General features: G+C 34.0%; 1 protein-coding gene across 3 annotated transcripts; it reads right to left on the bottom strand.

The window, feature by feature from the left end:
- Window positions 1–24,430: 24,430 nt before the first annotated feature.
- Window positions 24,431–99,374, bottom strand: LOC118205259 (regulator of G protein signaling 10-like). Of its 3 annotated transcripts, XM_085808908.1 has the most exons (6): window positions 99,222–99,374; window positions 65,258–65,426; window positions 52,767–52,853; window positions 32,311–32,457; window positions 29,829–30,120; window positions 24,431–24,777 (listed from the first exon to the last, which is right to left on the bottom strand). In XM_085808908.1, the coding sequence occupies exons 2-6, from the start codon at window positions 65,375–65,377 to the stop codon at window positions 24,665–24,667; spliced, it is 759 nt and encodes a 252-aa protein (XP_085665034.1). In that variant the 5' UTR covers window positions 65,378–65,426; window positions 99,222–99,374; the 3' UTR covers window positions 24,431–24,664. The 3 variants fall into 3 exon arrangements, with proteins under 3 accessions (XP_085665034.1, XP_085665036.1, XP_085665035.1); XM_085808910.1 differs by lacking the exon at window positions 32,311–32,457; XM_085808909.1 differs by lacking the exon at window positions 52,767–52,853.
- Window positions 99,375–144,179: the final 44,805 nt, after the last annotated feature.

Below are 144,179 nucleotides of genomic sequence, written 5' to 3'. Positions count from 1 at the left end.
ATGAATCAACAGTCTTTCCTGAAACGAAACCGGAAACTCATGAACAAAAACAACTTGAGGTTGGCGCCGTTGAACTGTCAAATGTAATTTTTTTTATAGCTCAGTTGCGAACCAGAATGATGAAAGACTAAACAGTTATTCGGAATCGAATAAATTTAAGGTCGATCAGAGAAACTGCCAAACATTAATAAATTCTTTTAAGGACGCAGAATTAGGAAGGAATAATTTCTTTTTACAGGACGAATTATTATTTCATAAAGAAAAAATTTGTGGGGAAAACATACAACAGTTAGTTTTGCCCGAGAATTATCGAAATAAAGTCCTTCAATTAGCTCATGATTCCATATTTGGAAATCATTTAGGTATGAGGAAAACTAAAGAAAGAATTAAGCTTTCATTTTATTGGCCGAACATATCCAAAGATGTAGAAAATTATTGTAGAACATGCGAAAGATGTCAATTAAAAAGTCCGGAAAGACAATCGGATAAAATTCCGATTACTCCTATCGTTCGCGCGATATATCCCTTTCATACAGTAAACATAGATATTATTGGTGAAATTTCACCGCCTTCAGGAATGAAACATAAATATGGTTTTCGTTTGATAGATAATCATTCAAAATGGCCAGAAGTCATACCTTTAAAAAGTCTTTCCTCTAAAGCTACTTGTGATGCTCTTTTAGATATTTTTATGAGAACCGGTATTCCAGAAATAATTTGTAGTGATCAAGGCACTAATTTTACCTCACAATTAACTCAAGAATTCGAAAAAGGTTAGGAACTCCTTGTTTTTCGACGCCTGGTTACCCAGCATCAAACGGCTCAGTGGAAAAATGGAATCGGGTATTTAAACAAATGTTACATCATGTAATTCGCACAGATTCTGTTAATTGGGACAAGCGCATACCTTATTTACTTTTTGCGTATCGTGAAGTTCCAAATTGCACTACAGGTGTATCTCCATTTATGCTTATGTACGGTCGTGAAGCTAGAGGTCCCTTAGCTGTATTAAAATCATCATGGTCCGGTGAAATACCATTACCACTTAATCTGAGTAATTCAGCAGTTGATTATCTACAAGAATTAAAGATAAATTTAGAGAAAGCATCTGAGCTCGCTTCTTTATCTGCCGCGGAAAAACAAGAAGCTTACGCATAATATTTTAACCGTCGCAAAAGTATGAAAGAATTTTAAAATGGTGATCTAGTATATTTACTTATACCAGACTCTAGCAACAAGCTATATGCTAGGTGGACAGGTCCAGGTGAAGTTGTTGAAAGAGTAAATTCTCATTCTTATAAAGTTAAATTACCAGAAGGGAGTGTGCGGCATGTTCATGTAAACAAAATAAGAAAATTTTATGTTCGAGCACAAACTGTGGGAGTGATATGTGAAGATGAAGTTGTTGAAAGAGTAAATTCTCATTCTTATAAAGTTAAATTACCAGAAGGGAGTGTGCGGCATGTTCATGTAAACAAAATAAGAAAATTTTATGTTCGAGCACAAACTGTGGGAGTGATATGTGAAGATGATTCTGAGTTTGGGGAAATTCATGCAACTCCAAATAAAGGAGATTGCGCAGCAACTAGAAGGAATATCGAGGTGGATATTAGTCATTTAGAGGGTAGCAAACAAAAGGAATTACACGAGCTCTTACTCAAGCACGTCGCGTTATTTTCTGGTGAGATCCAAATAGCCAGCGTTGGTGAACATAGAATTCGGTTGTTACTTGGAGCTTAAAGAAAGAAGCCATATATCTATAAGATCCCAGAATCTTTGAAACCTGAAGTAGATAAACAGATCGAGGAATTAGAGAGCTTGGGTCTTATTGAGCTAGGTGAAGCTGAAATAGCATACCCAGTCGTATGTGTTGCCAAGAAAGAAATATGCGTTTATGTATTGATTTCAGGTTGTTGAATCAAGTAATCAAGCCTGTTGATTTTCCAATGGAGAATGTTACTGATCTAATCAATAAAATTGGACACGCGAATATTATCACCTGTTTAGATGTCTTGAAAGGTTACTGGGAAATACCTTTAGAAGAAGAAAGTCGTGATTTAACATCATTCAAGACACATCGTTCGCAATATCATTGGAAAGTGATGCCTTTTGGTTTAAAAAATGCAGCTTCTACTTTTCAACGAGTGATGAATGATGCCTTAAGAAAACATAGTGATTTTTGCAAAGCATATATTGATGATATTGCTATCTTTTCACCAGATTGGAATTCTCATCTCACACATTTAGATGTTGTGCTAACTACATTAAGTGATCTCAGGTTTACGGTGAACGTAAAGAAATGTGTTTTTGCACGTTCGGAGAAAAAGTATTTAGGACATATAATAGGAGCTGGAAGACATCAACCTGATCCTGAAAAATTACAAGCCATTGAAATTATAAAAAGTCCTAAAACAAAGACTGCTCTAAAGAGTGCATTAGGACTTATTCAACTATTATCGTGATTACATAAAGTTTGTATAAAGAATTATGCAGAAATAGCTCGCCCATTGACGGAGCTTACGAAAAAGAAAATTTCTGAGATAATTCCATGGACTGATGTTGAGGAATCAGCATTTCAAGAACTGAAACGTCGACTGTGGGAAGCACCAAAACTGTACACACCAGAACCAGGAAAACCTTACACCATACAGTGTGATGCTAGTTCATATGGTGTTGGTGCTTGCTTGTCACAACGAGACAGCAAAGGCAGTTTGCATTATTAGGTTTTCCAGTCAAAAACTTTCGAAAGCTCAGCTCAACTGATCAACTATTGAACGCGAGGCTTATGCCGTTGTGTGGTCATTAAAAAAGTAGAAGCTGCATCGAGCTGATCACAGACCATAATCCATTATTATATTTGCATAAGTCGGCACAGCATTCTGCCAAATTACAGAGATGGGCGATGGCACTTCAGCATTATAATATTCATGTTTCTCATTGCCCTGGTGCACAATTAAAAAATGCAGATGGTCTTTCAAGACTAGTTGGTGAATGAAATAGGTATGAACTAAGTATGAACTAATATGTTTTAAAACTTTGCATTAGTTATTTTTCTTTTGTTCCGGAATTGTACGAGAGCTACTCTCCATCTGTTTTGGAAAAAAATTATTGGTTTTCATTTAATGTTGCATTATAATATTGTGTTTTGAAATAGCATTGCATATATGTTTTATTATAGAACTCCGGTATTGTATCAAAGCGTCTGTTCATCTGTTGTGAGATGAATGTTTATTGCACTTATTTTAAAGTATGTTATTACGTCATGTATACATGTTCATATATTTTGAATTAAGTGTAGTGCGTTCATATATTTTGAATTAAGTGTAATACTGTAGTGCGATCTATGTGGAATATACAGTTTAAGTTTGTATTTGTATTTGCTGGTTCAGTTTTCAGATTCTGCTTCAGATTCTGCTTCGCTTTGGCGTAGCACAATCTTACCGGGGGGTGTCATGTATCTGGCTGCGGTGAGCCAATCAGCTGCCTGGCAGAGCCCAGCAAGTGAGAGAGACGACAGTTGCATGTTAGCCTCAGAGGAGGCAGTTGAGAGATTAACTATGTTGTAGGAGCGAGGTAGTGCTCCGAGTTTACCATTATTCTTTGAACGTTAATTTTTAATAAATGTTTGTTTCGTTTTCCTTATGGTGCCTTATTCATCCGTAAAGCCATCACAGAAAGCATCAGGAAAGTACAGAAAAAATAATAAAATTATTGGTTCATTATCATAAAATCCTGCAATGATACTTGAGAACAAGTAACTTAATTGGCTACTTCCTTCATAAATTTGAGTCAAAGTAATAGTTTTTGAATTATGTCGAATTGTCAGAGGTTTGACTTTTGGAAGACAGCGTATTAGATATCTAAATCAGATATAAACATATATATTCGAGTGATTATGAATATCATTCTCACTCCTGGAATATATCACCGGTAGATGCTAAATAATATTGTTATGCGTAGCAATTTTCTGGTTACATTATGGCTGTGACAAGTAGCAAGTACCGATTAACTCATTGGTTCTTTGATTACGGAAAACAACAGCGAATTGTCAGCCTTGAGAACAGTGACGTAAGTACAATTCGTGGGCTCCTGTAAAAAAAATTCTAGGCCTCTACGCCCCATGATTTACAGAATTCCAAAAATATCACAAAAGTATGTGTTAAAAGTTAACAGCGTAAAAAATGCATACATATATATATAGCAAATATTCTGTCCTTCGTATAAAGTTAATTTAAATTAGCCTGCTCAACAATTATTCACTTTATGAAAATTGATCTGGTCTTAAAAATTCTTTAAATTTTTAGGATTAATTTTTTGGATTATTAAATATTTTTTCATGGGTTTAGATGCCTGCACTTAATTTACATATGCTTTCTGAATTTAAATGACATTGCAAACCAGTTCGCAGCAATAATTACTAATCTTTTATTTGTATACAACTAAATTGTAATAATTTTAAATTTAAATTTAAATTAGCTTTATACAAATGAAAAAATATTTGTTAACTTCAAATTTCCTTCCTTGCAGCAATGGCGCAAGAGAATTATTTAAATTTAATTAAACTTTATATATAGTAATTCACAAAAACGAAATTTTGAAATTCATAATTGATAAATTTCAAATAATCTAATAAATGCAACAAAAAATTTAATAAATGAAAAAAACCGAAACTTTTAAATAATCAATACCCCAATTCAAAAAAATTTCTGAAGGAAGTTACAAGAAAAAAAAAACGTAACGAAAGAGAAATTCAATCAATTTCAATGTCATGTCATCAGGGGAAAGGAGCATTGAAATCAATTGAAATTTCTCTTCTGCATATATATATATGTTGAATGATCTTAAATTCACTTAGTGCGAAATCGAGTTATTCTACTACGAAATGAGTTACGAATGAGTTATTCTACGAAATTAGTTATTCACTATTTTTAGATAATTCTACTAAAATTAATCTTAGATAATATAATCAATATTTCTTTAGTAAATTATATTAGTAATCTGTAGTGCGATCTATTTGCGAGAATAACGCAACATTTTGTAGGAAGATTAAACAAGACGGGGGACGAAGGATTCCGCGAAAAAACAAATTAGTTCCAAAATTCACCGCTAGGGGAATATTTGGCGCTGTGTAATAAAAAATAGAGTGTTAACAAATGCAAATTAATACGGAAATTACCTTTTATTTTGCATTCAAATGAGGTTCAGTGTAGCTGCCGTTGTTGTGGACTACATATTGCATTCTGTGCACAGTATGCACAATAGCAGAAAGTAACATGTCTGCAGGAATCTCCCGTACAGTCCGTGATATGTTATCCTTCAACATAGCCAGGTCCTGGACCACTCTTTGATAGACCTTGGACTTAAGGTAACCCCATAGCCAGAAGTCGCATCAGGCGACCGAGGTGGCCATGCAGTTAAAAAGTAGCGGCTAATGACTCTTTCTGTTGTGAATTTCTGTCATAGCATCTGTTGCACCCGTACAGCACACCGTACCCGTGTGGAGGAGCTCCATCTTGCATGAAAATGACTTTCCCCAGGCATTGTCTTTGCTGAAGTGCCGGAATGACAAAGCTGTTCAACATGTGGCGATATTTCTCTCCTGTAACAGTACAGGTTTCCGGTCCTGTCGGGGTAATGTTCTCATAGAAGAATAAATTCCGCTGTGAACCCACACCAAACAGTTACCTTTGGTGAATGTAAGGGAATTGCTGTGACTGCATGTGGTGGTTTGTCATCCCAAATTCGGCAGTTCTGCGTATTCACAGTTCCATTCAGGTAAAAGAGAGCCTCGTCTCCCCATAAGATTTTCCATGGCCAAGCATCATCCACCTCCATTCTGGCAAGAAATGTGAGAACAAAAGTTAATCGCTTATCATGGTCGGGGTACAGTAACTCCTGTACACGGCTGATCTTGTACGGATAGAAGTTGATAATCTTTCGTAAGATTTTCCATACCGCACTGTAATGCATATCCATATTCCGAGCTACTCCACGAGCGCTAGAGGTGGCAGCAATAATTGTCTGGTCCTGTGTCGACAATCGCCGTGGAAACTGCTTCGATTGTATCCTGTGGTACAGGTTTTCGTCCTCTGCCTGACTGAACCTTCAGAGAACCTGTTTTCTCAAACGTCGCAACCATTGCTTTTAGCCCATTAACTGACACAGAACCGTTAACTTTATGCACTTTTTGTGCGTTCTAAAAGCACGAAGAGCGGCTGATGCGTTACACTGGTTGAGGTAAAAGAATTTGACCAGTAACGCACGCTCGACTAAAGAAGGAGACATTGCACATAAACTTTCAATCCGATTAAATTGGAAAGGTAACACATTGCCTTTCAAAACCCAAGCAGCTGGCACTGTGCGAATGGATGTAACGTGAAATTTGAATAAAGAACTTCTTCTTCTGCTCAGGATACGTGATATTGCAGATTTCGAGACTTTATCGTGTTTATGTAGATTTTACACTTTTTTAAAAGTGTTGCCATATTGCACTTGAACTAAATCAGAAAATGTGCATAATAAAAGGTAATTTTATTCCGTCTTAATTTGCATTTGTTAACGCTCTATTTTCTGTTACACAGCGCCAAATATTCCCCTAGCGGTGACTTTTGGAACTAATTTGTTTTTTCGCGGAATCGTTCGTCCCCCATCTTGTTTAATCTTCCTACAAAATGTGGCGTCATTCTCGCAAATAGATCGCGCTACAGAACACTGTGAGCACTGTCAGTTTAATTATGGCCACCCGATATATATATATACATAGCAGGACTTTCTTTCTCGTTTTGAGATTTGAGATTTTGAATTATATATATATATATATATATATATATAACCCGAACTAAAAGGGTTGTGGATGATGACTCTCCACACCCAAAATTTGGCGATTGGGTTCCCTAAAACCCCAGTTGCCCTTTGAAAGGGGGAGTATGTAAGGTATTTCTCCCGCCTTTCTAGCGTGCCTCCGTAGTGTAGTGGTTCTGCACGCTGGGCCAGTATTCCAGAGGTCCGTTGTTCGATTCCCGGCGAAGACGTTGCTAATTTTTCATCTTGCCTGCTTCAAAAAAATATATCTAATGTATCTACAGTGGCGCCCGAACTAAAAGGGTGATGGATCATGACTCTCTACACCCAGGATTTGGCGATTGGGTCCCCTAGAAACCCCAGTCGCTCTTTGAAAAAGGGGAGTATATAAGGTATTTCTCCCGCTTTCCTAGCGTGCCTTCGTGGTGTAGTGGTTCTGGACACCAGGCCGGTATTTCAGAGGTCCGCGGTTCGATTCTCGGCGAAGGCAGTTGCTAATTTTTCATCTCTCCGGCTTCCAATTAACCTAATGTCTCTACAGAACAAAGTGTAAGTTTTGAAAATAGCAAAGCTACCTGATTTTTAACTTATCATGAAATTCTTAGAATGCACATGGAAGTTCTCGAACAGATTATTTGGAACAGGGAAGTTACATTTGAATGTGTGGAAATACTTTTAATTTAAGGGTCTGGCTAGTTATTGAATTTTACACAAAATTATCCAGGGAGACTTAAAAAATTTTATGAAATTTTATGAGTTTTACGAAAAAAAGTTTCCATTTTAATTTATAGAATTTATATTTTCTGAGATACAATTTGCTATAAGTATAGAGAGCACGGAAAGCCATGGAAAGCTTCTAAAACATGCATAGAAAGTTTCTAAAACTACTAAGTATTGCGTGAACGTGAATTATTCCATTAAAAATAACTCGGTTCAGTCTTTTCAATTTTTAGAAAAGCTTAAGATGTTCTTTAAATAATTGAATTTTAAATTTTAAAATTTTCTCTGATTTTGAAAGAAGCTATCTATGTATCTTGGTTGTAAGACAGGCCCATTAGTACATCAGCCGATACTCGTCACGATTCCGTCACAAATGAACGATACAAAAATCCACTCCAACTGCGTATGAAAACAATTTTTGCTGCAATGACCGCATGTTATAGCATTCTTTTTCTGTTCAATTATAAAAATATATCTTCCTTGATTTAATTATCTTATCATATGAAATAAGATTTCGACAGCATTTATAAAATGATGTTTGATATAAGGTAAAAAACTTCGGTAATTTTCTTAAAATTAAACACATTTAAATAAGTTTTAAAATTACTGTGCATAATAAAATATCTTTAGTTAGCTATTCTCGCAACTGGAAAAAAAATTAAAAATAGGTTTTGACGTATCTAAAAACAAAATAATAAATAAAGTAGAACCTGTGGAAAGGACAAAATTAGAATTTTAAACAGAAGGAAATGTGATTTAAAATACTTTATTTTTTATTGACATTCAATATTCAGTACACGACAGCAGCTTAAATAATTTAATTTTCTAACTTAAATTTAAAAGCATTTTTGGATAGGTAGCCAACAGTGTTATTAGGAGTATAATTAATCTCTATCCTGAACCAATTAACTGCTTTTCGTGTATGGGTAAATATATGACGAGCGGCAATAATGCAAAAACATTTCTTTGATCTTCTTATTGGGACATCTAATGAATTACAAAGTGTCCTGATATCCCGCACCTTCGATTTTGTAACTTTTGACGCAGGTTGCCTACCGAAACTTGGAAATTGCTTTCATGATTACACTGAATTTCAAATTGTCAATAGTGCAGAATCTCTAAAGACCTTTGACATTAACGATTTGAAATCGTTCGGGTCGCAAGGAAACAGAACAAAGGAGCAGTGAAATGAAAGAAACTAAGTGTCGCCATATTGCCTTATCGCTAATATTTATGCAGCTTCGTTTTTACCCGGTTCTTGATGTTGCCTATCTGGAATTAAGCAATAACGAATATGGAACGGAGGTTAAAGTTAAGGAGGTGAAGCTAAAGAAGCTTTACGGATCCCTTATTTTCATACCCTGTAGCCACACAAAACTTTACTTTTGCTTTTGTAAAAACATTATACATATATTTTTTATGGGAGAAAAAATACCACTCTATTTCTATTTTCAATCTAAATTTAAAATTTACACATATAAATCTAATTCAGCAGAACATCTAAGGGCCCTCAAAAGCCTTGGGCTCCAATGCGGCTGCTTTCTTTGCATACCCTATTTACACCATTGTGTGCAGGATCTGTACAGGAATCTCTAGGGAAGCAATGACTTGCGTTTACGTTAAAGTTACGTAAACGTAACCGTACGTCGAGAAAACCACGAAACTCCATACAACCATTTCGTTTGTTCGGAGCCGAAACCAAGACTAATCGCTACTTTCAGTCTTATTTTTCATTCGACCATTGGTAGCCCACAAAATGTCTGTATTTTGTTACTATGTAATAGAGTCTAAAGGCTAATATATTTGGGATTTCAAAAAATTTCAATACAGAGTTTTTCTGGGCTTCCACGCAGCTCAGTGGCGAGCAGCACAGGGAAAGAAGGCGAACCTCCCTCCTCGAGAGAGAAAACCACGAAACTCCATACAACCAGTTCGTTTGTTCGGAGCCGAACCTAAGACTAATCGCTACTTTCAGTCTTATTTTTCATTCGACCATTGGTAGCACACAAAATGGCTGTATTTTTTAACTAGGTAACAGAGGCTAAAGGCTAATATATTATTGTTGTTAAGTCTTTAATAAAGCGGTATTCGTCTCAATGATTTGTGTCTAGAAAAATTTGAAAGGTGGATATGAATTCAAAAGTGGATATGAATGCCAGTTTCAAAAGAAATGAGCATTCAGTTTACAAATGTACTTTTAATGATTTGGAATCTGGCCGGAGCTTGACCGGAGCCGGCAGAATATTTTCTGTTTAATCGTGAGGTTTGCGTGACATAACTTTCGTTGCCTGCTTTTACTGTAGTGTGATTTGGTTCACTATTCACATTCCTCTTCTGTTTGGAGAGAAGGGTCTCTACTATGTAAAATTGTTCCTATTTATTTGGGCACTACTGCTACAACTTGGCACCGGATGAGATTAACAGAGGACTTCTTCACGAACCAACTAATGTACCTGGATCTGGTAAAAAGTTTGTGTTAGTTTCTAATTAACTAAGAAGATGGATGAATTTAAGGTGATCTGACCTGAAAGCAATTGTGTCCTTCATATAATAACTAAGAAACCTGCAGAAATATCAAAATTCTACATGTATATTTCTTGTTCGTACATAATATATAGATTATTAAATAGGCTGGAAGCCTTTATTGGTATAGATCGAAGTTCCTTTATTCCTTCTATGAAGACTCCACAAATCACGTAGCAGCATGTGGTAGTTTTAGGTCAAGTATTTTACATCTGCACTCCTGAACTGCAACCGAGAAAGGAGTTTTAAATCGCATCTTAAATAAACCTCTAACAGGTGGGTTTATTAGATTAATTCACGAACCTCTAACAGGTATGTTTATTACGTAGATTAATTCACGATTCTACTTCTTTTAGTCAGCTTTGCTTTGTTATTTTTAGTGCTTATTTAATTGCATATATTTTCTCAGCAAACCTTCAAGAAAAAGTATGATCAATTCTAAATTCTTTAAATCTAAATTTGTTGAATTAAATACAAAGTTCAGCTTTAAAATAGTATACAATGAGTCTAGGAGCGGAACTATTGTATACTTCGTAATATTTGTCGTCATATTGGTGTTATTTATATTTAAAATATAAATGCGAATTATTTATCAATTTAATATTTCTTAAAAGAAAATTGGAGTGGCATTTTAAATTTGGTTTTGGCAACAGCAAAATGTTAGATATTTTGGAGTTGTTTTAATGGCGATAGGAGTAGGTAACCGCTCAAAAACAAAAGTAAAGAAAATATTTCTGTCATTATGAGAGCCATAACATTAAACAGATTAATGTCAAATAGTATAACTTTTTATTAAGAAACTGAATATCGTCAGCTGCATTTAAGTGGCCCATTTAATTACGATCGAAAGCGAGTCGCAGAACACGAAAAGTACTGAATCCTGCAAAGTAAATGTGAAAATTCCTTTTTTGGGATTGGAAAATTTGAAGATTGGTTTTACCAAGCGGAAGTGAAGTTTTCTATAAGTGGAATCTGTTCTCAGCCTGCGAAATTGAATTGTCTTGTGTCACAGCTGGAACCCAAATATATTGAAAATGTATGGGATATTACCAGAGATTCAAGTCAAACCCAGTATTCATTAGCTAAACAGAGACTACTAAGTATTTTAAACTAAGTGAAAATAAATTCATCAAAAGACTTTTTATTGGAATCGAAATAAGTGAAGTTAACTCTTTCAAAAGATAAGATAACTTGCTACTAATAATATATAGGAAAAAGTGATCAAAACATTGCAATTAAGAAAAGACTACTTGATTCAGTTAACCCTTAGCCTGTCGAGTGATTTTCTTAAAAATGTCACTAATTTTGGACCGAGCTTCCCTTAAAATGTCGGGAAAATAATCCTGAACCTCTGAAAAATGCCAGCTATTGTTATTGTTATTTCTTTCCCCTCCCAGAATACTTGATCAAGGGTTCCCACTGTAAGTGAGATGGATTACTACCATAAATATTAGTACCCGTAGATGTGAGCTGTCAAGAAAGTTGCAAAAGACTAGTTTCTTCGTGATGACCGTCTGAATGCTGCAGGGTTACACGTGTGAATACTATCTTAAAAGTTTTCTTTCCTAAAAGACTCTTATTTTGAAATAACTTGGTTTTAAAATTTACCCGCTGTTTTTTTTTTTTTTTTTTTTTATTATTCATGTTTAATATAAATTACCTAAATCTCTGGGTCATTGATTATCATATGAATTTCAATGCAGATTGGTTAAACTGCTATTAATAAAATCCATATTAAAAATATCTGGTGCAATATTCATTCTTTCTGTGAGATTTCTGAAACATGTGAAAAGCAATATTTATAGTTCGATTGCATTTGATATTATTTCTGATTTTTCTATGTCTTTGTCATAAATTAAAAATCTTTAAATCTTTCAACATTTTTCTGTGTTCTTCTTTTACATGCAGATAATAATTTTTTTAAATAATTTCTTTTATTTATAGATATTTATTAGATTTTATAGATATTTATAGATAGATATTTTATAGATATTTAGCATAATATTTGTATAATTATTCTGAAAAACATCTGTTTTATTATTTCTGCCAAATTTAATCAATTTAACTTGCTGTCACTTTTAAACTTGCTCTTTAAATAAACTCTAGTTAAATATTAAGATTTCAAAATTTTAACTTTTCAGGCATATTTAATGCTGAAATTTACTTAGTTTTTAAAACGGGTGTTATTTTCTGGAAATATTTCGTTTTTTGAATGAACAATGTACACTTAAAAATGTATCTTACGATTTTATTTTTGGCAGGTGTACATTAAAGATGCTGCTCCTACGCAAGCAATATTTCCTGATTATTTAAGAGATACTAAAAAGATCATAAATAAAAAATTCTTTGGACAGAGGAAGGCAAGATCCAGTTTGACAAGTGTTTTAGTGACAAGTGACAAGTTTGATTTAGGAAATGCTACGTTATTCATATTCCCTAACCCACAGCCTCCTTTATCCTTATACATCAGACTGTGTTATTGGATCTGTTTTACCTAAGTCGAAAGTAGCCTATGGAAACCTATTGCCTTTTATTCGAAAACGCTAAATAATAAGCAGGTACAGTACCTATAACAAAAAACTGTTAGGCATGTATTTTTCTGCGAAACACCTAAAACATTTTGAAGTCAGTATTTTACAGTTTATACGTATCATAAAACCTTAAAATTTGCTTTCAAGCCCCTCTCCGGAAATACGAAAAGCTCTTCCATGACAGTTGCGTCAACTTCAGTATATTTCAAAATTTTCTATAAATATTCGTTATGTTAGTGGGAATGATAACAGAGTGGCCAATGATTTTGTGTAGAATTGAAGAACTTTCTGCAATTGATTATGACAAAATATAGTAATGTCAAGAAGATGAAGAAGAACTCACAAGCTTGCATGACGAACGTAAATCTTTAAAGTAGTACTAGTGGCAGCAGCCTACATGTTACACTATGTTTGCAAACGTAAATAATGAGGCTGTTTGAAAGAGAAAATACCAAATGAATTGTCTGAGTTAAGACAAGACGTTCAAGTTATTTTTCCCTTTAAAAAGCCCCGTTTCGGTCCAACTTAAAATTTCACTACAATCAATGACTTCAAGCACGTACATACCTATCCCATATTTTTTTTCAGAAATCAGTTTAAAATTGCGGAACAGTTCTATAAATGGTTCGAAAGTGTTTGATAAAACTGATTCTAGGATCAAAATGTTTAAGAATCGCCTGCTAAAAATTAAGACCGAAATATTTGAGACACTTTACAAATTCTTAGCCGAAAATGAGCTTCAAAACGAAATGAAAGAAGCACAGCAAACAGAATTAAAAGAATTCTAATACTTTCCCAACAAAGTGAGGACATATGGATTTCAGTTCATTTCAATAAAGATTTCTACAAAGCAGCCTCAAATTATATATTCTCTGACAAAGAGCAACTAGTAATTTCTTCTCGTCTCATATAACACAACATATTATGTCATTCTGGATTTCAGTAAGCAAAGAACATGCATAAATAAGTTAAAATGAATTAAAATGTTTGTTGATATTTACAAACACTGAACTCATAGTCTCCTTTTGCAAGTATACTAAAACTAATTACCGAAAAAAAGCGGATTCTTCGTTATTTATATTCTCATGAAGTTTTATTGATTACTTTGTTTAATATTTTTCATGAATGAAATTCCAATGTTTAAGTCACAATGAAATTCAAAGTTTAAGTCAGACTATATGCTGTGCTAATTAAAATGTGAATTATTAGGAATATGAAAAAATTAACCGCCACCTTTCAGCGCTTAGCTTAAAATACCATGTTTGAGAATTGGTTAGAAAAATGAAAAAAAAAAAAAAAAAAAAAAACCACTTTATTGAAGCACAGTACTTCTTTAAAGCATAAGAAAAATTTTACATTTGAAAACGAATGGTTGTCCTATGGTGTGTTCACTTTCTTTATTCTATACTATAATTTTTTAATGAAAAATTTTTAGAATATTGATATAAAAAGTCTAAACGAAACAAAGTTTTACAAGCTATGACGTAAATATCTATTCGTAATTGAAATTATTACCTCATGCATATAAAGAAACTCCGCGACATCATTCTTTATACATTTTACCTTATTAAAATTGCGCACAAAAATTCAATATAATGTTCTAAGGATCAGTTTTACTTGTTTTAGTATAAACATCAGCGATTTCTCTCCTTTCCCTGCGAATAATTTCAGTTTCGGTGATATACACGGTATTGAAAAAAAAGGGGGGGGGTAAAATGAAAGAGTAAAAAACGTCTAAAAAAGCAATGACATACATGATTTCAATAATGAATAACAAAACGATTGTAAAATTTGTACTCTAGATGACTCTCTTTTGTGTAAACAGCGATTTAAAATTTTTAATTTGAACTCTTGCACCATAAGTTATATTATTTATAGATGGACCAACATCCCGGATTGTATTAATGATAGAGAGGTCAGCTCAGTGAAATAGTAGTAATAAAGGGAAAATATTGCAAAACGAGTATAAAACGAATTTATGAATGTTAATGCTAAATATTTGCGATTTATTGGCTCTGTAAGTTTGTAAGGATCCTAAGTTTTACTAACGTTTATTTTATTTTAAATCTTTACTAACACGTCTTATTTTCTACTTCCGGCCAGAAATAAAAGCTTTAACTTATTTATGCAAATTTGTCTTGCGAACGCCAAGTACTTAAGTTGTGGTTTTTTGCCAAGCAAGAGAGAGGAAGGAGCTATTAGAAGCAGCCCGCTTGCCATAGTAGTTTTACTCGGTTGCTGGTTGCCTTCAAGGCCAGAGGTTTAATCCTCTTGATAATTTTAAACGTATCGTAGTGTTAGCAGTTCTCTGTAGTACATACGGCTTTTTGTTAATATACGGCCAATCTTGGAGTTAGGCACTTGTTTATTAATCCAAAGTTAGTTTAGTTAGATTTTTAGTTAATATTTTTTATATTCTTACGTTCATACCACAAGTGGTTGGTCTCTGTATTCCGAAGTTCCGGAAATCATTGTAAAGAGAGAAAAATAAAGGGTTTCGTATACCCTTCCTGTGTGTATTGTCTACTTCCCAAATTTATTGAACATAGCTTTGGTAAGCTCCCTGTTCCGAGTCAGGACAGTTAATGTTCCCTAAGCAAGTAAGAAGGAACACAGAACCTGATAAGTTTTGTTTTTAAATTAGCTCCCCCTTCCCCAGCTCACCGTATATTTGAAATTTATTCTCCTGATTTTAATATTGCATAAATGAAAAGAATTAACAATGGAAGTAAAGCAAGAAACGATGTATAAAGAAATTAACCAGCAACTCAAAAGAATTAGTACAACAATATTAACAATACAAACGTGAGAAAACACCTAACGACGAACAGTGATAAATTAACGGAGAAATAAAAACCTAAATTAACTGAGAATTATTTAAAAGAAGAAATGGAATCAACGAAACTCTCGGAGACTGTGTGATGATGTAAGAGTTCATGTGAGCTTGCAACGCTTCGTCATCCCCAAATCACATGATCTCTGATATCATGTCTACATTTTTGGAATTTTTGGATTTTTTTTCTTACTCCTTATGCTCAAAAGTTTCTGGCAACATTGCTATATGGCAATAATCTCCCTGCTAAAAATGCCCCATCGAAAACCAGTAAAACTTTTTATGGGTACCCATAGAATTTTATTGGCTTTCTACTGACTTTTCCTGGTTTCTATTCGTCTTTGCTGGGTTTTTTTACTGTTATCAAAATACCCCATAGAAACCAGTAAAACTTTACTAGTTCCCATAGAATTCTGTTGGTTTTCTAATGAACTTTCTAACGAGGTTTCTATTGATCTCTGTGGGTTTTTCTTACTGGTATCAACTGACACTCGTACAACCAACATCAATATCAGAAAACGTTATACTGGTTTGTGTTGGTTTATATTGACTTTTACTGTTTTTCCTACTGGTATCAAGAGATACCGATATCAATACAATCGAAATGGATGCCAAATAATCTTCTGTTGGTTTGTAGGGTGTATTTTAATTGTATAACAGTGATTTTAATTTTGAAACCCTTTCCTTTTAAGTATTGTTCCCCACTTACAACTCCCTACCAGAATGAGTTTTTAGAGTCGCGTTGAATGCAAATGCGTTAGGAATAGTATTTGTTGGAAGTTCAACTAACTTTAATAGAGAATGCTAGAAGTCTTTAGTGGCGCGTGTTTGCCTTCTGGCTAATTCATTATTGAAACTATTGAGCTGTTGCGAAACTGCTGCGTATTACATTTGTGTATTGATTTTCGCCGGCTAGTTTAAGTGCCAGCTACGTTAGATAATTGTGTCTAGCTTCGGCTAAGTCTAGTTTAGTTAATATTAGATTAATTTCTTATTTTCTTAATCTGAGTTAAAGCCAGAATAAAGGCTTTCCTGTAAACCCGACAGGGGACCGACTGTATTATTTATATGAGTGAATAAAAGGGCAATTTAACCCTTCTCCAGTCTACTTCTTAGTTGCCTGAACTCAGCGATAAATCGCTATGTAGTTCATCAAGTTCGTCGACGTTTTATCAAAGGGTGAGGAATATCACAGGGTTATATGTGTTTAAAAGATATTTTCTAACTGATGTTAATAGGCTTCTTGTAAACAACGAAATGAATACTGGTATCAGTTAACTAAAATTCATTGGTGTTTTTGTTACCTACTGATTATTTTAAAGTAATTATTTGCTACAGTTGAGATTAAGGTTATTTCAATTTTGTAACCAACAGGAACGTTTAAAATTACAAAAAGATACAGTGAACCCTTTCGTCTCCACTCCTTCCCTAAGACAAACAGTATTTCTAAGAATATAAATAAACATGAGCATTAAATATGACCTCTTTAATACCTGGAAAACGCAGGTAACGTAGGAACCTGGACGTAGGTAGTCGCCTTAGAGAAGGTTCACTATATATGCTCATTTATTTATTTTTTCTAAACTTTCTTAGGAAACAATAGCAGTAATCGGTACTTGCATATATAATTATATATACACCCACACACAATGAAGTCTCTGTCAGGCGACCAGCCACACATAAAAAATTTTTCTTTACGGATGGTCGCCTTAGAAAGGTAACGTTCAATACCAACATATACTTATGGTATCAGAAATACTGGTCTGTTTTAAAGACTGTCATTTCAGGAGGGTGACTTTGCCACGTGTTGATTCCCTGAGCACACACATACTTATATACGCATATAACAACATTTCTGAGAATACAAATAAACACTGGTATTATACATCATCTCTTTAACGCGACCACTTTTATTTACAATTTTCTGAGAGTAAAACTATTTTTCTCCCTGTTAAAGTGAGACGAAAAAATTCCATTTCCACCCTCTTTCATAAACACAAGTTGCAAACAAGGAACATGCTGCTGCACTTGTACTTGTTGACGTTCTTATGGGATATTTGTGCTCTGGTCTTGTTGGATAGTGCGCTGCAGTAATGCAATAAATACTATTTTTAATATGTTTTTATTGCTTTAGATGTTTAAAATGAAAAATAAAATACCAGAACTCCTCGTGAATATGAAATAATACCTAAGGCAATGCCAGTAAAGCCATGTACATGGGTAATTGAGGTTAATGATTGAGTGAACTTACATTTGAATAATTCTGAAATGGAGTTTCTCCAGTGAGGAAAAACTAATGCGTGAACTTTATTTTCCACCTTTGCTTTTGACCTAAGAAGCAATGTGTTTAAAGACTGAAAAGTGATAATTTAAGACTTGATAATTTGGATAAATTTGTTTACAACAGATGCACAAACATATTTTTTGGATTCTATTGAAATTGTATTTTTGAAAACTTGTTCATTTTATTACGATTTAGAAATACTTTTGAAAGCTTTCTTGATGTAGATGTTTTCTCATTTGAATATTATGCACTAAATGTATGTGAATATTATGTACTATTTTGTTAAAACACATATTCAAACATCTTTATATGGATTTTAATTTTCATCATTATTAGTTTGATGAAGAAAATTTCAAATGGTTTTTGTATAAGGTATTTTCTCTCTCCTTCCAGCAGGCCTTCGTGGTGTCACGGTAGCACACTTGGCGCGTATTCAATATGTCAAGTTTCGATTCCCGGCGAGGGCATTGGTCATTTTTCATGTTTCCTACTTCAAATAACCTAATGCCTCTACAATAGAATCTTTATAGATCTATTAAATGAGATTTTAAGTAGTAAAAGAACTAAACAGGTAAGAAATCAAGGTACTAAATGTTTTTGAACATAATTTTTATTAATCTTGTGACAATTAAGTTTATGTAACTAACAAGTTAATTTTAATTTGCACATTTATTGTCCTTTCTTAATTCAGTCTCAGCTCATTCTTTGCAAAAGTTATTCCCCCCCTCTCACTCTCTCTCTCTCTTTTCCCCGCGTGTTCGTGTGTGTGGTAAGCGTATGTGTATAAAGAAAGTTGAACCAAACCCGTAGAAGCATATAAGTGTCTGAGCGAGCGAGCGAATGAAAGACATGGAACCGCACTTGGAGTGAATTAGCTGTTGGCGAATATCTCATGGTAATCTTGACGCAGTAAAAGAATGGATTGTCCACATGGTAAGCTGCAACTGAAAGTTTAAAAGTGTTACTCTCCGCTAGATATTTGTGGTTCCTCTTAGATTAAATTGCATTGTGAATTTCTCGAGATTTGAATCTTATTATGCAATTAGTGACCAAGAAAGTAAACTGTAAGCTTGTAATGATTGTTCTAAGATCCCAAGCAGAGTGAATATAAAGGGTTATGCGGTCGGTCGAAGAGGTACAGCTCGCTTCGCCCGCGTGCCTCTTTAGATGTCGTTGCATCCCCTTCCCCAACTTTGAAAATCAATGGGCTAGAGAGTTAATTGATTCGAAAAGTGAGAAAAGATTTTTCTCTATTTTTCTGCATGTATTTTCGAGAGTACAGTATTTTTAATAAACCAGAAATGGAGGTGGTCTTCGGCCGAGGAACTAAATGTAAAGTCTTGAGCAGTTCAACATTAAACGTGAAAGTTAAAAATGAATCTCAGAAACTGTTTTTTAGTGTTGAAAGGATTGCAAGTAAATGTAATTTTGCGACTTGACTTTCTGCAAAAAGTTAAATATAAACTGGATTTCAGTGAAAATTCCATGACATTAGAGATGACGGAAAAAGATCTCCTTCTTTCACTATTAAAAGACGCAGGATGAAAAATAAATGTCGAAAAATGTAAATCTGCCTGCAAAGAATTAAGCTATTTGATGTTTCAAACAGATAAAAACCGACGAGTCAAAAACTCTTGAGATTAAAAGGTTTCCTATGCCAAACACTACCAAAATATTACCTTCATTTATTGGATTCTGTTCATTTTACAAAACGTTCGTAAAGAATTTTTCTGACATCGTCAAACAAACTTTGATTTCAGTCCCGGTGTTAAAAGTTCTAAGATAAATACGACATCAGAAATTTGTACAGATGCCTCGGATTATTCAATAGGTGCCGTATTAATGGAAGAATGTCACACAATAGCATATTACAGTAGGGCAATGAGTCAAACAGAATGTAAATATTCAGTGGCAGAGAGAGAAGCATTAGCGTGTGTATGTGCAGTTAAAATTTTCAGTCTGGTTTGGAAAAAACATGTAAAAGTATTTGCAGACTACCAGGCTTTAACAAAGCTAGAAAATGAAAGAAGTTTAACACATAGATGATGCGATTGACATCAAAATTGCAAGAGTACAATCTCAAATTTAAGCATAGGCTAAGAAAATAAAATAAATTCGCCGACACAATATATAAAATTATAATTGATTAAAGCAGGAACAGAATAAATTGTAACATCTGTGGTCTTATATTTGAGGGAAACATTAGTTACAGAAATGCAAAGTGACCTAGAACTCAGACAAATCTACGCATACATGAGAAATCCTAAAAACGTTCATTCAGTAAATCAAAATGGAATTAAGAGTAGAGCTAAATATTACGAGATTAGTGACAATATTTTGTTTTACAAGAAAACTGAAAACGAGAACTTGGAGTTAAGACCAATTATTTCGGCTGTTTCGACTTTGCTATTGTGAGAATTTTATAATAACTCAGTTTCAGCTCATATAATATTGCGAAAGACTAGTCAAAGAATTAAAAAACTATGTTTTTTCTGGAATTAAAACAGCATATTAAGAGAGAATGCGTCTAAAGTTGAGTTACATATCAGAAATGTAAATGGGATAAATTTTATGTCAGCTTGCCATTTAAACAGTGTAAATCAACTTTTATAAATCAAATTCTCGGAATAGACTTATTAGTTCCGTACCCCAGTAGCGAAACCAAAAATGCTCGTTATCTATTAGTCATTGTTGATAACTTTAGTGAACTGTGTGGATTGATCCTTTTAAAGTGTACATCAGCTAGTATAATAGTTAGTTCCCTTTTAAACAAGTGTATTTTAAAATATGGAATCATATATGATAATGGACCGAAGTTTGTAAGTAATGTTTTTGAGAAAATTGGAACGGAACTAGAAATTAAGCATTTAAAAATAACTCCTTAGAGACCTTAGCCAAATATTGCTCATCTGATAAATAAAAATGTCGTACAGATAATCGTTGTAACATGAAGAAGCATCATAAAAACTGGGATCTCCTCTTCAAAGAACTAGCGTACGCATTAAGAAAGGACAAATATGAGACAACAAACAAAACCCATGCTGAGTTATTTTTATTGGGAAAAATCATCACACCCTTAGGCAAGCTATTTTTCATAGAAGAAAGGAAGCCAGAATTCCAACAAAAGAATATTAAAAAATTAATCGATGAAGCAGATAAAATGTCAGATAAAGCCAGGTTAAAACAAAAGCTACACTACGATAGAAAAAGGAGGCAGGTGGACATTAAAACTGGTGATAAAGTCTTAAAGATGAATCACACGTTGTCATTTGCACAGATAGCAAAACTAGGTAAATTTAGTCCAAAATCTGAAGAAACCTTTATTATTGTAAATATAAAACAGAATGTAGTAATTATGCAAAATTACAGGTGGCACACAAGCTCCACAAACGTAGATCAGCTAGAAATTTCTATGATAGAGAAAAATTACCATTTGTAAAGTACTTGGGTCAGCTGGAAGTACAGCCTACGTCGCCAAGGATACCATATAACAGAAGGGCTCAAGAAAAAAGACGTGGAATAGATGAGTCAAAAAAGACATTAAATCGAACAGGAAGTGTACAAAGAAAAATAAAGGAAACTGGTCAAGAAGATGAGATGGAAACAGAAATGCGAAAAAAGGGTCGACTAGACAAGTCAGGTAGAAAGTTTAGGAAAAGGAAGCCAACAACTTGGTGCAGAAAGTGAAGTGGTTAAGAAGGGCGTACGAAACATTGCGACGTAGATGGAAATAGTAGGGCACCGACACCGATGTCCCCCCCCCCAAAAAAAAAAAACCAGCAGAAACAGCACAATAGTTAAAAGAAACAGACCGAAAAGTATGCCTGAAAATAAAACATTCAGACCAATTTGTTGTGCAGAAAAATGATCCAACGTGACTGGGAAAGATAAAACTTTACCACGGCAAAAGGCCAGTCCAAAGTCTGAAAAGATAGGCAAAGTATCAAGACCGAGGAGTAGAAAGGACACCGAGACAGAGAATAAATACGAGCACGAATAGTATTTTGAAATAAATTGAAGTTAAGGCGAATAATGTGATGGATTAATGTTTTAATTTCGCTAAAGCTTTTGTGTCAAAATTCTATGAAAACACTTTACCATGTTTAAAAACTGCATTCTGTGTTTAAAGCATATAGTGTATATATATATATATATATATATATGAGAACTGAACTGAGGAATCTTAATTGAAAATGAGATAAATTGTAGAATAATAGAAGAAATTATAGATAATAAGAAAGACTTGAAAAGTAAATAAATTGGCCCAATATATAAATATATAAATGTTTTAAGATTTTTTTCAGATTGAACTGGAAGGAGTTCAGTCAAAAAAAAACTTTTAAAGAAAATTTAAAAATTTTAAAAATAAAGTATTTGTTGTAAAGAATGTGCAGAACCTTTAAACTTTTCATAAAGTTCGTTTAAGAATTACATATTCGAAGTTTGTTTCCTGGAAATGGCAAGTGTGGCAATTTAATTTATTCAACTAACAGGCTAATTTTAATTTGTATCTTTAACTGCCTTTTCATACTTTAGTCGCAGCTCTTTCTTTTCGGAACTTATGTAGATCTTTATGTGGCAAGCGTAGATGTGCAAAGTGAGTTTAACCGAAACCGTAGAAGCGTCTGAGTGTCTGAACGAGAGAGCGAACTAGAAATATGGAGCCGCGCTTGGACTGAATTAGTTGTTGAAGAATGTCTGATGGTAATCCTGGCACACTGTAGATGAGTCCATTGGAATGACTGGTTCAAATGTTAAACTGAAATTGAAGGCTAAAAGTCTTACTATCCGCTAGAGATTTGCGATTTCTCCTAGATTATATTGCTTTGTGAAGTTCAAGAGATTTAAATCTTATTTTGTAACCAATGACTAGAAAGGTAGCCTGCTCATTAGTGACTTTTGTTTTAAGTTAAGATCTCAAGTAGTGTAATATTAAAGCTAAATTAATTTTAGTGTATTCTTATCTGTATGAACGTTGACACTTCACTCAGTTTACGAAAACTCGTAGTACGGGATTTATTGGCAAGAGGTAGAGCTCACACATAACTGTAAGATGAAATGGTTTACATCCAAATTCTTCAAATATAATATACAAGTGTTATGCGCTTTTCAAGAACTTTTTAAAAGCACTTGAATTTAAAGCACTTCTTGCTTTAAATAGAATAAGTACTAGGGGAAGGTAGCCTAATTTGGACCGTAGCCTTATTTGGACCACTATGATATACAAAGACTGATGATATCTGCGAGATTTGAGATAGGCATTTGGTTATACGTAGATGTAGAAGAGGTTAATGCAATTGTGTTTGTAAAGAAACGCCTCGTGGTTACATTGAGAGAAGTGTTATTCGTTTGGCTAAGAAGAAAATCTGTTATTTCGACATAAGTGTGAAAGCAGTTAATTCGTCTAAACGTAAGTAATTACGTGTCTTATTCTACCATCACAAAACTTGCTTATTTATCTACAATTTACAATTATAATTTTGCGAGGTTATGTTAGTTTGACGTTTCTGTACAATATCAAGCGTTAAATATTCAAGTTTCCCAAGTTGGACCGAAAACAGTTGCCGAAATTGAACCGATCCAATTTCGGCAACGACATTCTTTTCATGGATAAATTATAATTAACCCTAGAATGCTACTCTTTGAAAAAATTACGGGAATGGCAACCATTTGTCTCCGAGACGAAGTATGGTAAGCGTGCTTAAAACCAATTTGCAGATGACCAATTAACAGACGACCAGTTTGCACCAGCTGATGTTTTGCAACCCTCTGAAACCCCTGTTTCACCTTCTAGTAGTGATGATGATGAAGATAGAAGTGATAACGAAAATAAACGATTTAGGGCAGTTCTTGAAAAATATCACCGCGAGCAAAGAAAAATCCAAATCCCACTGGCCCTTCGTCTTCTCGCAGTGCACTAATAGCCCAGAAAGCAGTGGAAATAACAAGCAGCGCTTACAAATCGCGGTTATACCAAAACTTTAAAAAAAAATCAGTTCACCAAAGTTTAACAAAATGCAGAAACATAAAGAAGAAACTGCAAGGAAGAGTAATAATAGAATGCATGAAATGTTACGCTTGGATATATACTCGGTGTACTGGAGTTAGTGCTGCAATTAAAAGGTTCTTTTGTTGTAATTGCCGTTAAGAAAGCTCATGGTCCAATTTAGGAAACTAGCGGTTCAAATAAGGAAACCGGTTTCCTAAATTGATCTGATGACACGATTTTTTTAATTCATTTTTCACCGCTATAAATAATTTTTAAAAATTAATAAATGGTTCCATTTTTAAGGTACACTTAGTGAGTTTATTTTCTACTACTTAATTTTTATTGGCACTTCTTCCGTCTTTCTATATAGTGAAAAATACAAAATTGATTCAAATTAGGCTACTCTCTCCTATTAATATGCCCAATCTATGTCTCTGTTTATTGTTATGTTAATTGCAGCGAAACATCCATATCCCAAATAAAGAAACATTTCGGGCATTTGATATTAAGAATCGCCAAATTCCTAATAAAGTTAAGACATGTCGATTAAAAGTACAATTAAACTTATCATCTGAGGCATCGGTTAGAAAAGCTTTATTAGTTAAAAAATTCATCAATTAAAAAAGTTTTATTTAGATTTTATTTTTATCACAGCTTTATTTGCAGACAAATCATGTTAAAAAATATGGCTTCATAAAAATAAAACAATATTGTTCAATATAAAATAAATGAAATTTTTATCTCAAAAATCAGTTTTTTTACGAAAAAAATTTTATTTTTTGAATTATATTTTATAGTTCGACACATCGTCTGCGACTGCAATGAAAGATGGACAGAATTTATACTGTAAAGACAGCAAACAATTTAAAAATACATAAATATTTACATTTAGCAAACAGTGGTTTTGCTAATTACACTCCATTATCAGTATGCTGAGGAGAGTTTCTTCAATGATCTTTCAGCGAGTGAAAATGTGAAATTCTTTATAGTACAGTATTAGTCTCTTTACAAAGCACAAGTTCTGGTATATTACAACGTAGTTCAGTTCGTTGATCATCGAGGCGGTCTTGTAACCGGTTCCACACAGCACTAATATCTGTGAATAAATGCAAGAATTAATATGCAGCGTAAAACATATACGAGAGAAAAAAGTTCATAAGTTCAATATTTCGCCCATGAGATACATTTCAATGACCTCGGAGATCATGCGACTTATATATAGCTAATATAAACAAACAGTGTAAGTGATTTTAAAAATCACGTGACTTATGTATAGCTAATGTAAACAAACAAGTTTATTCTTCCTGTTTGGTTATTCTTTCTCTTGCGGAATGTATCTCACTATTAAAAAAATTGTAAGAAAGAATACCGAAAAAATGTGCTTAGGCCACGGGTTCCCAAACTTTTTCAGTTGGCGGCGCACTTACAGGTTTAGTATTTTGTCACTTCGCCCTAGTCGTGTTTAATGAAGTGTTGTACAAGGTTTGTGCTTTACAACCTACTTACTACATAGTGTCATAGCAAATCACTTCATTAAATGCAACTGTATATTGATACTAGCGACCAGGCACAGAAATATAAACAACCACAATCTGAGGCTGATATAGGTATATATTAAACTAATACACAAGAATATATTATTATTACTAAAGAAAATAAGAAAAAATCAATGGGACGGTTGAGCTTGCTGATATACACAGTTTTTCAAAGCGAGGGATAAGACTTGGCACTGCTAACTTTCATTTCTTGCTCCACGTTGATCTTTGAACGATATTTCCTCTTAGCCTTATTTGGACCACTATGATATACAAAGACTGATGATATCTGCGAGATTTGAGATAGGTATTTGGTTATACGTAGATGTAAAAGAGGTTAATGCAACTGTGTTTGTAAAGAAACGCCTCGTAGTTACATTGAGAGAAGTGTTATTCGTTTGGCTAAGAAGAAAATCTGTTATTACAGCTGCAGCTGAAAATCCGGTTTCGCATAAATATGATGTTGCAAAAGGAATGAGAATCTTTAAAGCTTTCGAACTTAGAGTTGGATATTCATTTTTTGATGATTATCCAAAACTCCAACAAATTGGAACAAGCGAGTTTTGTTTTAAGGCTGTTGTTGCAAGAAAGTTTAGTGAGACTTCTTCTTGTGAAGTAAATTCTGGTGGAGCTTGAGCATGGAAAGGATTTTGGATCCACGAATATTTCTCGATATTTTCTTCCGCAAAGTATTTTGCAAACCATTTAGTGAGTTTCGAAAGGTATTCCGTGTAAACATATAAGAATTTTTGAAAGACAACTAGCTCATTAGAGGAAGCGTATTTATGCAATTCGGGGAAACAATCTTGACCGCCATCCTCATTATTTTTTCTTATCCACAAGTGCAATTTTCTTCTAAACGCCGCAATCTTCTCCAATAATTTCAAGATGTGCTTTATTGCCTCGTAGAGATAGATTCAAAGCATTCAGTTTGTCAAATATATCGCACAAATATGCCAATTTTAGTAAAAAGTCTGGTTCCGAAAAGTATCTGGTGTTTGCATGTCCTTCCTCTTGCAGAAAGTGTGAATTTCTTGATGTAGCTCGAATGCACGGGATAAGATATTTCCACGTGACAGCCGCCGTGAACTGCAGTAATATAACAGGGCTGTGTGTTCAGCTCCTATGCCCATGCAAAGGTTTTAAATAGTTTGGCTTTCAGCGGCCTATTTTCTATGTAGTTTACTACGTCTATGATACTTTCCAATAACTAAATTCAATTCACAACTCATCGACTTTGATGCAAGTGCTTCCCCATGGATGATGCAATAGGTCCACATAGCATGAAGTGCTTTACTGCCAATAAAGGCTTGCAATCATCTATACCTGCCAGACATTGATCAAGCGTCGTCAATACACACACCGATACAGTTTTCCCAATCTAAATTATTTTCTGTTACAAACTTGTCAAGAATTTCAAATACGTTTTGAGCCTTTGCACCTTCGCCGGTATTTTGACAGAAAAGAATTTCTTCAACAATTATATTATCATCTACAAAACGTTAGTAGCAAATAAGGGTATGCATCTTTATTACTGTCAGTAACTTATCAAGTTCTAGAGCAAATCCCATTCTCTTAAACGACAGGGGGCTTTTTGATGTGTTGAGGTGAGAACTTTTTACTACTTAATCAATAATGTTAGGTGAAAGCCTCTGTCAACGGTATCTGCTTTTAAGTAATTTAGTTCTTGATGAAGAGCCCAATTTGTAGGAGCAAACTTGAACCGAATCGAAGGAAAATGAAGGAATAAAATGAAGCAAACTTCTGTTTAGTCGAATGACGTGATTTGAATTGTAGTGGATGGCAAACTGATGAAGGTAGAGTAGTACTAAAATTGCGGTCGCTGACACTTAGCCGATGAGACACTTAACCGACACCAATTAGCCGACAGGACATTTAGCCGACACGAACACTTAGTCGACATGGACACTTAGCCGACAGGACATTTAGCCGACAAGGATACTTAGCCGACAGGACATTTAACCGACAAGTACACTTAGCCGACAGGAAATCAAGCCGACAATGAGTCTTACTCTTCCAAATGCTTTCAGATTTTTAATACTTTCACATTTCATTACTATTTTGCTCAACACATCATGCCACATTCATTTCCCGTATAAAGTCGTTTCGCTCCTCCCACTAATGAAATTTCCTTTCCCTGTCTGGAAGTGGATTGATTCGCCCTACCCCTCGTCATACTGGAACTACCTTTTTTTCTGAAATGCTTACTTACATGTTAGTTATTGTACATTTATTAATCTGGGATAGAGCTCCCGCCCAGGAATTCGTGCCTCGTGGTCTGCGGCCACCTGACAGAAGTAGGTTTGGTTTCGTTTGGTTTATGTAATTAAGTCAAAGCCAGAGGGCTATCTGTTTAAGGGGAGGGATACCTTCGTGGAGGACTTTCTAAGGAAAACTGGCTCGCATACACGTTACACTTGGGGAAAACTACGAAAGCACTCATGCAACCTGTCCGTTCACGGGATTCGAAATTCGGACCGAACAAAGAGTGCTCAGCTACTTTACCGCTCGGCCACTGCTGGGCCTAACAGAAATAGTGACCGTTTTGCTTAATACGTAACCAATCTCGAAAGCATTAGGAAGAGTGAGATTGTAAAATTAATATCATTAACTAACCAAGAAAAATTATTAATGATGTGAAAGTGATCAAAGGAACCAAGTTGATTACATGATGAAACTTTACGAACATTTTTTGCAGATCCCATATTAAATTATAACTAAGTGACATTCGTACTTAGCCAAATTCTTTTTCCCCTTTCGAAAATTAATTTATATTTCCTGACGAGAAATTTCAACGCTTTTTCAATTTGGCCAATAATACACCAAACAGCACGATAATATATCAAACTGTGCTAAATTTCACAAGAATTAAAAGCGCATATGGGATTTTTAAGAATCGAAAAATGAGTTTTACTGATAGGTGAAAAAAGGACTTGAATATTGAACTTATGGAGAAGTCGAGAAATGTTGTAATTTATAGTAAGTTTAAATAATTATTGGGTACGTGTCAGCTAAACGTCACTGTGGACTTAATGTCCTGTTCACTAAATGTCTTGACAGTTAAATGTCCCGTAGCTAAATGTCCCATATGCTCTGTGTCGGCTAAATGTCCTGTCGGCTAACTGTCTGTGTCGGCTAAGTATCCTTGTCGTCTAAATGTTTTGTCGGCTAACTGTCCGTGTCGGCTAAGTATCCGTGTCGGCTAAGTATCCGTGTCGGCTAAATGTCCAGTCGGCTAAGTGTCCATGTCAGCTAAGTGTCCATGTCGGCTAAGTGTCCGTGTCGTATAAATGTTCTGTCGGCTAACTAGTGTCTCGTCGGCTAAGTGTCACGGACCCCTGAAATTGGATATATTGTGCATGAGCAAGGTGTCGACGAACGGGAACAGAATTGAATGTCTCGGGTTCAAAAGTTAGTTGAAGGATAGGATCAATAGATGCAATGGGACGAATTTTTTCTGCAGCTAAAATCATCAACAAAAAGGTGCCAATAGCTTGATTTCTTTCCTCTCATACTTATCGCTTTAACTTATTTTATCTTATCTTATTACCGGTTTCTCTTTCGTCGTTCTCACTTCTGTAGCTGAAGAAGCAGGTTCTATATTTAAATCGTCGAAACTAGTACTACAAATTTATAACTATTATGCTGATTCTTGTTGCTTTAACTCCTCCAATGATAATATATATATATAGTTGATGTGTAAAACATCTGCCAGTAACATAACATTAGTGGCGCTTCCTTCTTATGAAAAGAAGGAAAAAGAGTTTAGGCAATATTGCCCATTACTCTTCCGCCATTTGATCATTTAAGTCAAAGGTTTTAAATGGTAACTCCCGTGAAAGGTAAATAATAAATAAATAGATAAGATACCATACTGACACCAGATATATAGTATCAGCAAAAGATCCCATCTCTAAATTCAGGGTGTCGGTTAAATCGTTAAAACTTCCCAGTTGGATGAAGAGCCGATTCAATCCCTCCCAAACCACCAAACGCAAACTCTTGACCAAACAGGGGTGCGATGGTGAGTCTAAAATAAAATTTAAAAAATTAAATAACAAATTAATTAATTAATTAATTAAGGAGGGCAGAGGTACTTTCTTAAGCCAAATGGCCAGGTGGTGTATAAAGATTTGAAAAAAAAAAAAAAAAAGAATAGAATGATTGACAATAAATTCCAGATTTTAATGAATCATACCTACATTTAGAAAAAGCTCTTCCCCCCCACTCTTTTTTATTTTAGAAATTATAATATTAAGGAAATTTAAAATTTGCTGACTAATATTTTCGGATATTCAGATCAGAAATACAATGAGAATTCCTAGATAAACAGAATTAGAGAAAATATAAGCAAAAACATTAAAACTTTAAATTATATTCATTCTTATTATAATGAGGTAGCTTCGAAAATGATGGTTATTTAAGTACGGATTTATTTGCCCGAGCTGCTGTTGAAAAAAGCACAGTAGTTCCATTAAATGAAAATAAGAAACATTTATGAAAACTGCAATCATTGGAATAAGAAAACTGTACAGCATAGAGACGCTGCAAATAATCACAGCAGCTCCTTGGAAAAGCAAAGAAAGCTCACCCTTTTTGCAAGTCAAAAATGATCTCCTAGTGGGAGTGCAAGAGTCATCTTCTATAGAGTTCAGATCAATTCTTTTCTCAGAATTGTAATTAGTTGAATTTGTTTTTTTGGAAGTGTGAAGTCTATTCCTATCACGACTTTTACTGCGAAATCTAGTACTGCTTGGACTTTTGGAACCAGACATGTAACTGCAAGGCAAAGGTTTTCCTAGCTTTTCAGCAGTCAAGCATTCTACAAATAAATCAGACTTCAAAAATCTCTGATAGCAGTCGAATTTCATTAGCGTAAATACCTAGAAAAGAAATAACTTCCATCAGTATTATAAAAATTAACATTGTAAGATAAGACATACATAGAAATGCATGAAAGTTACGTAATAAAACGGGTGGTTATTTTACTGTTTACAGCATTAGAAAGTATAAATTATTTCGCTCCTCAGACTTGACAATTTATTACCATAACTAAGATGAAAATGTCGTGAAATTAATTTCAATAAATATGTATGATAAAATATATCTCAAGCAATTATTTTTCAATAGAAAAAGATCAGAATATTTTTTTATAATTAGACTATAAGGTATTTTCTTCCTTCTTTCCGCATACCTTCGTAGTATTACTGGAAGCACGCTCGACGCGTATTCGGTAGATCCGGAGTTCAAATCGCGGAGACGGCACTGCGGATTTTTTCTGTTTCCTGACATTGAAAATTTCTGAAAGGCACTAAAGTGGAATCTGAAATAGAAAGGTGGGGAGAGATAGTTCTTCGCCACCATTATTTGATGATTGGGTCCACTCATTCCTAGTCGCCCTTTAAAGGGCCGTTCCCACTGGGGTGTTTTTCTGAGCTAACAGAGTCAGTTCCATGTGTCGACTAGCTCCGCTATACTTGCAGTTCAGATTTTTCCATGAGATGGGTCGGTTACGTTAGTTGTCCCCGTTAGCTCAGATAAACCCCAGTCAGAACGGCCCTTTAAAGGAGAAGAATATAAGGTGCTTTCTTCCTCCTTTTCGCATGCTTCGTGGCATAAACGGAAGCACGCTCAACACGTATTCGGGAGGTATGGAGCACCTAGAGAGGGCACTGCATATCTCTCAAGTTCCTGCATCGATATAACCTAATGACTCTACAGGGCAAGTAGGCTAAAGTGCATTCTAGAAACTATTTTCAAGTATTTAATAATGCAAAATATTTCTATTTTCAAAATCTTAGCCTTTACATGTATAGAGAGGTCTAGATAGTATATACATTTAAATTTATTTATTATTCTCTTGTTTATGAATAACTCAGGAATGGAAGTGCAAAAAATATTGTAAACTGAATATATAAGAATTTAATTCAGAAGATTGAGATTAAACTATTGAAATGTAAAAGTCTTAGTGCTAGTTTATAATTGCAAAAATCAAAGAACTTTAAATGCAAAAGTACAATGTAGAAATCCAAATAAAATAGATTAAAATAAAAAGAAAATAATAAATTATAGTTAATGTTGCAGGAAAAAACTGACTTATCAAAGGCAATTAGCCTTTTTTTCGCAAAATCCTCAATAATTAGGGAATGATCAAGTTTCGTCTCATTCGTAAGCTTGCATGAATTCTTTGAAGTTTGCAAAATTCTAAGATGTAAAATGCATATATGCATATATATAACAAATGGGAGTAGAATTATTGCCTACACAGAACAATAACAAAGCATAGACTTGCAGACGGGCCAAACTCAGTAATGTTTTTTTTTTTTGTTATAATTAAACATTTTACGGCCACAAATATCTTGCCAAGCTAATCGTGCTCCTTTCAGAACATAATATTTACATTTTTTGAGATTGTTGCAATAAGAAGAAAGCAATGCAGCAGCAGTCTAGCTAGGACGAGACGCAGAAGCAAAGTGCGATGTGTTCAGAACGAGATCTTAATTCCGAGTGGTTTAGTTTCAGCTTCAATACATTTTGGCTGGAAAATTCATAATGCCCTAAAATTATAATGTTTGAGTGTTAGTTTTATTTAAGTACCAACATTATGCAAAAGTCATATGATATGGATTAATCTAAAAATAACGCAATGCAGAAAAAGTTCCAATAAGCAATTATTATTTTTAGAATGGAGAGGGGAACTACTCAAACTAAAATGAAGAATTAAAGAGCTATTCCTAGTTTAAATTACTATTTTAATTTACATACTTTTTATTTTACACACACATTCACATATGTATATATATATATTTATAAAGATCGCGTATAGAAAACGCGCATTTAAATTTACATAGAATTTTTTATTAAGAAAAAATGCTGCGCATGTGTGAAATAATATCCAAAACACATCCCAAAGACGAGAGCAATTAAAATGTGCAAATTACAGTTAAGCTTCCTTTAGGAAAAAATGCGTTATCTGGAAATTGAACACTTGTTTTATATAAAATTTAAATATTAACAAAATGTTATGAAATAATTCTCAGAAATGTTGCGAAAAATACGTTAATGCGTCTTACTTCTTTTTCAGCTTGTGCGAAAAGATCAGATGGAGGATTTTGAAGATTACATAGTACATATTGGCGTGTATGGCTGTTTATATTAACCGCTTCTAAAGCGCCGGGTCGTAGATGATGATCGTAAATTTCTTTTGCTAACTTCGCCATCTGCAAAGAGAGGATAAATTCAAAGTATATACGTTGCTTGTAACATAGATACAGACCTCATTTCTAGAAAATAAATCTAGCACAAATTTAGAAGGAATTTCAGTAATAAAATTCACTGTTTGTGCATGATTTAAAAATTTTTAAATATTTATAGCAAACTAGCTTTATAACACGTATTGGATAATTACTACTAACATATATCAAGATATATTGCAGTTAATCTAGCATTCTTTCAATCAGTTTATCATCAGAAGCAATTTATATAGCTTCAACAAATTTCGGAGCAATTTCATGGGCAGAAAAATTTCAAAATGTATGTGATTTTACTCAATTTTTTTGTTTTCGCTATTGAGAAGTAGTAAAACAAAGCATCATAATATGAAATTTTTTTCTTCAATTACATTTTTCTTCAGTTAATATTGTGAAAATACCATCATCTCTATTACAATTATATTGTTTTTTTCTGAGAAATCTGAAGATTAAAGATTCAGGACTTATCTTTGCGCTCTGTAAAACGTTTGAAAAATATACGTCCTCAGCAAAGTTTCTGATGATAATTACACCATATAGAATATCTAATAATAAGAATTTAGAATGGAAACTGAAGGCCAGATCCTTAAAAGTATTACATGTATCAAAAATATCTTCTTAGAAGCAAGTTTTAATATACCGTTTCCTCTGGACTGCTTAACAATTTCACATCCTCGGCAGTGAAATTGCGACTTTGTAAAACAGAAGATATAATCAAAGAAAAAAGTGATGAATTTAAGGGATTCGAGCGATTGAAAACTGGAAAGCAAACACTCAAGTCATCCTGAATTATTCTCTAATTACTGAGAATGCTATGTGTTGAAATGTACGTGTTGTACACATTCATACAGTATTAAAGAAGATCTGGAGACTTAGTCCTTTACGAGGAATTCGAATATTCAAATACTAGAAAATTGACCTCACCCTATTCAGGCCCTTATCAGATTGTGAATAAATTATTTGAATAAGTTAACTCTGATATCGACAAGGAAAATTTTCCGAGTCAAAAGGAAACAATAATGCCGCAAATGAATTATTTACTTTGAAAGGAAAATTTACCATTTTAGGCTTGCCAATAAAACGCTAAGTGAAAAGGAACAAACACATCCAATCTACGCCTAAGATCAAAGATAATAAAAAAGTTTTTATTTGTAAAAAAAACTTTAAAAGAGGAGAATTCAGTATTGGACCTGATGAAAGATGGCATCTTTCATTTGAAAACTGATCCAGATGCTGAATCATATTTCAGCGCAGATTATTTTTATCATATTTTTCTTACATTTATGTGGTATTTTATCTTAAGTCAACACCATTAAATTTAAAGATAAAATGTTATGTCAACTGTTTTCGTTCAGTTTTATTTTGTTAAACGATCATAAATGCAAGCATGAAATAATTTTCAATTGAAAGCTTATTTAAAATCATTTAAACATCAAATGAGCTCTATATCTGTAAGAAGTTATGATGCAAGATCACAAAACTTACATTAAGTGGGAAGTCTGGTGCTTATGCAGTTAAGAAATTTTGATTGAACATAATCACATTATGCCGGTTCTTTGGTCAATGCATTTTGCATGATAATTAAGAAAGAAGAGAAATCTGAAGCTACAAACAGGAAATGCAACTAAGCTCATAATGATATGTTTTGGTTTAGCATTAATTTGTGTAAAATATAGTGGATAGTGAAAGTTTATGAATGTGATATTGTAGGAGCTAGTCTTCTTTGCTAACATACAATATAACTAGATCTACTTAAAAATATAAGTCGCGCTCGCTAAAACTCGAAGAGGAATACAACAGGGAAGGGTTGTCAAAAATCTTTTGTTGAGCATAATAGTTTAAAGATGGCACGGATTTACGTGTTTACATAGTCACCAATTACTTATGGTGAGGAACTTAAAAGATAACAGAACAACTAAACTCAAAATAAATAGTAGTGCAAGATTACACAGTTCGATTCAATCTATCAGGTTGACTCAGAAATCTACACCTGTGAGATAATAATTTCGGCGGCAAGAATGCGAAACCGAGATTCAAAGTTCCAACAGCTGGTAGAATTAACAGGGTGTGATCTCAACAGCGAAATAACGCTCTAACTAAACGTTTCGCTCCTGCAGTTAAAATACACTCTTGTTCACCCTAACTGATTTACATGCAGGAGAGGAAACGCAAGGGAAATAAAAAAAGACAAAGCTAACAAATTAAAATAACTATTAGCAAAATAACTGAACCCTACAATATGACTATGATATTATAAGGCATTTCTCCCGCCTTCTTAGCATGCCTTCGTGGTGTAATGGTCATCACGCTCGGCGCGTATTCGAGAGGTCCGTGGTTCGAGTACCTGCGAGGGCATTGCATATTTTTCATATCTTCTGTTTCGGAATAATCTTATGTCTCTACACTATAACTGAACTCGAAAACAAAAATATATTTATCTTACGTTATATTAAGTCCATGGTGATCTACAATCATGAATTTTAAAGCTAGAAAATATTATTGCAGCAATCAAAAACCTTTGGCTACATATCTAATTTTTTAGTCTAGTTTGGAAATAATGAAAAGAAAAAGTAAGCCAACTAAAGATTGTAGCACTTTATTTGGATGTAACTAATTAAATGTTTAGTTTACATGTTTCCTTCTTGCCTCGTTTCGTCACGTACTCGCTTCTTCCATGGGTTTACATAGATTTGATCGGCAAGCAGAGTAGTTTAATGTGACAGGAAGAATCGTAACCCGTAACCATAAGAATTGTAGTAGAGAGACACTTGGCTGTGTATTGACCGTCGTGCTTGTCTGGCATCGAGAAAACCGCCGATCGAGTGAAATACACTCCTTCAAAAGTTAAGGAACAGCTTGTTTATTGTGTCTAATTTGAGAATAAAGCAACGTAGAAACAAGAAATTTAGAGGACATGTTCACTAAACAGTTCTTTAATGAAGACACGGAATGTATTTAAAGTTCGACACACAAACATGAATTACAGCAAAAATTGCACTGTTGGGAGAGAAATCCAGTCTTGGAGAAACAGTGCATCACAATTTTTTGAGGGAAAAATATGGTGGTAATATTGCAAAAAGGAGTTCCAATAAGGGATGCGTCTACCCCTAGTTACAATACATTGGCGGCAGCAACGTTCCATGCTGTCAATTAAGTTGTGAGTCGGTGAATTGGGAAGCAACGACCAGACACGGAGCTCAAGCTTGTTCAAGCTCATCTAACGACTTTGAAGGACTTAAAGCAGCAACCTGTCTCCCAATGTAATCCCAAAGATGCTCTATCGGATTCAAGTCTGGGGATTGAGCTGACCATTCATTCCGCTCTATACTGTGACCCTCAAGATATTTTTCAGCAACTCAGCTCGGTGCGGTCGCGCATTGTTGTCCATCACAAGACATCTAGGACCAGTAGCAGCGGCATATGAGAGGAAATATATTAATCAAAGATCTCGTCCCGATATCTCACACCGGTCAAAATTCCTCCATGGAACCCATGCAGGTCAGTGTGACCACCGAGAGATATCCTAGCCCAAATCATTATTCCACCACCTCTGTAACTGTGTCTTTCACAATGTGGGATTGGTTATATCTGGTGCGCTGTTCCCTCCAGATCAGTTGAATACCTCAGTCACTATCCATTGTTAACCTGGATACGTCTATAAAGAGAACAGAAGCCCATTGTTGACTGGTACAAGAGACGTGTTCGCTTGCCGAACATAAAAGGGCACTTCTGTGTTCTCTGGTCGTGGGGACAAAAGCAACTGGGCGTCGTGCTTACAGACCAATATTGTGCAGACGTCTGCGCCCTGTAGTAGCTGAGATTCTTATTATTGTTGCCACTGAAGGATATGCCATGAGCTGAGGCACAATAATGTTTCTACTACTTCGGACCGAAAGAGCTACGGCCACCTGCAGGTGTTGTAACTCTTGCTGCCTGGAGTATGTCTTCTAGGCACAAAATCCTCGGATTCGAACTGATTCGATAGTCAGTGGACCACACTACGAGAGACATCATCAGCTTGTGACATTCCCCATTTCCATCCAACCGATCGCCCGCCACAGGGCACGCGACTTCTCACGGACATTAATAGACTCTCCAGGATTTTGTCAACGAAACTGCTTATAGCAATCGAAGACCAACACTCCTGAACAAAACTTACAGTTTTTACATTTTCTCTACAACTCTTATATAAATATTTATTTCTATAAAATAAATGTAGCAGCTACTGGTTTTGCATATATATTCTTAAACTTCGTTACTATCATGCTTTTAAACTATGAATTTAAATATTACTGACATTTTTGTAACGGTGAGATTTGAGAAACATGCTGTTCCTTAACTTTTGGAGGGCAGTGTATTTTGTCGGCCGTTTTAGTACAGGGTGGTAATTGAGCTTTTAATGATTTAGAGTAGGTTCTCCGACCTAAAGGTGTAGCTTTGAGTAGAAGTATGGTATTCAGTTGAATTGTAAGTTTCAATTAAACTTGCCGCACAGTCAAGGACACTTATTTTGTTTTGTAAGAATTTAATTTGGAACTCACTAGGTGCGAGGTACAATAAAACTTCAGTTTTACTTGCTTGTGTATTTTCGCTTTCACAGTTAAACTGCAGGTGATAACTCGCATCATAGCTTTGAGGTAACATTGGTGGGTGAGGTTATAAGGTCCCACCTTCTTGGCGAGCCTTCGTGGTGTAGTGGTCTGCAGGCTAAGCCGGTATTTCAGAGGTCCGTGGTTCGCTTCCCGGCGAAGGTTGCATAATTTCCATCTTGTCTGCTTCCAAAAAAATCCTAATGTCTCTACAAGGTTTTTGTTTAAATAGTTAGGTAGAAAGACTCCCCAAGTACTATAAGCTTATGACAAAAACACTGCGTTCGAGTGCTCCCTTTTAGGAAGTACCTAAGTGCCCCTTAATGAATCATGACGAACTTAGCTGTTAACAGGTTTACTGATTGAAGTTTGGGGAGGTGGGGAATCCTGATATTATGAAGCAAAAAAATAATGTTTAGCTGCAATAGTTTTTTGGTGTAAAACATTCTGATGAGAATTAGAAATCGTAGCTTCATGATTTATTGTTTTAACGAGATTTTCAACTACAATGTTATTCATTAACACATATATTGAAGCATTTTATTTCTGTAACAGGCGGCTATAAATAAAAAAGCTTTTATTTGTTTTTTATATGATTAGAGTTTGGGCTTGAACGAAATGAAAATTCCAGTGAAGAGGATGAGGAAAATTGAGCATACGAAAAAATAAATAAATACCTTAACCGCAGCAGTAAATTTACTTGACTTGCATAAGTGTTAGGAAATGAAGACTTCTCAGTAATTGTTATCTAGATACATGTCTGGAAACTAAACATTTCTTAGTAGAAAGTAATTAGCGCGTTTCAAACGTTTGCATAGCTTCTTTATCGGTCTTCTTTTTGTAGCAACATATTAATCAGAAGGGTCCTCCTTCACAATGGCGCCTCGTCATAAAGGTGCCAACACTTTTTTGTAAATTAACCCCTGATCTTCAATCTTCGCAAGAGTATAACGGCATAAAGATGTCCGTATCTTTAATCAGTTTTGAGCTTGAAAAGAGTATGCCCTACAACTGCGCGGATATTATACCTTATCCCGAGACATCACTATGCAATTAGAATTTTCAGTCACTCTCTTAATCCCAATGGAAAACTAAAACCTTACCTGTATAGAGATGCCCTGGTATAAAGTGCCATGCACTGGTAAAGATTGCCTTCTTCGGATTAAAAACTAATCTTCATAAGAGATCGGGTTTTGCCGAGGCATTCTTCTGAAGTTTTTGTCTTAGTCAACAGTCGCCGATTAGCATAAAAATGCCTGGTCCTTTATAAATTTCCTACATTCTGAAGTGGTTTCATTCGCAGTTCCTTTGAAAAGTGATTTCCCATTAGCAAGTTAAACTACTCTTTAAACATTTTCCACACTTCGTGAATAAAGCTTTCAACTGATGTTTCCACAAATCTTGAGTTTTCGAGTCTCTTTCTTGACGCCTTATCGGGGACCTTCGAGTTGATCGAAATCGGGTGAATTTGAGACCCTACCAAGGACTCGCATTCGATTAAATTCGATTAAAAACCTGTTGAAAGAGAGAGTATCTTTCTGTAGACAAAAATGAACCACTGCAACATGAAAAATATTGATATAAATTTCCCTAGTTTAGCTGTTTATTGACAGTTTCCCCATATGGAAAAAAAATTCTATAGTAGGAAAATAAGCAGCAACATGTTCGCACTAGTACAGTGCTTGGAAATCTAATTTCTGAATTTACACAATTTTGTATGAATCTTTCATGCGTCGGTGGATAGCTTTGTGTTTGATTATTTCCGCGTAGGACTTGGAAAGAAATTTATTAGACCTTTACGGTTAAGTTTCTGTTTAAGAAAAGGGATCCTGGACCCATGCTAAACGATTGCTCCATTAAAACGGTGTCAGCATACATCATCACTTATTCTTTTGCAAGATATAGATCATAAGATAACCATATGCTTTCACTTCAAATTTCTGCACCTTCCGTGAAAATATTACGTTGCTAACTCGTGAAAAGTTGACCCAAAATGGGGTTTCCCTTGGAAACAGTTAGCTAGCAATTGATGTTGCATACAGGCCTAAGAAAATCAGCTCTCTCGTAACCAGAAGCCTTCTGATATCTATAGAATGCATTAATTGTTTCATTTTTCATATCGCATCTCATACATTTTCAGTCATACTTATTAACTATACACGCAGTGTTCTATAGTTGTTATATCTTTCTTATTAGGTGAGCATTTCAATTTAAATCAATTCTTCATTTTATAATTCTGAATTCCCGTTGTTGCTCCGTAATAAAAGTTCAACGAATGTATTTCACTGAATTTGAGTATACATTTACTACGCATGTTTTCATTTTATGCATGCGAAGCAATTTTACATTTTTTTATTTCATTGCTTTTCGTTGGCAATAAGCGTGAAGTTCTAAGCGTATAGTTTCGTTTATGAATCGTAGTGTTTATAATTTGTAGTCGTGATTATTATCTACCCACATAAAGTTCTATAGATGTTATATTTTTATCACTTGTAAAGAATTTTTTCATTTGTATTCCGACATATTTCTTCATTTTATTAATCTAAGTTCCTGTTATTTCCGTATAACCGAACGTCATCAACGAATGCTCATTTATTAATCAACGAATGCACATTATATCAATATTTTTATGGACATAAAGTGAAATGCATAAAAGCGGTATAATAATCTGATGCTTTGATAGCTACGTCGAATAAATACGATCAGTTGAGCTGAACCAAAATTAGTGTTAAGACTTAATCAAACGAAGATATTTACACGAAAAAAAAAAAAAAAAACTACTGTAAGCAAGCAAAATTCTTTTTTCCTTCTGTGAAAAGAGATTAAGTTTATTCGCTCTATACTCATTCTCTTAATAGGTCTTCGACGAGTGTTTTAGTCTTAGAAAACTATATAGTATATCTTTCTCTAAATTTTATTGTAGAGTGAAATAATTCCATGCATTTGAAAAACGTTACAACGTCTACATATTTCATTGGGAGACAAAGGAGTTAATGCACTTTGATTTTAATTAATTACGCTATAGTGGAAAGAAAATAGTATTTTCTTATCACTTTTACAGAAAAAAAAAGAGAAACTCTGGATAATATGATGTATTCTTAGTATGAAAAGAAGGTTTAAAGCATAACTTTAGCCCGAGAGTTTATACTGGGGAACGTGATAATTCCTTAATAAGAAAACATAGAAGTGCCCCGAATTAGTAGGGAAGGGAAAGAAAGTTTTAAACAGTGTTGGTTTTTAACACTTTTTTAACCGATTCGCTGTCTAAATAATGATAGAATCAGCTACTAAGTGAAAAATAAATATCAACATTTAAATTACGACTACTTCCGCAAAATAAAAATCTTTTGGAAATCGAATTTGACTTGTGTCGAATGGAAGGAGAGTGACAGCGTGCGAGAGCGCGCTTTTACTCTGCATCAGATAAAAGAATGTTTGGAACAACAAAAGCATGAGAAGAAGAATCGAGATGGTAGAATGGGATATTTCACTTAGCCGCCATCAGTCGACGAAGAAAGATGTAATGAATGAAAATAGACATGCAATGTGAAAAAAAGGTTGGATCAGTAAGGTAGTAAGTACTTCAAATAATTAACAAAATGTTAGGTACGAATAACCGAAGGATATTTGTGTTTTTCTCTAGGAAAAGGTGAGAATCGCAAAGAACTGATACAGCTGTTTGGATGTAATAGTACACAAAGGAAATATTTCTTGCAAGGTTTTTGATATGATTTTATATAGTATCAATTTGAAGATCTCTGTGAATATATGAACTTGGGATGAACCAGGGTGCATTAATAATCTCACGAAGGGTTTTATTTTGAATAACGTGGCTCTTTTTTATGTGGGTTTTAGCGGCATGTTCCCATACCGGACTGTTACCGAAAAGTGAGTTTTTTGTCAAGTGTGACTCCGAGATACTTCACTTGATCCGTCCACTGAATATCGTAGTCAAAGAAGATGGGATTAGGGGAAAGGAAGTTTGTTGTTCTTTTCTGAAAATAATGGCTTCGGTTTTTGTCAGTGTTAACGGCAATTCTCCACAGCATCATCCAGTTTTCAAGAAGCTCCGAATAGTTTTGTAGAAAAATTTGTACAGTATTGATTGTTGAAGCTTGAGTTAGGATAGCTAGCGGTATCGTCGGCCGCGACGTTGCGAATCGGCTGAATACCACCAATGATTTTAAAGCTTTTTCGACCATCTCCGCTAATTGGGTGATCATTTAAGGGTATTAAAATATGGCCCAAAATATAGTATAGCAAAACATTCCAGGGCTTTCTACTTTGCGAAATACAGACATAAGTAACGGAAAGGGGCTCTTCTACATTATAACGAAGTGTGTATGAAACTTTTCTTGTTGTCAGCAACAAAAGGTTATTCGAATCTGGTAAAGCACACTCTACTTAAGGGGAGGAATGCCTTTGTGGAGGACTTTCTAAAGAAAACTTACAAGTATTAACGTTACACATAAGGAGAATCACGAAAATACAACATGAAGCGAGCTCTTTCATCTGTATTTGAACCCAAGTCGCACTGCCAGTATTCAGTAGCCTTGACTATTTGGCTCCCGTCGGGAACAGAAGCATAGCTGCAACTATAAGTATTAATCAGTAGCAGCCACTCGAAGACTCGTGAGTTAAAGCAGCTATGAGAATCTTGAACTAAGTTTCATATTACTGTCTTTATCAGTTAATGTGCAAGCAACATGAAATACACCACGTATATATACAAATTCGAAATCTTTGCGTTTAAATCTGTCACGACTGGAAGACAAAATTTAAAAAATGTACTTAGAGAGTTTAAAAATCATAAAATGTGACTAAATAAAAATAATGTCATGAAATTAAATTAGAGTTAAGATTTATTACACTGTGGTAAAACACATTAAGTCTATCTGCTTAAAGGTGGGCGGGGTTAAATTAGTGGAGAACAGTTTTAAAGAAAACTGTCTCGTATTCACGTTACACATTGGGTAAAGGACGCAAAATGCCCAAGCAGCACAGGGATTTGAACCCGAATCGAACTTCTGTTGTTTAACAGTCTTATATTCTCAGTCTTTGATTAATTCCAGCAGATAACCAGTTAAAAAAAATTAACCTGTAATTTTTAAATGGGTTTAAACTAATTTTTAAAAATATATTTTATACATTGTATTTATGCCAGCAAGCCACTTTCAGTTAAGAGGGGCTTGAGAAGAATTTGCAGAAAATAGTTTTTTAGCAGTTAATAATAACTTTTTTTTCAGTTTTTGAACCAAAAGAAAACTACCTTAAAACAACAAACACAAATGAAAAATGTTTAGTAGTTGAGTATTTCATGTGAGTTGAAAAGTATCTGTAAAAAATATCTCCCTTCAATAAAATAAAATTGTATGTATGTATTTAAGCCTTCTTTATTTATAAACTAAAAATGATAAATCCTTCCTTTTCAGACATAACCAACTATTCTTGAAATAAATGACATATCCCAAGTCCCTAGCATCAGATTCAAAGAAAGCGCACAATAAAAAATAAAATAAAAAAAAAAAAAAAAAAAAAAACTGAAGGAACCTTTGACAGGATATGCCGAAGAAAGTCCAATATAATTCTTTGTTCTGGCTTTGACGAAAGCGATTGTGCCCTGTGGTCACAGGGCATGTTAGTCAAGTGTCATTCAACCCTTTTCTGAAGTCATGACAGATACTTAAGAGATTTTTGAAGCAGCTTGCCCACTGCCAGTAACATGTCATAATTATAGGACTCTATGTTGTCTTCTGTTGAGAAACGATTAAGTAAAATTGCTGATTACATGTTTTATTTAAACCATAAAATTTTGAATGATTATGTAATCAGGAGCGGTTGCGGACTGGATTTCAGAAATTGCAAGTACACGTGGTCTTCATTATGTACTTGTGATTCGAATCATATGCGCCATGTTAAGGTATGAACACATAACCTTCATGGTCCATATTCTTGAAAATTAATGTCCGTGATTAATTTTTGGTGCAGAAGCTATGAAAATTATAAGGAATTCCGGAAGAGTTATTCGTTAGCAAAGGAATTTAAATACATTAAAAAAAGAGGTAAATGTAGGAATGTGCTGAGTGTATGGGGAAAAAAGAAGCTATACATTAAGAACTCTGATTTTTATCAAATTTAAAGGAATGAATTATGCTCTGTGTTGTAAAACAACTACTTATATTGCTTTGATAAAATCTGCAGATCATTTGTTAAAGTTTATTTTAGAAGACGAACACGCTTCTAATAGACGATATAATGAGAGATAATACGTTCGCTCATTATCTTGCTGACAAATCGAGTCCCTCAAACCTTAAAGATAGGCACAACCATGGGTCATAACACGTCAGAAATGTAACGGTGGCTATCCACACTACCGGTTATACGAACAAAAGGTAACCGAGATGTATACCAAATGCCACTTTATACTAATACGCTAGGTGCTAGGAATCTATGACGATGAAGAATGCAACGTTAGTTTTACTCCGTGCCTCCACAGACGGATGCGTCCATCATGATGCTGTACGCAAAACCAGGATTTGTCTGAAAGGACGACGTGGTGTCACTCTTGTGTCTAGTGTCATCGTTCATTACACCACTATAGGCGCGCCTATCTCTGCTATAGCCTCAAGGGAAACTGCAACAATGGTCACAGTCTTGACAGTTTATGGTACTGAAGACGTCGTCTCCCTGTCCGTGCGAATACTAGTCGTCCTGCACAACAGCCTGGTTCCTGAATCTAGATGCATGAAGTGGTTGTACGATCCGGTGAGGTTGAGAAGACATCATGTCTATACTCTCGAGCATTAATGGTCCAGGGCCGCTGAGCTCATTAACGGCCCAGGGCGTTAACGGCCCAGAGACGCTGTTTAGCGTTCGGTATGGCCTTTCGGAACCCGTCAATTCCACAGTCGCTCGACAGTCACGCGCAGAAATATCGCAGAGCGATAAAATGTAGTCTCAATAAACAACGATACTACCGCGGCCAAATTCGGACACGTGTTGGTAAGAACTACATGTGTTGGTGGTTCCGACACGTGTTGCTCTTTCTTGCACGAGGCATATCCCGAACTTTACTCAAACAAGCAATGTTCTAATGAGATTCTAAATGAGAAGCTCATATTGAATTTAACTCAACTTGTAATACCGCGAATGTAATTCAACGTGTAACAACAACGTGTAACATATAACTTGTAATACAACGTGTCCAACTAGATAAAATATAGTCCAAAGGACACATAACGCAGTACTAGACTGCGTCCGTGAAAATCCTGATGGGTGAGCATAGAAAGAAGAGAAATGAGAAACGAATTGTACCATCTTCTAATTTATACAAAATGTAGATTGCGCTACTCATACCTGCTTTTTACGCATGCGCTGGCATGCAAATCATTTGCATATCTTCATATCTTAGCATGTAGAATATTGGGGGTAATGTTACCCGCGTCCGTGATTATCCTTAAGCCACACGTGCCCCCTGGGGGGTGCTAAATGAGTATCTGTCACAAAGTCCTGTGGCATACCGGGGTTTAGTGGGATGAGGTTCGGTCTGATGATGAGTAATCTTATGAGGACCCAACGGACCGCTCTTCCCTGGGAAAACTGGCGATTGTGGGAAGGATTTGAAATTCAGAGGACCTTTGATCTGGAGAGGAGGGGTCTTGGAGGAAGCAGCCATATAGAGGATACAGGAGAAAAGCTGAGTTTTGCGTCTCAGGCCGCCAGATAGTACAGGAGGCCGGGGCAGCATAACCAGCATGTCCTAGCTGCTCTATCAGCTGGTGTATAATCTCGACTGCCTTGTAGTTCCAGGTGGTGCCTGGGTGGGGTCCTGCATGGCAAAGCGGGGGGCTCTTCCGAGGTCACTGCTGGCTGCTGAATCTGGAGCTAGCCCCTCCAAACTGGCTCTTAGAATATCGGAAGGAATTTTTCTCTCCCTTTATTCAATCAGATACCAAAATGGATGCTTGCAGTATAAAATTAGATAAAAACGCATCTTCTGAAATCCCCACTATAACCATTGTAGCTCCTTCTGAGGGAGTGAATGCGCCCTCGGGTGCGGACGCTCTTCTCTTCAAGACTACAGAAACCAGAACCGCTGGTGAAAGGGTGAATGTGCCTTCGGACACGGACGCCTTGAACCCAGTGGGGATGGATACTGACTCCTCTGTCAGAAGTACTGTGCCAGATGCGCAAGCGGATGACCAGTCACCAATGACGGAGGTTGTAAATAAAAGAAGAGAAAAAAGGCAACGCCAGAAAGAGCGGAAACGACTGGAGAGGGCCATGGAAGGGATCTCGATCTCTGGGGAGAAGGGAGCGAAGGAGAAAAACAGATAAAGCTGGGACCTCTCGAGCGACCTCCAAACCGGTGAGGAAGAGCCATCCAAGCAATGAAGAGTCTCGTAAGGGAGAACGTATTGCTGATGACACCCCGGAAATGGACCTCAAGAAACGACGGCTTTATAGTCAAGCTGCAAGAAAGGCAATCACTCTGCGAATCGTCTGCAAGGATGACTCCAGAGACATAACATCGGTGGATTCAGATTTCATCACCTCTATAATTGATGACCGAATTATTGATGGCTCTATCACCACCTGCAGGGTCCACAAGACAGTCCTGCAACCGAATGGCCTCAACATTGCATGTGAGGACCAGGAGACTGTGGACGTCCTAAAGACTTTAATTAATGATCTACCTGGCCCTGAAGAAAACCATCCCGGTTATCATGCCATGGCTCCCGGGGACAGACTCCCATAAAGAGGTTTTTCGCTTGGTTTCCTGGTAACAGGTCACTAAAAGATAACATCAAGCTCCTTGATGCCTGTAACAAGGGCCTGGATGTTAAGAAGATCGCCATCAAGGCAGTTATCCCTGCAGACGGAGGTAATACTCTGGTGCTGGGAGTGGAACCTGAGCTTATGGATTATCTCTAGGCCCAGAATTTTAAACTTTTTTGTGGTACCCGTGGCTGTGTACAGCTGAAGGAACCAAGGCAACAGGAGAAATCAACTCCTCCGCCCAAGGATCCTCCGAAGAAACAGTTGACGGAAGAAAAGGAGACCGAAAAGGAGTCGGAACCAGAGCTTTCTTTGGAGGCTCTAGGGAAGACATCTGAATAGTTTTTCCCTGTCACTACTTCCTTTGAAGTAGTGGGGCTAAGGATGCGGCTTTTAACTAAGTCTCTCCTAAAATCCTTCAGGCTAAGTTCTTTTCTCTCATTTAACCTGTTTTAATGGTTAAGGTTAGTCAGTTAAACCTGCAACATAGCAGAGAAGCTTCATACAATTTAGCTGCTCAATTAGGTAAGCAAGGCACTTTTGTTGCTTTAATTCAAGAACCTTGGGTGTACAAGGGTAAAATCCTTGGTAGGCCCATGAACGCACACTTCTTTGCGACAGAGGGACCTAATAAAAGACCTAGAACTAGCATTTACATTTCTAAAAATATAAAGGCTATGAAATTATCCCAATTTACATCAGAGGATTTAACTGCTATTTTAATTAAGGACATAAACAGTTCACTGAGAGGAAACATTTGTTTTTGCTCGGTTTACATGGCTTATGACCTTAACATTCCGCAAGAATTTATAGATCTTGTGAGTTTCTGTGAAATAAACAATATTCCTATGGTTATTGGTGGTGATGTTAACGCTCACCACCTATCATGGGGCAGTTCTGATACTAATCCTAGAGGAGAAAAACTCATGGAACTTATAATGAATACCAACCTAGCTTGGATACACAGGGAAAATCGCCCCACCTTTGTCAACAGAAGAAGAGAAGAAGTCATTGACCTCACATTAACTTCTTCTGATATTTATAACCTTATTGAGAATTGGCATGTAAGTGACAATCCGTCACTTTCAGACCATCGCATTATACAATTTTGTATTACAGATGAAATTCCAGCTGAATATTTCAGAAACATTAAAAACACAAATTGGGACCTTTATAAAGACTCCCTGGAGTCTAATGTCATTAACCTTCAGGTTTTAGACAATAATTGTACAGTCGAGGAGCTTGATACTCAAACAAATAATCTGACAAATATCATTATTGAATCTTATCATGCATCATGCCCTCTCAAACGAAGGAAGTACTCTCCTAGCAAAAGAGTTTGGTGGACCAAGGAGCTTGAAAGCCTCCGTCTAGAGGTTCGGAGAGCTCACAGGAAAGCAGTCAGAAATAAATCTGAAGTTAACTGGTCTAACTTCAAAATTCTACAAAGGAAATTTAAAAGTGAAATCAGGAAAACTAAATACAACTCATGGAGATCGTTCTGCACAGATATTCTGTCCTACCATGAGACTGCCAGAGTATATAAGATTCTTAAAAGATCTCAGGAGTCTCAACTCTCATCGGTTATGCGACCTGATGGCAGTTATACTATAAACCCTTTGAATACACTTTCGACCATGTTGAATTTTCATCTGGGGGACAGAAGTGTCACCTCTGACCCCCAGGAAAATCCATTGGAACTACTTCATAATCCATTAGATTTGGATTTTGCTAAGACAATAGTGAACTTTCAAAAGGCTAAAGCGGCCCTTGATGTATTTCTTCCCTTTAAATCTCCAGGGAACGATGGCATTTACCCAATTCTGCTTCAGAAAGGCTGACATATTTTTGGCCACATTCTTGTGGACATATTCGAATTCAGTTTGGTTTTAGGATATGTTCCTAAGGTTTGGAGAACTTCACGAGGTGTGTTTCTTCCTAAACCAGGAAAAGATACATATGAGAAACCAAACTCATTTAGAATGATTACGCTAACATCCTTCCAGCTTAAGCTGTTGGAGCGATTGATTTTCTGGCACCTCCAGTCAGATAATAATCTGAACCATATTTTTGGCTTAGACCAACACGGTTTTAGGCCTGGCTTCTCCACTGAGTCGGCCTTACACCAACTCGTGTGGAGAATAGAAAAAACAATTATAGACGGACACTTTGCCATTGGGATTCTACTGGATATTGTAGGAGCCTTTGATAACATCGGTTTCGAGAAAATACATAATGCCCTTACTGGAAGTCATATTCACCCTATGATAACTAGATGGATCATCTTTATGATTAAAAACAGGAATATCTGTGTTAGTCTCACTGACTATGAAGTAAAGAGATATATTACTAAAGGGTGTCCACAGGGTGGTATTCTTTCTCCGTTCCTGTGGAACCTGGTATTCGACTCACTCTTAGTACTTCTACGGGAGGAACCTGGCATGTCACAGGCTTATGCAGATGACCTTATTGTGTTATTACAGGGTTTCGATATCGGAACCCCGCACAATCAAGCTCAGCAGATCTTGAATAAAGTTTCACACTGGGGTGAAACAAATGGCCTATCTTTCTCTGCTGAAAAATCTGAGGTCATAGTTTTCACGTGGAGAAGGAAATGGAAACTGGCAGATTTATATCTGGGTAACCAGATTATCAGACGTAAGGAATGCGTTAAATACCTAGGATGTTACCTGGACAGTAAACTTACATGGTTCACCCATATAAAAGAAAAGGCACAAACAGCCACAAATGTTCTAGTACTTTGTAGGCGAATCGTTGGTAAACAATGGGGCCTTAACCCAAAATCTACTCTATGGATTTATACTGCCATAGTCCGGCCAATGCTTTCTTACGGATGCGTGGTCTGGATCAATGTTATTAACAAAAGCACATATTTAAACATTTTACAAAAGGTGCAAAGACTTGCTTGCCTAAGCATTAGTGGGGCTTTAAATAGTACCCCTACTGCTGAATTAGAATTTTTATTGCAAATTCCACCCTTGAAATTATTCTTAAGCGGAGAAGCAATTAAAGCCATGTACAGATTGAATAAAAATGGCACATGGTGCCAAAGCACAGGTTTTGGTCATAAAAGCCACCTGAAAAGCCACATTGACATATGTCTGGACTTGGGCAATGAGATCCCTATAATCTATATGCCCAAAGATGCAATTACTTAAACAATAGTTCCAGATAAACTATTCTCAACTCATATACCAAAAAGGAATGAGATAGAATCTCTAATTGACCTAATTCCAACAGGATCAATTGAATGTTACACAGATGGATCAAAATCCAACTTCACTGGAGCTGGAGCTATTATAAGAACCAAGGGATCTGAAGAAGATTTCATTAGATTTCATCTATACCTTGGTAAATTAACAACTGTTTTCCAAGCCGAGGTTCTGGCGATCAATATGGTCGCCAGGGAGCTCTTAGCTAAAAATACAGTTGATAAGTATATATATATTCTCTCTGACAGCCAATCAGCCATCCTTGCCCTGGCTAATCGTGTCAAGTTACAAAACTGTGTTTTGAACTGTACTCAAGATCTCAATTCTCTGGCTCAGGCCCATAATACCATTAGTTTAGTCTGGGTCCCAGGTCATTGTGATTTTGCTGGAAATGAACTAGCTGATAAAGTAGCTAAAGATGCTTCGCAACTACCCATGTCTGGCCCAGAACCATTTTACCCAGCTTCATATCAAACTGTTAAAAAAGAAGTAAGAAGCTGGATAAAGAATAAACATGATGATATATGGTCTAAACTACCAGACTGTGCTCATTCTAAATTAGTGCTCAGTACACTTAACTTATCAAGTAAACTCATACACCTCAGTAGAACTAACTTACGCCAACGCCAGGTAATTCAAATTGTTACCGGACATGCTTATCTGGCTAAGCATCTCCACAAATGTGGTCTTGTCGAATCTCCTCTCTGCCCAGCTTGTGGAGAAGAAGAGGAAACACCTTTTCACTTTCTGGGACGATATCCGGTGTTTTCTGTCCCTAGAAACAAATTCCTTGGGTTTCCCTATATTACCTTTGACCAAGCCCTTATATACAAAGGGCTCTCTGGCATAATAGGGTTTCTGATGTATACTAAACACCTACAGGTAAGGTGAATTTGAAACCACAAAAAACAAGCATTGAGACGCCCTGTGAGTTTTTTTTTTTTTTTTGAAAAGGAACTATGCAGGGATTTCCCTCTCATAGCTGTGTTTTGGAATATAATTTGAAAATAGATATCAAATCTTTATACACTACCTGGCCATTTGGCTTGAGAAAGCACCTTTGCCCTCCTTATTTCATTTTTTTTTGACTCGCCATCGCACTCTTGTTTGGTCAAGAATTTGCGTTTGGTGGTTTGGGAGGGATTGAATCGGCTCTTCATCCAATAGGGAAGTTTTCACGATCCAACCGACACCCTGAACTTAGAGATGGGATCTCTTGCTGATACTATAGATTTGGTGTCAGTTTGGGATCTTATCTATTTATTACTTACCTTTCATGGGAGTTACCATTTAAATCCCTTGATTTAAATGATCAAATGGCGGAAGAGTAATGGGCAATATTGCCTAAACTCTTTTTCCTTCTTTTCATAAGAAGGAAACGCCATTAAATGTTATGTTATGTTATGTAGAATATTTCATGCAAATGTGACGTCTGTTGCATGCCGCCTTCCTGATGTAGTAATTTTAATGGTTAGCAATGAAATAATGCCACTAGTTCCGAAACTGAGTTTCTGAAAACTAAATAAGAAAACCGGCCAAAGGAGCTATGCAAATAATGATCAGAATGCAGAAATCATTGAAAATAATGCTGAATTTTTTGAAGAAAGAATGGGAGCTCATAATGAAAGAAGTGGCAAATCACGGTATGAGGAAGCACGGTTTGAAAAATAAAATAATAACCACAGTGACTGAGTGTGTATAAATTAAACAACAATGATCCAGTGAACATACGCGGTACAGATTTATGCTCCGGTGTTATCAAACAAACGTTCCTAAATATGCGTGAGCACAATTTTCCTGAAACTGCTAAAGCTAGGAGTAAACTTCCTCTTTGGATTTTTTTTTACAATTATCCCAGATGTATAACTATATAAAACTGCATCGCAGTTAATTAGGTTATTGGACTATGACAAAGCACTCGAAAGCTACTTGGCCTAAGAAGAGGGACATCATTGTTGAGGACATTTCACAGGCAACTAGTTCCTATTAACGTTGAACATGCAACCATCAAAAATAACTATGCAGACAACCCTTTCACCTAGCATTGAACTCGGGTCGATTTCCCAATATTCAGGAATCTTAACCGACTTTATTTATTATTAATTTGTTATAACATTATTTTCTTCTGTATTCCTTCTTCCTATTTCATAAAGAGGGACTTTTTCTAGGGGATTTCTAGAAAGCAACTTTCTATTTTCTAGAAAGCTTGTAGATCTTGATGCTTATAATTGTGGGCCAATCCACTGTTTTTCATTAAGGTGCCTGCAACTTTATAACAATTCAGCATTTTCCATAGGTGTGAAGGCACCGCTATGCGAAGACCTTGTTTTTCAGTTAGACCCAGAAGATTTATTTCATCCTATGCTCAATTTTTTTACCAGTAACTGAAATGAAATTGGACTTGCATAAGAGTGTGCGCACCTTTATGAAAAACGCCGAATTGGCTTAAAGGTACTGACGATCAGTTTCAAGTGATAAAATGATCTTTAGACTGTGCATGCGTCCTTATGCCGCGACACCGTTATGAAGATTCCTGTCTTTTCGAACAGCGGTCAACTTGCATAAAAATGCCGCACCTTTGTGTTGGTGCGCCGCTATGAAGGTTGTCTCGATCTTTAATACCAGCCCTTCCTGCACGGAGCATTTTCATCCATCGTGCGACTACACGATACTAGACAATACTTTTACTCCGCACTTCAGACAACTTCCCAGTGCAAATGAGAGAAACTACCGCCGCTTACTGAGGAACTTCACTTGACTGTTTGTTATCAGTTGAAGAAGACATTAGTGCCATTGTAGACATTTCTCCGGATATGGCAATGTTGGTACTATTTTTTTATCAAACCTTTGTTTATATGTAGTTACATAATAATAATTAAATATTTTAAAGTTTTAGTTTAGTAGTTTTTCCGCATCAAAAATTGCTTTCTAATGCACACTTCAAGAACTGTGATTATCGAGTATTTGAATATTCAAAGCAATAGATGTTTACAAGATGTAAATTGGCAGTTACGGAGTAAAAACCTAACGCCCATTTTTGGGCCGAAGCGCTCGTGCGCAGAACAATGATGGAGAATAAGAAACTAATAGCAAAAACGAAGCTCTGGAAGTGATGTCTGCAGGCGTACTACATGTTGTCTTGCGCGATAATACATTACACTAACAGACGATGAGAGTTAAAAGCTAATGATACGCTTAAACCCTACAACAAAGGTCAGTTTAAAACTGACGCAAAATTCTCATATTATTGACATGATGTTCTAACTACTATTACGCTTTTTGAGAAATACTAATTAATACAGACATAATTTAATTACTTTGGAGGAGATATAAAGTTCTTACAAATTTTCAGAAAACACTGTTCGTAAATTGTTTTTCATTAATTAAATAAACTATAATGAAACTATTTAGTGTAAGTAATATTACATTTAAAGTTATTTTTGTAGCTTTGTATGTTTTTTGTAACAAATCGACTTCATATTAATAAAGGAAAGGAATGGAATTAAAAATAGAGGAACTAAACTTGCTGCAAACTGATTTTAGTAGCTTTAAAAACTAGTATTCAATTCAAAATTTTGTGTTTATTTTTTTATTAATTTCTCAGCTAAAATTACAGAATTCGAAATTTAAAATAAGTATTTCATATGAAATTTAGACATAGTTCGAGAACGCTGCTTACTTGAATTTTGTCTGTCAATGTACTGTATTTCTTGCATGACATCCAAAACATTATATTTTCAACACTAAATTCTCTTTTTAAAAATTCCTGTAAAGAAAAAAAAATGAATTTTCAATCGTTTGTGAGATAAATTAAGAATATTTTTATTGTAATTCAAATCAACTTTTTATTAAAAAACTATATAAATAAATATTTAAAAAAATTCCAGAGTCTGAATGAAATATTGAGAAATACAGAAATAAATGATATACGGTTACTGTGAAACAAATATAGAAATTACCTAAGAAAGTTTTCTTTTAATTGAGTAAATGTATTGAAACAGGCCAGATATTAACTTTTATCTCATAATATTATTTTACATCAATTTCAAAGCGGTGATTCCAGAAATTATGTTATTTGTTAGATGACAAATTTTATTTTACATAATAGATTCTGATTTGAACGGTCTATATCTTTGATGTCCAATAAAAATTGATTAAATGGCATCAGATTTTAAAGATTCATTTCATAGACTCAGACTTATAAAGAAATTATAATTTTTCTTTCATAAAAAATACAGATGTACCAGTGATTACACCTAATTTTTAGTACATAATAGGAGTATAGTTTACTTTTTAAAATGATTCAAGCAACGTGTCAACATTTGCATTTGTCAAAAAGTTTTTAGTAGAAGTATTAGGTACTTTATGATGAAGTGCAAAAATCCTCATTTAACAGTTAGCACGCTTTGTTTATTTTAATTACAATCATTTTACTGTTAAGTAATGAACGGATGTACGAATGTACGGATGAAATTCCACGGTGCAGACAGTATTTTTATAGAAGTTACAATGACAACTAAACAAACCTTATTTTACGATCTATATGTTTGATCTTAGAATCATTCGGCTTCGGTAGGATCAGCTTATACGGCTTCGGTAAATAAATCCCAACTAGAACAAAGCAGAGCCGCAGCTAGGCATTTTGCGCCCGGTGCAATCTGTACGGGCGGGAAAGCCAAGTGCTTCTTTAAACTCTAAAAATTTTGCGTCCCCAAATTCTGCTTTTCAATGCCTCTACTAAAATCTAATAATTTTTCCATCTCTAAATTTTTCTTCTCTGGATTCTAAAAATTTTGTTGCCCTTAAACTCCGCCGCCCTGTGCGGCTACACCAGTTGTGGTACCGGTCTTGAGAATAACGAAGGATATAATAATACAAAGACACCTAAAAGTATCTTCTAGGAATGGAGAAAGGAGGATTCGAACACTCGCGATCGGTTAGCGATGTGATCACGCTATCGCTTTTTGTAGAGGTGAGTCATTGTTGAAGAAAGCGAGAAAAGAGCATCCAATTACTCGAAGTAACTAAGTATTTAAAATTTGGCGATTGGTGTAAAATATTATGGTATTTTGGAAGGTGATCGTAAAGCAAAAATATTCAGTCCTTGTAAAAGTAAATTAATTAAAATTATTCTAAAACAAAAGCCAGAAACGAGGTGGTGCAAAGCCATATCTTCTCGAAGGCACTGTGATAGGTTCCAGCAGAATTACAGTTCTCAAGCAAATGATATAATGACATCTGAATCTTCATAAACGGCAAAAATATCTTTTTAAAAATAAGAATAATGCGCGAGCCCTTTTAAATAAATTGATAGGTCGAACAAGGTCCGCAGACCATCCTTTCACCATCACTGATATACGCTATATTGCTTTCTAATCAAGCAAGATATAAATTATCCTTGAGTACAAGATGCCAAATCATAAATCAGGGCAATATCTTGAGATATATTAGTATTATTTTTTATTTTTTATTATTTCTGGAGAGAGAATCACTATGGCGTTACATTATTAAAATTATTAAGGATTGCTCCTTTACTAAGGGGTTATGGTGGTTGTATCGTTTCCTTTCAGAGACAGGATGAAAGTCATTTGCAATATAATGGAGCATACCAAAATCAGTACAGATCATTTTTATTCCATAGCCAGAGTTTAATTCCTAAAATTAGAATTGCCGGAGCCATTCGGAAGACTGTCAAGAAAAAAAAAATTATAAATGAATGAAATAACTAATAAAGAATTAGTAAATAAATTAATAAAATAATTAAAACTGAAATTCGATAAAATGTTAAGAGGTAAATAAAATAAGTTAAATTAATTACAAACAGTTGAATAATAATAATAATAAATGCTGGACCTCTTCTTATTTAGGGCTCCCACTGGGATTACAATTTCACTTAAAAATTAAGAAATAACGGAATCGGGTTTCAACTGAATTTAAGCCCTGAATATATAGGGTGTCTCAAAAGGTCGCTGCTAAGCTTAACATGCTCGTCTGTCATACTATGACAAATAAGATTTACATAGGAGCTTGTGTGCGAAAATGTGAATGCCAAATGCTAGAAGGCGATTTCGCAGGCATAGAGGGGGAGAAAGAAAGGATGTCGAAAGAGCTGTTAATATGACCCGCACAGTGCTGCTAAAGAACATGGTTAAATCATAGAAGATATTTATTTATTTATTTAGGACGCAGTCCGGCCCGCCTGACGAGCTGTGCGGTGCATAGTTCCGCAGTTCACAAAGAGGTTCTGCAGTTCACAGAAGTTCTGCAGTGCACAAAAGATATTCAAAATTACTCCCATTCACCACAGTGCATGCTTCGCAACGTCGACGCATGGATTCACGTACCTGTTCAGAATTGGCGGGTGTGTGGCGAACACGTGCCGTCGCTTCCACTATCCTATTGGCAAGATCCGTGTCGACGATTGTCTCGTACACCAGGGTTCAATTATCCCAACGGGTAGAAATACGGAAACGTCAGTTCGGAGGATTGCGGTGGCCATGCGACTGGTCAGCCTCTGACAGTGTCCTTTCAAAGTATTCTTAGCGCTGTTAAAATGTGCAGGCGCTCCATCATACTCAAGCCAGACGTTTCGGCGTTAGCTGCTGGAACGTCAACCATCAGATCCGGCAACACTCTTTCTGAAATAGTTTTCCCATCGAGGCGTTTAGTTAGTAAGTAAGAGCCAATTAACATAATTCAGGGCATCGATAATACCAGCTCAAACGTTTATGATGCAGCGTTGTTGACTTCCATGAGCACGCGTATACCTTGTGTTTTCATGCGCCGACGCGTGCAGGGTGTTCAGGTTCAAGACACCGTTCCTTGTAAAAAAAGGTTTCACAGGAAAACAAAATTCACTATGAAAAATCCAGCTGTGCGATCCTTTTGTGCAAACACCAGCTTGCGAACGTAACACACTGGGTATAATCATCATAGCATAATCCCTGTACTGTTGGTTAATCCCTGTACTCACTTTTTGGTTTATTGGTATAGTTCTCAGGGAACTATTTGCATGCTCCTGTTCAATACACTGAGATACTGAAAATTTAAATCTATTCGTTTCCTAAGGTTAATAATTACCCAGATGTTTGTTTATCTGAGTTAAATCTACTTAAACTTAGATTTCTTTAGCTAAAGGCAATTCGCGTGAGGACGAAGTAAGAGCCTCATTTAGTTAAATGATTGAGTATTACTATAAATTAGTTGGAAATTCACACTATACTGCACAGCTGCAAGTCTCAGTAATTTTCCTTGCTTTTAGTTCCGTAAAAAGTAAGTTGAAACTGTTAAGGGATGTATCTTCTCAGATTATGTAATTCAAGGCTAACAACATATATCACGCCGTCAAGATCTCCATTCCAAGTTTAGAAAATATTCGAAGCCTATGGGATAAAACCACGTGAAGCAGAAAAATCTTGAGTTTTAATCACAGTTGGAATCTTGCGTTTCAAAAGGTTAAAACAAATTTAAACTGTTTGTTCCATAATGCATGTACTTAATCAAAGTTTGATTCGGTATCTGAAAGAGAAACTCGCTGAAAGTATAGATAAAGCCTAAAAATTAGCAGTCAATAGTGAAACTAGACTGACTGTTAAAGTGGATTAAGTTCTTACACATACACTTTTAAATTATTAGTAATTCCTTTTCCGTTATGTAATTTCTCAAGAATGAAACTAAATTTAACCGACAGAGAAATTAAGTCTAACGAGTAATTATTCTGAAAGTTCTAAGGTTTGTGGAGTCCATGTAGCGACTAATGATACTGATCTAAAGTTCTTGGGTTTGCCGCTAGCGGACCTCATCTTAGCTTGCTAGTTTCTCTTACATAATGGGAAGGGCATAAAAAAACTAACATGTTTTAGGAAAGGAATTAAAATGGGGAGGATGTTAATTTAAATGTGTATTTGAAAGAGCTTATTACTCTCTTATTAATCATTTTAATTTTACTACTAACTCTCACACTTTATTTGCCCTTTTGCTTCAGATAACAAGCCAGATTCTGACTTAATTTCCAGAAGTTATATTAGAATTAAAAGAATTACTTTTGCTCTCGCTCTCATTATTTCTAATCTCGCTGTACAAAATACTACTTACAAAACCTTCACCTCCAGGACTGCCAGACAGGCTATTCTAAAGTCAATTCCAGAAAAATGGCCTTTACGCTTGGAAATTGAAAATTAAATTCGGCTTGGTTAGATGTATGCTCTTTTAATTGGCCTTTTCCTTTATAAGCTGAAGTTATTTACATAAAAATTCTATATAAGTTTCCACTCAAAAACTTATTTGTTGTTTAGCTATACAAGTAAATGCTTTGCCTCCAAAATGTATCATTTGTTACAAGCAACTTGGAAATCTTTCGTTGCCACGCACTTTTTGTATTTGTAGAAGTAGCCGTCAAAAAACAAAATTCAGAACTAAGTTTGTCGCTTAATTTCCAAAACATCTACATATATTCAAGAATCAAAGACAAATCAAAATCAGTCGATGCTGCAGTGTATACTCCTTGGCGTTCCTTGGCTTAAACCTAGTAACGTAGTCATCAACAAAGTTGCAGAGTCATTACGATTTTTGAAGTAGAAAGCGGGAAAAATGAGCAGTGCCCTCGCCACTGTACTGTAGAGTCATTAGGTTATTTTCAAACAGGAGACATGAAAAATGAGCAATGCCCTCGACGGAACTCGAAGCTGGACCTCTGGAATGCGCGCCAATTAGGCTAACCGTTAAACCACGAAGGCGTGCAGAAAGAAAGGAGAAAATACCCGTCTTGCATCGTCAGTTAAAACAAAAGAAACACTTGAAATATTTTTTATGTAATTCCAGAATCCGGAGAAAATTTTATTCAGAAGCAAATGTTTTCACTATTCAGTCAGAAGTTACAGAAATTTATTAACATCTGAAAAGAATTTTGTCAGAGATTCTATTCATTTCAGTGGTCATCACAATGAATAGACTAAATTTTCCATATGATGTCAACAAAATATAAATAAATATATATCTGTCTGGCTCATCACTGCTTTTATCTAACCTTAAATTAAATAACTCTAGCAGCCTTTCTCTTTGAATTCCGTAATTATTCTCACATTGGGTAGAAAGACAAAGAAGGCACGAACTGTGGTTTTGCAAGTAAAAACCGCAAACGAGATCGTACAGGATGATCTCGGGAATGTTGTTTCAGTCTAGGTTATCGCATTTTGCAGTCCATAATTTAAAAAACTAGGTAACAGTAAAATTTGAAGCCGAAGTAAATTTAAACCCAAACAGATTTTATGTAAATGAAAATTACAGAAATGCTAATATGAGAAAAAGTATAACTAAAAGAGTTAAATATTTTATTACAGTACATAGTTTATTAAATTTAACAATCAATTTTAATTATATATAAATTTATGACAAATTGCATATTTTTATCCTTTTGTTTAACTACCCAATAGCGGTTGAGCCACCGCATATTGCCAGCGCATGCTGCCAATAGTCCGGCATTCATATAGATTAGAGTGAAAGGACTAGCTACGAGGGATAAAAAATCCAAATGTTATATCATTTTGCTAATAATTTAATTTTTGATTTAACACAATTTTTTAAGTTGATGAAATAACATTTATATTCTTGTGCTTTTATACTGTTATTTATCTCACTCGTCTGACAGCAACATCAAAACAAATCCACGAAATTCATCGTTGCAAAAAGTGCAAGACTGCGCCTATCGTTGGCAAGAGCCTTCAGCACCATACAGGGGAGAGAGTGCCCATATTTAGAGTGCCCCTATGCCGTACAGATGCTATACATTTACAAACATCCATGCCTTCTCCGGGATTCGGACCCAGGCCCTTTGGTACGGCAGTCTGAGTCACTAATCACTATCCCGGTTGGACTGCTTTATTTTGCTGTGCAATACAGGAAAGATAGGTAAATAATTTATTACTGAAAAATAAATCGAAGGCGTGCGAGAATGCCATTATGCGCAACTTCCTAAAAGGAATATGATTTGAATTTGAGTGGCTCCTGAGAAAAGCCACCAAAGTGCCCAGTCAACGCAATCTACCGCCAGAAATTGAGTATAGAGTGCAGCTACTAGAGGTTAATAGTCCTAATCATTCGGTTTGTGGTCGGATTTTCGAATGAAAGAGAATTGAAAACCAGTGCAAATGGCTCTGGCTGCGTTATTGGTGGTGACAAGCAGAAGTAATAAATTTGAGTTGTATTAGAGGATGATACAACTTTACAAATGTAGAAGCCAGTTACTGAGGTAATCCAGATTTGAGTACGGCCCACCAGCGGCCGAGCGGTAAAATCGCTGAACACTGGTAGTTCGGTCCGAGGTTCGAATCCCGCGAACGGGCTGGCTGCATGGGCGTTTTCGTGGTTTTCCCCATGTGTAACGTGTATACGAGCCAGTTTCCCTTAGAAAGTCCTCCACGAAGGCATCCCTCCTCTTAGGCAGATAGCCCTCGAGGCTTTGCCATAATCACACACACACACCAGATTTGAGTAATTATCAAGATAATTTGCTCTTCGCAAAAGTGAAGAAACCGATATTTGAGCTACGAAATATACATAGTAATGATTAACATCGAACAATACTCATGTCTTAGAGATTCCAAAGATTCAAACGTTTACCGAGTTATCTGAAGCATACTCAGTTTAAATGAATTATTCTTTTGGGTTTTTAAAATTTAAAGCAAGAAATGTATTTCTTAAAGATGGCTACTGAAATTTGGATGCAAGTGGCATCAAATCATCCAAAATTAATTTCGAATTTTTCGGTGACAGTTGTCTTAGAAATATTTCAATAAAAACAAGCAACAAATCCACGTTGAGCCGTAATTAGCTTGGTGGTTAGTAAGATGGTTAGTTATGAATTAAATGTTTGCAATACTTTTTGACAAATTACCTTTTGTTACTTTACTTGAGATATTAAATATGAGTGAATCAAAATAAACCTCCCTTCCCATATTAATTTATAAATAATAAATTTCGGAGTACATACAAACTATGTAAAGCTTCGAATAAAGGATTTGATTGATCAAAAAAAGTGCAGACACTAAATTTATAGCCTATAAGCTTATTATCATAATGTCAAGGAAGTAAGGGTAGTTAGAAGATATAGATTTACGAATGAAATTATTGAGTGGTATTTATATAATTTGCAATTTAATTACTTTTTCATGTAAATGTGTATCATTTAGAAAACGTGAAAAAGAAAGATTTTTGATTTCCCTTTCATCATAGTTTCAGATTCGAATTAGTGCATGCAAATTTCAAGAAAAATAGGAGTGAATTTGTATTACATTGTTAAAGCTTCGTTTGGCGATAATAATACTTTTTGTGATCAAACAGGTTGCTAATTTAGAGAAAATTTAGTAAGGGAGATTAACTCATCAATTTATGCAAAATAGAAACGGAATTCTCTGAACTGATTTCAATGGTGCTTCAGTTCTTGCACTAGAATATGCAATGATTGCTCACCATACTGGGTCGTAGCTGAACCATGGCAAGAATTATATTATTAGGTATTTCTCCCGCCTTCCTAGCGTGCCTTCGTAGTGTAGTGGTTCTGCATTTCTAGGCCGGTATCCAGAGGTCCGTGGTTCGATTCCCGGCGAAGGCGCTGTTAATTTTTCATCTCTCCGGCTTCCAAAAAATTACCTAATGTCTCTACAGTGGCGCCCGAACTAAAAAGGGTGTTGGTTGAGGATTCTCCACACCCAGGATTTGGCGATTGGGTCCCCTAAAAACCCCAGTCGCCCTTTAAAAGGGGGATCATATAAGGTATTTCTCCCGCATTCCTAGCGTGCCTTTGTAGTGTAGTGGTACTGCACGCTGGGCCGGTATTCCAGAGGTCCGTGGTTCGATTCCCGGCGAAGGCGTTGTTAATTTTCCATCTCTCCGGCTTTTCCAATTAACCTAATGTCTCTACAATATGTTTTACGAAAAAATTGAAAAGAAAGTATCAAAGAATAATTATTTTTAATTACTTTATTTTCTCCCTTTCTGCATACGTTTGTGGTGTAACTTTAGCACACTCGGCGAGTATTCGAAGAGGTCCAGGTTCGAGTCCCGGCCAGGGCATTGCATATTTTTCAGCGTCCTGACATCGAAAATAACCTAATGTCTGTACAGTTGCGCCCGAACTAAAAAAAGGTCGTGAATGATGATTCTTCATCAGCAGGATTTGGCGATTGGGTCCCCTAATCCTCAGTCGCCCTTTAAATGGCGGAGTATATAAGGCATTTTCTCCCTCCTTTCTACAAGCCTTCGTGGTGTAACGGTAGCACACTCGATGCGTATTCGGGAAGTCAAGGTTCGAGTCCCGACAATGGCATTGCTCATTTTATGTCTCGACAACTTTTTAATATATTCTTTTGAATTTGTTTTATGATTAATTATCAGAGAATAATTCGGGTATTCTGAAGATTAAATATAAGAGTAATTTACATGTAGTATATTCCAAATTACAAATACGTGGACGTCATTTTTATAAAATTTGAGAAAGCGACACGCTTTAGCGCTATTAACAATAAGTGTAATGAGCGGTTTACGTACTTATTTAATTCCATATTTAAAAAAAATAACTTTTACATATTCATAAAAATCTATCAACTTTAGTTAGTGATTTTAATCCTATTTTTCCTTTATCGAACTACTTACATATTTTATTTTATAGTTTTGTTTTCTCAGTTTTTCCACCCTCGTCAATGTCAGACGCTGCCCAATATTCCCATATTAAAACAATGCTAAGTTAGCAGACATGTGCACTTATTCTCAGTGAAGAAAGATCATGTTAAGTTGTATCTTCAAATTCATTGAAACTCTTCATTTAAAATCAAAGTTTAATTTTACTTACCTTTTAAGGGTCATATACTACAAAAATCATGATACGTATAAGTATTGGGAAGCAAAACTTAGCAACGATCATTTTTCTTTACCAAGTAGATAGCTGTAGTCGGGCTTTGCCATAATTGACTAAATAAACCAAACCTTTTTCTTTACCCATTTAGTTTAACTATTTATATTTGTAACTTATAATTATAGAAGAAAACTAAGGTCTGCTCTTGCAGAATACTACATTAGAAAAGGACAAAGCGTTAAGTTGTACTTTAGATTGAGTACTAGAAGACTCGCGAGTTCCTCTCTCTAATTGCAAATTTAATGCTAAGAAGGCAAATAGTTCAATCTCACTATAACTTTCGGAATATTCATGTACTTGAAGTTAATTAAAAAACTAATTACATTGTTTTAAACTTATTTGATTTCTTCATTTCCTTACTTAGTAATTAAATATCAGTTTATTCTGTTTAAAGAAGTAGTATTAAGTTCGTGAAAGTCAGTTAGGAGGGCTATAGTATGCCATTAGAAAATCTTTAAATAAATCTGAGAAACAAACAATTTCTCCATACATCAATAAACGAATCAGATTTCACAATTCTGAATTTTAATTCTGCTGAAAGAGATATATCCTTGTATTGGGTGGCAACTTTCTTTGGTATTTTCTAGCAAAGCGTTAGTTTCAATGTGGGTTATGAAGAATTAAATAACTTAAATTGAGATGTATTAAAACAATTTTCAACAGAAAACAATATTGCCTTCGGATAAAATATTTTTTGATGAAGTCACCGAGATAATTTTAATCGAGTTTATTAGTTTGTAATTTTCAACACATAATAAAAATTCAGTTTTCATAAGAATATCTCTAAGACTTTCATTCATCTATTCTTTCAAAGTCAAGTGTTTAAAACTTACGCTAAAAAGCTATGGGTAGCATTTGATTTTGACTTGGCAACAGCAGCTCCATTTAAAGATCATAATGGCTTGCATAACCATTTTTTAATGCTTAATTCCTTTTTTTAATGATCTTATTAGATGAATGAAAAAGTTTTCATGTTTTGCATCTCTTCGGTTATTTTTAACATTCTTCTGATTGCAAAGAATCAAACGGTTGTAAAGAATTACTGCATGCTTTTGTAGTTAACACATTCAGCAAACAAATGGAATATCCGTGATTAGAATCCTGGCAACGGCACAATGGGTATTTCACTTTTCTTGGCTCTAAAATGCGTGCTAGTCTCTACACTGTGTGCACCATAACTTATGAAACTTTCTGCCTTTATGCACTAATCTTTACTATATTTAAAACTGGAGCTGTATTTTCTAGAATCCACACATTTGTACAATCATTAGGTTCATTTCAGTGCAAGAAACTTAAAAAAATAAACAATGGCATCCCTGGACTCGAACTGTGGACCTCACGATGCTAGTCGGACGTGCTTCCCAATTACATCACGAAGGCACTCAATAAGGAAAGAGAAAATCACATATGAAATTCAGTATTCAGCAAGAGGGCTTTTTAGAGATAATACTTGCATGCTTCAATATAATTAAATATATAAACGTAACTTCTTTTACTTTCAAAAATTTCTCACTAAATTTATATGAGTCACTACATTTATATATACTTTATCACTAGATTTATATATACTTAATATATATATTTATATATATTTCTCACTAAATTTCTCACTATATTTATCAAAAATCATTTGTAGGCTTTTCAACAGATACTTTTCGTAACCCAAATTAAAGTAGTGATACTTTCGTCTCTGAATGTAATAATAATTTTTTCTGCTTAGATATCCCTTACATAATAATAAATTTTCTTATGTTCAAATATCCAGTACAACTTGTTTTCTTAATGCGATATGGAAAAATCTCTAAGAATAATTTTAGCATTAGGCAAATGGAGCACCGTTGGGATACAAAAATTGTTTTAGCCATTAACAAATAAAAGATAAATTGTAATATTCATATGTTTTAGAATTAAATTTTCAAGTTTTCAAGTCTAGAAAATTATTATTTAATTTAGCATTAAATAAATATTATTAATTTAAGTGACCACATCGTGAAAGCTTTCATTAGCGACCTATAAATAACCAACTCCGAAAAAGACCAGTGTTTCCAAAAACATTAGTATTGAACACCATTTTTCTAAGACAACCAACTTCACGCGAAGATTGAAATCCTCTGGAACAGTAAGTAAATGTCTTAAGGTTTCTTTTCATATATCCATTTACATAGGAGCATCAAGCATACTGGCTTTATGAGTGAAATTTGTATTAAGAGTTGAAGAGTTCTATTTGGTATAGAAATGTTAATTTGTCCATTAACTCTTAAAAGATGTGAAGCGAATTATTGCTATGTCTGAAACAACAACAGAATCTTGAAAAGTTTAAAAATAACTTTTTATTAGAGCACAAATTAGAGCATAAGGCACTCTCCTGTGATACAGATTCCGCAGCTCATGTTGATGCAACTAAATAGAACAGTCAAATTTAAGTTAAACGTGGATCAGTAGTCAAAGACTACGGAATAAATTTACTGTACTAGAATCTAGCTCACTACTCTAGCGGCGGGTCAGAATTAAAATGTTGGCAGCGAAAAAAGGCAAATCCGATTAATTGAAACTGTCAGAGCTGACAGGAAACTAACACGTAACGTGCGTACGATGCCAGAAAATAGCGTGCATGCGATGCCTCTGTGTATAAATCCCAAACCGTCAGCTTAAATACTGGCTACTTATTTGCATTCTGGTGAGAAATACGGAAGGAGAAGTTTTAGTAAAGGCTGAAATTACAAATAACTGGTTAACTAATATAAAATTCCTTACAGTGTCTCTTAAAATGAACTTCTTTCATTGGCAGTTGAATTGAGCGGATATAAGTGACATTTCATTCAAAATATTAATAAAAACTAAGAACTGTTTAGTTTGATTAATTTACTTTTGTTTTCATAAATAAAATAATGTAAAATGAGTGCACATTTAGATTGATTTAATGTAAAATTAGTGCACATTTAGATCAATTCCTGATTATTCTACTTCTCATTAATTAGTACGAAACTGCTGACTTATCACGGAATTTCGATATACTACTTACTCTATTTACCTTTGTCCACTTGCCCTTGTAGAACTAACTGTTTTAAAATGGGAAATTATTAGCATTTATTAAATGGAATAAGATAGATTTTGCTTATCAGGAAGCACAGCAATATGTAGTTTGATGTATATTATTTTATCAGGAATTTTAGCACAATAATTTTAGTTGAATGTAGAAAATCATTACATATGAAAAACAACATATAGTAACAAAAAAATGAGAATCATGAAAGGCAACGTACCGTAAATATTTTCAGACCAGCTGGATCCTCTAAAACGTTTTCAAATGCTATGCTCCAGTTGGTTACGCACTGGTTATTTGATTTATTAGATTTGCCTTTTTGTTTGTTTCTTCCAAACATGATGCCTTTTCTTACGATTCTTTCTAATAGAATGCAATCAATTCAGTCTCTAAGTGAAAAAGAAAAAACAGATTTTACATTTATTATTAACAATTCACATTAATTATACATTACTATATTGTTATTTATCAGTAAGTATATGCTTATTTTCTGTCATAAATATTAAACATTCCTCTCTAATTGATTCCAGAAAACAATACTAATGCGATATCTTTTTCCTTATACTACTTTACATATAATGAAATGGATGTTCTTTCTGACAGCAAGTAATTAGGAGCAAAGATTTGCTTTATAAGCTTTGATAAATATAGTTCTAGTACTTCATGTGTTACGCAATACACTGTCATTGAATGAAATTCTTAAGGAAACGTAGGTGGTACGCATATACAGTAATTGGAATTAAATGTGTGGCTTTTATACTTCGTAAACTGAACCTCACCAGGTAATTTGATGGTAACATCATTTGTTTTTCTGTCGACTGCTAGTATATTGGTAACTGCAGCCTCAGTACGTTAAAATTTACTGTTCATCATTATTATCATCATTTAATAAGAGAACTGCAATTTTATAAAATGATGAGAACAAAAAAATTGTAGAAGAAATAAGAGCGAAATTGATAAATATGAAGTTTTGCGAAGATTATATTCAAATGCCATGTTTCTTCATCCTAATTTTAGTATTATTATGAACAGTATCAGTAAATTTTGAATCACATATTACCTTTATTCATTTAAAAAATAATTACTTTTAAAATTTCCTGTGTGTTTTACCCTAGAAACTTTTAAATTTCTTACTTTAAATAAAAAAAAATTTGGTACTCTTTATGTCCAGTGTGAGTTTCAGACGTAAGCGCAATTAAGTTTATTAAACATGAAGAAGAGTTAGAAATAAGATAATAGCAAATGATAGGAAAAGGAACATCGAAAATGCCTATGCTCTTTTAAAAAGCATAATAATAAAAATATATAAATAAATAAATAAAAATCTGAAATGTTTCAGACTTTCAATTACGTCCAAAGGGGCTTTTTTTTAACGTTTTGTGTGTTACCTTTATTTATTAAATATCATGTTCTTTGCACTTAAACCATAAAATTTAGTTCAACAGCAATGTCGCAAAATAATTTTAAAATTGAGCATATCTTTAGAATTTCCGATACACAGTTCGACGAGCTAGAGATAAAAAGGTTTTTCTTCCCCCCGTAGAGTGTTGCCATTGCTCGCTTTTAAATCGTTGATTTTGTTACTCAAAAATTCGTTAAAGTTTTACAAAATATGAAATCGATAATAAAACAAATTCCAAATTTCAAATTTTTGATTTCAGATGCCCATATTCGCAGTAGGATTACGTCATTTATCAAATTCGTCAAATTGGATGGTTCTAGATACCGTTGTTTTATCACAATGCGAGAAATATACATACATTTATGCAGATTTTTCATTATTTAATTTCTTCAAATATAATACAGGACTCTAACATTTTGTGGCAACAGTTTGAAAAGTGAACCGACATTTATAGGACTTCGACGCAAAATGCCGAAACGGAAGTAATAGTCCTTCGAGGACTCAAATCCCTTTGGACTAAAAATTCTTTTCGAGAACCTAAAAGTATTAGTAACATTGTGGAAAATATTTACTATAACTCAGCAGACAGAAGTAATAGTGCTTTATTTATTTATTTATTTATTTTTGAAGAATTTCCTTTAATTACGGAACGAATACGTAGTTCTCGATTTCCGAATGCCAAACCACCGAATGCTTTATCATTTAAGTTAACGAGGCTGCTGGAACCTCTAGAATTCCTTCATCCAGTTACAGCGGCCCACTGGTGGATGAGCGCTAAAGTCTCTCAACACTGATAGTTCGACCTAGACTCGACTGCAGGTCAACAGACTGGCCGCATGGACGTTTTCGTAGTTTTTTTCACATTTTTTAGTCAGTACGGGCAGCATCACTTAGTTAGGTCCCCCGCAAAGGCATCCTTCCCTTTAGGCAGGATCCCTCGCGTGTCTTACCGTAATAAAATAAACAAACCATCTATTATAATATGCTTTTACACATTTCGAAAAAATGCCTTTCAAAATAAATAATCTTTTGAACATTAGTTAAATGAATTTAACAAAAATTTAAGAGATGAGCATCGAAACAAAATTTTACTTCCGAATGCATAAACAATGCGGCATATTTGAAAAAAAAAATCAAATTGGCTAGCGCAAAAAACTTTTTTTATTTAATTAATCTATAAATTAACTCAGCAAGACATTAAAGTTTGAAAGCAAACTTTCTCGTCTCCCAGACGGTATAATAGTTAGGGGAGCCTACTACGATACCAAAAGGCCCAGGTTCGAATCTCAGAGAAGACATGGATGTTTGTAAATGTATAGTGTCGGTATGGCATGGAGGCACTCTTAATATGCGGCGAGCCGAAAATCCTCTCTTGTGGATTGGTGGGAGTTATCCTGGATCGTCCTTCAGGTTGCTCTACCTCAAAATTGGGGGTGATAAACAGAAGTCCAACCTCTCTTCAGAGTAGGCTCTGGCAAACTTTGTTCCATGTAATATGGGCAAGCCAACAACAACATCAACTTTCTTTTGCACGGGCCCACCAGCGGCCGAGCGGTAAGGTCGCTGAACACTGGTAGTTCGGTCCGAGGTTCAAATCCCGCAAACGGGCTGGCTGCATGGGTGTTTTCGTGGTTTTCCCCATGTGTAACGTGTGTACGAGCCGTTTTCCCTTAGAAAGTCCTCCACGAAGGCATCCCTCTTCTTAGGCAGATAGCCCTAGTGTGCTTTGCCATAATTAAATACACACACATTCTTTTGCACGAAAATCAATGCTAAATTTACCAGTTATATATTATTTAAATTTACTTAAATTAGGTCCACTTAATTTCTTAAGATTTATCTTAAAAACATTTATTTCCGTTCATAGAGCAGTATTTGCTATTTATCTTTTCTGAAAGCAGCAAAATGCTCTACAAGTGAAACGCAGTATGAAGTAAGATTGGAATGAGAAAATAAAAAAGATGCCGACAAGTAGAAAGGTTTTTCTGCTTACTTCATTTTAGACCAAATATGCTACTATGAAAATGTTAATGAAAATATATATCCTAAAAATGGACAAAAGTGATAACACTGAATAATCGAAGATGAAACTTGCTCGGAGTTACATCAAAATTCCAAATAGAACCCACGGATGATCTAATGGAGGGGTTCTTAACCTGTGCGTCATCGTAGTTTCACAGAAAAAAAATTATTGCACTGTTAATTTTTTTAATTATAAACTTTAAACATTTTCCCATTTGGTATGTGTTGCACACGAAACCATGAGCATGTCATGACTACGAATATGCTCATGTTTTCTAGAGCTTTCAGCAATACTAAAGACCAAAGATAGCACTGAAGTATTCCAAGTAATTATTTTGGAAAGCTGTTTCACTGGTTATCTCCCAATATGTTACCAGCACTTCATTTCGCCATTGATTTCACTAATTTTGGAAAACAAAATTTTATTACATTAAACAAAAAGAATAATGAATATTTACTGACCATTTTTACTTTCAAAGCAGATCCGTGGGTTGCTAAGTTGATCATATTGTTAATTTTAGATAATGGCTAAAAAAATTAAGAGCACTTGCTCAAGCAGGAATAATTCATATTATTCTAATATGGAAATTTCGATAAAAAGGAAATTTAGTTAAATTGTTATTCAGTTTTAACCATATTATACCATCATCAGGTTGGGTTTGGTTTCTATGATTACGGCAAAGCCTCGAGGGTTGTATGCCTAAGGGCGGGATGCCTTCGTGGAGGACTTTCTAAGGGAAACTGTCTCGTATACACGTTACACATGGGAAAAGCCACGAAAACGTCCATGAAGCTAGCCCGTTCGCGGGATTCAAACCTCGGACTGAACTATTATACCAGCAACTTTACCAGGCGGCCGCTGGTGGGCTCTACTACCATCATCAAACTCAAAGTTACATATCACAGGCTCTGGATAAAATCTACATAATCGCAATTAAATGACTTTCAGTAAATAATGAAATAAATGACGCAAACAATTAGGTTAATTTATTAAAATACAGGAAAACATGCGAGAGCTGTCTGCCGGAAAGGAGGGACGTCTTCGTGGAGCCCTTTCTAAGAGAAACGGGTCGGATATTCAGGTTACACATGGGAAAATCACGAAAACTAACCATGCAGCCAGCCCGCTCGCCTGGGCTTGAAATCAGGTCGAACTACCTGTTTTCAAGGTTCTTTACCATTTGGCCACTTGTAGGGCCCCTAACGTTATAAGGTATTTCTCCTACTTCCCTAGCGTGCCTTCGTGGTGTAACGGTAGCACGCTGGGCCGGTATTCCAGAGGTCCGTGGTTCGATTCCCAGCGAAGGCGGTTGCATATTTTTCATCTTTTCTGCTTCCAATAAACCTAATGACTCTACAACGTAAGAGAATAGGAGGAGTTATTATATTTCTCTTCGGTCTCACGATATGTGCTGAAAAGCATTCTGCAAAGTGCCCAATTAAGATCACCAAGTAATTAAGAAATTCCTGCAGATTTTCCTTCATTTGATAAAGCTAATCATCATTCGCTTTGTTTTTTAACGTCATGTTTCCCATTTCAGCCCAAAATAGAGATCCTGCAGTTTTGATTCTACGAACACATAATTTTAAGGACTTATTTTCAAGTCTTAAACTTCATTTAGAGGTTTAATAAAGGATGAAAGCGCAGAGGTGTAATAAATCTGTCGTTCTTCAGATCGATATGTCTGCTAATCCTAAAAATAGACATTCTATTCAACAATAAGGTATTTTTCATTCACTTCGGCTGATTTACATTGTTTATAAACAGGGGACAAGACAGATATGCAGAAGGAAGGTGGAGCCACTAGTTTTTCGTGTATTTATATAGTTCTTTTGAATTGACGAAGAAATGAAACCCCTTCTAATTACAATTGCATTTTTTCCCTAAATATTCATTAAGTTTCTACCTATAATTATTTGACGTTAGAAATATTTTACAGAATGATGTTTCTTGTTTTACATTCCCGTTATGTTACGTTACATTAGGCGCCCAGGGCATCTATTAACCATCCTAGCTGGCAAGTATTACCAGTACCAAATAACGGGGTAATAAATTGAGCTCTGTCATTCACTTAAGTTCTTAAGTATAATAATGATAATAATATTTAAAAAACTTACAATAATAATATTTAAAAACATCTTTAGATAGAGTAAGATTGCGCAAGTCGTACCGCCGCTTACGTCGTACCGTTTAAATATTAAGCGCAATATCACGTCAAATGCGTCTCTTCCGGCGAAACGAGTTGCCCCCTTAGTCAGCCATACTGCTCCACATCGTTTTCGTCTTCCTGTAATATTTGTGAGGAAGACTGAGAAAAGAATATAATTCAGTATAATAATAATGCAAGGGATGGGTATACGACATATGCGCTGGAGCTGCCAAGAAAATGCAAATTATGATCATTGTTGCAGTTAAGTGTATAAATAAATTAATTGAGAAAAAAAAGTTTTTTGCCAATTGTCCTATTTTAAACGTAGTACGACTTAAGCTATAGGTGGTATGACATAGATTTCTGTTTGTTTAAGTTATATTAAGTTCGTGTTCATAAACTTTATTGATTTTATCCAACACACTAGACTGTATGGAATTTTAATGTAATAAATATCAGTAACGACAACACAAGATATTATTACCACACATAATTTTTATTTTTTCATAGATCCTACAATTTATACCTATTCTTTCTTATGGGCTACGGCTTACGCAACCTTCTCTAAAAAACTTATTTACGTATGTTTTGGTGTATTTAATTATGGCAAAGCACACTAGGGCTATCTGCCTAAGGGGAGGGATGCCTTCGTGGACGACTTTCTAAGGGAAACTGGCTCGTATACACGTTACACATGGGGAAAACCACGAAAACACCCATGCAGCCAGCCCGTTCGGGGGATTCGAACCTCGGACCGAACTACCAGTGTTCAGCGACTTAACCGCTCGGCCGCTGGTGGGCCCTATGTATTTTTTGCTTTTGATATTCAGAACTGCCTAACAAATGATCATGAGCGGGTCAAGAGTTGCACCTGATGCAGTCAGATGCTTTGTCCAGCTCTATAACAGTTCTGAACGACAGTGTTCAAAGTTTTCGAAAAAGAGAGTCTCTTACGTCTTTTCTTCCAGCATCAACTTATCCAGAAAGTGCATCGGATTCCGATTGGCTTTTAAATATCCCCATTCTTGAAAGACACAGCAGACCGTGTTTTACCTTGCAGAGACATTAGGATTTTTTTTCTTTTTCTTTTGAAACAGGAGACGTGAAAAATGTCAGTGCCCTCGCCGAGACTCGAAACGTGCAGCTTTCGAATACGCGTAGAGAATGCTTCCAGTTACACTACGAAGGCATGCAGAAAAAAGGAAGAAAATACCTTTTAGAAGCTGAAAATCAATTATGTACCCACTGGCATAGTACCTAATATTCTCTAATTACTTTACCAGTTTCATCTATCAGCATTTTAACTATCAGCAACTTACCATGTCGAGGCAGACACCTTCTCAAACAGAGTCCCAGATGATCGGATGGGAATAAGTATTATTTTCACTATGGTAATTGACGGATAATATGTTTAAATCTAAGAAGCTAGCGTAAATACTGCATAGTTTCCATGGATTTTATCTTGTTATATATTCCTTAAAATTCCACTCTGATAATAGTATAAGAAGCAAAAAATCTTTCTTATTCCTAGTTAAACATGTTCTTCTTTAAAATATTCTGTTTCAACAAACAACTTATTTCTCGTATTCTGCAATTCATCTTTTTGTTTTTTGTTTCGTTTCATAACATGACGAGAATTAAGTTCTCTCCAAGAGAAAATATAAGTTAATGAACAGAGATGATATTCCTCAATTAAGGACAAGATAAAAATAAACGTAACTGAACATAACATAACGTAAACCAATTGATGCTTTTTGCGATTGATGCTTCTACTGCGATTGCATCAAATATTCAGAAATGCTAACCCATCAACAAGGCAATAAATACGGAGATTTTATGAATAATCTAATACATAAATTTCTTCCAGTGTAAAACTTTAATTAGGTAGTTTGTTTTCTCTTTTGTGTTACATAAATATGTAATTATCGCATTGATTATTTTACATGTTCAATACACATAACATGAAGAACATCAACACTAAAGCGTTCAGAAAGTTTTCAAGAACAATTAAAGTTACAACAAAATAGATCTAAAATTAAGCTTCCACTTACTTTAAATCGAGTTACAGATGAATATTAAGCAATTAGTCTAATTATTTAGCGACATTTTAAAATTTTAAACTGAATTTTTTCAGAAATCAAGATGTTCATAGCTATATAACGAAAGTATTTTAAAAAATAAAATGAAATTCATAAACTTGCTTCATATTTAAAAGCAAATTGAATCAAATAATATAAAAATTAATCCAAAAATTGTAATAAACATGTTGTAATATACAAGAAAATTTAAGAAAAAAAAAACTGCAAATAAAGGAGCAACATCTAGAAGCTACGTTATGAATCAGATAACAGACAGGAATGAACAAAAATAGAGTTTTCACGAGCAACAACTAAGCAGTTATGAGAACATTCCACTATGACGTCACAAAGGAATACATTTTCTAGTCGCCAGACAAAAAAGCTTAGTGAGTAAGTATACACTTTGCCACTGGGTCAGAATGCAACGGATACTCTGTTAAACAAAATGCCTTTGATTAAAAAACTACCAACCCTTTTTGCATATAGTGTAACATTTAATAGCATTTTCTTAGTAGAATTAATTCATTTTTCAGTTTAAGGAAATATAATTTCAGTTTAACGCGTATATTATTTCCACTTAAGCTGAAATGTTAAAATACTGAAACTCATAGGTGTAGTTCAATTTCGCAATCCTAATACTACTGCATCATTAGGTCGCATGTACACAGAATTTTTGCTCGAAATACTTTCACTCTGTATACTGTCATAGGTAAAACTATATATTGCAGAAAACTGAATAATGGAGTTATTAATTAAATACGAGTATATATACATTTTTTTAAATGAGGAAGTTTTTTAAATATTTTAAAATTACATGTTCTAATTTTTATGTATTAACTGAACTTAATTTAGCCACCTAAAATAAGAATATGATAGCTGAAAATTATCTTTAACATTTCAAAAAATATTTCTGCGAATTTGTTATCTACAATTTATTGGTAGTATGATGAGTGATAATAAATGTTTCTGCCAGCTTTTCAGAATATAAAATAGTTAATGAAATCACATTCTCATTTTGTATCAGATTAGTTAATTGCATGTTTCCATGGAAATAACCTCAAGCATAAATTCGAGCTCTAATAATTAGTACCAGCCTGTTCAAAATGTCCTGTGTCAACCCGAAGCATCCTATGCAAGTAATAATTAAATTATTTGATGATATTGTCACAAATTCCAACATAGATAGATGATTTTAGTGCAATTATATGTGAAACTATTGTATTTTTCTGTGTAATGTAACGCGAAAAAAAAATTTAAAGAGACAAACTATGCCGGAAAAGTAAGAGTATAGGGGCAAGTCCATTTAAGATTTAGTAAATGAGTATCTCGGTAATTTGGCAAGATATCGTCAAGCTGGTAACGGTTTGAGAGAATAATTGTTGTTGCCAAATTTGGAGAGAAATCGCTAAAAGTCTACAGACTTGGTGACCATTCAGCGACACTTTGGTCCGGTCCCTGTATCACTGGAATAGGTATTGTGAGTGAATAAATATAATTGATCACTATATTAGCTGTAACCATAATTTGACCCTTATATTGTCTTCCAGTAATTTCGAGAAGCGGAAAGTACTAGAAATATCTCGGCGATTGAGTGAAAAGTATATAAGGCGGAAGAGAGCATCTGCTCTCAGTTGTTTTCCCTGATATTTGTCTCTTCTGAAGAATTCTATCTGCGGATTTCAAAACGGGTCAGGCCCACCTCAGGACTCAATCATGAACAGGATCTTTTCCTCTGCTGAGTTCCAGTATACTCACCGAAGTATCAAAGTATCTGCTGTCAGTTGTTGTTAGCCGTTAGTTCAGAGTCCTGAGATAGCTCCGGGTAGTTTTAGTTGCGCTTTGCATTTCGTTGTGTTTAATGTTCATAGTAGTTTGAAGTATAATTGCAGATTATACTGTGTGATATTTTGAAGTGTTTACGACTATTTCTGTGGAAAGTTCTAGAACTTTGAAGAGTTTCTTTTGATAAAACAAAATTTATTAACCTATCATCGGACTTGTGTACATTCAATCTGTAACAAACCCGTATGCGTGGAACAATATTATTAAAATTAAACAGTTTGATTTCAAGACGTTAGAAACAAAAATTTTGCATTAAACACTAAATAACAATTCTTAGTTTTAAGTCTGTTATACGTGCTTAAAAACTTGCATATGATCTGAGTTAAAATACCAGCGAAATTTAACGACAGGTATAGAATTCGAGCCTAATATCAGCTTTTAGTTTTTGATACTGGTTGAAATACACAATAATGAAAACCGCTGTTGAAGTATTTATAGAAAAGACATTTGGAAAAAAAATATGATTCTTTTCACTTTGCTCTGAGACTAAAGAACATTGCATTTATCACCTTTTAGTTTCATTACCAATATTTTTTGTTCTCTGCTTTCTCTTCCTTTTCCTTAAAATTTGAATTTTAGGGCAGTCATATTTGACACAAGATAAACAAGCGCAAATTTAAACAAATATGTCCCAGGAATTGTTGCAAAAATGAAAAGATTTGTAAAATACTATTAAAAATAATTTAATTGGAAGGAAAGTGGAGACAAAGAAACAAATAATTACTTTCCCAAAAATTTATTACAAAATAAATATAGTTGAATTCAGACTTAATGCTTCACCTAAAACAATTGATGAAATTCGTTAAATAACGATTATACATTTGTAAGGTATTTCTCCCGCTTTCCTAGCGTGCCTTCGTGGTGTAGCGGTCGGCACACTGAGCTGGTATTTCAGAGGTCCGTGGTTCGATTCGCGGCGAAGGGGTTGCTAATTTTTCATCTCTCCTGCTTCCAAAAATTACCTAATGTCTGTACAGTGGCACCCGAACTAAAAGGCTTGTGGATGATGACTCTCCACACCCAGGATTTGGCGATTGGGTCCCCTAAAAACCCCAGTCGTCCTTTAAAAGGGGAAGTATGTAAGGTATTTCTCCCGCCTTCCTAGCGTGCCTTCGTGGTGTAGTGGTCAGCACCCTGAACCAATATTTCAGAGGTCCGTGGTTCGATTCCCGGCTAAGGCGTTGCTAATTTTTCAACTCTTCTGCTTCCAAAAATTACCTAATGTCTCTACACATTAACTTGAGAGATCTAAAATAAGCATTTAAATATGCAATGAAACATAATATTACTCATTTGCATAAATATCTAGATTTCAGTATAGCGAAGAAATAAAAGATATTTTATGTAAAACTCGAACAGTAGAATGTTTTTAAATTATTTTACGTAATAAATTATTTTTAGAGAAAATTTTTTATGCTTAAAAGTCTATTTCTATTTCATATTTGTCCGTATTTTATTTTTTCCCGTATTTCCTGTATAATTTTTTTAGGTATAAAGTAGTCTATCTTCTGTTTTATGCTTTCTTAGCAATTTGTTTCATTCCCTACGCCAGACAGAGTATCCGTGAACGTGATTTGTTTTATTCCCTCTTCGGGGCCTACTTCTTTGCTCCATTATCATTACACTGTAACTCAAAAATCTATAATTTAGCATTGATTTATACAAAATATGGAAAATTGCTGTGTCTGTCAAATTCCACTCTTCTACAATACGTTTCCTCATAATTTTCTATGATAACGGATAAACCGCATTCAATTTCTCTTCGTTTAGAGAAAATTAAAAAGGTAATACTTAAAAGTAAAAAAGGCTTTTTAAATTCAGTGTCTAATGTTACTTCATCCCTTGAATGTCTGACAAAATTCACTGCATCAAGGGCATAAATTTTAAATTTCATTGCTTAAGATTTCTTTTTCTTAAGATTTCATAGCTTAAGATTTCTTCGCTAACTAATAATTTTCAATGCGTTACTTAAAGAGAGGAAATTAAGCCTATATTTAAGGACTATACTACATTTGTGCATAATCTAGTGAGAGAAAATAACTGTTATATACCAGTGTTTGAAACGAGGGTAAATCTGACTTCCACGTGAACAGGGCTGTTAGGTGATTTAAACATGAAAGCTAAATTTAATCCTTTTTTCACGAAACCTTAGTTTAAAAAATTCAAAATTTGAAAATAAAAGGAAGTATTCATTAGATATAGATTTTTTTCTTATTTTTTGTGAAGCGGAAGATTTTCAGTAAACAGAGAAATTCGTTTATTGAAAACGACAGCAGAAGTTTCAGTTAAAATTCTTCGATTTTTCAACTGAAACTTCCACTGTCATTAGCAAGTGTTATTGAAAGTAAATTGAATTACAATAGCAGGAAAATGAAAAAAATGAAAACTCAAATGCTCTCTTTTTATTCCAGAATGGAAAAAGAAATTCCTACTGTAAAACTTTACCGACAATCGTTGTTTTACAAATAAATTTCATTTAATAAGTAACATCTTTTTCAAGAACAAGTATCTGGTTACAGTCACGAAAATATTTTTAATCAGTTTTCATGTTCATTTCCTTAGCATACGGACAATGCGAAAACGGTGCAGTCATTAATGTTTAGTTTCACTTCATGACATGTCTGTTGCTTAAGCGAATTTTTGCAAATTAAAAGAAAGAAAATAAATGAGGGAAAAAAACAAAAATGGAATTATTTATGGAGCAGAGAAAAATGGTAGTCTTATTTTGCTTTGAATCGCAACTCAGTCTTAACTTAATATACAAGCAGAATATAGCTATTTTACGTGCTACTGAAACTTAAAACTTGGCTTTGAAAAGCTCACGAAATGCACTTTTTTAAGTAGAAAAAATTTCGCTTTTAATGCTAATTACTTCTGTTTATTATAACTTCGTAAGATGTGACTGGCGTTAAAAGTTAAGAACACGCAACTAAAACACATTTATTTATTATGTTATAGAACTCCACAGTAAGATTAGAAGTCGTAGTTCAAACATAACAGGCTATAAATAATCAGGAGATAACAAATATTAATTAAAATATTAATACTTATTTTTATAACATGGTTCTTGTTTTCAACTCTGCTTCATTTTTTATAGTCTGATGTTTAGTCATATCATTTGAAGGTGATATTGTTTTACCTAAATATTTAGCTTGTCTTCAATTGAGATTGCGAATTATTTTTAAAACAAATCATTTTAATTAAAATAAAAGTTTCAAGGTGCACAGAATTATTGCATTTTCTCGTGAATACTTTCATGGAATAAATGTTTAGCGTATCCAGCTAACAGTCGGAAGACCAGTGGTTTAAATCCTTGTGAGGCTACTATTGATGTGTCACATTTCCTGCTTATGAAAATCTCTATGGTCTCTACAATGGAGCACAAATTAAAATATGGTCAAGAATAATTTGTCATATCCTGAATTTGGTCGACTGGGTGTCGTGACATTTCCCAGTTCGCCCTTTAAGTGGGAAAGAATGCAAGGATTTATTGCACTTCCTCGTGCGTGCTCTTCTGATGAGAGTAGTTAACTAGCAAATGGAAGATAATTGATTTGTCCAGTATATCGGCTTCAAAAAAGCATCTACGATTTCTATAAAATGTCAAAAAAATTCCAAAATGTGTTTATTACGATAATGCTTTTTACAACATTAAATCAATTTCATTTTTCATCTGATTTTACAGTACTTAAAACAAATAGTTAAATAAAAGGCCATTTCATAGTTAATTAAAAGGCCATTAAAAACTATTTAACTAAAGCCAAAAATATGTGCAAGAGAAATGAGGAGCTGTTTTTTGTATGAGGTTAAGAAAACGCGTAGCTGACAGCAGAATGTGAATGTAAAAAGGAAGTAAACAAAATGCAATTTTTTTTTATATTTAGTTCGGTTAATTCTAGAAATATTTTAGCAACAAGGATGAATGATAATTTTTAGATCTTTTGTTTTATCTAAAGGCTAGATATAAAAATTAATTCTAAATCAAGAAGTGGAATAATTAAGAGTAAATTCTTATTACGGATATCAGTAAGAAATAACCATTCATATAAAAAATATGTTGTCAAATAAAAATGTTTTCAGATATTTTCTCTAAAGTTTCAGTATACTAAATGCTCAACTTATAATGTATTTATTTACATTAACCAGTTATTGCATGTTCAGAATCTAACTCTATTTCCACTTCTCAATTTCCATTTTCCTGCTAGGATGCAAATTTTAGCGTTACGCGTTAATTATTTTTGCGTAGCTTTTGGCTAACTTAGATTTAGTTTAAATTTAAATTTCTTACTTTTGCGTTTACTTTATAAATGCTGGCTGGTTTTGTAAGCACCAGGAGTACCTTCTGTTTAACTAATTGAGTTCTCAATAAAAGGATCTTTTACACTCTTCTTAAGTTTCTATTTGCATTCTAGACACAGCGATGAGTCGCTTACATCTACATAAGAGTCTTGACTTAGTGTATGTTACCAAAAGAGGTGATACTCTACAAACTTCAGTTAAGAAAAACAGTGAAATTTCCTGTTTACAAATTTAATCTTTCTTTATAGTTAAATATCTGTTTTACATCTACTATAATAACATTGGAGATGGAACTAACTTTAAAGTATCGCATAACTTCTAATTAAATCATGAAGCTTTTAATTTAACTGGTGATTACACTCTGTAATATAACTGAAATTAAAAAAATATTGTTTAAATAATTTTTCTAAAGTGTAATTTTTAAAAAATAAATCAGATTGTAGATCAATCTGATTGAAATCAGATTTATCTGACTTTTTAAAATATATCAGATTATTTCTGAAAAATAAGTTTTCAGAAATAATTTTTCTCGAAATTTAAGCATTTGTTGATATAAGGTGTTGGATGCTGGTTTGAATAAAATTCAAGTCATTATATTACGACATTTGTTCGTTAACGTTCTTCCAAAGGAATAACTCGATATTCAGTGAGTGAAAATGTAATGAAAATGCATAATTAGCTGCACATTTGTAACGTGATAAATACGATAAGACTTCCATCCCTTTAAGGAGTCAAACTATATTGTCCACTTCAGCAGATGGAAAGAGTTTCCATTCCTTTTTCTACCTTTACTTCTCTGGTTAGCAGCTAAAACAGTACGTTTGCCTCTTAGAGCCAGTCTTTAATATTTATTTATTAATTTTTTACGATTATTTCATTTCTATGTTAAAATTCTTTATCAATTTTTAACTTGCATTTAAAAATTTACAACGAACTAATATTTTGAGTTATTTTTATCTATCAGGTAACGTTTTCATTTCATTCTGTTGAGCATTTGTTTTCAACAAAATAACAAGATTTGAGTTAACCTTTTAATCTCTTAAACTTTAAATAAGACGAATACCCTCGATGACTTCTGTTATGCTAGGCATGACTAGAGTTCATCAGTCGCATCTGAACTCCGAGTGATATGAATGAATTAACATAACATTTAAACTTACTTGCTGTTGTTTTAAGCCTTCAGCTTGGCCCTAACGTATATTTCAGGTAAATTTACGGGTGAGCGATTTATAATTCTAATCTATAATTACACAGAAGGAAAGTTGGGGCATTAAGCTTCTCTGAGAAGCAGCAGCATTTTAGAACAGATATTCTCCTTTTATTGATTTCAGCTGAAATGTCTTTTAACTGCATTGCTTAAAATAATCCTCATTGTATTTTATGTTATGTGTGCTAGTCGTCAAGACATCGTGCTATTTTATGTAAATTTAAAAGCAGAATTAAAGGTTAGTATCATATAGTTCTTTTTAAAAATGCCTTCTTATTTAGTTTCGTTTAATGAAAATAAAACTTGGCTTTAACTTCAGCCTAAATTGTTCTCAGTATTTTATTTCAAGTTCCTTACGCGGGCACTGTTAAACCTGAATTATGGTTCACGTGTAAAAAGAAAAGTTTCAGAAATTTCATGAAATTAATCTTTCAGTATAGTTTATATGTCTCTTTCCTAATAAAAGGAGAAAAGCGGGTGAATAAACCATTAATGTCAAGCACTTTTAGAAATCATTGTGCTCGAGATCTAATATACGAGGTTCTTACTAATATACGAGGATCTACTAATACGAGGATCTACTAATATACGAGGTTCTTACTAAATATAATGCAAGTACTTTCACGGTATATTTGTTAATTAATTTCAGAATCATGATAACCATCATGTTACAAATTTTAAACTTCCGCAGCGAATGACAGTGTTGCAAAATATTGCCAGCTACAGAAACCAGCAGAAGACTATGACAAATGTGCTTCATTTTCTTTGGCGAAATACCCAATGGATAACTCTAAGAACTCTATTGCATGACACTTCCCATAATAGGGTATTCGTATCAACCCTATAGAGTAAAAAACTCCTTATTTATAAATAAGAGCATAAAACGAGTATGTAGAATACCAGTTCTTTGGATTTTATTCCTCCGGGATACTATTTATCTGCATTATTTTTATTTTATTTTATTCCTCCGGGATATTATTTATCTGTATTATGTGTTCTTCTCTGGAGGCCATCTAGAATTAATCCAACTGTTAATTTTTTAAGTGTTTTTAATATTTTTGTTTGTTAATTAATGAAAAAAGGTAAAGAGTTTATGTTTTTAAGACGTCCATATTTAACTGAATATGTATCATGTTTATTAGTTCACAATAGAAGGCTGATAAGTAATACGTTATATTACTTAACTTTAAATATATTACTATATTTTAAATTCTTCTGTCATCCATAGTTTCTTTTTAATCTGAAAAGACTTTCCCTGACATTTATCGTTATTGTTCCCTAATGCGATTATTCAACTACAAGTAGATAGTTGTAGATTCGATACTACTTGTAGATTCAAATACCAGTAGATAATTGTAGATTCGATACTACTTGTAGATTCAAATACAAGTATATAAATTTTGTTGGCCAGTGTATAAATTAAAAAAATATATCAATTTAACATTTAGCAAAAACTTAAAGCAGAAGTTAAATTTTATTAGTTGGTGTATTTAACAAAAAATATTTGTAAAATCATCAGTTTAACAGACATTTAACTTTTTGCTGAAAAGTCTCTTAAGATTAAAAAAAAAAGCTGTGGGTGACAGAACTAAAATCTGATTTCGCTTTTATAAGCAACACACAAAAGTACATAAGAAGTTGTATAAATCATATATTTACTAAATTCATTTGTATAATCGTAGTCATAAAGCAGTTTTTAAATCTTGAAAACTGCTCTTGTGAAATGTTACATAACTCAGAAACCTGAAACATTTCACTAATTTATCCAGGTTAAGTTTGAAAGCAGTTTTACCTTCTGAATGAATTTGCTTCTGTTTCCCACAGCTTATGTTGCGAAGATGAAAGGGCTTAATTATGGGTTCAAGCATCACTTCAAAATAATGACGATCGCCAGTGGTTTCTCCATACTGTTTTAAAGGCTGTAGCATTACCGATGACCTCCAAGTAAACCTTATTAAATTATGCTGTTTTTATGCAAAAAAGAATAAGAGAATAAGAAGCAATAGCTATGTCATAAAAGGTTACCTTTACATTAAAGCATTATGCCTGGCAAAGAAAATACAGCACGTGAAGGATTAATGGATATGAGGAAGATTTATTTACTACAGCTTCATATTAAACTGGATTTGATTTAAGTGGCCGTGATTTCTACATAAAAAGAGATACCGAGAAATTACCTGGCACGTATGATTTTAGCCTTATTGGTTTCCTTAAAACTGGTTAATGTTAAAGGAAAAGAAGTATCTTTTATGGATTTAGTAGTATAAAATGTGTCCGAAAAAAAAAACCTGCAATTGATACTTGCAGAAGAAAAAGTGCCTTTAAAGGCAGATCAGTGTAATTCATTTCAGCTTCGATTTTCTCTGAAAGAGCTGACTGAATAGTTGATCATATTGAAATTTCATTATTTCTTGGTTTTCTCCACATATATAAGTCAATTTACTTTATGGAAGCTTCCATGGAAACCTACCTTCTCAGAAGGCAGTAGTTACTTAATTCTGTAGCATAAGTGATTAATTAATCAATTAAATAACTTTTTTCATAATACTGGAAAGCTCAACAGTGTAGCAGTTATACATTACTATAACAGGATAAAGAAACAATTACTGTAACAGAAAAAAGGAAAGAAAAGAAAACTTAGTAATGCTTAATTAGTATTGTTTAAGTGCATGGATATATACTCGTATCTCGCAGTCAACTCTGGAGTCGCTATTTCAATCATTTAACTTTCGCTACACTCAATACAGTACTCAAGTTTCTATTACCTTATATAAATTTCCACTTCCCGATTGGGTAGATAAATGAAGATTTCAAGAAGCAAGTTGTAGTAAAATTTTTGTAAAAAGTACAATTTTCTACGTATGAAGCAAAGTGAACTTTATTATACAACAGAGCACAGAAAAGGAATAAGATTCTTGATTCTAAGTTTTACATAATGTAGTATTTAAAGACCTATATTGTACACTGTGCTTGGTAAAAAAAGACTTCGTTTTAATCTTTGATAAAGATTGAATTACAGAAAATTTAATTCATTTATCTCAATAGAAAAAAATATTCATAAATTAAATATGCATAAACTAGTTAGATCTAAAACATATTGCATAGGTTGGAAAAGGTATACATACAATACATTTTGTGTACACGTAAAACTATAAAGTTTTATCAGAAGTGGAAGAAAATAGTAATCTATCAGATTACCATGCTGTGATGTGTGAGGTAATCTATCAGATAACCTCACACAGTTTGTACATTCGTTATTACTGCAAATATTATCAATGCGCAGTGTTTGAGGTAATATTAATGGTATATATGTATATTCCTTTACACACTAACGCTAACAGGCTAGCATGAAAAATAATTGCTAATTTTAAGAGTGGGGATCCCTAAAAGCAGAATAACAGTAATTACAAAGAAGCAACGACAGGAAACATTATTTAGTTTGAAGCTTAATGAATGAAATGTCATGAAACCCAAAACAAAACGAATATAAAAATGAAAGAAAATAAATTTTAGGATGAAAGTTTTTGAAGTTATATTCAGCGATTATGTTTGGAGAATAAGTCATTCTAAAGAGACGTATAAATATAGAAAGTCAAATGTGTCGCATGAGATAAAAGAATCTTTAAGTTAACAAGAAAGCAGCTTTTCTACATAAAAAATAGCAGTTGCCAACAGACTAATTCCTATGCCCCATGACTCATAAGTTCACTGAATACAGTAAATATCTATGGTCCACTAATCGAGCTTTCAGACGTGTCTGTCTGATTCTAACTAAGAAACAACGTTTTCTTTGAAGCTTGCATATGTTACTAATGTTTTAAATTTATATGCTGATCATAAAGCATAACATTGTCCATTACAAAATCTTTAAAATTGTTTCAAGTGTCTTTACCAATTTTCTTGAGTAGTTTAAAAATAATGAAGAGTAAAGAAGTACAGCGTATTAATAATAAATTTCTGAGGAAGCAGTGTTACTCAGCGTAATTTATGCGGGTACTATTCCGTTTTGAGGACCGTAAAAAATGGCAGCGAAAATGTATGCGCAAAAGCGCCAAATCTAGCAAACGCGCCCATTCAACAGCGCGTCAAATCTAGCGTACACGCTGATTTCAGATTGCGTAAGTTTATATAGTTCTATATTTCTTAAGACGCCATTGAAATACTAGTTTAATTTTTAAATCCTTTTTTTGATTTTAAATCCCTTTTTAATATCCTATGGATTTAACAATTTGGGAATTGTCCATGACGAAAAGTCGGCAATAGAATTTTGGGTAAAGTGCAGAATCCCCCATTGTTTGACGCGTTTTTAAGAATTGCACATACTCGGTATCCTTGTGCACATCGACCTATTTTAACTTTAAAAAAAAATCCCAGAATTGCACAAAAATGGCACTGCGCACACCCTTGGCTTTATCTATGTAATTTTATTCACTTAAAAATCCACCTATTTTCACTTAAAAAGTAAAAGAAAATTGGCAAAAATTCAATTGTTTTTACCCTTGTAAAAAGCGGCAAACAAATACGTGAGCGATTCTGCACTTTACCGAGAATATTTTCAAAGAAAAGGCATCATTCATTATAGAAAATTACGTTTGAACAACCAACGAGATGAAATTATGCTTTAGCGATAAGTCGGTAGCGAAATAGCGATGCAGGCATCCATTCAGTTATGTTTGGCAATTTTTATATAAATTATAATAATGATCTGAAATAGTTATTTACTCTTATGCTTCCATTCAGTCATGTTTAGTATTTTTCATATAAATTATAATAATAAAAAAGTATTATATGAAATTAACCTTTCATCTAAATTAAAACATCAATCTTAGATAGTTATTTACTATTATACTTCCTTTCTTTCCGCAATTATTAGGGTTGCCGTAATTATGTTTGGCAGCATTGGCATCAACAATAGTTTGGCGATTTTTTACGGCCCTCGAAACCGAATAGTACCTTTATGCGTCATATTTTAGAGAAAAAAAATCACGTCCGAATCTTTTTGTTATCAACAGTAAGACACTGGGAAAACAAACGAATATTCTGTGATTTTATCACATTTGAGCCTTAAAATCACTTGACATCTCAATTAATAAAAAAAGATGAAATTTACAAATTTAATGTGGCTGCACTGAATTACATCTTCATCCCTAGAGGTACAAACGCAGTGGTCCAGTCAGAAAATAATTAGTAAATGCATTTTGTAAACACAGAAGTTAATTTCGTTTGGGGATTTTACGAAAATCGGGATTTTTATCACCCTGAACGTTTCTGATTATAATTAATTCTGGCAAAACGCTGGAAATGACAAAACCTATAAATTCGCGAAGCTGGGTGGGACGAACGATCATCAGATTGTAAAATTAGGAATTGATAACCATTATAGTTTAGTTTAGCGAAGAGAGTTTTCTTTTTTTAATATTCTCTTTCTTTTCTTGTAAGAACTGTTAATTTTCTTTTTATATAGTAATTACATTTTACAAAAAATATATTACTTACATGATATTTACTGATAAAACGCTCAAATTGTTTGTAACAAATATTTTAAGTTTTAAAATATTAAACGTGTTTTATAAAATCAGGATTTCTTTCAACAAAGGTACCCATAAGAATAACCACAGATACAGAATTTCGAAAATGTGCTTTTCGCATTTGAATTTTTGATTAAGAAATTGTCCATAAAGTGCGATAAGCATCTGACACAAATACGGTACATTGCATTAATTAAGATAAGATATCATTCGAGATCGTCAAACAGGAATAAAACAAGAGGAAAAAAATTTTTCATTACCTCGGTTAAATTTATATCATGAATTTAGAAACTATTCAACATGCCATATTTTGATCTTTTGTTGCTTCTAAAGTAATCAAAATACTCCTCGTTTCATTGTTTTAAATGCAATGAGAAAATGTCTTTTATTTTTCAAACAAGCTCGGTACGTTCAATAATGTGCATCATTAACAGCTGCTGCAGTTGGCACTCAGCTACCAAGCCATAATACAACTTTTTAAGTTCTAAAATGAATCTTAAAAAAACAAGGGTATAATATATTAAAAACGATCTCCCAAAAGCTCCTTCTGTATTAAAAAAATTCGCTACTATTTTAAAAATTAATGCACAGACTACAATTTTAAAAATTGCATTTATTGCTTTAAATCATTGGTTTGTTAAGCAATTAATTACAGATGGATTAAATTCGAAAGATAAGTAAAAAAAAAATCTTACGTTTTGACTAATCACAGCATTCCAAGAATTGGTTATGCTGAAGAATTGGTTATGCGCTAGGATCATAAATTAACCATTTTCTGATTCGCGCAGTGATAACACTTAGAAAAATTAGCAGTGAGATATCAAGTGTAGCATAGCGTAACGTAACGATTTAAACATTTTTGAAAAGATTCCACTATTGACGTTTGAGATATCAAAATAATTTGTTGAGTGTTTGTTTCTAGTCACATTGCTAAATGTTGCTTCACAAAAATGACCGACTTAAAATAAAGCGGCATTTTATTTACTCGACATAGTTTAAATAATCATAAAAATTATGTGTTTTATTCGAGTCCCTAATTGTTATAAAACAATTTCAAAATCAATTGGAATACAAGAATTCTTGATTTCTGATGAAAATGTGTAAGTCATTTATTTTTACTAAGGTAATTTAGTATTTTGCATTAGTCCAAAAGGGCAATTTACCCAGAAGGACTATTAATTTCGTTTTGGCATTTTGCTTCGATTTACTATAAACGTTGATTCACTTTTCAAATTGTTGCCACCAAATATTAGAGCCCTGGGTTATATTTAAAGAAATGACTAATAAAGAATTTGCATAAATGCATGTATGTTTCTCGTATTGTGATAAAACATCGGTACCTAGAGCCATAAAATTTTGAATAACGTAATCTTCCACCAAATATGGGCATCTGGAAGCCCTAATTTGGAAGTTGGAATTTGTTTTAATTATAGATTTCATATTTTGCAACACTTTAACGAATTTTTGATTAACAAACTCAACGATTTAAAAGCGAGCAATGGCAACACTTGAAGGGGAAAAAAAAAACACTTTTATCTCCAGCGCGCGAAATTTTTTATCGGAAATTCTAAAGATATTCTCATTTAAACATTATTTTGCGATATTGCTGTTGAATTGAATTTTATGGTTTAAGTGCGAAGAACATGATATTTAATAAGTAAAGGTAACACACAAAACGTTATTAAAACGGCCCTTTAGGCGTAATTGTAAAATCTGAAAGCATTCAGATTTTTTTTTAATTTTAAGGTCATTTATTTTCATTAAGAATTATTTTAATTTATTAACCCCTTCTCTCTTCTCTTATTTCCCTCGCGTTTCCTAGCCAGGATGTAAAATAGCTAAGGTGAACGAGTGTATTTAAACTGATGTAGCGGAAAGTTTATTCACAGCGAGGTTTCGCTATTGCGAACGCACGTCGTTATTTCTCGCAGCTGTTAATCTTGAATATCGGCTTCACATTCTTACTGCTAAATAATGCCGGCGTAGGCTCTGTGTTAACCTGTTAGATTAAACTGAACTGTGTAGTTTTGCACTACTCTATCTTTAAATTTAGTGTTGCGTTATCTTTTAAGTTTCTCACCGCAAGTGGTTGGTGATTGTAAGTATGTAAACCTGTGCTTCTGTAAAATATTGTGTTCAATAACAAGGGTGTTTTATACCCTTACCCTGTTACATCCATCTTCCAGTCTTTGTAGAAGTCGTAAGATTAACATTTAAGTAGATCTAGTTATACTGAATGACATCCAAAAGAAGTATATCTCACATTTGGCGCCCGACTAATACCCGAAATAATTAGCCCACATTCTCGCTGGCCCCACCATCGTCGCTGACCCCTACCGGCTCCAGGAAACCCAACGGAAGAGTTTGGCTTCTTAGTGGATAGAGTACGAACTTCCATGAAACCCGCGGTAACATTCGATGTTAGAACATCGGTCACTACTTTTTTGGAACAGCTGGACAACTACTTTTTGCTGCAGCCGCTCCCAGAAGTTCAAAGAATAACCATAATGACTACCGCCCTACGAAGACAGGCTTTAACCTTTAACTGATGTGACAATTTTTTCGGCATAATTACTGTGAGCGGTCTCACAAACCGCTTTAAAGAAACGCGTAAAAATACATACTTTTATGCCTTTTTAAGAAATGTTACAGATACTTTATGCATATTTATGGAATTATAATTCATTTAAATTAATATATTTTAATCATACATCATATAATTTTACGCAGTTGAATTCATATAAAAAATAACTATTTTCTTCTTTTTAAGGAACAAAGCTTTTAAAGAACAAAGATTTTTTAGTCATGCATGAAAATATGAGACTTTATTAAGTATTACTGTTAATTAAACCATAATTCTACAACAATGAATTTAATTATTAATAAATAGTAGATTAGAATAACTTTGTCTACAAGGATGAATCATAAGATGATACACAGCCAAAACACATTTTTGAAACCACTGAAGTGTGTGTATTTAATTATGGCAAAGCACACTAGGGCTATCTGCCTAAGAGGAGGGATGCCTTCGTGGAGGACTTTCTAAGGGAAACTGGCTCGTATACACGTTACACATGGGGAAAACCACGAAAACGCCCATGCAGCCAGCCCGTTCGCGGGATTCGAACCTCGGACCGAACTACCAGTGTTCAGCGACTTTACCGCTCGGTCGCTGGTGGGCCCTGAAACCACTGAAGACACACCGGTTCCTTGCATTCCAAACATTTGTATGATGTTTTTCTCTTCTTACAAGGTGGGCGCAGACTACATGTTTTTCTTTCTTCTAATTTTTTCTTCTTGATTTGATAAATCCATTATCTTAATTTCTACGGATTCTTCTAATTGTTACCTTCAGTTGCCTTGGCAAAAAAGCGGAAGTTATCCCAACTTTCAGATGCGGTTTCATAAGTTGATTTGGCTAATAAAATCATATTTTTTTTCTTTTCAGATTTGTAGCATCAGGATATGACTGGAACAATATGTATGAACATAAATTCCAAGTATCTTTGGGATCTGCTGTAGAGCCTATTTTTGCAGGATGTTTCAGACCAAGGAGCTGAATTATTGTGTTATACTTTGGTGTTCGTACTGCCCGATTTGGTTCTTTTTTGCACCATTTGAAGTGCTTTTTTTTCCATAAATATTATCATTTTGTTCATAGTCATTAGAAAAATTATGATATTCATCTGCAGAAAGCTCAGATTTACTTTTGCTTTCGCTCTGAATACTACGTGATTCTTCAGAATCATAGTATTCTAAATAAAAAATATTGTTGACAAGATACTCAATTTCTTTTTGAGTGAGATGTATGGGACGTTTGCTTGTAAAATATGAAGCCATATTTACCACTTTTACGAAAAAGAAGCATCCGATAAATAACGTCTATCGTGCACTAAAACTGGTACGTATCTGCTGTATGTGTCTCCCAGACCGCTTACAGCAGATACGTACCAGTTTTAGTGCACGATAGACAGATATGTACCATATTCTCCGTTTTTAGGGGTGGAAACGACAGTTAGAAAATCCTCAGCGATCTCTCAGACCACTCACAGCAGTTAAAGGTTAAGTATAAAGGGACTTTGCTAAATTTTTATTACGAGAAAGAGGCAGTTAGACGTATACGTTTGAAAGTTTCAAAACTGCCCTTGTAAAAGCATTTCCTGTGGGCAAACACAGAGCAAAGTTAGAAGCTGAAATATTCAGCAAAGATCAAAGGAAAGTCAAGGAGTTAATAGAATTTATTCTCAGAACAATTCAAATCATTAACTTACGGTAAAAAGCCGGATAACAAAATTATTCAGGTTATTTTGCCCCGATTTGGAACTGGACCACATGCAACATGAAGACAAGAAGAAACTAGAAAACTCGGTAAGAAATTTTTCTGATTTATTTTCTGATAAACCAGGCGTAATGCAAATAGTGCAAAATAAGAACAATGGCCCCTGCAGAGGAAAACCATATAGGTATGATAAGGCAACAGAAGAGATAACTGAAAATATATAGAGAATATGCTAAAAAATAAAATTATTATTCCCATCTGCAGTCCGTAACCTAGTCCGGTTGTGTTATGCCGAAAAAGGAGTAATCTGCCTTTCGAAGCATGGAATTTTCTATTGAAGATAGGAAGAAAAATAGTTTAACCAAATACCCTGTTTATCCATTGCCTATAATAGAAGAAGTTATAAGGAATGTAAAGTCAACTAACTACAAGACTACACTAGATCTTATCTTATTTTTGGTATTTTCAAATAGCTGTGAAACCCGAGGATGTTTTAAAAATCGCATTCATAACAAAATCAGGTACTTATGCCGAAAGAGCTTAGGTATCTAGGCTATAGAATTTAACCACTGAAGATCTAAGATAATTGCAGAAAAAAAATACTCGCAGCGAACAATGAGACGAAATTAGCTACATTTTTGGGCATGTGTTCTTACTATCGAACATTTATAATGGTCTTTTGCACAATACTCAAACGCTTCAAAAATTAAAAAGAAAGAAAGCACGGTTTTCTTGATCAGCTGAAGCTAACACGGCGTTTGAAAAGTTAAGAACTGCGTTAATAGAAGCGTCAATATTAAAATCACTTGGACGGGACGAAAATCTGGAAATAGCAGCGAATTAAGGCGCTGTTTGGATGCAGAGGCGTCAGCTCGTCGCCTACTTTAGAAATATTCTTAACCAAACACAACGTAATTACATGGCTACAGAGAGCTAAACGTTGGTATAATTTTAGCGGTGCAGAAGTTTAGAGTATATTTGGGCAAAGCACTAGTAACCATATATTTGCATCGTGTTGCTGTGGATCGGTTATACTCCGGAAAAAAACTTATTTCAAGATTAAGTAGATTGGCCTTAAAACTAAAAGAATTCAACTTAATAATTAAGCATACGCCCGGGATTGTGGCCGATACCTTATATCGAATAAAATTAGACGAAGAAAGCAATGAAATAAAATGTTCTTTGTTAACGTCGAAAATCTTAGACTCTCGGGAAACTATCATTGTAAAACTACACACTGACACAGCATTTAGTCATATCTATGCACATATAAAAGATCTGGATAACTTTGAACATTCGGGTATAATTGCCATTAGAAAGAGAGCAGTAAATTGTGAAATAATTGATAATTTCTTGTTTCATTCTTATTTATTTCTTGTTATTATTTTATTTATTTATTATATAAAACAACAAATGGGAACAGTGAATTAAGCCTGGTCATTCCAGCCACGTCACGGCTCAATATTTTTCAAGAAGTGCATGATGCACCTACTATACAGGCCATCTTGGCTTTAGAAAAACGGTGCAGAGAGTACGCGAGGTGGCCCTTTTTCCCACAAATTCAAAAATTTGTTATGGGAGATGTCAGGTTCCGCCATACTTGTAAATTAGTTAACAGTGTAAATTATCGCCCAGTCGAATATTTAAATAGCATAAGAGTTACTTTCCCGTATGAATTACCAGAATAGATTTGTTAGGCCCAACCCCACATAGTGAAAGTAATAAAAACAGGCATTTTCGTGTTTTTGTAGATCATTTTTCAAAGTGGGTAGAAATAGTTGCCTTTAAAAGAGGCTCAGAAGAAATCATGTCTGATTCTCTTCTAAATAAAAATATCTTAAAATATGGTGCACGACTTAGGGTTATATTATACAATTGTCCCCAGTTTATTAGCCAAATTTTCGAAGACCTATGTGCAAGGCTTGGCAAACGCCATCTACAGATGGTTATTTACCAGCCACAATCGGATATTGCACAGTGCATGAAGATGAAAATAGAATAGTTTGTAGCTACGGTAAAAAACTTACCACCGACGCTGGGATGAATGCGTCAATGAATTGTCTTCTGCCCTAAGAACGGCGGTAGTAAATTTGGCTAATGCAAGAGCAAAGCTATATTATGACCGACAAAGAAGCGATTTCGATTTTAAAACCGGGACAATGTTCTTACAATAAAACATTCGTTATCTTGCTCCCCATAAGAAAAAGTGGATATACTCGTATTTTGCCACAAATTTGAAGGGCCATTCATTATGCCAAAAAAGGAGATTATCCACCGGATGGCAAAACAGAATTTACGACGGAAGCGGGCGGTTGAAGAAGAACCTCCCCAGTGCAAGAAACTGCTTCAGAAGCTTCAATGAAAGAGGCCAGCATTTCGAATGCAGAACAAATAACTTTGACGGCCAGAGCCTTGGTTAATTCGAGAAGAAGGTGGCATGGAAAAAGAAGTGGCGTACAAACAAAAAGAGTAATGGCAAGGAGGGCAACGTCGGGTCGACGACTGGAGGGTCCAGCAGATTAGCAAATTTCCCTCCTGGCATAAGTTCTTCCAGAAAAGGATGGTTGACTTCAACAAAGAAAGATAAGTGGAAATATATCTATATTTAAGTGTTTGATTTTAATTCCAAGTACGATGCTTACTGGAAAATTTTTCTTTAGTTATTGTCGCGACCTAGGACGATTTTATTTTAATTTGTAGTGAGCAAGGCACTTTAATTTTTTCTACCAGTGTATTTTATGTTGGAATAAGAGTGAGATGTTCACTTTTAATCTCATAGACTCAGTTTAAGAAATTTTTGAACGTTTTCAATTAAGTGAAGCAACTTATTTCAATTAGAAAACTTTGTTGAATATAAATGGTTTGAAATCGTTTTCAGTAAATTCAAGTAAAGTAATTGTAAATGTAAAATTTTCGTGAAATATGTGTTAAACCTAAATGTAGTTTTATGCATGTTTGTAAAACGGAAAGAAATGTCTATGGATGAAAGAGTTAAGTCAAGCTAACAGCAGAATTTATGTCAAAATTAAAAACTAGCTTGAGATTGCATGAAATTTAAAATTAGGCTTTCCAGCCAATACTAACTTTTTCGCTAGAATTCGCACTTTAAGGACGAGAATTGAATGTAGTGTGTATTTCTGTGGTTTCGTTTATCTAAATTCTAACATGTAAGCTGTCGGTTAGACGGGAGTATGGAATACATTTTACATGAACACATACTCTCATATCAGTACACCTTGCGGGAGAACTGGAGGAAGATTTTAAATTTGGGAAGAATGCGATGAGTAAAAGTTGGCCTAATGTGAGAGTAAATGAATATAAATCTAATTGTGTAAAACTTTTAAAAGTTACGAGACTATATTAAATGTATTCCATCTTTTCTAAACTATTTTCCTTCCAGAGATATGGAAGGGGACAAAAGGAAGCAATTCTAAGAAGAATGCTGTGTGTGTGCGTGTGCGTGCGTGCGTGCGTGCGTGCGTGCGTGCGTGCGTGCGTCGAGACTTTTTTCTTAGAATAATATGATTCTGATGGGAAACATTCTGACAGAAATTTGGATTCAATTTACGCTAGTCATAAAAGTATTAAAATTACTTCTCTAATATAGTGTAGATCGTTCTCCCGCCACCAAGACTGTTCTCAAACTGAAGAAACATAAGGTATATTTTTTGAAGCAGAAGAGATGAAAAATGAGCAAACGCCTTCGCTGGGAATGGAACCACGGACCTCTGGAATACCGGCTAAGCGTGCAGAACCACTACACTTCGCTAAGAAGGCGGGAGAAATACCTTATAAAACAAGCCATAGATTCATGGAAAACGGACTGGTGTAGCTTGATATTTGTTATCACGACTGCAGTACAACATCCCTGTAAATGAAATGTTACAGTAAAACTATCCGTAACACTCTCTTAAACTCCTAGCAAAATTACTATATTCGATTTATGTTCAGATAATTCGGGCTGCATGGAAACAACGAGGCTTCCTAGTCATGTTCTTAAAACTATTCCTTAACCTTTTTGCAGTAGGACATGAAACCAGTCTTCTTGAATGATGCCACCTTCGTCAGAAAACATATTCTCCATAAATCAGTTTATCTGATTAATTTCTCTGTTCTTATAAGTGTAAAATGGAGATATTTTACAAGGATGATTGGCTCAGACGCTTCCTAAGAAAATATTGTCTAGATATTAACCTTTTCTGTCACACTTCCACTACCCATCTAAGTATTCCATACTATGCTTTCTATTGACAAAAAAAATTTAGGCAAACGTATTCGCTCGTATGCATGGTATAGCAGCAAACGAAATCCAAGTAATTATGTAACCTTCTTCTAGCTATCGACTGTTCAATGTGAAAGACTACGAGCCCATAGTCACACATCACTGGAAACGCCATTCCGGGACTACGGCGATGCAACTCTGCTAACAGACTATGTCAGATACAGAGATACATAGCCAAAAGCCTACTAGTTCAGACAAATTAGGACTATGAAACACGATTTATTGCTAGAAATGTCAACCACAATATTCCTTCTGACGTTACAAATAAAGCTCTGCACTATCTTTGATGAAATATGGCCAACCTTCGTCTTGTCGTTGGTTTGAAGTATTACTTGCTTTGGACAATCTCTAAGAGTTATTTAACTATTTTGTGGCATAGAAAGCGTACTGCTGTCGATATTTTGAAGATGCTCTTATCTTAGGCGTCTTGCAATTACGATCTGGTTTTGCTGAAGCCAGATAAATTCTTTGCTTTCTCCAAGTTGAAATTTTTGTTTGCTTTCCCCAAGTTTTATTACTGACTTAAAAAGATTCAGTCCAGGTATTACATGTATCCTTTACTATCTAGGAACTTATTTTTCATTAATTGAAGAAGCCTATATTTGCTGCAAGCAACGTAATTCTATTGAGGGTTTAATATTTGGCTAGTCAGTGCACGTTGCATATGAAGACTATGACACAGTGATCTTGAAAGTTTTATTAAGAAACGAAGTATGGCCAAACGTCCTGTCAGTCGATTTATCCTCGGGGCCGTCAGTGAGCTTTGTAGAAACCATACTAACTATAAAGCATTTCTCATATCGCAAATTCACGTGTTCACTACTTAAGAAAAATGTATGTTTAAAATTTAGTGGAAATGAAAGAATTCTTCAGAGGGTTATGGAATGCAAATTGTAAACATCAGTTAGTTTTCTCTATTAAAGTGACTACGATCCTTAAAATATTTATCATGCTAGCTATGTCATGCTAAAGATTAAAATTTTAGAGTCGACTTCGATAAAAATTGAAAACTGTTATTCAGATCTGTCAAAAATTTTGTGAATATCACAATACACAAAGTGTTTAAATACGAAACGATAAATTAACAATGGCTCGAGAAGTACTAGACGAATGATGCCATATTGTTTCATATTATATAATTTTCATAAAAGGCATGTGATTGAATTCATAAAAATAAGAAAAATTCATTACCTTCATAGCGATTAATTGTGTTACATTACTTTATGAACATCGTTCAAATGTTCAGCAATTCTTTGTTATTATTTGTTTGTGTTTATTTATTTGTTATTCTTTGTTCAGCAATTCTTTGTTATTTGTTTATCTTTAGAAATTAAATCCAGAACAAATTATATTCATGAATTATATATGTACATTTCCCTGATACTACGATTCGCAAAGGCGGTTGCATTGTTCGAATATGGCAAAGCAATGAGGATGAAGCAAGCGATCAGAATCGAAGACAGTCAGGATGAAGGGAAAGGATGCTTTCATAAGACGGCTTTCTAAGGAAAACTGCCTCGTATCTGCTGTTGGGGGAAACCGAAAATGGATTCGAGGCCAGGTTGAGGTTCCACTGTTCAGCTGTCTTAACAAGTCGAGGCTATCAAAAATCACGAAACTTTAGTGTTTGTCACATATGCATTTTAGAATGAATTAAAAAGTAGCATAGCTTTTTTATTATGTTCTACTGGGCAGATATTACATGTAAATATTAGCAGTTAGTTATAGAATTTGAAAAAGTAAATAAATTAATAAATTGTGTAATAATATTGGACTACATAATTAAACAAGTTATGCTTTCCCTAACGTCGCAAATAGGATTTAACGCAAAAAGAGTAATTGCTTGATCCACTTTTTATACTGCTTTATTTACAAGGTAGTACATCAAATTATATACTTCTACACCTGTTTTTTTACATCTTTTTTTTTCATACTCTACACCTCACTCTGATGTCTGCACATAAAACAGTGCATACCCATATTAGTATTTGAATAAATGAGTGCCTATATCTACTGCTATAGAAGTCACTGTTGACATTTCATTTGAGTATGAATGCCAACATAAGAATGTCATCTATGTGTGCCACCTCATTTAACGCAGATATTTCTTTCTGTTCAGATCTTATCAGACATAACAACGCTTATTGTTACTTCCTTAATAATATGATTCAGTCACTTGATTCATATTACAACAATCATCGCCGGTTGTGTAAAATCTCTTACTGAAATAACCACAGTACGAAAACAACAAAATGATGTATTAGAATAAGACATTACGATACAGACATTCAATTATATTACTATTGATTTCGTATTTAGTCGTTAAAGATTTTTGTTACACAAGGATTTATATTTGCTTACATTTTTTAAGTATTCTTCAGGACTGTGGCCGGTTGACAAATTTGAAGATTCTCAATGAATTCGATAACATTCAGAGAAGAGAATTGACATTGAAAAATTCATTATGAATGTAAAGAAAGTTATTTATTTGGTAATTAAGCAGTGATGTAGGAAAAATATATGTTCTATTAATGTATTATTCCTTACGTCAACTGGAATATCAGTATTTGAGTTCGCAGATTTGTAGATATGATGGTCTTTCCGAAAGACTGCTTTCCGTTGCTTTGTATTGCTTCTTCAAAACAATGAAGGCTGGTTCTTCACACGGATTTCGTTGGGGTTCAGTGGATCTGTGTTATCTCGCTATACGCATCAGTGAACATGGCTTTTATTTATGTGTATCCAAAGAATCTCCGATGTTGTATTCGAAAGTTGGAAGAACTGCATCAATTAGTCAACACATTCATGTTAAATTTAAGAACAGTTTTTAAAAATGAATGCAAGGAAAGCATAGCTGAGCGCGTTTGTAATATTCGCTACGCTTCGGTGCTACTTCATTTAATATATAATTATTAGCTATATTGCATTTATTTCAGCCGTTGAAGATCATTTAATTTTAACGGTACATGCTTATAGCGGAGGATAAGAATTAATTTTAACAGGATATGAGTTAGTTTGAGAATAAAATAAGTTGCATATCAAACGATGTATGAATGGGGAGAAAGCAGACTAAATAAGGAAGATGTTATGCATTTCGCCAAAATCAGGTAACAAGAAAAAAAATGTGCCTAACTCAAAAGACACAGTGTTTCAAGTTTCAGAATGATTTACTTAAATACCGAAATTACAATAAAATTTGAGATAGTTTACTTGAGGAGACATCATTTTTTTCAAAATTTCTTTGATTATTAATACAAAAATATGAATAGAATAAATTTCCAATGCTCTAAGGAACCTGCCTTTAAACTGAAAAATTTTATTAGACGAGACATAAATTTACGAATTTCTTTTAATAGTAAACATTGAATGAAAGAATGATGTCTTTGATTTATCATGAAAACAGGCCTCAATCATCACATTTTTCAGACACATGAAAAAAAAAAAAAACTCATTCAAAATTTATTTTAACTTGAAGGATAACATTAGGCACAGTGTTTATAAGAATATAGACTTTTTTAAATATTATCTCTAGAAGTGATAATTAAAAAAAGAAGCCGCTTACATCCCTATTATTATTATTATTATTCATAAATATTTCAGAATCCACTGAGCAAATAGAAATTTTTAATAATAATGTGTTTTGAAAATGACGATAGCAATTTTTACGCCTTCTCACTATTTAAGACTTGAAAGTTAATTATTATAATGCAATTACCCATTATTGGTAAAAAATACATTACAGTTTAGTAATAAGTAAACAGTATTTCTTAAAATATATAAAAATTTATAGTACAGGAAGAAGTTGCCTATTTTAATGACGTAATGTCCAATTAAACTTTAACTCCATTTATTAATAAGAGAGAAATCCACATAGGGTTCAGACTATAAAAGTTCTTTTCTTCAAAGATATATTAATACAATAAAATGGAATTCAGTCGTCCTCTTTGGCATGGTGGTAGGGAAACCGGCTGCCATAGCGTTGGCCTCAGGCTCGAATCCCAGAGAAGGCTTGAATATTTGTAAATAAATAATGTCTGTATAAATAAATAGTCATGAGTGTTTGTAAATAACAGAGGCGTGTAGACTTTTGAAATAACGTGGTATCGAAAGTTCCATTGAGATATTACTAGTAGGAGAAGAAAGTATGAGATCCTTGGATCCGGGTCCCGAGAGAGAGGGGGCTGTTCTCCATCAAAACTGGGATGGAACTGGGCAAATTCTGAATGTCATCTAAAAAAGTGCCCCAAAGCTTTACCAATGACAAGCGCAACCCTTTCCATCAAGGCTCGATGAATTCGTGAACCTACAAACAAGTTGAATGGACGAAGTTGAGTTACTCGAAGAACTCAGTAAAAGAATTTTATTTGACTTTAATTAAAGGATGTTCATAATTTAAACGGATATCTGAAAGGCAGTTTTCATTGTATTTTGGGAAAGCGAAATGATAGCAAAATTAAAGTTCTAAAGGCTAAACTAGTGCCTAATAAATAGTGCAAAGATTAAATAAATTTGCTGCTGTAGTAAATTATATTAAATATTAAAATGACACATGATTTCAATAATTTAAAAAAACGTATAGGCTCATTTTATAAGGTAAGCACACAGATAAGAGAACTTGAGCACTTTAAATGAAAAAAATAATTTAGTTCTAGCTGATAATCCCTTTAGCCTTTGCCTCGGGAAAAAAGTTAATTAAAATTTAATGTTGATTACTTATATGCGTTTCTTAACAAAAGAAATCCTTATTAAGAAAGAAAACGTTTTAAGGAAGCGAACTGATTTTCTGCTTCGAGAATTTTGTAAATTTTTTCCAAACCCAGCCAGTATAAACCTGGAAATTTTTCATGAAAACCTTTAAATATTTTATGAAATTTATTTATAAACATTCCGCATAGTCGAAAAAATAAGGGAACAGTATTTTAACCGAAATTCCAGCGGTAAACAGGTAGAAGAAAATGCGTTCTTAAACACGATTAAGCTAGTGCTTTCATACGTATCAAGCTCAGAATACACGTTACAAACTTTCAAACTGAAAACATAAAAAAAATATACGTTTCAGTGTAGATATAATGCAAGCTTTCTATAAAACGCTTACCTCAAACATAAACTAGGCTGCATAAAAATAACTGTGCGTAGTGCGTAGACAGAGATACAGCAGAAGAGCGAGGTCCATCTGATTGCTACAGTGTAGGAAACAAGAAAGGAAATAAACAGTTGTGTTGGCCGTGGCGCTGCAGTCGCTTGAAACCAAGTTTTAATTAACTTATTGCTACTTGATCCGTTTGTATAAAGCATTCAGCAACACTTTTGCTTCCACATCAGTGATCACACAGACGGATTTAGTTTCTACGTGCCTTTATTGAATGAATTATGCTTTTCTTTAAACTTTTCCTTTTGCTCGCAGCGTTTCTCGGACATGTCTATAAACTGCTACGCAGAGAAACGCATGCGGAGCAACAAGTTAATTCTGGCGCTGGTTAAATGCTGTATTAAGTTTTTATTGCTATTTTTATTAGCTTAATGCAATGATACTTTAAACTAATGAGAAAATAACATCTGCTTGGATTCATGTCCTCACATTACAAATATGCAGAGTGAGAGGGTGGCGCGTTTATATGTCCCTAGTTAAAAATTTCGAGCAGAATAATCTTGGTTATTTGCACTCGTATAATGGTAAGCCTGAAAAATAAATAAATTATAAACAACATGATGCATGCTGTCATGGTGTATTTGCTAGCACTTGTCTGGCTAGCAGTCGAAAGATCCGTGGTTCAAATCCTGCTGCATGTTAACTGATTTTTTTGTTCTCTATGTAGAGTCATCAGGTTTATTTTGAAGCTAGAACAATGAAAAATTAGCGGTGCCCTTGCTGAAATTCGAACTCCAGCCCTAAAGCGGAGACCCAGTCGCCAAATCCTTTTTTGAGGAATTATCGACAAATTCATCTAACTGTGTAGATATTCACAGGTGAAACATTTAGGTTATCTTACAACTTCAGAATAACTTCTAAGACACTAAACTTTCCAGTCCCAGATGCTATGACCTAATATTTAATTTAATTCCAAATTCTTTAAAATACAGCCACTTTAAATATTTGTTGATAATTAAACCGCAGATTGTTTTTTAGTTTTATTGTGAGTAGTTTACCTAATTTAATACGATTTTCTTGGAACACTACCATTTTTTTATTATGATTTGACTTGTTTAATATATCTTTACTGGATTAATTTTTAATTAGATTTCATAAATAAACAATTAATTTACTTTATATATTTCAGATCTCAGTTTACTATTGCATTGAAAATATTTCGGAAATTCATGAATAAATAATCAACTTGCTTTATATATTTCAGATGACAGTTTACTATTGCAATCAAAATATTTCAGGAATTCATGAATAAATAATTAATTTAGTTTATATTTCAGATGTCAGTTTACTATTGCATTGAGAATACTTCAGAAATTCATGAATAAATAATTAATTTATTTTATATATTTCAGATGTCAATTTACTATTGCATTGAATATATTTCAGCTATTCAGTTTCAGTATCTTTCCCTGTACAACTTTAAAAAACGGTTTCAGTTTTAGTTTCAAATGCAATTCCTCATCCTAATCTACATTTGTACTTTAATACTTAGTTTTATTTTATGTACATAAATAAGATGGATGGAGAACGTATTTTTAATACTTGTAAATTAACGAACTTATGTACATAAATTTGAGCAGTAGCAGTTTTATCATATATATATATATATAGTGTGTGTGTGTGTTGTCTAACAAAATTAAAATACAAAATTAAGTAAACTCATAAGTACTCAGATCCGTCTTTTAAGTGAAAAGCGCAATAGTGCAGCATTATTGTAAATACTAATAAAATTAAAAATAAATTTAACTTCAGGTCTTTCTAGAGAATCTGGCCTTTTAACTCTTCATTTATTTTAATAGATTAATATCATACACTCTCATGCAAATGACTTAATAATGGTTTTTTAAGAAAATGTTATAAGTACTTTAAATGTTATAAGTACTTTAAACTTCTTCAGATACATTCTATCAAACACCCTATATACAGGCACTAAATATGATTTACGTGAAATGCTTGAAACTTGCCTGACTATACTTGTAGAAAGTCATAGGAAAATGTCATAAGAATTGAAGGAAGTAATGGAATTTTTCGTTTAGTATAAAAACTATTACTTATACCCGTGGAGCCACATAAAGGAGTGTATGTACCATTCCAAGAATTTTACATCAGATTCTTCATTGATTAGTATATACAGTTGCAAACGTTGACGCAAATGCTCTTTAGACACACAATAATACTTTACTGATGCAGCATCTGTTAAGTAACTGGTTAAAGAGGGCCGTACACAATATCCCGGTTTCTCTATTATTCAAAGATTTGAGTGTAAATATTTTCTCTACTATTCAAAGATTTGAGTGTATTGTTCAAAGATTTGAGTGTCCGTTTTCTGTAATTTTTGCCGTTTTGGCATTGTGCAATTAATTCTTGGAACTGCTTAACAAATTTCAAGATATATTATATTACTGAACAAAGTTGTTTGCTTCTTTCGAGGATTCGAAGAAAGTCAGGTAGCAGCTGGCCGCTGGCTCACATTCCTTTCTATTGTTGCGAAACGTTAGGAGACTTGTCTGAAGTTTTGTGACTGCATCTCATTGCAAACTAAGCACACACCAACTCAAGGGATTTCAGTTCATTGCGGGTATCGTTCCTGACTTCACATCCAGACGTATAAGTGTTAACGTATTTTGGGGGAACTTTTGATAGTCTGTGAAGTGAAAATGTCTTTCGAAAAGTAAACAAACTAACGAGATAGTGGAATTGAAACTAGGTGCTTTAAAGAGACTGAACAAAGGAAAAGTTTGGTTTGGTTTATTAGATTACGGGAAAGCACTCGAGGGCTATCTCGCCTTAAGGAAGGGAGGACTTTTTAAGGGAAACTGGCTCGTATACACGTTACACACGGGGAAAACCACGAAAACACCCATGCAGTCAGCCCATTCGCGGGATTCGAACCTCGCACCGAACTACCAGTGTTCAGCGACGTTACCGCTCGGCCGCTGGTGAGCCTGAACAAAGGGGAAAGTGTAAACAAAATAACCATGGATTTAGGTGTTGGACGGACTACTTTTGTTAGATGTAAAAAAGAAGAGCTCCGAAATCGAGGTTTGGTGTGTGAAAAGATCATATACGGATAGTTTGAAGGAAAGTAAAAGTATGAAAGGTAGTGAATATGAAAATGTGAGTAAGTCGTTTTATTTGAGGTTCAGGTAACAAAGGGAGCAGGGAACACCCATTTCAGGACCAATTTTATAAGAAAAACCTACAATTTTATGATGAATTTTAAGAAGAAGAGCCTGCATTTACTGCTAGTGCTGGCTGGATCGGCAGATGGAAAAAGCGGTATGGCATCAGGCAGTTAAACGTTTGTGGGGGAAAAGCTGTCTAAATAATGTTATATAGCATAGTAATAGTATGAATAATGTAGTAACAGTGCTGTAAGAGAATAGTGTTGTAGTAGCAAAAGTGTTATAATTATATGATTATCGCTTACTAAAACAGCAAATGAAGGCACATTAGACTTTCGATCAACAGGGGAATACCAGGGACAACGTCAATACTTGACCCAGAATCAAGATTAATACAAACTCAGTAAAAAAAAAAAAAAAAAAAAAAAAAAATGCGGAAAGAATAATCCCTATTATAATTAACATAAAAATACTAATAACAATTTACCTGTATTTTTGGAGAATAATTTCGCATACTTATGCAAATTAAATCAGGATTCAAAACAAGAAGAATACTGTAATGTTCTACCTAAATTTGTGGTTCTTACAAGCTAGAATATTTAAGAATTGTGTAGCGAATAAATCACAGAGTTCCAAGTCGGTAGTAAGTCCAAAGAAGGGTTAAATTTACCCTTTATTCCAAATTAAAAATGATTCACATATGGCCCCTTCAAGGGCTTACAGTAAGCCTCCATGTGAGCTTTAACGGCATAGAAAATAAGAAACTGTCTAATATTAACTAATCTAAAACCAGCCGAAGCTGCACAACAATAATTTACAGAGGTGGCCCTTATTAAAGATCACGGGCGAATACTACTAGCAGGCAGGTAATAATACGGCCGAAGTGTAGTATTAGCAACAACGTGATCGGAAGGCAGACCACTCCTTCGTAACGCTCTCTTAGAAACTTCTAAACCTTTCTACTTAAGTGTTCGATATTTCAAATTAAATACTGGTTTATACCTCATTTACATAAAACGCGATCCTGAAACTTCATTCTGGTAGGGAATCGTAAGTGGAAAATAAGGAAGTAAAGGAAAGCTTGTTAAAAAATAAAAATAACTATTAGGATATTAATAAACCCCTACAACACATTTCAAAATCGAAAGGACTACGGTGGTCGTTGACGACGGGTTACCATTTTATGGTGGCGTGGTGGTTATGTGCTTGGTGTATATCCTTGAATTGACACGAATCCGTTTCCTTAAACATAACCTTTATTCACACACACCATAACTTTAAACACAACTGAAATAACAGAACGAATAACAAAAACCACTAAACTAAAATTCCAACATCCTATGCTGCAGCTAAGGGCGAAGTGAGCGAGTTCACTGCCGCGCTAGCAGTTTTTACATAAACCACATGACGTGGATTGGCTGCGCACGCAGTCGAACATTAGATTGCCACAGGACAATGTTTTTGTTTATGTTACTTTTGTATTTCTTTAGCAGTCAAAGGCAAAAGATGATTAATTGGTTGTACACTTGATTTATTTTTACGGTTTAGTACATTTTTAACGAATGATTTAGCTGTATTTATAGAGGGCATTCCAATAAAAATTATATGATTTTCAAACGAGATTTCAACCATGCTTAAAATGTTATTATTCTCACTAAATTTTATTTGTCTTCTGTAAGCTTTACCAATTCATCATGGTTAAGTATACACTTCCAAGAATGTTTCTTGGGGAAACAAAATTATCTTCTCAAATTAAACTCATTTCTGCTTGATTAGATATGTTAAAATAAGGTTATAAGGTATTTCTCCCACTTCCCTAGCGTGCCTTCGTGGTGTAACGGTAGCACGCTGGGCCGGTATTCCAGAGATCCGTGGTTCGATTCCCGGCGAAGGCGGTTGCATATTTTTCATCTTTTCTGCTTCCAATCAATCTAATGACTCTACAAGTAGCGCCCGAACTAAAAGGGTTGGGGATGATGATTCTCCTCACCCAGGATTTGGCGACTAGGTCCCCTAAAACCCTAGTCACCCTTTAAAAAGGGGAGTATATAAGGTGTTTCTCCCACTTTCCTAGCGTGCCTTCGTGGTGTAACGGTAGCACGCTGGGCCGGTATTCCAGAGGTCCGTGGTTCGAATCCCGGCGAAGGTGGTGGCATATTTTTCATTTTTTATTTTTTCTGCTTCCAATCAACCTAATGACTCTACAAGATGTGAAAAATCCATAAGTGATGTACGAGAAGGCCGGAAAGGATCATTGTATGGTATGTTTTCCGGCATACTGGCGTCATCGGACATTTTGTTTTTCCGAAACGAGCGAGGCGATACAGTTGCAGTGACCGGTGAGCAATACCTATTGATGAAAAAAAAATTGTGGCCAGATTTGGAGTACATTTATTTGAGAGATATGTGGTGCCAGCAAGACGGCTAATTCTTCTCTCATAAATTTCGATTTAATATTTTAGATTACCTTTTGGCGGTTATTTGAGATCAGTGGCCATTGTGAACAAATCACGAACATTTGAAGCATACAAGATAAGCATCGAACGCGGCATTCATGACGTAAGGCCCGATATTGCACACAGCCACCGAAAATTGGATTCATCGAATTCTCTCGTACCAAGTTGCATACAAGCTACATTATTAAAGACAAATTATCAAAGACATCAAAGACAAATTACACTATCAAACACTGTTTATTACATTATAAGGTTAGCATTTAAATTAACCAGCTATTGATAATTTCAGCCTTTATTATAACTTCTACTTTCTGTGTCCTCACCATAATGCAAATGAATTAGCTAGTATTTAAGCTGATGTTCTTGAATTGTTAGACACGGCGTGTTTCTGGCCTAGGCATACACACTACGTTTAGTCCTAGCCAGCTGTGATATGTTGTAATTATCCGGCTTTGCATTATCGCTGCTGGTCCTTGAATTTGATACTCTTGTAGAGTTCCTCACTTTGTAAAGGCTAAGTTGCTGTTGAACGTGAAGAATCTTAAGAACTAGTAAGCGAATAATCGCTTGAGTTCGTGCAACAAGAAACAACAAGATAGAAAGGTAAATAACCCTTTACTTTTCAGATAAGATTTAACAGAACTCTGTCTTGGAGTGTACAATAAAAGCTTACACTAGGGCTTGGCCTTAAGAGGCTAAGAAGTAAACTAAAACTAATCTAAACTAAAGAGATATAGCCGAAGCTATCAAGATTCTAATCGAATTGGCCCCTTAACGCTAATTGACTGCGAAGCTATCAAGGGCCTGAGTACGGCCTAGCGTAATAACAGCTTTGAGAGAGAATAGCCAACAAGGCGAACGCACGCTAATCAGAAACTCTGATTCTCTCTAATTCAGCAAGTAGAACTTCGCGGTTAAATACCACTGCTCCTCATTATGCATTCAGAGTGATTCCAAAACTACGTTCTGGCCGGAAGTAGTAAGTTGAAGTTAAGAATTTGACAGGAAAGAAGATTAACTAAAACGTTTAACTGTTAATAAAATTAACATAATCCTTACACTCTGATAGTGTTACCGAGCGAACTTAAAGTATATTTAAATTGTGTAGTCTTTAGTTACTATTCTGCTGTTTCATTTGAATTCGACTATTCTCTTTAGTAAGATCACCAGGAGCTGTGGTTGATTTTGTTAGCACAAGAACATGCATTTAAAGGTGCATTTCTAAATTCTATTTGAATAAAATGTTTTATTTAAACCTTTCCCTTACCCTGTAGTTACTTTCAGACATATCAATAATTCGCTTCACGTCTATTACGATAATTTGGACTAGTTAATTTTACTTGATCAAATAGAACCTCCTAACATAATAAAATGTTAAAATGCAGCTACCCTCATGTCTGGCATACTTTGTGCTATTGTTAATCTCATGTTCAAACTATGGAATTTGGTGAATAATCATGTATGAATCAGAAGGTTGCTGATTAATACCGATTTAAATCAGTTTAAATTTGAATATGGCCTTTTCCTTATCTCTTACTGAAAGAGAAATATCTGAACAATTGCACTTGCGGTGAAAGAGGCATGACAAAGTACCGTCTGTTCTCGTGTCCAGCACAAACACATAACAGTATTAAGCTAACTGTAAATGAGCCGTAATTGAAAGGTATTTGATAAACACTCTTGAAGTTCAACGATCAACAATCTCTGTTTATAGAATTTTTAAACAAGTAGTGCAAAAATACTGTAGAATGTTCTGGATAAATACAGGTCTGTAATTCGAATTTCGTTAATTCGTACTAATCCGAAGGCTCCCAAAAACTGGTGTTTGAATTAATGTTAAAAATGCTTCATTAATTCGAACTAAATTTTTATCACTTCAGTTAATTCGAACTAAAAATTTGACAAAAATAATTTCATTTTCCTCGTTTAACGGAGAAAATTCACTCTGCATTTATCATTCTAAATGCCAAAATCATCTGTATTTCTTTTCTATGTGAAGAGGTACATGCCTGCATTCCTAGACTATTGCATCTCCGCTAAAGGTTATTGGTTATTTTCCTACTGTGCACCTCTTATTAGTGCTTAACGACAAAGATCCCTGGCCTAACCTGTTTCCTTGAAATCATTTAGAACCCTGGGGAGAATCATTTGTTTATTTTAGAAGGTATTTCTCCTGCTTCTTAGCGTGCCTTCGTCGTGGTGTAGTGGTCATCGCGCTGGGCGCGTATTCCAGAAGTCCGTGGTTCGAATCCCGGCGAAGGCGTTGCTCATTTTTCATCTGTCCTGCTTTCAAAAAATACCTAATATCTCTACAGTGGCGCCTGAACTACAAGGGTGGTGAATGATGATTATCCACACCCAGCATTTGGCGATTGGGTTCCCTAACCCCAGTCGCCCTTTAAAAGGGGGGCTGTATAAGGTATTTCTCCCACCTTCTTAGCGTGTCTTTGTGGTGTAGTGGTCTGCTACTGGGCGCTTAATCCAGAGGTCCGTGGTTCTTCTTCAGGTGTGGGGGTGAACGTATAAAAAATTCAGGATGTCTACACGTGGAAGGTACAAAACTCTAACTTTGGAGACAAAGGTAGAAATTTTAAAGAAAGTAGAAAATGGCGAATGTAAAACAAAGTTAGCAGCTGATTGTGGAATTAAAAAAATAAATTGCTAACTGATTTGAAAACAAGAAATCAATTTTAGATTCATGGAGAAAATCTAAATTTGACAGAGGAAGGAAGCGCATGAGAAATGCGTTACAAGAAGACTTAGAAAAGCTCTACTGCTACGGACGAGGAGATTAGATCCCGAAATTTTCCTATAAATGGACCTTTATTGCAGACGAAGGATGATGAATTGGCAAGTCGAATGGGTTCTGAACATTTTAAATGCAGTGATGGATGGCTTTCTGGATTTAAATTAGGAGACGATGTTTCTTATCAAACTGTATGTAGCCAGAGCTCTGATATAAACGAAGACGTATGCGCTAATTTCGGTAGAAAACTGCTAGAGATTTTCTCTGCGCAAATCTCGATAGATATTTTTAATGCGGACAAAACTGCACTTTTTTTATAAACTCTTGCCAAACAATACATTACATTTTAAAGGCGATCCTTCCTTCCGTAGGAGGTAAAAACAATAATCAGAGGAATTAGATTGTGTTAATATGAATGGGAGCGAAAGTCTTGAACTATTATCTATTGCAAAAGTCTAAGAGTGAGTGAGTGAGTGACAGTGATTATGGCAAAGCCTCGAGGGCTATTTGCCTAAGGGGTGCGATGCCTTCTTGGAGGACTTTCTAAGGGAAACTGGCTCGTATACACGTTACACATGGGGAAAACCACGAAAACGCCCATGCAGCCAGCCCGTTCGCGGGATTCGAATCTGGGACCGAACTACCTGTGTTCAGCGACTTTACCGCTCGGCCGCTGGTGGGCCGGAAAGCCTAAGAATCCACCGTGGTTTAAAGGAATTCGAACACTGCCGGTTGATTATTTATTCCTTACAAAGCATGGGTGACACAAGACATCTTCCGTAACTGTTAAAGGGAATAGCAAAGCAGTTTTCGAGTGAAAAGTTAAAATTCTCTTATTTGCGGATAACAAACCTACTACAATAATCTTCTAGAACTGAGTTCCATATAGGTTGAATATTTGCCGACGAACACAACTGCAAATCTAAAACCAATGGATGAAGTAAATCCTACGGAATCTGAAAACAAATTATCGTAAGAGGCTCTTACAACAAGTAATTTTTTTCTTTAGACTGTGGTGAAAACTAAGACATTACTAAGCTGACAGTTATAAATGACCTACACGCTGCATCGGATGCTGTTAAAGAAAGCACGGTTAGAATTTGTTTTCATCATGCTCAATTCCTGACGAAGAGAATAATCATATCGAAGGATGTGACGATACTGATACAGCTTTTCATGAATTCAAAACATTTAAATGTGATAACGGTACTTTTTCTGATTATGCAAAGGTAGATGAAGTCTTGGAAGTCTGTGGCAAACTGAGCGACGATGATATAATAAAACTATAAGAGAAGATGAAAACTGGAGAGACCTTATCGGATTCAGAAGAGTATGCAGAGACTGTTAAGTGGCCTAATGATCAAGCCATAATGGACTCTATAAAAACTCTGAAAGCATTTATTCAGACTGAATCGTCCTCTTAAAATAAATTGAAATCTTTGTTTCAAACCGAGAACTTGGCTGAAAATGTAGGCATAATAAACACAACCAAACATCCACTTTGCAGTTTTCCCCCAAAGTGTAATTCATATTTTTAATTTAAGTTTACTTTCTTCTTGCATGTCTCCTTTCTTCTGCTTCATTTTATGATTAAGTTAAGTCTTTTTTTGCTTTTTAATTTGTTTAATTTCAGATATCATTAGTGTGTAATATATTTTATAGGGTTATATATACTTGGAGATTTTCCTTCTTCAGTGATACACTTTTAAAGTTACATTTTCTCTTAACATCGGATAATTCGAACTCTTTTTCTGAGAACCTTTGCGCTCGAATTAACAAGCATCCACTGTAGTATCTCAGAACAGTACCTGTAGTCTCGCACTGTCAAGTCCTCGTGACCCGTATGCTTATTCCTGTTTTTCTGTGACCTGGCTTGAGTACCACTGGTACAACACGATTTCGCCTTTCCTAATTCTGATCAGTTATATCCCAGAAAAGGAATGACAGGTTCTGTTATCTTTTTCTATTACCTCTATACCCTCGAGAAGACTTCCAGATAGAAATATTATCAATGCTCTGTTGCTCAAAGTGCAATCAGAAACTACAATGCATCTCCGGGTTAGAACCGAAAACCGTCATCATTATACCACCTCCGGTAATCATCATATTGTCCCGAGCAACACCCAACTACCATATAATATGCAGAATAAAAACCTATTTTTATTGTAAAAAGGAAAAACAAATTTATAAATTTAAGGATTTAAATTTGATATCTTAAATACATACAAATGCATACAAACCAATAAATGACATCTGATTGGAGCAGAAGCATTTTTTTCAGTAAAATATTTTTATGGTTTTACCGTAAGAGAAAGGTCTTTTGTCTGAAATACCCATTGCGTCATAACTGGAGAAAGAGTTAAATTTCGGTATGCATTTGACGCACGCGTTGAAGATTGCTAAAATTATAATTTCATCCAACTTTTTTGGCAAAAATTCCATGTTTCTAAACAGGAGAGATGTATGTCAGATCACCATCAAATTCGACAGAGTTTTATTCGAAATCTACCCCAATTAAAGTTTGCTTAATTTTAATAAATAGTAGATCTGTAATAGTAGCAAAAATTCTTACAATTAAAAAATATCGTATTTAATTATAAACAATACCCCGATATTCAATTCAATAAAATGACTCTAATTAGATTAGTTAAGTAGATTCATTTACTTAGACTTTTAATTACTAAGGTTTTGATTTAAAAAAATGGAAAACCATTAATGTTGGATATGAAGTCATTTACCTATGAAAAATGTGAGAAGAGATTAAGCAAAAGGTTTTCAAGTATGATTTCTTTGTCTATTAGGAAATCACGCATGTATTGACAGCGATTCATTTAAGGTATGAGAAAAATACATGTATAAAAAATATGTTTACATTTATCTGACTAAGACTACGATAGCAAATAGCACCTTGATTTTACTGATTAAAATGCCAGTTTCCTAACATATTCTTACAGACTGTACTATATTTTAGCTATATTTTTGCCTCTTCTTCTCCCCGAACAGTTTTTATTTATTTATTTATTTATTTATTTATTTATTTTATGGATAGCATTTGACTGTGTTTTCTTTTTTCCTTAAGCAAAATAAGTTTTCCATATGTTTTCTTTTTTCCATCCTCTGTGTGAAGCAAAATTCGAAATAAAATGTTGATACCATATATCTGACTGCAGACGTCCGATAAATTTCAACTTCTTTTGGTTACTGGTATATATATATGTTTTCTGGAGTACGTTCATGAAATACCAATGCTTGAAATATATACAAAATGTGTATTGATACACGTTTACGTTCACTGAAATTAGTTCTATTATACTGACAAACGTATAAATTTCACTGAAACATCCTACAGCTGTAAATGTCGTTTAGTTTGGTTTCCTCTAACAGGAAGGAAATGAGTCCACAGGGAATAGTAGAAAGAGACGCAATTTAGTAAATTTGCGTATAGTACTTGTGTCTTTGGCTTAGTTTTCTGTTAGAATTTAATATTAATATATTTTAATGTTTGGCATTGCAATTAGCTTAAAATTAACAGTTTTTGAAAGAGAGATGAAGTGAAATAATTCTGGTAAAAATAGAGCGGTTATAAAAATAACTATTATAAAAAGCAATATAAAAAAGTTTAAATTAAAAGAAGATATAGTTTTCAAGGACTGTCATTCAAAATCCTAAAATTCAGATATATTGCATACTGTTTTATTTCCATTTGCACTTAGCAAAAGTAATTAAGCTTCCCTTGATTAAGCTTTTCTCTTCGTAGAACTTATAAAAATTTATCCTTTACATTTGCATCAATATAACATTACCAACATGTATTAGTTTAAATATGGTTTAAAGACCTTTCTTTCTTCGTACACCTCAATTTTTTTTTATTTTCTCTTCTATGAAACAATGATGAAATAGAATTCATAAATGTTTTCAGCAAAGTTTACGACATACCTTTAGGGTCGAAGCTAGGAATTTTGCCCCCCCCCCCCGATCCAACTTCTGTGAGTCCTAAATTCTGCTGCTCTCTAAATTATAAAAAAATATGGCCTAGATTTTGCTGCCTAGTATCACTCCTGAATTCTAAAACAATCGCCGCGTCTAAATTTCGTTTCTGTGTGCTTTGCTAAATTCTAAAACTTTTGCCTGCGTCAGCACCGGTTGCACCAGCTGTGGTATCAACCCCGATTATATATTACTGATTGTTTTCATGTCGACGTTATTTTATTCTACAATAACGTCAGAAAATGGTGGTTTCCTTAAGTTATGAATCTCATCCAGCTGAAGGAAATGAGCATCTAAGCTCCTACTTCTTGTTTCGTTATTAACTATCTCAAGGTTTTTTACAGTTTTTAGTTCTCGTATTTAGTATCTTGGCACAACAGGAAGTTGCGATAGGAAAACAGGACTTATTGTTATTGTGCAAGGCATGTAAGGATCTTAAGTTTGACTAAACTTTATTTTGTTTAAAAACTTTACTGTCCTCTCTTATTTTCCACTTCCAGCCAGAATAAACGCCCTAATCTGTTTATGCAAACTGTACTTGCTAACGCTTAAGTATTTAAGTTATGGCTTTTCGCCAAGAAGAGAGTTAGATGGAGAGAGAGTGAGCCTTCGTGCCACTGTATTTCATGCGAGCTTTCAATCAATTGCTGTCCGCCTTTAAGAGGTTTAGTCCTCTTGATAGCTAAGACGCATTATAGTTTACCTCAGTTTGCGTTCTACATATGTAATAATCTGAAAGGCCAACCTTAGTGTTAGTCATCTGTGTAAAGCATTCAAAGTTAGCTCTTATTTAAATTTAGTTATTTAGTAGTTAGTATATTTTTACGTTCAGATCACAAGTGGTTGTTCTTTGTATCCCGTAGTGAGGGAGTACCTGTAATATCGTGTAGAATGAAGGGTAAAGTAAACCCTTATTGCTTGTGTTGTCCATTCCACACATACGTGAACATAGCTTGAGTAAGCTCCCTGCTCCCATTCAGGACATTAGATGTTTTCCAAGGCAATTCCAAGAAATACTAGTCCTGATAGGCTTATGTGTAAACGATACAGCGAAACAAGTACACAGCTTCGTGTGTAATAATTAAGTATTTGCTTTCTTAAATAAGTGGACATGTCTCCAGTTTGCTTTAATTTACGATGAAACACGATCGCAGCAAATTGTTTCCTTCCTTTTAGCTATCCTAAACAGCTCACTTTAAATATAAGATTTTATATTCTATAACTTAAATTTTTGAGAAATAAATCAAACAGCTTATTTTAAATATAAGATTTTATATTTTTAACTTAAATTTCTGAGGAATAAATCTTAAGTTAGTAGACATATCGTAACTTAGCTTAAAACTTTGTATGTTAAACTGAAATCTGCGTACCGATATCATATTGCAGTTTTAGTCCTATGACTTACAATTTTTAATTTTTTAAACTTTTTGAACCTTTAAAATTTCAGCAAAGTCTTCAAGATGTTAATCTGTAATCTGGATTTAATGTTGTAATCGGAAATTTTTCAGACTGTAATTTGAATTATATGTGATAAAATATATAGCAATATTGCATTAAATAAGACGACTTCTTACTCAACTATTCATAGTAATTCTCCACATCGTGGTGTTACTTTAACCCAGGAAGTGTAAATACACAGGATATTACGCTAAATATTTTAAGTAATGTGCGCGGATAAATAACAACTGATACCAAAGGGAAGTAACTCCGCGAAGACAGATTAGACAAAACTTCAAAGATAAAAACCACTACTCCAAAACAAGCGCTGTTTTCTTTCATACAACATATATGTTTTTTAATAATGTTTATACTCTCACATACTTGTCTAGAAATCATAATTTCGCAATGCATTCCTTTAGATCACGTGAAAAGAGATAAAATACTCTCCTTGGAATTCGCGTTTTTATCACAGGCGACAAATGTTGATTCCCTTCCGGCTCGAACTGCTACGTAACAGTTCATATCCGGCAGGATGTTCACGAGAGGCTAAGTAAAGGATGCAAGTATGTGTTGTAGTTGCTGTAACTCCATGCGCTTGGAAAGACCTGCAAATTAAGAGAGCTCATCATTCGAAGCAAATGGACATGGAAAAATACTTTCGTTTTCTTACCTTAACTGCGCGATTCGAAGCTGTCTCTGCGCAGAAATATATTAATTTGGAGATTCAAATATTAACGTCAAATATTAACGTCAATTCTAATGAATATGACGTCAATTTTCATTAAATTGCAAATCTGAAACAATATCTCATTCAAAAACATTGAAAATATTTTCATTAAACTGCAAACAGGGAACAGAATCTCATTGGAAACCATTTCTAGACCTCTGAATAATCTAAAACTCGTTTACGGGAGATTATCATATGCATGTTTTAACACTGCTTTTAACGTTATTTATAAAATCTCAAAATTAGAGAAGAATCAGGTTTTAGTTATATTAAACAGGACTTTGATTCTATAGTTTCTAAAGGTTAGGTTAGGTTATTTAATTACGGCAAAGCCTCGAGGGCTATTTGCCTAAGGGATGGGATGCCTTCGTGGAGGACTTTCTAAGGGTAACTGGCTCGTATATACGTTACACATGGGGAAAACCACGAAACCACCCATGCAGCCAGCCCGTTCGCGGAATTCGAACCTCGGACCGAACTACCAGTGTTCAGCGACTTTACCGCTCGGGCGCTGGTGGGCCTATAGTTTCTAAAGCTTATATATGTAATTAATGAAGGTTAAATTTTTTAAATTTCCAACAATTTTGATTTGTTTTATGTTAATTTCTCTTATTAAATAAGCGTATTAAATAATCTCCTTCTTTAACTTCTAAAGGCAGAAACTTTAATAGTCGCATGTAACAAATAATGAATTAACCTTATTTTAAATACTCATTTGAGTTCCATTTGACCTTTCGATACACGAGGTGGATCGAGAGGTAAAGTCGCCGAACACTGGTATCTCGGTCCGTGGCTCGAATCCCGGCGAACGTTTTAGCTGCATGACCGTTTTCGTGTTTTCCCTATGTGTAACTGTTTTTTCCCTATGTGTAATGTCCTTGTATAATATTTTCATTAAAATTTGATCGTATATTTTCTTCAAGATTAAAAATTATTTTGCAGTTGTACCGTGTATTAGAATTCTAATGAATATAACAGTTATACTAAAGATAACATATAAGATGAAAATAAAAACTCTTTCTTCCACTAGAGGTAAAAAGAAGGACGTCCTGTTATCATATTTCCTAGTGAAAGAATTTCTTTCCAATAAAGATCTTAATGATCTCTTGTTAGTCAGTAATTCTTGATTAATGGTCGATATAAAGAAACCTGACGAGTTTGTGAAGTTCAAAGCCATCCAATGAAAATTCAAGCATAGTGAAAGAAAAATGTTATGTAGCTAAAAGACAAAATGATCTTTCTCAAAATGACAATCTTTGAAGAGAAATCTATTTCCACAAGAAAAAAAATTATTTCAGGTAATTATTTTGATTCAAAATTTCTCCTAACGGCATCTCCTTTTCGCAGATTTTGCATGAATTCGGTAACTAGTCTATTACTAAACTATTAATATCTTAATGTAAAGGACGCTTTGTTTTATTGTTTTACTTGTCTTTCACACTTTCTATTAAAATTGTATTGCAAAATATAAAACTTCATATACTTATTGTAAGAGATGTGTGTAAGGTTTTTTTTTTTTTTTTGTTTGTTTTTCAAGTACTTAAATTACTTTGATCTTTTAGGAACTTTTGTGTATAGCGTTAAATTTATCTCTTTGCTTAATAACGTTTCGCTTTAATGCAAGTCATGTTTTCAGGGAAAGAAAAAAACACTTTCGTGGTATATGCTATTTCTGTGAGCAGTATTTAAAAGAAAAATAAGCGCTCAAAGTTTTCAAGAAGTAACTTAATTCTATAATATAAATGACACATAGTTTCAAAGATAATTTTTTGAACAAGACTGCTTGTAGATGAGATCAGGCAACACTGGCGCCGGCGAAGTATTTTATACTGCAGTGGAGGACTCCCTAAAGGAAGTCTAACACCTGTTTATGCTACACACAATGAAAATCGAAAAATTCCATTCTGCTGATTCAGTCAGTTGCTTGAAACTGAACTGATCTGTACAGTAATACATCGTTATACATAGGCGTAAAGTTCTTCCAATGTAAGTTTAAAAGTCCAAAGTTAAAAAATAATTATTAAATCAATAAAAATATTAATCAAAATATTTAGGCCAATAAAAAAGGTTAAAAAATCTATCTTATAAGAACATCGTGTACTTTCTTACCCCGCAAAATCTGCGAAGTCATTGTAGGGCTGCTTTAAATTTTTAATAGCCCCTTTTATTTAGATTTCCTTTCCATGAGATAAATCAGTTCGAGAATGTAATCAGTTAACTTGTAGAGCTTACTTTAAGTTTCTAAACAGTTATTTTCAGTTTAAACATGCTTTACTGTCTATTCTCGTTTCCCATCTACTATTCCCTACCGGAATGAGTTTTTACTATCGCGTTGTATGCAGATGAATTAGGAGGAGTATTTAAGGAAGGTTCAGCTTACTTCGAGAGAGAGAATTTTGACAGGTCATTTGTCCTGGTTTCAGCGAATTTTAGTGTCCCCATCGACAAGAGTTTCAATATTTGTTTGATTTATTACTTCAAAACGTTTTGTTCTTCAGTTTTTATATGAGCTACAACAATGATTATATCCTGGGTTTTACCATTAGTTACCACTTAATGCCATAACTTGTACCAACAGTCTTTTGTTGTGGTAGAAATCTCTCGTTTCTATTTTGCAAATGGACTAAATTTTCTTCACGTAGCAATGGAAACCTAGGATAACGAGTGATTATTGCACTCCGATATAAAAGTCCCCCCTTCCTCTCGGCGGGCCTCTATTTCTTCAGTTTTATTCATTTATCGTCACATTTTAGAATGTCTGCTTTGAGTTTTATGTAAGCAATTTCTAAAACAAAGTACTAAATGCTATTTAAGGGGCTTTCAAATATTGCGCTTGGACCCGCTAGCGGCCGTGTGGTACACTAATGGTTCAGTCCGTAGTTCGAGCTCCAGCGAAAAGGATGGCTGTATAAACGTTCTCTTGATTCTTCCCATGCGTAATGTTAAATAGGTAACACAATTTCGCTCAAAAGGTCCTCCACAGGACATCCCTCCCTTTCCGTGTAGTACCAAATGGCGGAGCACATAAAAACTAAGAACGAAATTGAGTCTATAATTTAAGTAGTTATCAGGCTTCAATATTGTGTTACCTATTTAATATTTAATGTTTCACTATAAGTGTAAAATTTAGAAATTATAGAAAAGTGCAGTCAAAGTTGCCCATATTTAGCGAATTTCATATGATCATACGCTCATTTCTTAAAAAAATTAAGATGTGACTCCTTCAAATTATTCACATACAATTATTCAAATACATGTAGAATTTATGTTATAACAGTGTTAAATGAAAGCACTGAAATCTTCATGTAAAATTTACATGCGATGTTTTAAATTATATGTAACAAACAGAAGGTCTTTCCTTGTCAACCTAGGGAAACAAACTGCTTGACGGCAACAAAAAACGTCTTATTATCAATTCTCGTTACATCTTATAAGAATAATAAGAATGTGAAGCTTTTTTTAATGAAACATGTTTTAATGCTTTCTATAAGTTGAAAATGTCATTTAACGTTTTCTTTGTGAATTTTTATTTAACTTCTATACATAGAGATAAATTTTAAATCGAAGAAATTCTCGAGTTTTCTTTTATTTTAATTTTAAAATACTTACTGGATATTTACACGCTTAAACAAGATAACGAATGTGTGTACTTACATCAATGAATTAAAGTAGGAAAACCAAATGTATAATTATAGTTTACTCCAAGGTTGGCCAAACTTCATGTCAGTAAGAGCCGCACATTTGACTTCAGGAATGTTCAAGAGCCGCATCTAGATTTTCTAAAAGCCACAAGTTCATATTTACATCATTATAGAAGTAGTGGAGTAGGTTTTAAATAGAAAGAAATCCCTGATAACTTTGTAAAATGAGTCTAAACTAATTAATTACCTCCTTTTGGACACTGAATAGTTTTATTTTACCATATTTCATACATCTATTTTATATGCATGAGCCGCACAAATTGCCTGCGAGAGCCGTATGAGGCTCGCGAGGTGCACTTTGGCCATCCCTGGTATACTCATTAAAAGAATTAAAACCGATAAATGATGACCTTTTCCTCTGTGATTTAGAAAGGCGTAGATGTAGTAAATATTGTTTTAATATCATATAAATGTGTTTTTAGTGTAAATAACAGATAAATGGCAAGGTGTTGAGAGAAAGACCACATGACGTCAATTTTGTGCTTTGGTCTGAATCGCCTTTGATTTAGGAAATAAACAAGTGCTAAAATAATTTTATTTTGTTTTATTAACAGCAGTCCTGCTTTTCGTGGGCATTGTAGTGGCCAAGTTATACTGCAAAAAGTGCTTTATAATCATTAATATAATACCATTTAAATTAAATAAAATCATTTTAATGATTTTTTTAAGAACTGCTGACTTTAACACTGAAATCGGGTAAATGAAAAGTGCGTATTCGTTAACTTTCGAGAGATGAAGTCAGTTTATGTTCTAGCATGAAGAAACCGTAATTTAATATGGTGACTATTTCGAAAATTGCGTAAAACTTTCTGAGTAAATTATATGATGCTGCACAAAATTTTTTAATGAGGAAAATTCGAGAATATACAAGCTAAGTGGCCTTAAAATATAGTTCGGAGTTTTCAATGCATATTCAATCGGTGTTGACTTAATTTTGGTGTCTCCGTAAAAAAAAAAAAAAAAAAAAAAAAAGCAATATTTGAAATTTGGAGCCTTATATCAAATATAGTTTTTAATAGTCATTAGCAGTATTTGTGGTGTTTACGAAATATATCATCTTAAAAATTAGAAGTGTAAACAACATGATTTCAAATTACATTCTAACATGTTTAAAAATTAGTTTAGATTTAGGTGTAATATTTTGCATTAGATCCCAAAACTTAGTGAATGAATTGCTAAACTTGTAATTTGTTTTCAGCTGTGCTTTTCAAATCATAACATAACATGGGAGTAACTACTTGTGCTTTAGTTTAGAGTAATTATGTGATTTCGCTGTTTCATTGTTTGAAGAATGCAAATCTACTATAACGAGAATTTCGCTTCTACTATAATACTTTTTGAGAATGAAAGTTGTTTGACCAAAGATGTTTATGCAGATTAAGACATGTAAACGTCCTTTCATCTTTTACATCTTTACCTCCTTTTTCAATTACAAAGTTTTAAACATTTCTTTATTATTATTTTTGGATAGATTCGTGGTTTGTAGCTTTACAGACACACAAGATATACAAAATGAGTAAACAAAACGGGATGATTATGGTAATGTATCCTTTATTCTGTAGTATTTCTAAAAGAAATGTTGAGAAAAACAGTAATGCACAAGATTCATTAATGGGTTTGGTGATTAACTCCATGTATGCTTATATTTTTGTACCTTCAATATACAACAGAACAATTATGCAATATTCATTCTTTGTGGCTTTTCCATCTTATTCGGTAATTTTTTAAAGGGAAGTTGGAATAGCTCATTTTATGGAAATTATTTTCATATTCTTTCGAAGTACTATGTCAATGAAATATTTTTCATCTGTCTGCAATATTAAATTAAGCTGAAAAAATAAGTCAGAAGGGGAAAACGATTTGTTCACAAATTTGCGGCAACAATTCTTTTATTTCTGAAGAAAAAGGGTCTGTGTTATTTGCCTGTAAAATCGATAGAGTTATAGGGAATTTTTTTCTTTCTTAACGTGTACTTCCGTGGTGTAATTGGAAGCATGATCGGCTAGTAATCAAAAGATCAGGATTTCGTTTCCCGGCTAGCATAGCTTGATTACTCATGTTTTCCAACTTAAAAAACCAAAATCAGTCTCAAGATGCTCCCTAACTAAAATATGGTGGATAATAATTCGTCATCATCTGGATTTGGCAACTGGGGCTCCTCTTCTCCAGCCATAACTTTAAGTGAGGAGAATGTACAGAATTTTCTCTTTTCTTATCGCGCCCCTTCGTGCGCATTAACTAGCAATCAGAAAATCTGGAGTTTGAATTCTGGCAAGGATATTAGCATGAGTTCTCATGATTCCCAGCTCTAAAAAACCAAATTCGCTCCAGAAAGTTTTATCTAAAATCTACAACAGTCTAAAACTTTGCTTTTTTAACCTAATTTTACACCACCGTCGTTTTCTTTCATACAGATCTGCATGTAATTTTAATATGGAATTTAATATTCACCACAAAAAAGGAGAATTCTAAATAAATTAAAATTGGCTTAATAAAGAGATTATAACTTTTACAAGCATATTTTTTTTTTAATTTGCTCCAAATATTTCAGTATTAAACGAGCCATATGTATAATTTAACCTTCATTTTTTATGATAATGTTACTAATTTTGTACTTAGGTAATTTAAGGAAAATTATAAGTAAAATTGTTGTATTTTTCTGTGTAATATAGCGCAAAACACATTCTAAGAAAGTTATGCCGGAAAAGTAAGATTACAGGGGGTAACCTCGGTAATTTGGCAATAAATCGCCAAATTTGGCGACATCCCTGTATCACCGTAATATGTATTGAAATTGAACAAATATAATTGGCCGCTATGTTAACAGTAACCGTAATCAGTAACCGTTCATTGTAGGATCTAATTTAGTTTTTATGGAATAACAGAAACAGACCTTACAATAGATATCCAAGGATAGAACGGAATGTTTCGAATATTGCAAAGGTAAGATCTTTAATGTTAAAAGAAAATCCGCCAATTCAACGGACAGTTTCAAAATCATTGAAATGTTCAGTGTCAAATGTAAGCAAAGTGGTTAATTCTCTTTTGAAACTTAAAAAGGCGAAAACATAATGTGCGTCGCCTGTCTCCACGACATATCGCCGAACGCGAAACGCGCTGCAGAATTCTTCATTAGAAATATTTATCCAGACAAAAATGGGAAAATGTCGTAACAATAGATGAATCTGGGGTGTATTTAAATATCTGCAATAGAAAGAGTCCATTATCAAGAATAAGATATTTTATACCGATTTTCAAATATGAAATACCTTCTCTTTACACACAGTGTGATCAATCAGTAGAGTTACATCAAGAAAAAGCAAGCAGCGACAGGTCAAAATCTACTGTTAATTTCCTGAAAAAAATGGAACAAGAAACGTGTATCAAGACCATACCCTTCACTTATATTCCTACTAAATCTTTTGATATATCATCAATGTATTTTTGCTCTTTTGGACCTTTAAGAAGAGAATTGCCCAAACATCGATCTACAACCCTCCATGGACTTTGGAAAGCTGTTCAAGTGGAATGGGATAAAGTACCGCTTCCGATGCTATAAAAGGCTTTATTGTCTTGAAAATTACGATGTAGAAAAATAGTGAAGAATAAAGGTTATAAAATGGAATATATAAAACACAAAAGTTTTAGGAAACGTATTTCTGTAAATACAATGAAAATCATCCAAAGAATGTGAAAACGGCCTCTGTGTTCCTATTAGCAGACAACTTCAATCGAAAGTTAAAGGAATCCTTAAGGGCTTAAATGTGATCCATGTACGAATGCTGAATGTTAATAAGGAGGATAATAATTTTGTTTGCATAACGAAAGCACAGACATATAAAATAAATCATACAGAAATTGAAGTAAGGCTGTCTACCCCTAGAAGAGTAACATAACAAGAGTCTTTCTTTACTTGTTCATTGCACTGATAAATAAGCAAGATTTATTGATTCAGAATTAAGCAAAATTTTATTCTGAATCACCCCAATTACTGAAGGAAACAGTAGATAAATTATCAAACCCACCAAAGAAAAAATAAAGATGGGAATTGTATCACTCACACTAGAAATGAAATTTGGAGCAGCAAAAAATACGCAAGCTATTATAATCTTGGTTATGTGAAATGGGTAAACTAAGAATAGCCCGAAAACTGTTTCCTTGTAAAAAAAAAAAAATTTTAAAAAAAATTAAAAAAATAAAAAGACTTCTGTATTTTGTTATGGAGAAAAGAAGGGGGTTGCTTATAACTTCTTAAAGAGCCCATTAACCTTGATTTACTTGATTTCTATTTTATTTTGTAGAAAATGATCAGTAGTGATTTAAATTTTTGCAGTTATTAAAGCTATTATTTTTTTAACATACTAAACTAATGAAACGATAAATGTGCTCATTTTATGTTATACTTTATATAAGTTAACAAACAGCAAAAATTATAAAGTTATTAAATATAAATGCTTCATTGTGTTTTTAATTATATCTATTATTTAAATGCATATTACATTTACCTTTCTCCAAGTTTATTTTCGTACAAACTATGCATAATTAAATATTAAATGTATCATGCATGGGTATCGAACATATTCACATTTGAATAATCCTATCTTCTGTTTGTAGTCGAAATTTTAAGAATGTGATTTTGATCGCAAAATCAGCTGAATGTGAAGTTAGGGAGCTAACAACACCACTGGCAGAGACACCTTGTAGGGTTTCCCTTATTAGCATAACAAATTTATTTTAACTTTGATACCTTTTCTGAACTTCTCAACTTCCCCTAAATTTAAAGTTAAGTGAAGTGAGTATTTAAACGGGTGAATCTCTGAGTTTCAACGAACGTTTCGTTGCTACCTCGCTGTTACGCTAGTAAGCCTCTTGGCCATTTCGGATTATCGTCAGGCCTGTTACGCTTTGTTGAGTCAATCTAAGTAGATGTAACTTAACGTGTTAATCCAGCACTATTCCATTTTAAAATTTGAATTGATTTATATTCTAGATTTTAAGTTTCACCTCAAGTTGACGGTGCTATTGTAAAGCACGAAGATCGTTCCTTTCTGTTATTTGTTGAATTTAAATAAAGGGTTACTTTTCACCCTTCTTCTGTGCTGGTAATTCATTCATGCCTGTGCGACAATTCGCCAGATTCACTGTAGATAATCTAGTTCCACATAATCTAGTTCAGTTTATGTGGAATACAAGAGGCAGATTTTATAACCGTTCTATTGTGGATCGAAGAAGATTGCTGGACGAAATGATATTGTTCTCAGACCCCACGAAACAGTTTAATCATTGATATCTTTATTATTTGTATTTTTCGTTTTGAGAATTTATCTACTATAAAAAAGCTGAAACCAGCAGGCAAATGGAAGTATAGTATTTTATTTTAAGGAAACATTTTGATAGAATGAGAAAAATTGTTATTGCATGTTCTGTTTCTTTAATTAGGTATTTTAATAAGAAATGTTTCTTATTATATCTGTAAAACATGAGCAATTTAAACATACTGAAATACATTTTTGCAGAGAAAAGTGGAACTTCTAGTAAAAGGAGCAGGGATTGATGCAAAACCTTTAATGTCATCCACGACGGCTACCTCAGTTCTGTATAATATAAGAACAATAGGAGTGAGTTACAGCAATTAGTGGGTGAATGCTAGATTGCATTTTTAATACAACTGGATAAAAGGGATGGATATGCATTACCCTATAGAGTCTCCGTGTTCTTTTTGGTAGTATACAACGTGGACGCTACGTATAAGATGAATTAGTGAATGTCGTTGTCTTTGAAGAAGAAATACTGCAGAAGAAGGTTTTAAATATTCTTTTTATTTAAACTAAATAAACAGATGCGCGCGTTTGGTGCTCCCAATTCTCCGCCACTTCTGGCTAATTTAAATTAACAGGAAAATAAAAATGTGAAATGCACATGAAATTAAGAGGGCTAACGACTGGCTCCTTAGCTTAACTAAACGCTAAATCGGCTGCACACAGCAAAGCCGTGCCTAGAAATATCAGTATAAACTGAAACGTGTCTAACACCGACTACACAGCTAATTTTAAACATGCAGCATAAACTCGGAAATAACTCCGCTGCTACCCCTTTCGAACTCTTGAAACGCAGCTTAAATACTGCTTCTGAAACACGTTTAGATTAGAATAATACGTCATTTAAGTTTTATATTCCGGAAGGAAACTGAAATCTGGAGGAAAAGGAAAGGAAAACTGAAAATAATTGTTTAGAATAAAGCAAAGTCCTTACAGTATTTTCCGCCAAAATTTAAATATTTGAAAGTAAGGTATTTAACCGACCTGTTTGAAAAAGTTCAAATTCTAGCTTAAACTTGAAGAGCCAGCCTTACAATATAATGCTACTTAAGTACTTTAAATTTGAAATTTAACAATGCAAATTCTAGCTTAAACTTGAAGAGCCAGCCTTACAATATAATGCTACTTAAGTACTTTAAATTTGAAATTTAACAATGCAAATTCTAGCTTAAACTTGAAGAGCCAGCCTTACAATATAATGCTACTTAAGTACTTTAAATTTGAAATTTAACAATGCAAATTCAAGGAACATAAGTTGTTATCTTGGCTGCTATTTTTTCCGTTGAGTCTCATGTGCTTCCAGTGGACCTGGAAGGAAACTAATATTAGTAGAAATTCTACACAAAACATGCATTTTACTAGACAGTTTATGAGCTTTATTTTCACTTTCACAAGTTTGATTTTTCCACCCCTTGCTCTCCAGCATATGTGTGTATTGAAGCCTTTAAACGTGAGTAAAAGTAGTGTGTTTAAATATTAACTTCTGCCTCTGACCGACAGCCTACATGTTAATAAAATCAGATGCACTAGACTTGACGCAACAGACTCCTCATATTCAAACTCATCCTAGTGTACTTATTCAACAAGCATTAACTTTGCTTTCAGCCGGAGAGCGTTACTATCAATCAGCATACTTAAGCTAGTTTTTAAATTTTTCTCCCTCTAGCTTTTACATTTAGCTAGATTTTAAGTTTCAATTTCTGAATATAGTTACAACTAATTTTACAAAATTGCACGTTCTTTACATTCAGAGCCCACCAGCGGCCGAGCGGTAAAATCGCTGAACACTGGTAGTTCGGTCCGAGGTTGGAATCCCGCGAACGGGCTGGCTGCATGGGCGTTTTCGTGATTTTCCCCCTGTGTAATGTGTATACGAGCCAGTTTCCCTTAGAAAGTCCTCCACGAAGGCATCGCACCCCTTAGGCAGATAGCCCTAGTGTGCTTTGCCATAATTAAATACACCACCACCACCTTTACATTCAGAAAACACATTTACATTAAACACAGCTGGAAAACAATATATATATATATATATATATAAGTTTCCAGTTTCTTACATCCAAATTGAAAAAAGTTGCTAGAAATAAATAATTTTATCTCGCCAAATCGCATAAAAATCTCTTGGCCGAACGGCCTAGTACTTGATGCGAACGAAAACTTTGATAGAAATTTTAGCTTCTTGCTGCAACAACTAAGAAACAAAAACCTCATTTTGAGGCTAATAATTTAGATAACTCTTTAAGAAGCAACTTGGTGTATGCTAGACATGAATGATATGGAAGTGACGGAGATGAACCCTGCAAGTCTATTTCATGAGTAGAGTTGAAGATGGAAAGCTAATGTGTCACAAATTTTAATTACAACCAGAAAGATTATTCGTCGCTGTTAAGTTAATGGTCTACAGAATAATAACATCGCAACAGTGGAAAAACCTCTGATAGATAACAGCTCCTTATTTGAGAATTATATATAGCTCGTCTAGAGCAGTGGTTCTTAACCGGGGGTGCGACATGTGTACCCCTGGGGGTGCGGGAGAAGCCCCTACCTAACCATAAAAATTATTAAATATCATTTATTAAATTTCTTATAATAAAATATTTGAAATCTGCGACAGTGTCCCCAATATTGAAGCTCATAAAAATTGGTAGCACCTAGCTCACTTATCGGCAAAAGATACAGGAAAGAGCCGATACCGATGGGCGTATACACTACACTACGAAAAGGTATGAAACGCTACAAACGAACGCGAACAGGCAGCTAGGTGGCGGAGAAAAGAAAAAAAACTTTGTGGGAATACAAGCGGAGAACGTTATCCCAGCTTGCGCATGCGCTGAGTTCAATATCTGCTACTCCAATGGAATCTACGGATTCACAGATTTGTATCTGCATCTACTGCGCCTGTGTTAGGTTGAGTCAACTATTGTGTCTGCAACATGTGTATTGTGTATTCTGACGTGTCCAGAAACCTCTTGAAACTAATATATTCTAAATTGCCCGTTCAAGCCGAATAGGATTCAGTCATATTACAAACGTAAGAACATTATATATATTATATTACATTATTTCTAAATAATTAAATTGATTATAGTGAATCCCACTATGTCAAAAAAAAAAAAAAAAAAAAAAAAAAACGACAATGGAACAATAAGTATGCCGGTTACGGATTTACCTGCACAACCGAAAAATATGGCACGCAACGACCGCAACGCATCTTGTGTTCCAAGATATTTTCAAACAGCAATCTCAAACCATCAAAGTTATTAGAGCATTTCAACAATCTGCATGGTGGCGAAAAAGCGCATAGCATGAACAGCTTGAAGTCAAAGAAGGCTCGGTTTGATACCAGTGGAACTATCCTAAAATTGTGTGGACCAGCAATTCAAAAACCTTTGTTAGAAGCGTCATATCAAGTGGCATGTTTATGTGAAAAAAAAAAAAAAAAAAAAAAGAAACCTCACACGATCCCTGAAGAATTGATTAAACCTTCTGCTTTAATTATTGCTAAAACAGTTTTAGATTCGGAAGCCCATAAAAAAAATCCAACAGATTCCATTATCGAATGATATTATACGATCGCGAATACAAGATCTCAGTGAAGATATTTTAATGCAAGTAATTGAAGACATAAAAATCAGTCCACTAAAAATAAGCATGCAACTGGATGAGTCAACTGATGTTGATAATTGTAGCCAACTTTTGGTTTTTGTCTGGTATGTGAAGGAAAAAGAAGTGATAGAAGAATTTCTATTTTGTGAGCTACTGGAGGTGAATACGAGAGGAATTGATGTTTTCAATCGCATCAAAGATTTTTTACTAAATATTAATTACCAATGAATGTGATTGGCTCAATATACACTGATGGAGCCAGCAATGTTAAGCAAAAATTCAGGATTTTTTTCCACACATGAAAAGAGAATTACCGGAAGCTATAATAACGCATTGCATGTTGCATCGTCATGCACTTGCGTCGAAAGCATTGCCAGAGAGTTTAAAACAACATCTAACTACAGCAGTAAATGTAGTAAAATACATCCGAGGGCGAGCACTTAATCATCGCATTTTGCGAAGAAATTGGTGCTTATCATACCGTGCTCCTATATCACACCGAAATACGATGGTTATCTAAGGGTCGCATGCTTAACAGAGTTTTTGAATTGCGTGAAGATGGTTAGGTTAGGTTATTTAATTGCGGCAAAGCCTCGAGGGCTATCTGCCTAAGGGATGGGATGCCTTCGTGGAGGACTTTTTAAGGGAAACTGGCTCGTACACACGTTACACATGGGGAAAACCACGAAAACACCCATGCAGCCAGCCCGTTCTCGGGATTCGAACCTCGGACCGAACTACCAGTGTTCAGCGACTTTACCGCTCGGCCGCTGGTGGGCACGAATTGCGTGAGAAAATTGTTCAATTACTGATTAGTCAAAACTGTTATTTAGTAAAAGATTTTGAGAGTAATGATGCTGAGGCTGGCTTACTTAGCAGACATATTTAGCCATTTAAATGAATTGAATCTATCAAAGCAAGGATTTGGTATAAATATAATAATATCTAGTGAAAATTTATTTTCATTTATCGCGAAATTAGAAATTTGGATATGTCGAGTAAAAAAGGGGAATTTTGCAAACTTTACCTTGCTTGATTCTGTTATTGCAAAAAATGAAAAGAATACAATTATACCCAGGGGGGGCGGCCAAGAGCGATGTGCAGTGCAGGGAGAAAGTTATGCCACATACGCATGACGTCATGTGGGTGACAGCGTTAGTTCTTGGCGTTTGTTTACTTTCGTTGCATCAACAGTTTGATTTGATTTGTGTTGTTAATCTGCTATTATACCTAGGCGGAAGTGGCAAATTGTGCTATAGCGTTGTGTCAGAATTATACACGTTAATACGTTTCTTGGTGGAAAACACTCTTTACAACCAGATAAAATAACTATTTTTTTAATGAATTTATGTAGTTTTCATGCATAACTGTGATGAAATTTTACATTTATTTTTCATTTTACTGCTATTTTACCTTTAAATTGAAAAATTTCTCATTTTAAATAATTTTTTACCATAATCTTCCTTTTGTGTATGAGACATCGTAGTGAGATATTCAAACTCAGTGTCATGTTTACCAATACTGAGTACCTGAATGATTAGTTAATAAATTCGAGTATCCAACTTCATTCACATGTTTTGGTTACTTTCTTTACATCCCAAACGTAATTCTATGTATTGAAGCAGCGTCTGGGTTAAGCTTTGCGAACTAAGTAAACTGATACATGCCTCACCGTGAGGAAAGAACAATTTCTCGACCACACTATGATGCAAACATCGAATGAGTGAGTGACATATTTCCTTCAGTGTTATTTAACTGATGCATACAGGTATGTGTGATGTAATTTAATTGATATAACTTACACATGCTTGAATCTGAAGGAAAACAAATCTGTGTATAATGCTAGCGAAAAAATAGCGAAAGTGTAAGTAAGATATTCTGTTCAGTGTTATTTAACTGCTGCATATGTTTTAATTTTGATTTCATATAACTTCTTTTTAATTATAAGAGAAAGCAAAATAATTCAATATTGAACACATACTTCGAGTATAACAAAAGTATTTTAAGAAACAACCTGATAAAAATACATTAGTAATTAAAAATATTTAATTTGTGTACAGGCTGAATTGAAATTAAGATGTGGTGGTGTATTTAATTATGGCAAAGCACACTAGGGCTATCTGCGCAATAGGTGTGATGCCTTCGTGGAGGACTTTCTCAGGGAAACTGGCTCGTATACACGTTACACATGAGGAAAACCACGAAAACGCCCATGCAGCCAGTCCGTTCGCGGGATTCGAACCGAACTACCAGTGTTCAGCGACTTTACCGCTCGGCCGCTGGTGGGCCGAAACTAAGATGTAGGGCAAGTTTATTATTATTATTATTGTGCGTATATGTGTAAGAAAATGTATTTTAATTGTTCCATTTTTAATGTATTGGAAGGAAGAATAGGATGCCAATATCGAAGATTATTTACTATAGCAAATAATCACGTCAGGATAAATGTTATATAGAAATCTTGGGAGTGTAATCGATTATAAGAGTACTTTTAGATTATACTGAAAATATATGCACTTCTGCTAAAATCTGAAGTGAATCAGTAGGAAGTGACTTTTCGCTTTAAAAAGAATGTGATAAGTATACTATTTAAAAGTATAATGACGGATATTAAGAAATTTGTAGAATTTTATGGTATTTAAATATGAATTTGTCAAGTCAAATCTTTTTATATATATATTTTTGCTTTAGATGTGTAATTTAAACTGAAAATCACGATCATATATTTCTCATGGAATGTCAAAGTTCATTTGTATTAAAAAAAGTGCATGAGCAATGAAAATAAATAAAATAATACTTTTTGATTATGTTTTTACCATGGTCTTAGCAGTTATGCCATCATGTATTCTGTTCAACAAGATTTATTTAGTGCAAACAATACTATGAAAAAATATTGAAAAATACCTTGTTTTACAATATTTATTTCCCTTAATTAACTTAAATATCATTTTTCATTTTGTAATGCTTTCCTTTACGAAAAGAATTTAATGTTTACAATTATTTTCAGCATTCGTACGAATTCTGTGCATAAAATAAACATTTTCTTTAACAAAATACTTAATCGGAAAGTATATACCCGGTATTTCTGGTGTATCTACCACATATAAAATGATCATTTTGCTTTAGTTTACATTTTTTCCATTACCAACATCATGTAGCAGACGCGTCGGCCGATGCGTCTTGTCTCCCGGGTGACGTCACTACCAGCAACCAATGGCACGCTTTTTCCGTTCCTGGCCTAACCTTAGTATATTAAAGAACCTTGAATTATACCCGACATTTGAAACGATTGAGCGAATTATTCAATGGAAATTTTTCTACCGGAAATATTACCAAAACTCAGAAATGGATACTGGATCCATTTCTATTTGACTTAAATTTTATGGATGATAGTGATCTGAAAAAAGATCAACTTATTGAAATGCGAGCAAGTGGACATGTTCAAATGGAATTCGAACAATTAGAATTGCAACAATTCTGGTGTTCACAGTTACAACGTTATCCAGAGTTGGCGAACGGAGCACTGCAGTTACTCTTACCCTTTGCTACCACCTACTTGTGCGAAATGGGATTTTCATCGCTTTTGAATATAAAAACTAAAGCGATAAATCGCTTAAATGCAAGTGATGACTTACGCGTATGTCTTTCAAAAAAGGAACCTCGCTTCGCCAGTATAATAATGAACAAACAACAACAGACTAGTCATTAATAAAAATAATATTGTTTTGTATTTATATAAAATGTACAATGCTTTTCAATAAACAATAAGTTTCGCAAAAAATGTATTTTTCTAGACTAAAAAAATTAAAACACATTTTTCAATGGGGTGCGGAGATATATTTTTAGATTCAATGGGGTGCGACTGTCTAGAAAGGTTAAGATACATTGGTCTAGAGGTAGGTGATGGTTTTAATGACAATTCTGACTTGGTAGTGCCACATCGTGAGGATTTTCGTCAGTTAAGTGAATGCAGCTCTTAGAATTTACGTTCCCATTTAAGGAGAAGTGCGCCTCATTCGACAATAATATCCACCGCTGCCACCTGCTCTCTTCATCATATCTGATGAAGAAAAAAATTTGCAAAGTTGACATGTTGTTGCTCGGAACATCCGGACGTACTGGAATCGTTAAGGGAACATCCGCGAAACAGAACGAAAAAGCTCGAGGAGTGTGGTTTTTGGTATATTCAAACTGCGGCAACACTTCTTGCAGTATGCAATAGACCTGCGGTAATAGTGTTATGCGCTTCAAGGCAAATGGCTTTAATGGTAATTCTAACTTATGTCTACGAGGAGTCATTATCTGTCCAAATACAAAAGGAAAAGCAGAGCCATGAATTATTCCAGTGCAAACAAAAGTACAAGGAATGATAATTGGAAAGTACAAAGTCCGGATAGCAAATGGAAGGTCCAAAGTTCGAGTCTTGGAAAGAGCATCGCTGACTTTTCCTGTTTCTTGCTTCTAACTAAACCTAAAGACTCGCTTACATTAGAATTTTTAGATAAAATTATCATAATTCATTATAATTCAATTCGCGTTAAATATTATCAACTTTGCGTACTACTGTCTAAACGTTTTCTCACATAGTTTCTAGACGCTGCTTTTGACATAAATTTCGCTATTATGTTTATATTACGCTGAGTCTCATTTATGTTTTGATATAAATTTCGCTATTATGTTTATATTACGCTGAGTCTCATTTATTATGTTAGCTATAATTTCTACATTTGCCACATTTTTGTCAGTGTCTTGCTGTACTTCGTGTTTTTATTCATGTATTTACGTTGCCTTGCAGAGTTCCTCTCTCCTCGTAGTCAGATACGTTATTTTAATAGTTATTTTCTTGCATAATGGCTTTTTTACTTAAGGTTTGTTTTATACATGAAGTTGCCCCTGATACTTCTTCGGATTTTAAGTGGAAATTTACCGTTTATTCGTAATCATACATACATGGGTCGGACTCATCCTCTTCCCTACACTCATTTTTATCTGACCAATATGTATCTCGTTTGTCTAAATAAGTTATAAGGTATTTCTCCCGCCTTCTTAGCATGCCTTCGTAGTGTAGTGGTCAGCACGCTTGGCGCATATTCAAGAGGTCCGTGGCTCGATTCCCGGCGAGGGCGTTGCTCATTTTTCATCACTCCTGCTTTAAAAATAGCCTAATGACTCTACAAAGTGAACAAAGGGCTGCGCGTCGTAATTAGCTCATTCATGAGGATGTTTGCACTCGAGTAGTTTGGTTTTGTTTCTAGAAAGAATCGGAATGTTTCTTTTCCTTCAGATGTTGTATTTCGCCATTATTACGTAATACAACATCTCTTTGTCTTTTTGGGTTAGTTGATGTTCTAGGTGTGACTTTGTCCGCTGTAAATTAAGTGGTGGTGGAAGGTGTCCATTAGCTACTGCTACGAACAGGATATCAGAGCATTCGATTCTCACACGTGAGCCACATGAGTCTTGATCCACTTTAGGAGAAAGTGGGTATTTCTAGTGTTAGTTAAAATCTCTGGCGTTATTTTAGATTTATTTACTAGATTCACTAGGACGTGAAAAGCAAAGGAGCAGTCTGTAAATATACTTGTTATTGGCCCTTTTTTTTCCTACTGATTGAAGAAAGGCGAAAAGCTCTGCCTAATATACGCTATTTTCTGGGAACAGCTTGAACTTTTTGCCAGTAGTTGTTGTTTCATATTCATATATTACATATTCATATTCTGAATAGTTTTCTCTTCCTGAACCGTCATTAAATATTTTTTGAAATTTTCTGCTTTGTAGGGATTTTGGGAAATAAAGTATAATGTTGGTGTCTATTGCTGGATTCTTTGAGGATGGGCTGAATATTCATATCTACCTATTGTCAATTGTTCGTAATCCGTAAAAAGAGCTACTAGTTCAGATTTCAAGCTTTGCACTCTTGGCATATTCTTTTTCTGCTGATATAAACAGCGGGGAGACTCAGAAGATCAATCTAAGTTTGTTCTTACTTGTCACTTTACGACTAAAAGATTTTATGCCAGTGCTTGAGAATCCAATTGTGTTCACCTTAACTGAAGTCCAACAGGATAAATGCCTCGAATGTATAGAGTATAGGTCCCGTTATATTTCTTCTTTCCCATTCACGTCCTCTCTTGATATAAATATTTCTTATGTTGATCATTGAACGTACCTGAAGTATCATCAAGTGTGTCTGCTTCAAAATTCACACTTTCTAGAGATTATTATCATCCATTATAAATATTGTTGGATGTCTTTGATTATGTAAAATGATATTTTAATAGCCTTTCTGAAATATTAGCTGCCTGTGTTAAGTTCATGGAAGTTAAAAGGCGTAATATTCTAACTAGGTCTCTACATCAAGAATTGTTTCCTTTCCGTCCACATAATAACTATTTCAACGTGCATGTAATTTTCAAAGCAATTCTTTTTTAATTGCAAAAGCCTTTGGTAATTATTACGCATTTTATAGGACATGTTTTTGAAAGCTTAGTAATCACCATAACGATATTTACAAAATGGGAAATTGTAACTAAAATATAATTCGCTTGCTGAATTTTAAATTTAAAGGCATTTTATCTCCCTGCTTTTAAAAATTATTCTGTTCATGGAGACGAAACTCTAATGGAAAATTTCTATCCTTTAACTAACTAGTTAATTTAGGTAATAAATCTAAATCCTGATGGTTCTTAATTTTTATTTTCTTCCTGCATCTATTCATCCCTCAGCTGTCAAAAGCTAGAACATTTTTTCACCTTTTAATCAATGCACATTCTGAAAAATTTCTAGTTCAATTTTAATGACAAAATAAATACTTCGTAAAGATTATAATGCTATGATGGAAAAAAATTGTATTCATTAATTAACCGAAAACATTTTTTGAACATGAACTGATGTATTTATTTTTCATTTGCAATGTGTTTTGCTCCAGTTGTGTTCCATTATGTATTTGAACAACAACAATTGTTTTGGACAGCAGCTGTGATTTTTATCAATGATAACGAAACCTCAAAAAGGATAATGTTGTCAACTGGAAGCAATCGTGTCCCATTTGGGATTTTTTCGCGTTTAAAAATGAATTCTCCAAGCTTATCCTAAAAAGAAAATTGAGCATTTGGAGTTAATGTTCTTGCAAAGGTAAATAAGGTTGAAGGGAAAATAATCAAAGACAGCATAATCCTGAATATTAGCAATGGAGAAGTTTCTATAAAGGAAATGTAAAGGAGAGAACGTACAATTTATCTTGTTAATTTTCGATATATTTAGAACATAATGTTGAACAGTTAGCAAAATACCATTATTAACATTTTAATAATAATAGTAATTTTTTAAATTAAAAGTTAAATATTTATTTATATGGTATTTGTAATTAAATATTATGCTTTTAATAAAAGAGTAAAATCATTAATAAATTAATTGCATATCAAACAGCTCTATTTTTCTATAAAATGCATAGTTCTCAGAGATTTCATTTACGCAGTTTTATTACTTTTAATATGATCATTGCACTAAAAATTGCATATAGACTGAAAACAGTCATTCTGTTTAGAATTCTGAGATTATATGAGACTTCCAATAAAAACATTTCCTCAATGCGTTCTTCCATTTCTTTTACAAGAAAACTTGGATATAATACATATCGTGTATTCTGATGTATTATATCATGTATGTGTCCTATGTTAAAACATATCATGTATGTATCCTGTTAATAAATATCATGTATCCCGTTAATACATATCATGTATTATATTATGTACATCATGCATTATATCCAAGACCTATCTTGCATATCCTGTATTATATCATACATATCATGTATTACACAGACATAGCATGTACTATATCCTACATACATGTCATACGTTATATCCACGACACACATAGAATTGTATCCATTGACACTCATAGAAATCTTTAAAAAACTAATTAGATCTACTAAATGTCTACACTCAACTCCAAAGCGAATTTGACCCTTGCTTGCCAATCTCAGTACACGGTGTCAGTATCTTCTTTACTGACAAAGAGAATATGAATTTTAATTCGTGTTAATTTGTCATTAACTTAAATTACTTTCTGTAAAAGAATTAAAATTTCGTTTAGCTACTGTATCCGTGTTGAAAGAGCTTTGCTATTTCGTTTTAATCAATAAATATTTTATGTAGAAGCAAAGTCGAAAGACAATCGAGACACCTTTAAAATTACTTCATGAAACTAAAACTTCTCCTTTTTTTTAACGTGGAAATCGCGTGGTCTCATGATTTCGAGTACTCAGGCAAGTAAATGTCAAAAGTCTTCATTCGTATCGCTGGGCAACGGAATACTTGCCCCGAGGAAGAATTATTTACAGTTATTTTTAAACTCGCTTTTTTTCTTCTTCTCATTAAAGGAATCATAATAGGCTTCTATAATAGGAAATGTCAAAAAGGAACTTTAATTCGTTAAACAGTTTCCATGAGAAAATTGGGTATGCAGGAGGGATAGTAATAAAGTAGTGTATAAATAAGAAATATAAATCAAAAGAAAATAAAAAATAAATCATAAGAGATTATTTAAAATACTCTTAGGTCAATAAGTAAATTCTTATGAGTTTGATATTGTGTTTACTTCAAAGATTTTTCTAAAAGCATATTAAGAACAAAATAAAAGAGATAAAAATTACAATTTGAGAATTAACTCGAAATAATTAGGATGAAACATCAGCAAAAATAATAAGCCATCACACATTATAAATCAAGGAGATTGCAAATTAAAACTATTCATAAAATGGCAAATTTTTTATAATTTATTAAATATATCAAAATGACAAAAAAGTGTTCGGCAAGCAAATTACAGAATATACGGACGTGAGGCTCGAAAAAGTAAATATATGCTTAACAAAATTATAATAAAGAGACACAGACGGAATCTTTACACATTGAAGTTTTCTATATAAAAAGACCGTATATGTATATTACTCTATACTATTATGTGTAGCTGGACTGGTAGTTTTATATCATTTTTGCTGTTATTGCAAATATATGTGTCTTATAATTTAAGACTTCAGAATCCCGTAAAATTCTATAAGTTTATCGAATATCTTAGTAAAAAATCTACTTAACAGAAATAATTTTCTGCAACGCTGCATTTGCCTTCCGTTAGTGATTTTCAAATGTCAGTGCAGTAAATCCAAAATAACACTTTTTTTCAGTTCTTTTCCGCTACATTAATTATCTATGCTGTTCTGGAAAATCTACGTTTATCAAAGCCATTTAAAGTCTGTGCAGGATATTTGAAGTCAGTTATGCAGTTAGCTGAAACGAGCACAGCTTTTAACTACTTTAGCAGATAACAATTTTTACACCATAAATGAAGAACAAAACTTCAGAATTGTTGATTCCTAAGTCAGAGTATAGAACGGAATACCATTACATGTACGGACGGAATACCATATCTATAGAGCGCAATACTATACCAGAGTATAAGACATAATAGAGACCTAAGCCGTAGAATTAAAATAATAAAACATGTGTTGTTTTCATCAATACTTCTTATTTTCTTGTTCTAGATAACCTGAACATGCTCTTCAATTGCATCCTTTCTCTGCCATCAGCATCTTATACGAAGAAAAAAAGTATGCTTTATTTATTATGCTTCCCTGCGTAGAGCCTTTAATCAACAAGTTTCTCCTCGAATTAAAAGACTGTATTCTTTCTCTAGATTGTAATCTGAAAAGTCAATCATAGAGCTTGAATAGAAAGAATTGAAAAGTATATTTTAATTTTACAACAATTATTTATCGAAATATACTTTTAGGAAAATACTTGAAATATAATTTTAGGAAAGGCTAATTCACTAAAATAAAAGGATGTTTCTTTATTTACATTAAGAAATTTTTGGTTCTCTTCATTTAATCCTTATGCATTTTATTTTGAACTCGTAGTACTTATTAAATCAGTGTCATGACTGATTTTTATTCATACCTAACTATCCAAAATAGACAAAACTAAAAATATATATTACTACTTGATGCTGTTTGCTAGAAAGTTCGATAGATACAAAAGGATTCTTCTGAAAATATATTAATTTTAAATACTATCAGATGTTTAAATTTCCTTTAACTTTTTACTCTGCGAAGCATTTCAGTATCACAAGAGAAATCATTTATAATTTTGAAAGTGTAAACAATATACCGACTACATTCACTGATCAAGAAGAAATTTCATGGTTATCGATTGACGCCGGATATTCCCACTTTATGATCTTGCAAAAATTTGGGTGATTAATCTAATTAATTAATTAATCTAAATCTAAATCTAATTAATTTGAAAATAGACTTATTTTTTAGTCATTCTTTATTATAAACGTTGATTTTTAGCCATTTATTAAAATCCTATTTCAGTTTTACGCAAATTTTTAGTCTCCAGAAAAAACGATTAGGAATTCAAGGAAAAAAAATAAATAAAATTCTGTGTAGTCATGCAGTTACTTTCGAAAAATAACCATAATTTCTGACAATTACAAAAAGAAAATAACAACTTTTTACTGTCTATATTATGCATTACATCCGTTTAAAGCGGCGTGGAAGAAGGAGAGAAATATGCAAAGAATTAAACAATCCACTCGTCAAAATAAATGCAAAATTCAGGATTAGAAAATATAAGCTACTAAAACACTTTTCAAATCATTTGCTTTTTCATTTTATCGTATAAAAATCTCTTACTGTATATTATTATCTTAATGAAAAATCTACAACTTGAATACGATGCATAACATTGAATTTTGTAAAATATACTAGTATGACTTCTAGAATTAAAAGACTGTGTTCTTTCTCTAGATTGTGATCTGAAAAGTCAATCGTAGAGCTTGAATAGAAAGGATTGTAAGGTATATTTTAATTTTATAACAATTATTTTAATTTTATTTTTAAGTCCTTTCCTATCAGTTCTTGTTTCCACCACCTACAACTCCCTACCAGAATGACGTTTTAGAATCGCGTTAAATGCAAATGAGTTAGAAGGAGTATTTAAGGAAAGTTCAACTTACTTCGTGAGAGACAGCTAGGAATCCTGAGTAGCGTGTCTTTGCCTTCAGGCTAAATCTCTCTCGAGACTGTTACGCTCTCGGCCGTACATTACGTGCCTTTTGATATTCGCCGGCTAGTTCCGATTAAGGGACAACTACGTTAGCTAATTGTGTTAGCTTTGACTCAGTCTCTTAATTAGTTCTAATTTAGCTCTTATTTGTTATTCTGTGTTTAAGCCCAAGTGGAGGTTTTGTTGTAAGCCTGAAAAAGGGTCCAACTGTTCATCTTATTTTGAGTGAAATCAAGGGTAGTTAAGCCTTCTTGAGTCTAAGACTTTAGTTATTTGAGCACAGCGATAAGTCGCTTAACAGTTTACTAGATTTCTGGACATTTACTTTAGCCCAAAAAGAGTGAGGAACCCTACCTACCCTACTACCCAATTTTGTGAAATATACCAGTATGACTTCTGGATTTAAAAGATTGAGTTATTTCTCTAGACCAGCGGTTCCCAACCTTTTGACTAACGTGTACCATCTAAACAAAAATTGAAAAACTGTAGTACCACTACTACACTTTGCAATGATTATTTTTCAATTTCTCAATAGAAATATTAAACAAAAATATATATTTTGCCCCCATTAAAAATCATTGTTTTTCGTTGATAAATAATTTCAGCATGTATTTTCCCTAGGATTATGAAAAAGGCCCTGAAATTTTATCTCGTGAAGAAAAAGAACAATTGATAGAAATTTCCTGTGGTCGAATTCTAACTGAAGATTTAACTGAAGATTTATTTTTGAATTATCAATTAACCAAAATTTAAGTTATAATACTTTAATTCTAAAACTTATTGCGAAATTTGGACCTGTTTCAGAGAGATTAATTTCTTGATGTCTGGTCCTTTTTCGCTTAATATTAACCGTAAATTAGGATCCACTTTTCATTTTATTCTTTTTTTTTTTTTTTTTCAAATATAATATGGAAGAAAGGTCTTGTTCCCAAAAATAGGTTGTGCAAAAAAGCAATAAAAATTTAATAGCTTTATTTGAAATGCCTTTAAATTCTTTTTTTTTTTTTTTTTTTTTCGGATCAGCCAAAAAGTTAACAAGTGTGTTATTTTTGAAATCTTCAGTTAGAATTCGACCACAGGAAATTTCTATCAATTGTTCTTTTTCTTCACGAGATAAAATTTCAGGGCTTTTTCATAATCCTAGGGAAAATACATGCTGAAATTATTTATCAACGAAAAACAATGACTTTTAATGGGGGTGCTAGTAACTCTTCTTTTATTTTCAAATTATTTTCGATTTGAAATCTTTCTAAAAGTCGCACAAAGCTTAAAATATTATTATTCAATTCTTTGATTATTAGCTCGAGTGTGTTGAAATCTTTCTAAAAGTCGCACAAAGCTTAAAATATTATTATTCAATTCTTTGATTATTAGCTCGAGTGTGTTTATCATTGTATTTATTTTATCTCTAATGACAAACAAATTTACACTTTGTCCTTGTAATCCTTAATTTAAAAATTTAATTTATTTAACTTTCCAGCTAAATATGCTAAACGCACCAAACCGTAATTCTCCAAAGAAACATTTCTGCATTTGAAACTTTTGAATCACCGATGAAAATTTGAATTTCTGAGTGAAGTTCAAAAAGGCGATTTAAAACTTTGCCTATGGATAACCATCTTACTTCGGAATATAACAAAAGCGTTTCATGTTCACTGCCTATCTCTTGGCAGTTCTTAGGCTTACTAGGTAACTAGCGTCCAAAGCTTTTTCACTTGAACTATTGAACTAAAAAAAAAAAAAAAATACCTTTCATTATTTGTTTATTATCTTTTAACGCCGATAATTTCCTCTTAAAATATTCTTCAGATTTATTCTTCAAACTGGCATGCTTAGATTCAAGATGTCTTTTAAGAAACGATGGTCTTATACTTTGATTGGATAATAGTTCACCGCAAGCAAAACATTCAGGTTGAGGGTTCATTTCATGTCTATTCCAAGTAAACCCAAAATGATAAATAACTTTCATTATATTTTTTCATAAACAATTTTTTCTTTTCTTTTCAATATTCTCAGTGTTAGTATATTTTCCTGGATGCATCACCTGTGAATCATCACTTTTCCGCTTAATCAATTCTACCCATTTTTCCATTTTGAAAATCTAGGTCTGTTTTATTATTCTTTTAAATATTTAAATGCACAATATATTTCTTCAGAAACAAACGACAATATTCTCAAATCGCGTAGAAACATAAAGAATACAAAGCAACAAGAAGACAAAATACCTATTAGAGATATCAAATCGACATAAAAATGATTTTAATTGAAAATAGAACATACTATGAGCCAGGAAATGGTGGCGCATAAAGTGCAGACATGCTAATAAATCTATCAACACCCAAAAGAATAAATGAGACATTATTTATCTTTTTATAGGAACTTATTATTATTTCCTATTAAATCCAACATCCATTTCTATTACTCCTTTTAAAAACATCATATATGGCAAATTTTGTTATGTCGGCGGCTAAAAGAATACTTGTGAAAATAAAAGCGGATTTGGATTTGAATGGACTGCTATGGACCTTGACTAAAGTTCAGATTGAATAAATTTAAGAGTGTTAGAGAAAAAAAAACTTAAACACGATGTTGGGGTATTTAATTTTTGAATTAAATACTTAATTTTTTCCTGTTGCGTACCATTAGTGGTATGCTTACCCACCGGTTGAGAATCGCTGCTCTAAACTATAACTTGAACGGTGAATTGTAAAAATTTGAATCTCTTAATCTTTACTTTATAGACCCTGGAATCCTTACCAGAGAGATTTTCAAGCAAAAATTTACGAAAATAAAAAAAGTTCATTTGAAACTTTATTTGAAAGATCAAAATTTTTTAGTTGGCTGAAAAAAAAAAAACATTCAAAATAGTGAAATGTCTTTTCCATTAGACAATAACTGCTTTAAATTGGGGCATGACATTTCATTAAATATGAAATCGCGGAAGTGGAAAACATTACGCGACAAAATCCGAAAATTACTTTGATGACATTTCCTTTTCTGTAACAAGGAACATATATATATAACGCCTAAAAATGTTTTGTGTGTTACCTTTACTTATTAAATATCATGTTCTTCGCACTTAAACTATTGAACAGCAATATCACAAAATATTTAAAAGAGCATATCTTTAGAATTTCCGATACAGTCTCGCGCGAAAAAAAATGTTCTTTTTTTTTTTTTTTTTCGTGCAGTGTTGCCATTGCTCGCTTTGAAATCGTTGAGTCTATTAATCAAAAACTCATAATTCCAAACTCCAAATTCCAAATTTGGGCTTCCAGATGCCCATATTCGGGTGGAGACGTACGTTATTCAAAATTTAATGGCTCCAGGTACCGTTGATTTATCACAGCGCGAGAAGCATACATACATTTATGCAGATTCTTCATTATTTACTTTCTTTAAATATAATACAGGGCTCTAATATTTGGTGGCAACAATTTAAAAAGTGATTCGCCGTTTATAGTGAATCAAAGCAAAATGCCAAAATGAAATTAATAGCTAGTAAATTCTGGGTAAATTGCTTCTTTGGGCTAATAAATAAAATAAGTAATAATTAAAATAATTAAATTTAAAAGAAATGTGAAGGTATATATAAAAATTTAATAATCTTTTTTATTAATTATAAATAGTTAAATAAAAAATAAAATATCGGAGCTCTTCTCATTTGGAGCTCTGACTAGAATCACTATTTCACTCAGAACCTAAGATATTGCTCAGCCGGCCTGAATTTAAGCCCAGAGTATACGGTATAATGTATTATTTGAAGAGATGATAGATAAAAAATTCATTCTTTTCCCAACACATCAATGAAAAAAAGGTAAAACAATTAAATCATCACTAATGGGAGTATAAAAAATACTGGAAATAGCATGGAAGGAAATTTTAATGGAGAAATGGTAGCTTCGAATATAAAGAGGAAAGCGTCCAACACTTTCTGATCGCAATGCCCTACCGATGTCAAGCAGAAATTACCCTTGACTCCGATCCGATAACAAAGTGAAAATATGTATAAGGCCCCTCTGTGCAAGTCACAATTGTCGTCCCTTGTGTTTGGTTACATCGTTCAAAAAGACTACAGGACTGATTGCAGAGGAAAGTCCCTAGCATTGCCTATTATCACTTTCAGTATTTTAAGGAAAGAAAAATTTTCCTCTTTTTTACATACTATTCATATAGATACTTATTATTAACATAAAACTACTCTGCTGACACTGAGATTCCCTTATATAAACCCTTTTCTTAAAGCTGCGGTGGCGGTCCGATAAAACTGCAATTTATCTGAAATTCTTAGAAGTGCCGGAGCCGGGCTCCAGCGGGCGCTTCGGTGTAATTTAAACTCCAGTTTTTTGGCAGATTTACCTTGTTATTACCAGCAGGTTTTGTATTTGGAACTTTATAAACTGAATAAATAGTTACTATTGTTATAATTTGCTAATTTTATGTATGATTTGTTTGATAAAACTTTTCTAGATTAAATTGCTCATAAATTCAAAATTTGTCATGTCTCCTGCTTCAAAATAACCTAATGACTACAGTGGCGCCCGAACTAAAAGGTGGTGGATGATGATTCTTCACCACCAGGATTTGGTGACTGGGTCCCCTAATCCCCAGTCGCCCTCTAAAGGAGGGCAGTACACTCATCCACCCAGGCAGTAGATGAGGTACCAATAGCGAGAACAGCCCTACTCACCTAACGAAACAAGTTGGTTTTATGGTCATAACAGGCCAAGCAGGAGTACATATTTTCTCCCTCCCTTCCAGCATGCCTTCGTGGTGTAACGGTTAGAACACTCGGCGAGTATTCGAGAGGTCCAGGTTCGAGTCCCGGCGAGGGTATTACATATTTTTCACGGTACTCCTGCTTCAAAATAACCTAATAACTCTACAAATTGTTTAAATATTTACTTAATTGCAAATTGCCCACTGAAGCATGCCCGGCGGTTCCAAATTTGAGTATATATAATTTTGACTTATCAAAAACTGAATAATTAGTGCTATATATAGACTGTATTTTGTTAGTGCTTTTTTTTTTTTTTTTTCATTTCCATGAACTGTATTAGTATAATTCTGCATTTCCAGTAACTTGAACGGGCTTAGTAACTTTTACATTGTAAACAATTGCAGTAGCTATAGACAATTTAGTAACTATATTATTTAATCATGCGTAACATAGTAAATTATCTTCCTCATGTATTCTTATATAATTAACTGCAATGTGTTACCAGTACTGGATTCTCTAAAGTTTTAACAGAAGTGTGCCCTTCAGATTAATTTAATTTGTACAGTTTTCTGCTGGAAATGGCAATGCATTAATATATAATGTTTTAGCTAAATTTGTGATCCTTTCAAGCTAGAATACTCGTGAATTGTGTACCGAAGTATCGTTAAGGTCACTAATGTAAATGAAAGTCCAAAGAAGGGTTAAATTTACCCTTTATTAAATTCAATAATGATTCACAGATGATACCTTTCGGGATTACAGGAAGCCTCACTTGCGCTTTAACTTAAGACAGGAAATAAGAAACTAATCTAATGCTAACTAAACTAAAACCAGCCTAAGCTGCACAGAAATAACCAACAGAGTTGGCCCTTATTTAAAGCTCATCGGTGAATACTAGCAGGTACGTAACAATACGGCCGAACGTAGTAAGATTAGACGCAACGACGTGGCCAGAAGGCAGAACACCTCTACTAAGAACTTCTCCTCTACTGAAGTGCAGCTTATTCACAAATAAAAATAACTATTAGAAAATTAAAATAAACCCCTACAAACTCTTCTTGCAAATTTTTGTTACTCAGGTTTCTTAAAATTATTTATTATATTGTGTACTTATTTCACTAGGATATTAATATACTACAACATTAATTTTATTAGTGCGCTGAATATTAATTGCATTAGTATTATTTTATTAGAGTATTAATTTTATAAATTTACATGTTCAGGACATATAACATATTTAGTACAACAGAGTTATGGCTTTTATTCGTGTTAGCATACTATTTTATTGTAGCTTCAGTCTGTGCATTAATTTAACGTATTAATATTGCAAACTGTATCAAACTGTATCATTTCTGTATTTAATATATTATTAATTTTTAGATATTATTAATTGTTATTAATTGTATCGCATTTCACATTTATTAGCAGCTAAGTTCTCCTAAAGTTTCGTATAACTGTGTACTTACACTATAGTAACGTAATCTGTATAATAATGTACGTATATAATGAATAACTATGTATAACGTTTATTTATATAACTAGGCATAATGTATATTTGTATAAGTATGTAATATCTTCAATTGCTATGCACTGTTTAATGGCCATGCAAAATCTTTTAAATTTAGACATATAAATCTGGTCTGAACTTCCAATCAACCCCTAATAGGAGTTTGGCAGCTAGTACATATACTAGTTTGGCAGCTAGTACATATACATACTAGAACTTGGTATTTAAACCTTTTCTCCTCAATGTAGAATTTGCATTACTTCACGGGCGCTACCAAATTTAAATATTCTGGCATTGACAATTAGGGGAATGAAGGCTTATAACTTAAGCTAAATTGATTATTTAAAATAAATGTAAATCCCTACAAGGTAACCACGTGCTATTTCAAAACCAGCTGGACAGTCTCCTTGCATTTCTCAGATTCACTTCTTAAATTTCTTCACAGACTATGACAGTCAAGAAATGGAAAGTTTTCCTTAAGTATGTATATAAATCCTGTATT

Source organism: Stegodyphus dumicola, chromosome X2 (genome assembly GCF_044657685.1).
Source record: "Stegodyphus dumicola isolate Sdum_Otavi_A_Nest chromosome X2, ASM4465768v1".
NCBI lineage: Eukaryota > Metazoa > Arthropoda > Arachnida > Araneae > Eresidae > Stegodyphus > Stegodyphus dumicola.
This window is presented reverse-complemented; position numbering and strand designations above follow the sequence as displayed.

Bases quoted from the DNA above. Each gene is read 5' to 3' on its own strand.
- LOC118205259 (XM_085808908.1), bottom strand. From the start codon at position 65,377: ATGTTTGGAAGAAACAAACAAAAAGGCAAATCTAATAAATCAAATAAC. The intron at 52,854-65,257 runs GTACGTTGCCTT...TTTTCTTTACAG, and splicing joins CTGGTCTGAAAATATTTACG to GAATTTTTAAAAAGAGAATT. The intron at 32,458-52,766 runs GTAAGCAGCGTT...CTCTCTTTGCAG, and splicing joins CATTGACAGACAAAATTCAA to ATGGCGAAGTTAGCAAAAGA.